This window comes from Triturus cristatus, chromosome 5_1, assembly GCF_964204655.1.
Source record: "Triturus cristatus chromosome 5_1, aTriCri1.1, whole genome shotgun sequence".
Classification (NCBI taxonomy): Eukaryota; Metazoa; Chordata; class Amphibia; order Caudata; family Salamandridae; genus Triturus; species Triturus cristatus.
In genome coordinates this window covers 394,145,185-394,289,363 of record NC_140587.1, presented here as the reverse complement: position 1 = coordinate 394,289,363, position 144,179 = coordinate 394,145,185, and positions in this window count along the sequence as shown.

The window sequence follows — 144,179 nt, the reverse complement described above, 5'->3', positions numbered from 1 at the left end:
TCCTGTTTCTGAGCCTCAGGGCTCCTGTACCGGGTCCATTGGAAATTGACCCAGATCCTTGCTCCAGTCAAACCAACGCATTTCCTGTCTGTGTAGCAGAACCAATTTATTTATTTATTTATTTAAAGGTTTTGTAGAGCGCATAGTAACCCTAGAGCATCCCAGCGCTAAACCCGACACTCCATTGGTTTCAGCCGGGGAGGGGGTTATGATTGAGGAAAATGCATCGTCACTGTTATGGGACCAGAATCTGCACATCATACTCTGAACCAGTGCATCACCTTAAAGAACTGACACATTGCAGCTGCTGTTGTGTGAGACGATCGACGCAACCGCTCGATGCATGGAGAAATCAGGCGCATTGTCTACAAAACCAACGCTTGGCTTCCCTCATGGTCTCTGGAACCAGCGCATCGCCACCACTGCGTGAAGATAATCGACACATAACCTCGGCTACGGGATCAACACTGATGCATCACTTGGCTACACCACGCATCTCGCTGTTGCGACCATGATCAAGGTACTTTGTTCAGCAGGCCATGCGTGGCTTCTGTGTCTGGCCTGTGCTTCATCATGGTCAGCCTGAACTCTTGACTTTGCCCCGGTCCAGCGTGACCAGATAACCCCCATGGGTGATTATCACTTCTATGCACTATTTTTGCATTTAATCTCTAAATATTCATATGTCGACTTTTGGATTGTTGCCATTTTGTGGTCTTTTAATGGATTTACTGTGTGTTGTATTGCCCACATACTTTAGTTATTTATTTTAAAGTAAAGCCTGCCTGCTCTCTGCCGACCTACCAGAGGGTTGGCACAGGTTTATTTATGGTGAGTGTCTGACTTACCCTGAGTAGGATTGTAGTTCTTGCTTGGATAGGCTGCATGCCTCTGCCAACCAGAAACCCAATTTCTAACAGTGATTATGATCCTAAAGAGTGTGATAGATCACTTTTGACTATTTTAAGTAGCTAAAAAATTATTGTGTTTTTAAAATCCAACAGCTTTGACCAATTGCAGATTCACAATCACAAAATAACCCTTCACTATGTTTTATTGTTATGTGTATTGAGGAAACAATGAGAGGGCTATCCTAGTTGTATAGGTTGTGACCCAGCCAGCACACAAATAGCCGCAACAAATAAGAAGACAGGTGACAAGATAAAAGAAAGGATGGCAATGCAGTCTCTTTCACTAAGCCTGAAAAGGTTAATGTGGGCCAGTGATGAGCCAGAAGAAGGCAAGGAGGTAATGACTACACTTACTTGCTCTATTATTGTTTCACAGCACAACATCAAATGACACTAGAATGAATGTCAAGCTTTCCCACTGTAATGGATGAAGTATGAGGTTTATAGTGGTGCTCTCACTCTACCAAACTCTAAATAAGTCACTTAGGGGGTCATTTAGACCCTGGCAGGTCAATAATGTTTACACACAGATATGAACCACCCATCTATGAGTAGCAAGTAGGATTTCTAGGTCCTGAAGAAATGACACGATCTCCATGACACCATAGGGCATGAACATGTTGACCATTATCCTGACTCAAAACGCTTGACAAGACTATTATAATCTCTTAGTGCAAGCATCACAGGTTTTTAATCATGACATGGAACCAGCTAATTAAAGTTAGTGCAGCTGGTTCCCGTAGGTATTTATAAATGTACTCATTCCCACACTCTACTCACTTTTGTATATCCACCCTATATCGCACACAAACAAGCTTCATCAATGGCTAAAATCAAAGGATAAATATTTCCAGCAAAGAGACCCCTGCGGGGCCCATTGGGCATTGCAGTGCCGGTCCAAGGAGGAGCTGCCCTATGATGAAGCATGACACCCCCTGGGGTGTGTGAGGGCCGGTGCTCTGTATAGGAGCTATTCCCCCTCTCATTCACCTACTTTTCTTATGTTAGGAACAGCACACCCCGTGGTTTACTTTTAGAAAGCTGGAATTTTCTTGTCCAAACCATTTGGTGGCTGCTGGCGGTGTCCCAAGTCACATGACTGTGAATGGTTTAGCTGTTTGGCTTTATACGTTCCTTTCAGACAGTGAGACAAAGGGACACAAGGTAATGGCAGGATTCTGGTATCATTTTATATATTAAAATGTACTTAATCTGTTTAAATTGTTGTGGGATTTTTCTTGTGTTGTGTTTTCACTTTATTACTGTTTGTGTGCTTTATACAGAAGTTTATAGAGTGCCTCTAGGTTAAGCCTGACTATTATTGTTCCAAGCTCTCAGAGAGTTATGCTCTCACCGGTTTAACCTATACCTCCTCCCTCTGATCCGTGACCTGAATGAAAGGAAAGTGCGCACCTTTAACTATGCTGACGACTTTCAACTCATGTTTTCCATCAGTAACTCCTCTGATTCCATTCACGAATTTCAGACTACTATGCTACTCATCCACAACTGGATGAATAGCAACCACTTAAAACTTAATCCAGACAAGACAGAAGTGATTCTAATGGGGGGATCACTGAACCCTTGGAGTCCTCTCTTTTGGCCAAAGGAATTAGGACAGCCTCCCACCCCTTCCTCCTCTGTCAAAAGTTTGGGGGTAACAATTAACAGCGATCTCACAATGAAGACCCAAATTGCGTCTGTGATCTCAACGTGCTTCTTCCAGTTGAGAAAAATAAGAAAAATTCGTAGATTCCTCACACAGGAAGCTAAAATACAGGTAGTCTTAGCTATGGTAATATCCCACATAGACTATGCCAATTCTTTATGCTGTGGGATCCCAGCCTACCTAATCTATTTACTACAATTGGTACAGAACCAGGCAGCAAGACTGATTTTTCAGCAAAACAGGCATGTCACGCCCCTTATGAGGAAGCTGCACTGGCTCCCTATAACTCAGAGATGCGCCTTCTAGGTGGGATGTATAATCTTTAAATCCCTGAATGGCAGGAGCCCTACATTTATTGACAGTCTCATTCAAATGCACAATCCTACGCGCAATCTGCGATCTACTCACATGCATCTTTTATCTACTTCCTCATTTAAACTGAAGCGCTTCGGTGGAACAAGGTTTGCCATACTAGGCCCCAGATACTGGAACTACCTGCATGTCAAAATTTGACCCTGCACAGATCTTATGAGCTTTAGGAGGCTCCTCAAGACATGGCTGTTTAGACAGGCATTTGAGTAAAATCCCAGGGCTCGGCACCCCTTAGAGCAGCGCCATGAAACCAATTCAGTGTACGTGCGCTTTATAAGCAATATTTAACATAACATAACATCTGCACAAGTTAAAATAGTGACTTTTGTGTTTCACCCAGACAAATATTGTGGTTTATGCTTGACCTTCTAAACTCAAGAATTTCTTGAGAAAAACCTACTTATTGTCTCACACAATGGATGTTATAGGGAAATGATAGACACAAAACTCTACTAATAATTGAGAGTCCTATGCAGTGTGATTTTATCTTATCTTAATTTTATCTTAATACCCTGGTTCCCATGAAATATGTTTGTCCTACAAATAGTACACTGTCACTTAACAAACTTGCATGGCCTAGCCCATGTAAACAGGTCTGCATCAAGCAATAAATCACAGAAAACTCAATGTGGAGATGCATATAAGGATTATGCCATGCTGCTTTATTTGTATTAATTATAACAAAAAATAAACAAAATCAGGATACAAAGGGTAAATGTTATTCTATTCAGTGAGATACAATTGATGGAACAGCCCTTGTCCATAGAGCAGACTTGTTTTCCTGTGTATTTTCATTGTACAATACAATCTGTGATTAAGTAAACAGAGTTTTCTCAAGTCAATTATCTGTATTGTGGTAGTAAGTGTAATTTCATGTTGCACTGTAGTAGTGAATGTGTTTATTTGCATTTATTAGTACACATATTCTAAATAATGTGTTATTGAGCCACATTTATTTTCACTCTCATTGCATAAATATAGATTCACACACTCGCTCATTAGTAGCACTGATCTTGACTTCACTCTTGATGTGACAAATGCAATTACAAATGTCGTAAATATTTTTTTAGATGAGATTACATATCATATTTACCATAATATCATGAAAGGGACAGCTTTGAATGTAGTGCAATTTATTGGTTTGAAGATGTGTTATTTAATTAAGTTGTGCTTTTAGCTTTTGTTACTCATTGGGATAAATATTCTGAGGTCATAAGCATTACTTTTGATGTGGGAGATGGTTTACATATCTGTTGTGGGTGTTATGGTATGCGGTCCTAACCATAGCTAAGAATTTCACTTTTTTTTCCTAAAGTGTTTTCAAAACATATATGAACGTGTAAAAACCAAAGGAACCATAACTTCACTTTAACCTCAGCTCGGAGGTCTGTTTTCTAGCAGAATATTTAAGCATAGATTAAGCCCAAAGCCATTCACACTGAGCTATAAAAGTGACAAAGCCTTTTGCCAGTTTTTTGCAAAGTCAGACATTTGAGGTGAGTAAACGTAGAGTGTCAATGGTGTTGCAAAGGGCTCTTCACTTAAAACTTGGAAACTCTCCAAGATTTTCTACTCCATTTTTGCATTATTTATTTGGCACTATGAGCCTGAAAGGGTATTGCTAGGAGATATGTATAAACCTGCCAGAGACTGCCAACCTGGTCATGCATAATTTTTGATCTGACACTCGGTAAGTTAGCTGCAGGGCCTGGCCTTCAGTGAAGCTCAGTGCCCAACCTACTATGACTGCTCACCACCCACTGTGCACAGCCTTTGGATATGTGCAGCAGGTGTTGCTTGGAGGGCCACTAACCCGTGGGGGGCTGCCAATCCACAAGTAGTTGCCAACACAGCCAGACAACCCCTACTACGGACATGTTTTTTATGGGAAATTACTTCCTATTTTTTATGAACATTTGCGATTATTGTGAGAAATTGGGTTGTTCGTTGACTGGAGTGTAAGCAATAGCCACAATCCCTTGTAGGGGGAATCACAAAATATTACTAAATTAACCTGTGCTTAAACCTGGGTAGCTACTCACGAAAAGCACTCAGGTTTAACTTAGAGGCAATATTTAGAGTATTTATGCAGCACACAAACAGTAATAAAGGGAAAATACAACAAAAGAAAAATCCAAAATTTAGATAAATAGAGTAAAGTTTATTAAATTATTAGATACCAAAACAACAACAACCTGATCAGTAGAACTGAGTTATGAATTTTTAAAAGTTTTTAGTAAAAACTAGCACCTAAAAGATAAAACGGCCAACAACATTTAGTCACACAAGACCAGATAAAAGTCAAAAGTTAAGGCCGACTGCGATGAATCATGGGTTGGATACAAGAAGTAGATTGAGCGCTAAAAGTTTCTTGAAGAAAATGTTCTGAGAAGGTAAAGTTCAGCAGGGCAAGGCTTCAGGAGGTATACAAGGAGGGAGTGTCATCGTTGGATGATCTTGCATCAAAGCTGTAGTGAAGATTTAGGTTCAGACTTAGTTGCCAAAATGGAAGTCGATAATCTCCAGCCCGACTAGGCAGAGAGTTGTAGACAGTTTCACAAGGTCGGATACCCCTTTGGTGAGGGACTGCTGAACAGGATTTGTTGTTGCAGAGAAGAACATAGAAGAAGAAGCCATGGAGTCAATCCAACCAGTGATTCACCTATGGCAGATAGATGAGCAGGTTGGTCCCTGTATCCTATTGGATTTTAGAACGGATTTTGGCCAAATTTTGTCCAAGTCCTCACTTTCAGGAATTGGACATATGGGCACCTTTACCACCACAACCAAGGTTCCAGGTCTGATGGGATACCTCTTTGGGGTTCGGGACTCACTCTGGCTGAGTCCAGGTAAGGGTTCATGATGGTGGAAGCCTTTTAAGTCCCTGTGGCAATAGTAGACCAGCAAACTAACTTTTAGCGTCACATCTGATAGTCCTGAGAGCAGGTGAAGATGCACAGCTATATCTTGCAATTTCTGCATCACAGAGCAGCTTGAATCTGGTTTGAAACTATGCACTGTTTTTTTTTCTTGGTTAACTGATGTGTTCAGGGACAGAACACATATCAAGACGGCGGCGTTTGACACCGTTAACCATGTAGTTCTACGTGACAGACTGATCCAGCTGGGCATAAAGGACTCTGCTCTGGCGCTCCTCCAATCCTTTCTCGAGTCCAGATGTCAGCAGATCCACTGGGATGGTCTTCAGTCTGAAGAACTTCCTCTTCCTTGTGGTGTGCCTCAGGGTTCAGCATTATCCCCCACATTGTTTAATCTTTATGTTACCCCACTGGCTAAATTAATAAAGGATCATGGGTTAAACTTGGTTTCTTACGCTGACGACACACAGCTAGTAGTGTCCTTGTCACAAAGTGTTGAAGCTACAGCGGAGAAATTTAAAACCTGTCTATCCAAAGTGATGAGCTGGATGAGCCGAAACTTTCTAAAACTTAACACTGAGAAGACGGAGGTGATAGAATTTGGCCACAAGCCGTCCATCTGGAACCATCTCTGGTGGCCATCTGAGGCGGGCATCTGTCCAGTCCCCGCACCAAAAGTAAAGAACCTGGGATTCCTGATGGACAAAGACCTTTCATTGACGTTCCAAGTCAATCAGGTGACCTCGGCCTGTTTCCTCATGATTAAAATACTTCGGAAGGTCCTCCCTTTCATCCCGTTTACCTTGCGGAAAACAGTAGTGGGGGCCCTAGTCCTCTCCCGTATTGACTACTGCAACGCATTGTACATCGGGACTGGGGAGCGTCAACTTGCTAAGCTTCAATCTTTGCAAAATGCGGCTGTTAGAGTTCTGCTTGATCTTCCGAAGCATCATCCCACATCTTCTTACATGAGGAAGCTCCATTGGCTTCCTGTTCGTAACAGGATCCAGTTTAAGACTTTATGTCTAGTGCATAAGGCTGTACATGGAGGAGGGGCTGATGACATGAAATCCTTATTTTCTACTTATGTCCCCCCTCGCACACTCAGATCTTCTACTATGGGCCTAGTTTGCCCTTCAAAATTTAAGAGGGCGCGATGGGGAGGCAGGGCCTTTTCGTTCCAAGCAGCAAAACTTTGGAACACTCTACCAACAGCACTTCGTTTGGGAACTAACATGACCCCGTTTAGAAAGGCCTTGAAGACCTGGCTGTTCACCAAATCTTAAGCTAGCCCCACCTCGTCCCTTCAATCACAGCGCCAAGACGCCTCGGCATAAGTGCGCTTAATAAATAACTCAGTCAGTCAGTCAAGGCTTATGCAAATCCTGGCCTGGAACACATAAAAGTGTTGTTTAGATTATTAAATTAGGAGTGCATTATATCATCTATAATTTTCTTAACTTTCTAAAAGTGATATTTTCTAAATTGCAATGAAAAAAATCAGATTTTACCATTAAAGAGGGTTTATCAACATAATTACATAGGTACCAAACATAAGTTATCCACTTGCTCCCCATTAGGAATTACAGCTTATTAAATGTAATAAGGAATCCACAATTTTATCGTATGAGAGGGGTGGTCCTCACAGTAGTGAAAAACTAATTCAGACATTTTTCACTACCAGGACATGTAAAACTAAAAAGTAAATGTCCAACCTTTTAATTACACAGCACCCTGCCCTATGGGCTACATAGGTCTTACCTTAGGGTGACCTATATTTATTAAAAGGGACTTTTAGGGGGGCGTGGCTAGCTGCCAACTGTAATGGCCGCTGCCTGAAGGAGCTCCGGGGGTGAGACCGTTCTCCCCGCCATCCGTCTACTGATCCGCGCCTTGTTGCGAGCCCACAGTCAGCGCATATCAAGCTGCAACGAAGCGGCGCCCAGCGACACCGCTCCGGAGTCTCCCCGTGGCCGTTGGCGCTGCCGGCGGTCTGCAGAAAGTTTTGGCCTGTCTCCTCGGCCGAAGCCGGGGCCTCGAGTAGTGGGGCGCGGCCCGAGTGCTGCACGGGATCGCCGCATAACAGTGCCCCTTGCCCTGCCATCGGACGACCTGGCTGTACTGCCTTGAGCCTGACTGCCCTGGCGGTCGCCCGGTTTGCCAGGCGGACTCACGGCACATCGGAGGCGCCGCCGGACTGGTGAGAAGGGGGCGGATCGGCGCTGCGGAGCAATGGCGACTGCGGGGCACCTGCGACGCCGGGAGTGACCGGACTGCCCGCCTGGAGGTTCCGGGGACTGCAGTAAAGACCCGACTGGCTGTCTGACGCGCCTGGTCTGAACAGTCTACAGCGTGTGTCCAGCCCGTGCGATCCGGATGCGGAGGTGGTGCTGTGCGGGACTAAGACGGACCACGCAGCGAGGGGAACGGCAGAGTGTGGCTTAAGGGCGCGCGCGGCTGTTGGAGCCTTGGACTGCTGGTGAGTGGCTCGCTAATGTGCTTTCCGGTGTCAGTCTTGCCCCTGAGACGTACCAGTGCCTGAGAGGTGGCGGTGTGGCCTCGGGCTCCGCGTGGAGTGATAAGACGCCTGTTTGTAACCCCTCGAGCTGTGGTGCTGATAGCCCTCTGCGAGGCCTGGTCCCCGGCCCCATCATGAGTGGTAAAGGAAGTAGGGTGCACCAGCACGGGAAACTGGATAAATATGCATACACTAAAGACTCTCCTCCGGTGACGGACCCCGCAGTTCGCGCAGAGATGGCCCCCGTTACCACTGGCCAGCCTAAAGTGACATTGGAGGATATCATGGCCGCCCTGACCAGTGTACAAACGACGGTGGGGTCGATATCCACGGACGTGACGCTCCTCCGGGCTGACTTCCAGAAAATGTCCGCCAGAGTCACGGAGGTTGAACAGGTGACTGCTACTCTGTCAAGAGACTCCAGCTTGCTGCTTTCCAAAGTGTCGCAACTAGAGGCCGAAAACAAACGCATGGTTGAGAGGCTTGAGGACCAGGAAGGACGCTCCCGCCGTAACAATGTACGCATTACGGGCATTCCGGAGAGCGAAGGGAGCCCAGCCATGGATCTCTACGTGGAGAATCTCATCAAAAATGAACTGCAGCCCAGGGGACTCTCTGCCTTCTTCTCGGTGGAGCGGGCGCATAGGGTGCCTGGGGGTAGGCCTAAGATTGGGGCTCCCCCCCCGGCCGGTCCTGGCCCGCATTTTCAATTTTCGCGATCGCGATGTCATTTTGCAGACGGCCCGCGTGGCTCCCCCCTTGCGTATCCAGAACTCACAAGTGTCCTTCTTTCCGGACTACACAGCGGCTGTGTCGGCGCGCCGGAGGAGCTTCCTGGAAGTCAAAAAGCAGCTCAGGGCCCGTGAACTTCCTTATTCCATGCTATTCCCGGCCAGGCTGCGAGTGGTGGCAGATGGAAAGACCTGGTTTTTCGAATCACCTGAGGAAGCGCATGACTGGCTTGAGGGGTGGCGGCAGGTGAAACAGTCAAGCCGCTCAGACAGGCGACACCGCCCGCCTGGAGAGGCGGCGGACCCTACTGGCCGAGATGATGCTCTGGAAGCTGCGGCCCGGCTGCAGCATGAGGCGTAATCCAATGGCGATAAACTTTGACTCTTTGATGGATGGTGCAGGGTAAGGGGGATGTCTCCGGGGTGGCAGGGTGACTATGCATTCCTAATGTGGCTCGGAACACTTGAACGTTCAACATGGGGATGGCTCTGGTCTTCCTCGGACCTCCCGCTCCCTACACACAAGTTAGGTATTAGGATATGGGATGTAAGCACTCTGCTGAGTTGGGGTGGCGGGCAGTTTGGAGTCCGCATGGCAGGGAGGCAGGGAGGGGGGCGGGGGGAATGGGGGTATTCTTTCGGGTTCTTTTCTTTAGTTTTGTTCTTTTGTTCTGGTTATATAGGACACGGCGTTCAAACTTACACCACGCACCTGCTCAATACACGACCCGGGTTGCCTTTTGCACTATCCGACTCCTGCTTTGTCGCTTCACCCACCCACCGTGAATCTGAACTCGTTTAGTGAGATAGCCCCCGACACTGACAGGACCCCGGTGCATCCCCTCTCATTGCTTACCTGGAATGTTCGGGGTTTAGGAGATAAAATCAAGCGAGGCCTGGTCCTGCATAGTATCAAACGATGTTCCCCGGCACTGGTCTTACTTCAGGAAACCCATCTCACAGGCACTGCTACTAAAGCACTGGACCGCTGGGGGTTTAAGATGGTGGTGCACTCTGAGTTCACCTTTGGGTCCCGGGGGGTTGGCATCCTGCTGCGCAAACAGTCCCGCTTAATCGTGCTGGGTACACATACGGATGGGGCCGGGCATTTCGCCGCTGCCCACATACAATGGGAAGGGCATCTCTACAACGTAGTGTCGGTCTATATCCCTCCCGGGTTACATGCCGCGGCGCTCCCGGCGCTTAGCGAATTTCTCCTCACCCTACCAAAGGGGGAGGTATTACTTGGGGGTGACTTTAATGCAGTGATGAATGACCATGTTGACCGGACTCCGCCTCGAACGCGCGGCAGTGGCGCGACGCGACTTGCGGGCTTCACGGCGGCGCTAGGGTTCACGGATCTTTGGCGATGGTACCACCCGGAGACGCGCTCGTACACGTTCCACTCCGGGGTCCACGACACTCTCACCTGTATTGATCATTTTCTGGGCTCCCCCGGTTGCCTTCACAACATTGCCAGTATTGACATTAGACCCAGGGGCATCTCTGATCACTCCCCGATCCTATTGCACTACAATAGTCCTCACCTAATGCGCCGCCGCGTATACCCGATACGTCCCAGCTACCTGCGACTCCCGAAGATTGGTAAAACCATCGCACGGGCGTCTAAACTCTTCTTTCATGAAAACGCCGCGTCGGTCGACTCCCCTACGACTCTTTGGGAGGCGTACAAGACGGTGCTACGGGGCCAGGCAATGGCTGCCATCACAGGTTATAAGCGAACGCAGACAGCGGAGCTGCAGTCGCTGGAGCTTGCGCTCCGGACTGCGGAGGCCCGCCAGGCCGAAACCCCCTCCCGCGAAACTTCACATGACCTGCGCTTGGCTCAGGTGCAGCACAGGGAGCACCTTACAGACTGTGTTAGACAACGACTTGAGGCCTCGCGGCACACGGTCTATGATGTGGGCGATAAAACCGGCAGACTATTAGCGTGGCTGGACAGGCGCGACAGCGGAGCCCGATGGATCGCGCAGCTTGTCACGGCCGAGGGGTCGAAAACGTCAGACCCGCGAGACATAGTGCACGCCCTAGCGGGGCATTTTCGTGACATATATTCCTCCACTTCTTCCATGTCGATGGAGGTGGCACTGACGTATATCAAGGATTTACGGATGCCCACGCTCTCCCCTGAGGCTAGCGAGTCCCTGGAGGCCGACCTCACGGTTGAGGAGCTGCAGGTGGCCATTGCCGCGTTGCAGACCGGTAAAGCACTGGGTCCCAACGGTGTCCTGGTTGAGCTATATCAACGACTGCCTGAGATGTTGGCCCCACACCTACTGAATATGTACAACCACAGCCTGGAGGTGGGGGAGCTCCCCGTAGATCAACGAACGGCCACCATCGTGGTGATACCGAAGCCGGGTAAGCCGGCGGACCAATGTGCCTCCTATCGCCCCATATCGCTGCTCAATGCGGAGGCCAAGATCCTGGCGAAACTGCTGGCCCTTCGACTCACGCCTCATTTGCCTGACATAGTGCACCCGGACCAGGCGGGCTTCATGCCAGGGAGAAGTACCTCACACAATCTACGACGCTTACACGGTGTGCTGGCCCGAGTGGACCGGTTGCAAGAACCGGCTGTCATTCTATCTCTTGATGCCCGCATGGCGTTTGATTTGGTGGAATGGCCCTTTCTCTTCGCGGTACTATCACATCTGGGGTTTGGGCCGAAATTTTGTGCCTGGATCCGACTCCTCTACACCAAGCCGCTGGCCCATGTCGTGGCCAATGGGCATATGTCGGAGGATTTCCCTCTGGGGTGGGGTACGCGTCAGGGATGCCCGCTCTCGCCGCTGCTTTTCGCCCTCGTGCTCGAGCCTCTCGCGACTTGGATACGGTGGGAGCCTATGATACGGGGCCTCCGCTGGTCGCCGAGCTGGGAAGACCGTGTCTCCCTATACGCGGATGACATACTGCTTTACTTAGCTTCCCCTCGGCGCTCTATCCTAACGTTGCTTAACATCTGCAAGGTGTTTGGCCGGGCATCCGGTTACACGATAAACTGGTCGAAGTCGGTCTTCCTGGTGCTGCGGGGCCCCCCCCCTCGACTGCCGGAGGGCTGCCGGATACAGGTGGCGGAGGGGTCGTTTAAATACCTAGGGGTACACATTACACGGGAGCACCAGGAATTTTACAGGCTCAACTTGGGCCCTCAATTGGACCGCCTCAGGCAAGATGTGCAGCACTGGGGAACGTTGCCCTTGACCCTGGTGGGGAGAGCGGCGCTCTTTAAAATGATGGCCCTGCCGCGATTTCTTTATGTGCTGGAAAATACTCCATACCCGGTGCCATCGACCTACTTCCGCGCGGTGGCGGCGCAGGTCTCCGGCCTCCTCTGGGGCAACAAACCAGCACGCATTGCCCAAGCAAAACTTGTCTGTGGGTGGTATGACGGGGGCATTGCGCTCCCAGATATCCAGCTCTATTACTGGGCGGCACAGCTTAATGTGATCAATCAGTGGCTCCATGCGCCCCAGTCGGCTCCCGCGTTTAAGGCAGATAGGGACATACTGGGTGAAAGGGGTCTGCTGACTCCACTATATGATGCCCGGTTGGCCCCGAAGCTGATCGGTCCCCTGCGACAGACTGTGTCTCTCTGGCATGCGGCGCAGGCCAGGCTGGGTTGGCGGGGAGTTCTGACGAAACTAACGCCTCTCTGGGATACAAAACGACTGGGACGGCTGAGGGACAGCAAGGGCTTCGATGCTTGGGATGCCATCGGGATCTCGGTGGTAGGCGATGTGGTGCAGAAAGGGGAGGTGGTTCAATTCAATCGCCTACAGCAGCAATACGAGCTAGCTCCCTCGGAATGGTTCCGCTATCTACAGATGAAACATGCCCTAACGACGCAGTTAACCCCAGGTGTGCCGATTCCGGAGGCCTCCCCACTGGAGGACAGGTTGTTGACCGAATACATGCCTAAGAGAGCCACATCCTTTACGTACCGTAAATTGGTCAACAATTTGCCTGACTCTATGGGACTATTGAGGGAGAGGTGGGCAGGGGAGGTCGGCGAATTTGATGACACAGACTGGCGGGAGGCGTTGGCCTCACCGCGTGAGGCGGGTATACCCTCGAGGCTTCGGTTGGTGCAACTTCGTATTTTGCACCGCTCATATTACACCAGGAGCTTGCTACATAAACTGGGTAGAGCACCGCACCCCTTCTGCCTGCGGGGTTGCGGGGAGGAGGGCACCTTCTATCACCTGATCTGGGACTGTCCCGTTCTCCAGTTATTCTGGAGGCGAGTGCTGCGCACGATGTCACAGGTGTGCGGGGTGTCATTGCTGCCAGAGCCCAGGCGTTGCCTCTTGAATGTGTGGGAGCCCACAGATCTCAATCGTCAGGCGCAGGGCTGGGTGACGCTTGGGAACATGACGGCCAAACGGAACATAGCCCAAAAATGGGGAGCGGTGGAGACGCCGTTGCTATCAACGTGGAAGGGCGAGATGGATAGGGCTATGTTTGCTGAGCGCTCCGTTTTTGTCAGGCGGGGTTGTCCTCGTAAGTGGGCCAGAGTGTGGGGAGCATGGAACAAGTATAGAGGTAACATATGTGATCCACCACCTCTTTCTGATGAGGACTCCTCTGATTCGGATGGCTAGGGAGGCCTTGGGGGTGGAGGGGAGGGTGGGCGGTACGGGTGATTGTCGGATATCCAACCTGGGCCTATTTGAAATAATTTTGACTGTGCACAGTGATTTCCTAATGTACTATATATACGGCCTGATTCTATTTCTGTTGATTGTCTTTGTTGCAAAAACAATAAAAACGTTTTTTAAAAAAATAAATAAAAAAAAAGGGACTTTTAAGGCTGGACAAGGGGGTTTAAATGCCAAGTCGGCAGTTTAAGATTGCATTTAGGCTGGAGTGGCAGGCCGGGGACAAGTTTTATGTTGCTACTTAAGTGGGCGGCATGATAAGTGCTGCAGGCCCACTTGTAGCATTTAGGGGCTCATTATGATGTTGGGCAGAAAGCCTATGCCAGACACCGTCTCGTATTTGGTACCGACAGTATTGCGGTCGGCGGTTCCGACCGCTGGATTACGATGCAACAGAACACTTTACGGTTGGATTCCCATTGTTTCCTATGGGAGCTTGAGTTACACCTCAGAACCGGCCATAACACAGACTCCTATGGGGAAATGGGGTGTGTGTGGAAAACCCTGCACCATGATGTAGGCACCCCATGGGGCCTGCCACACAGTGCAGGGTTTTACAGGAGGGTACCATAGGTACTTCCTCGGCCACCAACAGTAAGCCTCAGGGGGAAGGGAGCCCTGCTAGGGGCTGCCAAAGTCACTTTCTGACAGCCTTTCCGTGTCCGACAGGCCGACGCCGAAAGGCTGTTGGAAACCAACATTATAATCCCGACGGCGAAAACACCATCCATAGGAGGGTTACTGTGCGGTTCCAACCAGCAGGAATCCGCCAGACGGTCGGAACCGAGTCTGAATAACCGGCCGCGAACATTGCAAACGGGCGGTTTGACTGTAAATTGATGGTTGGACGGACTGGGACGCAGTCGGGGAGATTCTGACTGTCAGGCGGAGGCTTTCGGTCGGACATCGTTATGAGCCCCTTAGTGTACAGACCCTGGGTATAAGATATCCCCTCTGCAAGGGACTTCTAAGTAAATTAAATAGGCCAGGTGGGTATATGCCAATCAAACCATTTTAGTGGAGTGAGCAAAAGCACATTAGCACAGGTTAGCAGCAGTAAAGTGCACAAAGTCCTATGGTCAACAAAAACAAATGTCAGCAAAAATTGGAGGCAAGTAGGCTAAAGATTTGGGGGTAGACCACCCTAAGGCTGACAGATCTAACAATTGTAATGAAAAACGTGATGTTCCACATTAAAAGTTGTCTTTTTTGCTACTCACAAAATGATGGGTGTGAGATCATGATTTTCATTAAAATCATAATATTAAAACAGCAAGTCCATTTTATCATGCCCCCCCCTCCAGCAATACCCTGAGGTCGGCCCATCTAACGGTGCCCCCAATACTTGTGGAATTTTTATTTCCACAGAGAAAAAAACATTTGTTTTTAAATTGTTAATTTCAAGATGGCTGTGAAATATAAACACCCCTCATAACCCAATCACATTTTATAACAAAATTCAGATGTGATTGACAGGGTTCATGATTTTCTGAATTATGATTTTAAACACCATAGATATACAAAAGTGGTAACCCTGTCAAGCACATCCATCAAAAGACACACAAATGATGGACGGAATGCAGAAAAAATCAAATATTCACCCCCAGTCAAGAGAAATGGGTTAAATCCATAGTTCATTTGCTCACCATGCCACCCCAGTTTAGAGCCAGCCATATGCAACTTAGTCTTGAGCCTGCTCCTCATGGGAACAGTCCAGCCTGAACTGCCAAGCCAGGTCCTCCCTAGATCAAAAAAAGCATCCTAGGACCGGTTTTGGGGTAAGCCCAGCCATCAACCTTTTTAAAATGCTTAGTTTCCCAAAATTCAACACTATTTGAATGGATGTACACTGAACCAATATAAGTACATTTTCTAGGCAAAGTTCTACTTTCATGCCAAGTTTAGCATTTATTAATTAGGCTGCAAGTGTGAACAACATTTCCCCTGAAAATTAAAATGGCTAAACAAAACATTTTCACCCCTTCCTTTTAACTTTGTTTCTCCTGCCCCCTTGCACAGATCCTCATAAGTTGGTGTTAATCGGTTAATGGGGTGAAAAATTACAGGAAAGTAAAGGAAATGCCTTCTTAATGGAACTAGCATTTGAACCATAAATACACAGTAGTGATTGCCACTGTATAATATACATATCTGGGACAAAGTACTCCATACCATATATTATAAGTATATAGCAAGTTACCAAAGAGTTCTGTCACCATTTAGAGGACTGAGGCTGAGGGTGGAGTTCTTTTATAAGGTCATAGAACCGTGCCGTGACTTGAAATATCCTTTTAATATACAACAGAGGGTATTTTATTACTTATATTACATAGCCACACTATCTGCCTTCACACAAACTGTTTAAATCCTTAACATACTCATGTTTAATATTAATGGGATAGCCTGGTTGCAGACATAAAAACACAATCTGTAGATCAAAAGTAAGCACACCAAAAGCAGTTAGCAATTTTTATAAAAAGATATTAGAATCAGATTAATAGCTCAGTTTAAAAAATACTGTAGCTCAGAATATGTAGAAACATGCATGGAAATTATATTATCTCTGTTATTGCTCAGAGCAGGCCAAAAATATTCATGTTGCCCGAAATATCTCCTTTCTGCCTCCGACTGTTCACTTTAGAAAAACAGATCAGAAGAGCAAATAGTTAGTTCTCGCTTCATAAATTGCAACAGTAATTATGCTCTGTGACTTGCTTTTCAACTCAGCTGATAGCTCTAACAGCCGGTATAATGACCTTATAACTCAACTACAATAACTTATTAGACTTGAGAGCTACACATTTAGGGCCTGATTACGATGGCGGATGGACTTCTGTCCATCTGCCATCGTCCCAGGGATGGGGACCGCCCACCTATGAGGCGGCGGTCCCACATAAGCAATTACAATGTGGCCGCCACCACAGCAGCCGCAAAGGGCATTTTTTTCCATTGCGCTAGGTGCTGCCGGCTGCAGCACCCGCCACAATGGAAGAAGGCAGGCTTTGCATTTCCCTGCAGTATGTGGCAGGCACCATGTGATGCCTGCCACATGGTGTAGGGAAATATAGGGGGGCACCATAGGTGCCCCCCAAGTGCAAAAACAAACTGCCCCTGCACAAGGGGTCCAGCAACAGGCCCCCAAAGGCCATCCCAGCCAGCCTTTCCATGGCAGGTGAACCGCCATGGAAAGGCTGTTGGGGAGCTAGCATGCTAATATGACCAGCGTTGCCGCCGGCAATCATTACATGCTGAGGGCCTCCACAGCAACGGCGTGCTCAAGGAGCCCATCGGATACCACCCACCATCATAATATGGCAGGTGATAAATGGCCTCACTATGGCAGTAAACCTTCCTCCGACAGCCTGTCCGGGGCGGGTTCACCGCCATCGCAGTGACCCTCTTTGTTATTACCTGACCTATTACCTGACCTGAGGCATCACAGCATGGCTGGTAAAAGGAAACTAGAGAAAGACTTTTATACAGTGATAGGAGGCAATCGTTTGTTATGCGTATAAATTACATTGGCAGCCCTAGAGCCAGTGTAGTTGTAGTTAGCTTGGACTTTTCATCAGAAATGCATTTTTTGTTTCCTTAATTATTTTGCAAATGTTTGACAAATCTCCATAACATTTCCTTTGATCCCTTCATGGAAAGCTGTGCACTGATCTGTCAAGCAGGGGTGGAGGAGGGGCAAGTAAAAGGGTAGTGTCCCAAACCTATGATTTTCCATTTTAATTGCCATAGGAAATTCAGAATTTTAATTATGAATCATTTTATTTTTGATTCGGTGTAAATGTGTTCGGCTGTTTTTGAGAATTTGGCATTTAAAGAGTCTGAGAAAGTGCCTCTTGTTTGAGTAATCACCTCCATCATGACTTACATTGCTGGTTTTGAACTCTTACTAAGGCTCTGCTGTCCCCATTGTATGTCCTCCTGCCCTTAAAACATGGTCAAACTGGCTAACTCCTAATTGGCCTACTTAATTTTCAAGTAAGGCCATAGTAAGTGGTGTAGGAAAATACACTAACAGCATGGAAAAGTTAAATGTGTCCTTTGGACATCCAGGCCATGTTATACCATTATAAGAAATTGGGTTCTTGGTTTAGGGAGGTTGAAGCCCCTAATTTAGAAGCAATGTGTTAAGTATTTTGAAGCACACAAACAGTAATAAAGTGAAAACACTACACAAGAATCATAGGGAACGTTTAGTTAGTAGATTTCAAAATGACATTTATGCTAACATGATACATGAGTATTCTGATATTATGAAGGTTACAAATTGTTTTTAATTGCACTTTCCTTCCTTCTTCTGCAGGGGAGAGTATTACATATATGCAGCTTCCAATTTCTTACAGATTCATGCACAGTGTTTGTTAGTGTATCTATACTAATGAATTATTGTCATCTTGTTGGATTCCAATGTGTACTTGGAGAATTTGCCTATCTCAATTAATGAAAAAACTTATAATGGTTTTAAGGATGATAAATGTCACAAATAATTGCACAAATTAATTAAGCATGAAACTAATACCATTAAATGGGGGTATTTATGTGGTTTAAGCAAAGAACAGTATGCATTTATTAAGGAATGCAATGAGAGCAGAATAGAAATTGTGTGAGGTTGGAGAGATGAAAAGGCTATAAGAGCACAAAGTAAAGAAGAGGAAGAATTTTGATTGTCAAATCTACATCCTACATTGAGACCAGGGCAAGAAAGAAGAGATGAAATGTGTAAAGGTGGCAAGGTTCAATATTTGGGAGGGAGGGAGTGAGTGTAAATGTAGTTATGTTTTACGTGGTGATTATTTGGTTGGTTTAAAGTTGATTCTAAGAGCAATTTATAGTGTGTGTGGTAATACTAACTATTTTAATTTGCTGAGTAACTGGGTTGGATCTTGTTATCTTTCTTTGGTATGTCCTAGAGATTTTCATATGAGTGAAAAGAATGATTCAATTGATTTGAAGAGACTGAAATGAAGATTTGGATGAGTAGTTCTAAATATATATCAGGTGGTATTATTCCTCCTATTTGTGTGGCAATGAATAATGTGAAAATGTGATGTTTATCTACTTTGGTGGATAGACTTACTTTAAGTACAGATGTAGCACTAATTCAAATTAATTCAGAACTAATTCTGAGGTATTTGAGGTAGTTTGTGCTTAAGCCTCTATCGTTTTTTATCCACATAAGCTATCCATACCAAATTTGTGTTGCTTTTTCCCCAACATCCTGGAGATTGTAAATGTATCTAGGGTTTATAGATTCTCCTGGAGGGGACCGGGAAATCAGCCAAAATATGGCTACATTTTGAGTTTTTGGGGAAAAATAGGGAAAAAGTGCTCTGGAAAAAAGTGTCTGTTTTTATTTTTGTTAAAAATGGCATCAATGAACGGTTTAATATGCTAAATGCACCATCTTCCCAGCTTTCAGGAATATGCAATGTTGAATCAAAAAACCTAATTATTTACCACAGTTTTGAAGAGATAGCCCCCATTTCCTATTTTTTGTGCTTTCAACCTACTTCCTGTTTGTGGAGCAAACTACTGTGAAACCCATGACTGATCCAGATATGTTTCAGAATATTAGACAGCATTCTGAATCCAGAAAGGGGTCATATGTGTAGATCCCTTAAGGTTTTCCTAAAGAAACTAACTGTTGAAATGAAGAAATATTTAAAGCCATTAGGAAAAAGCAGACATTTGTGACAATGTTTTCATCTGTAACTTTTTGTCGCAATGGCTGATTTACAAAAGCAATGTATCATCACGTTTTCTACATCCTTTTGGTTGTGGGGATTAATAGGGTTTGCAGGTTCTCCAAGAGCCCGAGCTGCCCAGAGCCAACATCTGAGCTGCTACGTACAATGGTTTTGCATTGTGTAATGAGTATAGACCAATTTATATGGTGAAATATGTAAAGTTAAAAGTAGGTATCAAGGTAATCTATGGCTTGCTGAAATGGGCACAAATGACTTCTTTCTGACAGACCGACTTACATTTGGAAGGCACAGATGCATCAAAATCTAATTGGCAATAGTACATATCCCACTATTCTATGCTCCCACGTCTTTTGACCAAAATTATAACTCACTTGCCCGGGTAGGCCTCCTGCCTGTGACAGGAAACGGCCCAAAATGCATAGATATATTACATTTTTCAAACTGATCATGTTTTCTGCAAAGTGCATAGCTGTGGAAATTGGGCCCAAGCTCAGCCGGAACCTTCTGAGACCTAACAAAACTGTATATTGTTTAAAACTAGACACCTAGGGGAATCCAGGATGGGTGACGTGTGGCTCTCACCAGGTTCTTGTACCCAGCATTCCTTACAAACCTCAAACTTTGACTACAAAAAAAACATTTGCCTCATATTTCTGTAATGGAATGTTCTGGCAACTGTGAGGTGCCACAAACTTCTATCCACCCAGCATTCCCCCTAAGCCTTTGATAAAAATGGTTCCTCACTTGTGTGGGTAGGCATATTGGCTACGACAGGAAACAGCCCAAAGCGTAACATGAATACATCACATTTTTCCACACAAAACTGACCAATTTGTTTGCAAAGTGGGTAGCTGTAGATTTTGGGCCTTCGCTCAGCTGGCACATAGGGAAACCTAGTAAACTGGTACAAGTTCTAAAGCAAGGCAATAAATCAATTATTCAGGATTCTTATAAAGCACGACTACTCACCCATGAGGGTCTTAAGAGGCTGAATGGGTGGGGTATCTGCGATTCAGTCAAAGAGCCAGGCTTTGAGGTCCTTTCTGAATTGCGGCAGTGATGGTGGTTGTCTGAGTGCAGAGGCAGAGAGTTCCAAGTAACCATTCACTCAAAGTGGAATCTCCCAGTTGTATTGGGGATTTTAAATGTATCTGATGTAAGGCAGGCATGTGCTCCCGGTATAGAGAACAAGACATTTAGTTGACTCCGTTTTGAAGGTTTCACTAATCATAAGAATACAAATGTTATTTATGTGGTCTTCTGTCCATGCAAGTTGTTGTATATTGGACAGACAAAACAAAAGATGAATACATGTATACTGCAACACTGCAGTAATAGCAGATGTGAAACATTGTGAGTTCCATTGGTGGAACACTGCACCATACCATATGCTTAGGATCCAAGATGGCATACAATAGAAAAAGTGACTTGCAACCCCAGAAGAGGCGATATTGCATTAAGATTTAACCACAAAGAATGCAAATGGATGGACATGACAGATTGAATTTGAAATGGTCCGAAAAATCTGAGTAATAGGGTAAGATGCTACCTTACATGCCTAATTATTACATTGGACGGCCATTATTCGGCTATATATGTACATGGTTGCATCACTTGTGGTTATCTATATAGAATGTTTAGTGTGCATTAAATATTACTAATTATCCTGTACATCTTAAGGTTTTTATAAAGTAAGGTTTATTTAAGCATTAAGCCATTAATTTGGTCTCTACCTATACAGACCTGGTTCAGTTTGTTTCTGTTTCCAAAGGGTGCTTCATGCTCTTGAGTTTTCACTTTTCAGCATGTTTAAAGCAAATGCACAGCCTTCTTTCCTTTGTTTCAAACACAGTCACTAATGAATAAAACCATTACCTTCAGGTTTGATTGCTGTGGTCAGTAATCTGAGAAGTATGTGGACCACATCTAATGTCTCCTTTATAGTCCTTTTTACTCACTTTTAGAGATCAATGCCCAGGACCAAGTCTCATTGCATTGATGTTATGACCCCCAGCTTGTACATGGTCTAAGTACTGCTTGAGACCTCTTTTTAAGTTTATTAGACCCCCGTCCTATCATGCACTGATAATTAATTTGTTTCATTTATTTCTCACCCTCTTACAAACATACTTGGTTATTTTTACACAATCCAGTGCCGGCAATGAGTGAGTTCAAGGGTGGTTCTTTTTGACCAAGTACATAGAGCGCATCATTTTTACAATTTATACCTCCTTTTGACAAATCTTTGCCTTTGTTTTAGATGCTCAATTGATCTCTGCATTATTTCTAAAATCAGTAAGGTGAGTTTTGAGACACGTTTTGTTATTTTTCAATCATACGTAGATCCCACACTCAAATTTTATTTTTAGTTTTTTCACAGTAGTGAAGGTTACATTGACCCCTTGTTTTGAAGGGGGCTCCTTCATGTCCTGAGCAAGACCCCATTGTACTGATGACCTTTTTGGGGCTGATACATTACCTGTGTTTACCTTGTATTGCATTACATACTTTGAATGTTACATTGCATCCAAAAAAATACAGATTCAAAAACGGCCACCGGGACGGAGCTCTAGGAAGGAGCTTCCGGGCTTTGGGATCATTTTTGATGTAACTTCCTGCTCAGCCCTCCCCTGGCCCCAGCCAACTCTTTGCATTTGTCTTGGGAACCTCTGGCATGTAACTGGAGTATCATTACCATTGCTGTGTTACATCCAGGAGACAGGCCACTGTGTCGAGTCCAACTGGTTCTACACCTATGGACTGAGTGACCTGCTGTTCCAATCAATGACCATGGCCCACACCTGATGACATTGATGGTCTCTGCCACCCCCAGAGAGAGGTGAGCACACATGGCAACGAGTGGGTCAGATTCCCGGGTTCTACCCAGGGCAGTGTGAACAGATTGGAGCAGCTGCCCTCCTGACCGGAGTGACCTGAGCGGGCTAGCGGTGCATCGGACCTAGAGACTAGGAGGGAGGAGGTGACTGTGCCTCCCCCAAGTGAGCATGCTGCCCCATAGCAAGGAACAGAATACAGGAGTAAACCCGTTCACCCAGCTGAGACCGGGTAAGTTATATATCAAAACAACAATGTCTCAACCAGTAATCATCAACAAAGACTGTTAAAAAAGTGCATTAGTCACTTGAGGGGGGGGGAGGGAAGGATGGAGACCAAAGAACTAGAAAATGCGGGTTGTTATTTGCAGGTAGTTATACAGCACTACATTGCAATTGAATTGAAGTAACCATAACAACCAAATGTGCACTGAACGTGCTTGTGAAAGTTAACAGCGCAGTGACACAAGTGATATAAACAGCGTGGAATGGTGAGGAACAGTGAGAGACAGACAATTGTTGGGGGTCAAAAAAATATATACAGTTAGGATAAATGAAAATACAATTTCTGTGTTAATCTCAAATGACCCCGTAGAGGCCACGGATAACGCTGTTAAGTCGACGGCGTTTCGTCTAAATTGTGGTCATCATCAGGACGATGATTACAAATTTCTTTTATAGTGCTGGTAGCACAAGATGGAGTTAATCAAAGCTGAAGTAAGTAATGAGGCGAAGCTACTTGGGGGGTCGCTGTAAAGCGTACTGGGACTAACTAGCCGGATCCAACTTGATTGGTGGCGGGAGGACGAAACCTGGGTGTTAATTAGCCGCCAGGAACTAGAGGCTGCAAATCGCACTCAGTGAAGAATTTCAGGGTGCCGGGTGATGGCGTGCAAGTCGGTATCACTACTCAGACTGACTGTCGGAATAAATTCAGGGAGACGTGCTCGTTCAAAGGCAATACCATTGCCACCATCAACAGAAACGGAATAGTTATGATTCAAGCCAATGAAGCCAACCTACATTTGTTTGAATCCTTATTCCCTATGCTACAGAATGCCATCACTCATTTGTACAACTCACCCTCCCCTAACCAATCTCCCACACATGTGAAAACACAAAATAACTCATGAGTCGCACTAACAACTTTAACTCTACCCCTCCACTGCCACTCTCTCTGCCCTTGTATCCCCCCTCAGTGACCGCAGTACCTCTAACTCACAGTACCACACCACTACCCCTCGCGCGCACACTAAGGACATGTTAGCCAGACAAGCTCAGAGTAACATCACTAATTCAGCTCCCCGACCCTCTGACAACCCTCCCCCATCCATCCTATCCTCCAATCCTCTTCCCTTCAGACCGATCAGGAGGGCTACCTAGTAATAAATGCACCAACTCTCCCAACCGGTCATCAAAACTCACCAAACGTCTGAGTGAAACAATACAATGGTGCCCACACCTCTCGCCTACTATACCCATCATCAACAATAAAGACAGTAACAACATCTCGAGTCACATACCTACTGATAGACACTCTCCCTCTCTGGACTGCCTCTCACAGGACAGTTTGAAGCTAATCATCCCCACCCCCCTCCATTGAATAGTATTCAGAGAATAACTCTTATTATGGAAAGCCAATTGTGAGAGTAATACAGGGTAGAAGCATAATCTTAATAAAGTTCAACACATATACGGAGCTTGCCCAATGCACACGCCCCCCCCCCCCCACTGGCACCAACAATCATCATCACCCTAGATGATCCAAGACTCAGCTACACAGCTGAAGCACAAATTCTTTTAAGAAACAATCTCAGAGGTCGAAAAGAACAAGCGCCACAATGTCTTTGAGTGAGGCGACGGTTCTTGCCAAATCATATGACTCGTCATCAATCAGAGACAACCTCACCTCCTAGATCCAGGTTAAGACTGGATTTGGGAAGGACCACATCCCACTGAGAATGACGAGGCCACCAGCTTACCACATTAATATACCCATGGCACCTCTCCTAAGAAACACAACAACGGAAAGATCAATAGTATGCTTATAAACTGCAGATCCGCATCCAAACATGCAACAGTACTGGCGGAAACCATCTTGAACCACAACATTGATATCACATTCATCACAGAAACATGGCTGAATAAATCCTCCTGCCCGATCATTGACATGCTAGCCCCCCCCCCCCCAGGTTTTCAATTATCAGAAAAGACAGAAAGAACCACCGCAGTCGTGGCTTTGCAATCATCCACAAGAACAGTATCACCATAGCTGAAACAGACACCTTCACCTACAACACATTTGAATATCTAACCTCTACTATAATGATGAAAGGCAACTTAACGCTGAACTGTCACCTCCTCAAATGCCCTCCAGACAAGACACCCACCTTCGGTGAACGCCTATCTGACCTGATAACTCAGTGCTCACTCTTGAACTCCAACAACATAATTCTAGGTGTCCTCATCCTTCATTGTAACGACAAGAACAATACTCTAATCCAATCCATAAACACATTTTTACTTAGTAATAACCTTATCCAGCACTGCAAAGGTCAAACTCACAACAGAGGCTCAATCCTTGACGCCATTATAGTTCATAAAGAAACAGCAACTATTGACAACACCCTTCCTGTTAACTGATCAGATCACCACATCCTTCTGTTTCACATTAATCAAACAAAACCCCACCTAACCCGTGCACAGAAATCCCTTCATTGGGCGAGAAGCATAAGACAGATTACCCTAGCTGATCTTGAAGAAAGAACGGTGTCAATACTTCCCCACTTCAGATAACCTCTCTACAACCGAACTTATAACACACTTCAAAGCAATGATGACAGCCATCCTAGACCAAGTAGCCCCTCTGAAACAAAAAAGGGTCAGAAAACCTCCCTCGAGATCCTGGTTCAACACAGACCTCAACACAGAAAGAAGACAACTCAGAGCTGCTGATAAACTTTGGCAAACAAATCCATTCATAAACCACTTTGACCAGCTTAAAAGGTAAAGCAGCCAATATAAAAAACACATCAGGAATGAAAAAGCCACCTTCTTCTGCAACACACAAGACAATGCCGAAAATAGCCCCAAAGAGCTTTTCAATATCATGAAACAACAAACCTCAAAGCCAGCCATAAAAACTGCGCAGGTCTCCAAATAACTTTTTGACCATTTCCCAATTTCTTTAATTATAAGATCACCAAGATTGAGCTCACCCTCGATGGTCACACCCAGTCATCCATTGAAAGCCTGCCTTCCAGTAATCAGGGAAACAACACCCCCATACATTCGCGGGCACACAAGCATGGATCTCCCGACTGGACTCGCAAACATTGGTCTCTCTACTGAATATCACCGAATGCAACCAACTCTAAGGGGCCCTCTATGATACCAAGGAGCAGGAAAACTTTCTACCCACTCTCAGAAGTGGACATTACTGAAATTATTAATATGTCCAAGCCCTCTTCCCAAGTAGCAGACCCCATTCCACCCCACCTGGCAGAAAAGCTAAATCACGCCCTTGCCCCTCTCTGCACCAAGATTATAAACAGCTCTCTGAAGAACAGATTTGTGCCAGACTGCCTCAAACTCGTGCCACTACTAAATAAAACAGGAACAGACCTGAATGACCTCAATAACTTCAGGCCTGTTTTCAACCTCTCCTTCCTGGCCCAAATCCTCAAAAGATGTGTTCTCCTACAAATCAACAAACACATTGACAGCAACAATCTCCTGGACCCTCACCAATCAGGCTTCTGAAAAGGATGCAGCATGGAGACAGCTATCCTGAATGTTATAGATGACATATTCAAATCCCTTGATGCAGACCAATGCTGCCTACTCATACTCCTTGACCTATCACGGGCTTTGACACGGTCAACCACAAACTTCTCCTGAACTCCCTTCAAGGAAGGTTCGGAGCAGAGGGGGTGGTCCTGCAATGGGTCACATCCTTTCTGCAAATCCACTCACAACAAATAAAAATAAACAAGTCAGCTTTTGACATATTTCCAATAGCCGTGGGTGTCCCACAAGGCTCAGTTCTTTCTCCCTCACTGTTAAACATCTACATAAAGCCCCTCACTGTCATACTCAAAAAAGAAAACATCCCCGTCCACCTCTATGCTGAAGAAACCCAGCTCTACCTGGAAACATCTTCAGTAGATGACATACACTGGCTAAATGCCACTCTCAGAGAAGTCCAACACTGGCTATCTCACAACCACCTAAATCTCACCCAAGATAAGACCAAAACCTTTCTCATATCCAGAAAAAAACAGCCCCCCGATTAAAAAATGGTTAAATTCCATTAACGCTCTAAACTGCAATCTAACTCTGGCTGACTCCGCAAAATCCCTGGGAATCACTCTGGACCCACGATTGCACATGAGCAAAAATATAAAGAACACTGCAAAGAGTGCCTTCTACAACCTAAAACTCCTCAACAAAATCAAACCCTTTCGCCCTCCTAATGGTTTTAAATCTGCCATGCAATCCTTGGTTCTGCCCAGATCGGACTATGGGAATGCAACCCTCACAGGCACTGCAAAATCCCACTTAGCCCCCCTCACAACATTTCTAAATAAAGCGTCTAGGATGTTCACCGGAGTCAAAAAATACGACCAGACTTCCCTCTCTATGAAAGAACTAAAATGGCTTCCGATTGAAGCTCTTTCCAAGTTTAGAACTGCATGTCCCACCCACAAATACCTTTACACCAGCAATCCAGCTTACCTTGCATCCACACTCAAATAGGCAGCTCAGACGAGAAACCTATGGCGCACCAACACCCTACTTCTCATTCCGACCAAAACTCACAAACAAAAAACCCTGGCACGTTCCTTCTCAGGCAATACCCCTAAAATCGGGAACTCCATTCCAGTATATATCAGGACTAACCCTTCCTTCGTGAACTTCAAAAGACAGCTTAAGGATTTCCTCCTCAATCAACACCTCAACGAACAGGATAGCAACCACCCAGCGCAATAGGGTGACTCTGCAACAGGCATCTCATCCAGATGATTAACAATCGCCCAACGCAAGATGGTTTCAACACCCCATGACTTTTGTGCCCCCTTCTATGTCCCCCTATAGGCCTTCAACTCACAACACTGCTGTTTGCTGAACTAATGTTTGTCTATTATCGTCAATGAGAATTTTAAGTTGCTCATTGCAACCAGGGGCATTGCTGTGTTGATTGAGTCTGTTCCTATCACTGAATTTCTTCACAATCGGTTTTTACTTTTCACCGTGCTGCTTCACATAAATCACTTGGAAGCACCTAATTATGTATATCAACCATAAAATATTTTCTAATCTATATGTTAAATGTCACTGTTCAGTTCTTACTACAAATTCATTTTCAGGGAGGGCTGTTGGTAATAACTTTCGAAGTTGTTATATTAATACCATGAAATTCAACTCTTAGAACTATTCTTGTTATATTTCATCAATAGTAGGGCCATCTACTTATTATTTATATTGTGAAAAGAAACTCATATTCAATTGTAAATTCATATTTATATATAGATCCCCACCAGTTCATACGTTTTGTTTCATGCAGAATCTTTTATTTAAATTTTAATCCGGCAACCACTGCTAACACATTTATTGTGGGAAATCCTCTTTCTCAAGTCTTTCAATACAATCAGAAGTAATTAGTTGCAGGATATATTACTACATTCGGTACTTCCAACCTCAACATCATCCACTTGTTTTGCTTATATTGTCAATGGCCTCTTAAATTTCATAAATGTCATTAGTTTCCCCAATAGTGGTATCAGTAACAAATCAATTAATGGAATTTCTTAAACTTATATGTAAATATGCAGTGTGTATATGCTATTTATTGCCATTGTGAAGTGCATAGAGGAGAGGGGCCAAGACTCAGGGTAGGCAAAACCATAAGTCGTTCATGATATGATGTCCCTCCTCTCACTCAACAATGGTAATAAATAGCTTTAAAAATGGTATTTAAACAAAGCCAGAATGTGAGGGGTTCAATTTGTGCAGTAAGATAAAACTACATTGAGACACATCTATCTATCTATCTATCTATCTATCTATCTATCTATCTATCTATCTATCTATCTATCTATCTATCTATCTATCTATCTATCTATCTATCTATCTATCTATCTATCTATCTATCTATCTATCTATCTATCTATCTATCTATCTATCTATCTATCTATCTATCTATCTATCTATCTATCTATCTATCTATCTATCGATCTATCGATCTATCGATCTATCTATCTACAAATACACACACACACACATGAACAAATATATATTTATTCACTGAAAAAACCATAAGTTTCAGGGGCGTTATAGTTAGCTGGACTTTTCACTCGTACAAAACCATTGAAATTCCCCGTTATAGTTAGTTCAGCTAACTATAACTCGCGCGCCCGCAATGCACTGCTGATGATGTCACATATTACATCACTCATGACATGGTCAGTGACATCACTCAAGACATCACTGATGACATCTCAAATGACATCACTGATAACATCATCCAGTGACTGTGTGTTTTTCTGAAAATTACATCTGTTTTATATGTATATCTCAAGGTCGATGGAAGAATAAATGGGTATATAAGTGTCTAAATAGATGATTTGTTTTGGAAAAATTGATTGTATAACTGACTGATTAAGTGTATCTTAGTGAATACATGGCTTAGTGAGTAATGTTTAAATATGTAAATATCTGTATCAGTCTCTCATAAGTGGCTGCATGGGTTGGTGAGTAGCTACATGAGTGTCTATATAGGTTATTAGTTGTTTTTTTTAGTATCAGTATGAGTGTCTGAGTGTCTGTATGGTTCGGTGGGGGGTATTACGTAGTGCATAGGTGCATGAATGAGTGACTCACTGTTTGTATGTGTTGAAGACGGCATGTGTGCAGGACTGTATGGGTGGATGAGTGTGTGCATGGGTGTGTTAGTGAGTGAATGACTGTCTCAATAGTGTCTTTATGAGTAACTACATATGTTTTAAACTAGTATATGTGACTATTGGTGTATATAAGTGAGTATATGTGAGAGTGAGAGATTGAAAGAGTTCCTGTATGAATAAGTATGTGTTTCTATAAGTGATTCTTTAAAAGACTAAGTATGTGTAAGTTTCTGTAGAAGTAAGTGTGGTGGTGTGTGTATAGCTGTATATGCAAGTAAATGGATGTTTGATTCTTTATTAACATGAGTGACTATGTGTGTGAGTAACTCTATGGAGGAGTGGCGTTGTGTAACAGGATGTATAGGTGTATGCGTACATATGATGAGTGAGTACATGTATGAGTGACTGTATAGGACTGTTGGTGAATGAGTGGATGTGTATGTGGAGCTTAGAATTACTGAATAGGTTGTTGTAACTGATATTGGTATGTCCATTGTTTTGAAAATTTTAGTTTCTATTTTTGAATGTGTGTATCAAAGGTTATATTAGGGGGAGAGGAGGTCTGCCACTCTACCACAAGGATGATGTCATCAGTGATGTCATTTGAGATGTCATGAGTGATGTCATGAGTGATGTCACTGACCATGTCATGAGTGATGTAATATGTGACGTCATCAGCAGTGCATAGAGGGCGCGCGAGTTATAGTTAGCTGAACTAACTATAACAGGGGAATTTCAATGGTTTTGTACGAGTGAAAAGTCCAGCTAACTATAACGCCCCTGAAACCTATGGTTTTTTCAGTGAATTTCTAAGGTTTTTTAAATGCTAATTCCTAACTATAACGTGCCTGAAACCTATGTTTTTTTCAGTGAATTTCAAAGGTTTTTTAAATGCTAATTTCTAACTATGCCAACAGAGATAGGACATGTGAAGAAAGAAGAAAAAACGCTCAGAAAGAAAAAAAAGAAATGCAGAAAGAAGCAACAGAAGTCCTCAAAGACGAATAAAAGTGCAGGAAGACGGATAACGTGCAGAAAGAATAAACAGAAGAGCAGAAAGAAGCCTTGTTGCAAAATCATCCTGTACCCTCAACTTTTTCAGATGGATACTGGTGGTAACTGAGTCTGACTAACCAGTCCTAGAGCCAGTGCTATGTTAAAAAGACACTCAGAATACAGTGAAAACACATACATACACTAGGGAACACTATGCGTTGGGGTCCCCCTGTGATCAGCATGACCTCCTCTGTAAGCCCCTAGTATATAATAGGGCAGGGGATTAAAACTACCTCTTAAAACGCACCACAGGGTGTGTTTGCACACGTCACCTCAGGCCCCGTCCCCTCACTTCCCCACTGTGTAAACATGCCCTGTGGCCGTTTTAAGTTGGGAGATTAAGTCCCCTTGAATCCTGAGGGTCCCTAGGGTCCAACTAGACCACTAGGTACCTCCAGTAAGCGCCACAGAGCTGGTTGCAGAGAGATGTAAAAAGGGGCATGGCCTAGACCACCTCTCTGCAACACAGCACAGTGGCGCTTACTGGAAGCACCTGGTGGGCTAGTTGGGCCCCAGGGTCCCTCAGGATTGAAGAGGAATTATTTCCCCAAGTTAAAACGCGTCACAGGGCTTGTTTGCACACGTTAACTCAGGCCCGTCCCCTCCCTTCACCACTGTGTAAACACACCCTGTGGCCGTTTTTAGTTGGGAGATTAAGTTAATTTGAATCCTGAGGGTCCCTAAGGTCCAACTAGCCCACTAGGTACCTCCAGTAAGTGCCACAGAGCTGCATTGCAGAGAGGTGTAAAAAGTGGCACGGCCTGGACCCCCTCTCTGCAACGCAGCTCAGTGGCGCTTACTGGAAGCACCTGGTGGGCTAGTTAGCCCCCAGGGGCCCTCAGGATTGAAGGGGAATTATTTCCCCAACTTAAAACGCGCCATAGGGCGTGTTTGCACACGTCACCTCAGGCCCCGTCCCCTCCCTTCCCCACTATGTAAACACGCCCTGTGGCCGTTTTTTAAGTTAGGAGATTAAGTCCCCTTGAATCCTGAGGATCCCTATGGGCAAAATAGCCCACTAGGTACGTCCAGTAAGCGCCATTGCAGAGAGGTGTAAAAAGGGGCATGGCCTGCACCACCTCTCTGCAACGCAGAGCAGTGGCGCTTACTGGAAGCACCTGCTGGGCTAGTTGGCCCCCAGGGTCCCTCAGGATTGAAAGGGAATTATTTCCCCAACTTAAAACGCGCCACAGGGCGTGTTTGCACACGTCACCTCAGGCCCCATCCCCTCCTTTCACCACTGTGTAAACGCGCCCTGTGGCCGTTCTAAGTTGAGAGATTAAGTCCCATTGAATCCTAAGGGTCCCTAGGGTCAAACTAGCCCACTAGGTACCTCCAGTAAGCGCCACAGAGCTGCGCTGCATAGAGGTGTAAAAAGGGACGTGGCCTCAGAACACCTGTCTGTAACGCAGCTCCCTGGCGCATACTGGAGATACCTGTTGGGCTAGTTGGCCCTCAGGGACCCTCAGTATTGAAGGGGAATTAATTCCCCAACTTACAACTGGCAAGGGGGCGTGTTTGCAGAGAGCTGCAAGGAGGGGGCGTGGCCTCCGGCACGATGCCGGTCTTTTATTTATTTAATTTTTTTAAGAAGGAGGGCTGTGTGGCCCCCCCCTTTTTTTTCTAATTTACTGGCCCCGGGGACCCCATTCCCCAGGGCCTGAACCCTAATTTTTTTTGTTGAAAAAATAAATTTGGCCCTCCCAAGGCCTTAATCGGCCCCGGGGACCCCAACCCCCGGGTCATGGCCTTTTTAAAAAAAATTCTTTAGGAGGAGGCTGCGTTGCCCCCCTCCTCAGGCCACTTATGGCCCCGGGGACCCCATCCCCCGGGGCCGGCCTTTGTTTTTTATTATTTAAAAAAAATATATATTTATAGAAACACCTAGTACATGCTGGACAAACCGTACGTACCTATCACCATGACGATTTGCGTGATATTCATTAAAAGGCGACTATGCATAGAATGAATCCACATGGAAAGTATTTACACCGCTAGTGAAGCTCTGACGTGTCTGACGCCCTACCGTGGCTAATCCCGGCGCCCCCGCCGGTGGGTACTTTCCCAGTAAACAACCTTGTCATTTATTTATACAAACATGGGTAGCTATTGACGGGCAAATTTAATATACACGCACACCATGCCATTCAAAGGGGATTCGACAAAAATTCGACCAAACTATGCAAGAAACCCCCCTCACGGTTAATAAAATACACATCCACCGCCGGATGTGTAATACTTTTTATTTTGCTCTCTGGAAAGGAGACGAAACTCACTTGAGAGTCACAGTGTGCTCCTAGCTGAACCCAATACTGTGTTACACCCACCAGTGCCCACCGAGTGCCTCACACCTCGGTGTTGTATTCCACCAGCTGGTGCGAATGCTATGACACTCTCTAGCCCATGTGCACTGTAACACCACCCCGTGAATATGTCATGCCACACTTGCCTTCGCACAGGTTATATTGCCCCATCTAATGTGCCTTCCTCGATGCCTATGTTATAACGCACAGCGCTATGCCATACATATTACAATCTGGGATCCATATCTTTGTCACAGTGCATATGCAACATTACACTCCCCAGCACATATTTTATATTACAACTTTAGAGACTAGTTAGGTCACACAACACTGCCCTGTGCATATTACACTCCAAGGCGCATATCGCATAGCACGCGCTAGTGCCTGTGCTATCTCGCGCTCTCCAATGAATCTGCCATTGCGCACAATGTATTGCATATTATATTTCACGCCCCGGTTCATCTTATATCACACTTTTTGGTGCATAGTTTATACCATATACTATATCTAGTTTTCATTTTCAATCGTGCTCTCAGGACTATGTTCTACATAACACTGCGTCCACCTACCCTTTTCACGGGCATTACATTTTGCGATGGGGGTGGAGGGTCAGGGGGTGTTTCTGCCAAGTGAGCCCGGAGTCACAGTCACAAACGTCCTCTTCTTCCTGAATAAAAGTGAGATTATGCTGCATACTTGTTCATATTTTAAGTAGTTCGCACAGACACACATTTTAAAAACAATAAAGTTCCTAATTCCCACCTTCTCTGAACAGTTAGCTTGCTGCCCCAACCACCTCCTCCCTATCCTCTGTTGTCTGAATCTATGGACTAGCCTCCTCCCTCCTGCCATGCATGGTCTGATGTGCTGCCACTGCCCTCCATTTAGCATGATGTACCAGTCCACTCCTCCTGCCCTCCACTGCCCAATTCTATGGCCCATCATTGACCTCCTGCTTAGCCTCTGTGCTTAGCTTGCTGCCCCTATTCTCCTTCCCCCTGCCCTCCGATGTCTTTGTGCATGCCCCTGCTCCATCCTTTTTGCCCACCATGTTCCATGGACCTGCCACTCCTATCTACTCTGAGTGTTCTGTTGAGCTGCCACTCCCCTCCCACCTGCCTAGCATTGTCAGATGGCTGTAACCTGTCCCTGCCACCTCCACCCTGCCTGTCCACATGCCATGCCCCTAACCCCTTCCTCCTGTCCTCCATGGTCCATTTTACTGCCACACCCTTCAGCCCTCCCTGGTCTATTGTGCTGCAACTGCTCCTCCTGCCTGCCCCGCGCGGTCTGTTGTGAGGCCCCTTCCCCTGAAATCTCTTGTCTGTGCCCAGGTCCTGACCCTCCCTTCTATCCTCCATGGTCCTTTGTGCATGCCCCTGCACCCTCCTTCTTGCCCATCAAAGCCATTGTGCTGCCACTAACCCTCCCGCTTGCCATGCATGGTCTTCTGTGCTGCCATGGCCCCTCCCACCTTCCCTGTGTGGTCAGCTAGCTGCCCCTGACCCCTCCCACCTTCCCTCCATGGTCTGTATGTATGCCATCATAGTCCATTTTGCTGCTCCTGCCCTGCCCCCTTGCCTCCAGCCCTCTGTTTACATGTGCAGACCCCTATTCCCTCCCTCCTGGCTTGTCTGTCTCATTGTAATGCCCCTGATCCGTCCCTCCTGCCCTTTATGGTCTGTTATGCTGCAGCTTTCTCTCCTGTCTGTCCATTATGGTCAGCTAGCTACCATTGCCTCTTTCCCCTCTGTTCTCTGTTGTCCATGTGCATGGTCCTGTCCCCTCCCTATTGCTTTCTATGGATTGTTGTGCTGCACTCCCATCCCGCATGCGCTGTGTGGTGTATTGTGCTGCTGCAAACCCGGATGCCTGCCCTGTAGGGTCAGTTTGGTGCACCTCTCCATGTCCCTCCTGTCCTCTGTTATCCGAGTCCATGTCCCTACCCCAATTCCTCCTGCCTACCATGATCCAATGTACCATACTTGCGAACATTTTGAACTTGGTAAGTGGGAGATTTTGAAAAATACTGGGGTATTGATTTTCCCCTTTGAGTTACATTGAAAAAGAGGAGATTGTAGACAGGAGACAGATCAAATAAAGCCCATTTGAGCTTAAAAACATTGGACTTTTCCTGGCTGAAACGGGTCTGTTGGCATGTATGGTTGTACTACCACTGCCTCTTCCTTCTGCCCACAATGGTCTATTATATTGCCATAGCCTCTCTTGCCAGTCCTATATTGTTGGTTTGTTGCCCCTGACCCCCTTTCCACTGCCCTCCATAGTCTGTTGTGCTGCCACTGCCCTTCCTGCCTGCCCAGTGTGGTCAAATTGTTGCCTCTGCACTCTCCTACCTGCCTTCAATTTTCAGAGCCTGTGCCCCTGGCGTTTGCCTCTCAACAGTATCCCAATGAACAACTAGATTGCTAACATTCTATATTTATTACAAAAGTGTGGAACGCCTGACGTCATCTTGATGTAATCACAACTGTAATACCTATAGTATTTCCTTTAGAAATTACATATATGAGAGGGTCTTATTTGCATCAAAATTATGGTTAGTGCTCTAAAAAACTAAAAAGAGGACATATTTTCTGAGTTTTCAAATAGCAACAAAGAACTTTTAAATTATTTGTAATCTTTATGTTTTTTTATCCAGTTGACCACTTGATTAAATGTTGCATCTAGGGGAGAGGATGTGGTGTTACTTCCAGAGCTGCAGAATTTGCAGCTGGGGAACCAGGTTGGAGTTTTTGCTTCAGCTCAACATTCTGTGATTCTGGTCAAATCACTTAATCTCCCCATGTCTACAACCAAAATGAATTTGATCTTGTGTGATGTAACCAATGCTCATGTAAAGCACTCCAATAGCTGACAAGTCTGCACTATATAAAACTGCAAATACACAAAAAATAAGTGTTTTGCACACTTCTGTCATTGGGCTACATGTGGGCTACATCCGGGTGATATTTGTGCTGCATTTGGGCTCTTTTGTCTCTGGTGGCCATCTTGGGAGATTTATTTGTTATGAAGTTTCCTAATTTCCTCATTTACTGCAGTCTCCTCAGTAGGAAATACTTTCAGTTTTTTACTTTGGTTCCATCAAGAAGGCATTCAGATGTGTCACACATTTGCCATGAATTCTGAATGTTAGCACTCTAGTTGCTCATTAGATCACTGTAGTAAAGCTACTGCTCACCAGGGAAGTCTGCTGCTGGTATTCAAAGTGCATGTTTCAGTCTGCATGTCAGAATTTTTTTATGAAATAGAAGAGGATTTGAGAAGTCAAAATGTGCCCTAATTTTTTTTTCTGCAGCACTAAGCATAATTTCTATGGCAAAATGAACCCCCTCATTTTTTTCCTTTGTAAATTAAATGTTTTAAGTGTTACCACTTTATTCCAATCAAGATGGCTTCAGGTGTGCCATACTTTTGTCATAAGTAAGACTGTTAGCGCTCTAGTTGTTCGTTAGAACACTCTGGGACATGCTGTCATTGGGCTATACTTGGGCTACATCTGGGTGATATTTGGGCTACATTTGGGCTCTTTTGTCTCTGGTGGCCATTTTGGGAGACTTATTTGTTATGATGTTTCCTAATTTCCTCATTTACTACAGTCTCCTCAGTAGGAAATACTTTCAGTTTTTTACTTTGATTCCATCAAGAAGGCATTCAGATGTGTCACACATTTGCCATAAATTCAGAATGTTAGCACTCTAGTTGCTTATTAGATCACTGTAGTAAAGCTACTGCTCACCAGGGAAGTCTGCTGCTGGTATTGAAAGTGCATGTTTCAGTCTGCATGTCAGAATTTTTTAATGAAATAGAAGAGGATTTGAGAAGTCACTCAAAATGTGCCCTAATTTTTCTTTCTGCAGCACTAATCATACTTTCTATGGCAAAATGAACCCCCTCATTTTGTTCCTTTTTAAATTAAATGTTTTAAGAGTTACCACTTTATTCCAACCAAGATGGCTTCAGGTGTGCCATACGTTTGTCATAAATGGACTGTTAGCGCTCTAGTTGTTCTTTAGAACACTCTGGGAAGCTGCAGTAGAACACAAAGGAATCAACTGACAGTCTCTGCCCCTGTTGGATATACATGTTTTACTGAGAATGTCAGATTTCATTCTCACATGACTGAGAAAGATAATGTGAATTTACAGAAAATATGCTCTCAGTTTAGCTTATAGATCACCTTCCAAACCTCTGTGGAAAAAGCATGAGAAAATAGTTTTCTCTCCTAAATGATTCATGATATCACAGCAGAAGGCTTTTTCACATGGTAAAATCACCTTAGAACACACCACAATTCCTAAGATGAGTATGGTACCATCAACAAATGATTTATAATGTAACTAAAGTCTTAAAACCTTCTATTAACTGCAATGCTTTTTAATCAGGTGCTATCATGTATATTGGTCCCACGATGGCTGCCAACACTTCTTGGATGAAGTGCTGACAGCCAATCAGATCTCACGATGAGATATGTGGTTAGGCTGCCCAGATATATATGTGATTTTAATTTTGATCTTCTCAGGAACTACTGAACGGATTTACACCATTTAAGCAAAAGGCACGAGTCTCAACTGAGGACTACCTCTTTGCCAAATTTGGTGTAAATCCGTTCAGCACTTCGGGCTGTAGCTGCGTCAACAGGTCCTATGGGAAAATGCATGGGGAAAATGCGTTTTGGGACCTCCCTTTTTTCTCGGCCCCTGCTTGACGAATCACCGTGAAATTGTCAGGATAGCAGCGGACCGGTGCTGGCCAAAAGTTTGGAAACTTTCGCGAAGATTCAGCAATCGACGCCAACGTTATTCCAAATAGAATGTTGCGGATTTCCTATGGAAAATAGGTCCTAACTATAACTACCTACTGGCGACTGCCAGTAGGTAATATATATATATATATATGTATATATATATAAAGTTCACAAGTTGCCTTTTGTAGAGAGCACTCACGGCAAGTAAAGTTACCAAGGAACAATCTCGGTGAAATTAAAATAACAGCATGCCTTGCCTGACGCGTTTCAGATTAATTATCTTTCCTCAGAGGCAGCATGCAAAGCAGTGTTCTTTCCGCACTGACTCCAACTAAATATCCCATTCAATCACATTCAGCCCAGGTGGGCTTCTCAATGCTAAGCATCTCGGGAGTTGGAGTCCCAATTTTTCCCATGTGGGTCGGAAAATAATGAACATGCTCCAATTATAAACAACATGATTTCTTTTTACTTCATAAGTGCATTCACCAAAAATTATTCCAAATGAAAGCCAACTTGTCGTTCCAATGTGGCACATTTCATCTGCGCGCCACAGGACTTGCCCAGAATCCTGCAATGGTGCTTCTCCCGACCTGGCAGGCCGTATAGATAAATATATATATATATATATGCAAAAAAAGAAGAAGAGATCTCTGGGTAGTTCCCAAGTTTAGGTGGAAGGCAGTTTCTGTATAGAGCACCCTCAACACCAGTGACACTCTAGATTTGCTCTCCTCAAATGTCTGCTTTTCTATCCAAGTTTTTAAGCATAGGATTAGCACAGTGCCAGCCACGCCGAGATAGAAAGGGACAAAGTATTTTTCATTTCTACAGCAAAGTCTTTAAGCAGAGGAATAGCACAGTGCTATCAATGCCGAGCTGTTAAATGACAAATGCCATTTACTACTCCAGATCAGTATTACAGCTTTGAATTGGTAAAATACCATCCAAGCCAACCTGAAATGAATAAAAGCAGCCCCTGACACGTGTTTCACCGTCATTACAGCTCTTCAGAGAGGTTTAGCTTTGTCCAGACACAAGGGAGCAGTCAAAAGAATAACTTTGCAGGCATAGAGTGACGCATAAGTTATACAAAAAAGAAGAGAATTCTGGGTAGTTCTCTGGGTAGTTCCCAAGTTTAGGTGGAAGGTAGCTTCTGTATAGAGCACCCTCAACACCAGCGACACTCTAGATTTGCTCACCTCAAAAGTCCCATAGTCCTAAAATGGCTGCCACCACATTTTTTTTGATGTGGCAGCAGCCAATCAGATCTAATCTTGAGATCTGTCGACTCTGCAGATTTTCCACTGTGTGAAATATACAGTTTACATAACTTTAATTTTTGAAAAGCTACTAAACTGATTTACACCAAAATGAATGCTTTCTGGATCAAGATTTTGTTTTCTGTCAAATTTAATGTAATTCCGTTCAGCAGCTGTATAGCTGTTCAGTTTTCCTGTGGAAACATTTTTGGGAAAACGCATTTTGGGAACTTCCCCTTTTTCCGTCCTCTGAATGGTGAGTCAGCCCAAACCTGCCCAGGAAAGAGCTAAGGTGGATGAAACCTTTTTAGGAAAGTTTTGTGAAGATTCTCTCAAACATCACCAAAGTTATAAGCAGAGCAAAAAATTCTTTTCCACAGGATATGTGGTCATTACTATACTCTTTAGTAGGCCCAACACACTCGATTCCACTTACAAATGGCCTTCTATATTCTGAGTCGTATTGAGAAAAGGTTACAGTCATGTAAGGGTTGGGCCAACTACTCCTTCTGATAAGATAATTTCTCCCATATGGAGTGCTACTTTCCAGAAATGTGTTCACACCCCTTTGTGTTACCCTAATGTTTAAAATCAACAGTAGCACAATTGGAAGTAATTGAATATTAGAATTTGGCATTAATCACAAAAACATTTCTTGTTGATATATTCCATCATTCTCACCTATTGATTCCCTCTAAAGTGCCTTGATAATGCTTTAACAGTTCCTTAGGGTGTGGGTTTTATCAGTCCATATATGATGATTTCATATCCTTATGGCATCCCAAGTATATGTCGTGCTGCAGGTGTTTGTGGTATTGCTTATAGTTATCCAGGTACAACCAACATGTGCTCCCCTCTCTCTGGCGGAGCCATGCTCTGTTAATGATATGTTCGATAACATCATTGATAACATCAGTGCAACATCTGAAATGACATAATTGATGACAAAACTGTGCATGGCGAGGGTGCGAGTTATAGTTACTTTAGAGCACTATTATAGTTAGTAGAAATAGATTTTAGTGGTGAATTTGAGTGGTTTTGTTCGTTTAAAATGGTATATATTTTAATGATTGCATACATGCAGTTTTATTCATTTTTTGCCCTACATGCATCTTAGTGGCTGCTTCAGAGCTCACGTTGACCATATCGAGGGGGCTAAAAATAAAGTTAACGCCATCAGTTTTAAGTGTATAAACATGTATGCAACCTTTTTATATACAGGTGTTGGCATACTTATAATTGCAATATTTATAGTTTTGCTGTGAAATTTACCGTGAATAATCGAGCTCAGCGCACATGCAGATGTCTTGAAAAAATAAATATGCCTTTCTGACATTGTTAGCTATGTAGTTGCTATCTTCAATTTACACTTTTCCAGCCATACATATTTGGATGCAACTCAATTTTAAGAGTATATTTCAAGATACTGCATTCCATTAATATGTTGTATTTTTATTCAGATTACATTATTTTGATATGCTCGCCTTCTATAAATGCACCCCCTGAAAAAAAACTGTGAGAGAATAGACCCATGTTCAGCAGTTTGCGAGATAGAGATCTTTATCAGCCACAAAGGAAGGGAAGCAGGAAAGCTGTAAATAATAAGTTCTGAATAGGAATGGCATAAACAGCCTAATCAATGTCTCCCAGAACTGGCAAGTGACACCTCTTTGTTTTTTTTTCCAAATAAAAACCTTCTTAACATCACAATAAAAACCATTATCTCTGCAGGCAAGGTATATTTAGAAATATACAGAATGTGCATTGCCTGCCAGCCACCAGATCAGCAGGTGTGGATCTAAAGTCATGCAAATATTACAGCAAACGCAGGCAGCCCAATTCTAATTATTCCATATATATCAGCAGATTTGTGAGGAATATAATTTATTGGAAAAGGAACAGTTTATGATCACCAGACTTCGGCTATAACTGTTTAGGAATTCAGTGCATTTTGATCTAATCACAGAATCAAAATATTCATAGAACACAATGATATCTCCCCAAAGCAGCCGGGCAGCCATTAATTTTGAAATTCGAGTAATTTATTAACACTTATCTAGAGCTGTAAAAGCTTACCTCTGTGTTTGTAATATGGGCGAAAGTGAAAGCAGTTTTAAAACTGATTCTTAATGATTTATAATGGTTTGCTGTAATTTGAACCAGAAATTCAATTAAAATGTATGTCTAGTTTTGTTTCAAGATCTTCAGTTACACATTCTATTAAATTTCTATTTCCTTCTTGCATTAAATATAACCGTTATCAGCAAATGCAAGAAATTGAGGGCCATTCTATCATTTCTTCCACTGACTCTAAAAATGTTTTAAGCATCCCGTTTTATTTCATTTTTCTCTGCAATATTATGATGATGGCAATGTATATATATATATATGTGTGTGTGTGCCCACGTGTGTGTGTCTGTGCGTGAGCACAAGTATATGGCCGTCCTTGGTACTGTATTTGTGTGCCTGTGTGTGAGTACATACAATACTAGAGGTGATGAAAAAGTAGCATTGCATATTTTATGTATTCCTCGTAATGCTATCTTATTGTTTTCATCCTGCGCTTATGTTTTAGCTGCCATTATTATTTTATTGTATTTGTAGAGCTCACAGCTGCCTAACAGACTTCATTGTGGACACAAAGGCGTAAAAACAAAGTACACAACTTCTTAATAAAATGGAAATGTGTTTCCGGAGATGCTGAAAACCCAGGTAGTTCGCCATCTCCTTTAACTTAATGGGCAGGTTCGTCCCACAACTGGGGAACGGAGCGTCTTCCCATATGCATCATTTTTTCTGGGGGTACAGAAATTATGCTGATTTTCAAACTGATGCTAGAGGCGATAAACGCTCTTTTTCAGTAAATTGGGCACTTCAGATTTTCCTAGGAGTCGATGGACCTGCGTGTCTTGCAGAGGCACTTAACTTGCTCTTCGTAATTGACAACAAGACAGGACAATTTCTTATATGCCTACGCCACATTGGTGAAATTGTGCAGGTATTTCACTAGCCTGACCACAATCTTCAGGGCACACTGGAGATTTTCTAGCCGGTAAACAGATATTCCTCAACAAATACTATTGCTGTAATCGATTTTTGACTGTGGACTGCCACCATATAAACGTGTCTGTCTCTGTGGAGATAGGAAAGAATCATTCTGACCAGGCCAAGGGTGAGGAAACAGTCATTGGATGTATACATCGGCTATAGACATTGGCTATAGAGTTAACAGTACCAAGGGATACATCCTGGACCAACATTACTCCCAGTGATTTACTTTTACAGCTGGGATGGCAAGAGCGCTCATGCATGTTGGTGATGTTTCCCAAGAGCAGTAACTCCTTTTGTTGGCATTGAGGTTTAGGTAACCATGGCTCTTCCAGCGCTGAGCGACCACCAAGCAGCTCCTTAGAATGGCAATGGAAGCTTATGCCAAGAGGCCCGGTTTGGTAAGTAGCCGCATATTACCACAGTTATGCACAGTTCAGCACCTGAATGATCTAATTAGGGCAGGCACTGGTCCGACAAGAATGGGGGTCAGAAAGGACTCATGTGCCACTTCACCAATCACATGTGACTTGTCTGACCTGTATGGTGAGACACACTGACTGTAAGTGTTTACATGCAAAGAAAATTGAACCACCCCAGCAGATATTGGGTGTTTTAGACACGAGCGGCCATCCCACCAACATGCCTGATCAGTGGAACCTCTAGCCTGCATTGCCCAAGACCACTTGCCATGTTTAGAGATCCCCACCAGGTAGACACTGATTTTTGTGCCTTCATTACAGCTGTCACTGTGGTGATTCTGATGAAGGCACTAAAGCTTTGTTGAGTGGGAGCCATTTTTGTTGCACCCAATCATAGTCTCAGGTAGGAATAACAAGAAGTGGTTGCCCCGTCGTAAATACATCCAGGTAATCATAACTATGACCTGATGGCCCTTGGGTAAATGGGTCATCAGGTCAGAGGTTCTTTATTACTGAGGTATTCAAAATAGAGCAGGGAAACCACAAGCTCAACATGGCAGGAACAGTGCTGACTTATGAAGTCACACTCTAAATGAGCCTGAATATTTAATGTCAATTTCACTCAGCCTCAATTTCAGGACATCATGTCACAGTATCAAATGTGCTGAGCGATAGGAAAGGATTAGCCCTTATGAAAGCCCCTCATCGAAGATCACTCTAGTTTCATCCAAGGAAGCTCCCATAGTAGTTTTTGTGCAATGCTCTGGATGGAATCGTGTTTCACAAGTGTCAAGAATGTTGTCTTCAAGGTAGCTAGATAACTGGTTAGACACCAGTTCTACAAAAGATTACTCAAGGAAGCCAATGAATAGTTGATCGGCCAATGACTGCTCATATCAGTAGAATTAAGATTGGATTTCTTCAAGATCAGAGATGCCACCCCAGTCTTCCAGTTGTTGGGAACCACCCCAGTTGCCAGAATACAATTAAACACCTGTCTTGCCCAATGTCTTATGGTGCATAAGACATGGGAGCAGAGCTTGCAGGATAATTCCCAGACAAGGGTAGCTGCTAATTCAAGCTCGGTGCTGGAACTAAAACCTTACCAGAAAGGCCCTGTTGTCAGAGCTACCAGAGAGTAAAGGAGAGGCCCATCTAAAAAGCTTATAATTTTGCATGCTGTAATAGATATTTTTCAAATTCACAAAAAAGTGGCTAAATCATAACAGAACACTTGCAAACTGGGTAAAAAAAGTAATGCTTCTGAGCGACCTCCTCCTGAGGGTTCTTACTGGCCCCTGGGTGCTGGGTTGTGACCTGAACGGGATAGTCAATCTGTTGCAGGATCGATCCCCTCCAATCCCTAGTAATCACACATGCCCAATTAAATCCTTCACTGAACTACAAACAGAGTTCGGCCTCCACCGCAGGCAATTTTACCAGTACTTACCACTCAGACATTTCCTTGAGCCATACACATCCACCCTCAAGACATTCCCAGACTATAGCCCTCTAAAAGCCGAAATCATGCTTGAACACCTTGGTGACCACAACATCAACAGAATATACAGGTTCCTGGTGAAAAATGCCTCTCACTTCTTCCCGCAACTGCTAGAGGCATGGAAACTCCCACTGGCAGATGGTGACCTATGAGAGGCATTCGAATTCCCAAGTGAGACAGCTATAGCAACCAGGTTTCTTTCACCAGAGAACATTTGTGGAAGATGGGGGATGATCTCTCTGCCGAACTGCCTTTAAAGTTCTGCTCTGAAGGGAGACTTCAGGCACACAACTTGCCCTTTCATCATCCTATAGACATTCTAGACAGGGGGGTACTGTCCTGTCTGGGGACTGTTCTAGGTTGGACTCTTCATAGGGACCCTAGACTAGATATGCTTCACATCACAATGGACAGAGTGGGGTATTGCTATAAAGAGCCTGGTGCTAGCCAAGCATGACACAGCGCAGTCCTGGATGTACACTGAGGGGCCGTCCCTAGAGGAATGGTGGATGGGAATGGACCTTAGCTTGGGCCTTGAACGTCCCATTTGCCAAGTTTGAGACTGACCACACAAACACAGGAAAATATAAAGGGAATAGGGACATGGTAGAGGCGGGATTGTTATGGGACCGTGGATGGGCAGGCTGGGAACTGACTGGAGACAGCTTGAGGAGGACTCAGGGGGGGACATCGTTGTTGGCTTGGGCCAACCTATGCGGCAGTCCCAGCTCTCCATTATGTGTCAGAGCACCAATGATGGCTGCAACTTGCATAGACGACAGTCGCTTTTCGGTTACCCTTTATACCTTACACTGTTATGATACAAATGGCAATACAATGTCGGGAAACAACCATTACAACACAGTCATTACAACGCACTACCTTTACAATGCAGTCAATACAATGCAACATCCTTTACATCGCATGCCATTACAACGCAGCCATTACAACGCATGTCACTACAATGCATTCCATTACAATGCATGCCACTACAATGCATGCCATTACAACGCATTATAAGGTAAGTAATAGGAAATAGTAATTTTTACCCCTACACTATCGAACACTTACCCTGCTGTTGCACTCACTGGAGTGGGAATAGTGATATTTACCCCTACACTATCCAACACTTACCCTACTGTTGCACTCACTGGAGTGGGAATAGTAATTGTTACCCCTGCACTATCCAACACTTTACAGTATTATGCATTGTAATGGTATGCATTGCAATGAAATGCGTTGTAAGTGTAGTTTCTAAAAATGCGTTGTAAAATCATGCGTTGTAATGGATGTTGCGATGTAAAGACTGCATTGTAAAGGCATGCGTTGTAAAAGTTTGCGATGTAACGTGTCCTATTCTACAATGTCTCATGCAAATACATTAAGGTAAATTGAACAAAATGGTGGTCCAAACAGCATATAGGAGATTTGGATACTGTCTGGACCAAGTTGTCTCCCTGTGAATAATGAAATCAAGAGCATAACAGAATATGTGTATTTGTAAAGCACACATTCACCCAAGGGTATTTTGGTGTCAAATAACAGATGTTTATTGTTACTCAACGGTACACATTTTATCAACCTCAGAAAGATGAAAGACTGAGTGGACCCACCAGATTTGAACCTGTGACCAGGAGGTCAAACACAGGCCTCTTCAGTGGATGCATTAGTCCACTAAGCCACCAGACCCAGCATGACTTTCAGCATGAGTGACACTCCTAACTAGTTGAGCAAGATTGATTGGTTCCAACTCATTTAGAAAGTCAGAGACTTTGTTGTCTGCCTCGGTTTCCACCATACCTACAAGCATATAACTCACCCAACAGAGCCACTCTGCTATAGAGTATAGACACTTGATGACCGGGGTCTATGGGGGTATTCATGGGATCCTTGTCAGCATGAGGAGGGCAATAGCACAAATAGATAACTGAGTCAGGTCAGGGATTGTCCCACCAATGTACAAGTTTACAAACAAGGTGATCCTTAAAAACCATTGCAAACCCACTCTTGTGAGATAGTTCTAGCGTGGGAAAGTATTTTCAAACCATCCTGTCATACTATGGTGACATGAACCTGGAATCCAGCTTCGAGTCAAGAAAAGCAAATTCCACTGCAGTGCTTAACTAGAGAATAGTAGTTAATTAGGGTGCAGTATAACCCAAACTTATTTCTTCTTTTAGGGCTACATAAGTAGTACTTAATACCACTTCACAGAGGCTATTGGTATAGACCTATGCGCATGTCCGTTTAGGAAAACAGTCTGATTCTTATTTAAGCCCACCTGTATTAGCATAAAGAGGGTTTCTCCAAGCAAAAAGGGAGAATGTTAGACTGCAGATTTTAATACCGGTCAGCTGGAGAAACCCTTCAGATGTGAGATTTAGTGGGAATAAGTTCATATGGGCTTTATTTTGGCATTTCACAAGCACACTCATTGTATGCTTTTACTGCATGGCTACGCAGAGGTCAGGTTAATTACCACTCAAGCAAGACAACACATGACAATGGAAGCTAGACCACTAACACAGCCCCCTCTAGTTATGGCAGTCTCTAGAATAAGAGGATGCTCAACACTTGCTTCAACACATCACCTTACTTCCAACAGCTTCGCAAAGTGGCAAACCTGCATCAAGTTATACAACAAATTCGGAAAAGCCAATCACACTTGATGTGTGTGAAAACAATTTCAAATGTTCAAATATTAGTATTTTCTGTTTATAAAATATATTGAATCGCACTCAAAAAATGTCTCAGAGAAAGAGTATACAAGAAAACCATCTCGGTTAATGGGTCCACAGTTTCCATATGATCAATAACACACATATGTGTTGCTTTTTCATCGTAAACTATTTAATATATATTTCCGGCTGTTTTCATGAACACTTGTTAAATTATTGTCTCAAAAATAGTATGTATTGCTCCTTAATGACTGTGCATTCCTAGGAATGACAGCAAATATCATGGCAGTGAGAACAAATTCCAACCTCAACAAATGGGAACTGATGCTGCTGATAACCTTTTTTTTAAAGTGCATGAGGCTTCTTACTTTACATAGGATCCAAAGCAACAATAATACAATGAGTTACAAGACACTGGGCTTCATTGCACCCCTAGGTTAAAGTCTTTTCTTAGTGTTTGCAAACTTATGAGAACGTTGTTGACATGGGTCTTTTTATGGGTGGAGACCACAAGTTTTTATTAGTTGACAAGGGTTTGATCTTGCATTAGACCAGTTCTGGAAGTGCCTCCTTGTTTGCAGGATGTCTGTAATTGAAAAATCTCAATTACTTTGGGGAATTGGCATCTGACGCTAGTGCCCATGATCACTCATCTGGCCCATATCTGTTTAAGTCTAGTAGGTACTGCAATTGCTGAGAAAAAACACCATGAATCAATAATGGGTTTCACCTGAAAATCCGATTCATGTTAATTATGGTCAGTGGTTTACAATATTCTCTTTCTTGTGGATCAATGGATTTCAATAACGATACAAGAAATACTGCATGTAGTTTTAGTACAGATGGAAAAGATAATAGCACTGGTACTTACCAAATCAAATGGGGATGGTAGCCCATGGACAACTAAAACTTGATGGCATTGTCTTGACAATGCTGTTCAGACTTGCAATACATGCTTGTCTGCTTCACTATACATGATGAAAATATATGTGAAATGTCACACAATAGTTCAGTACTAAAAGATACAGAAGAAGCAGGGGTTTTACACAACCCGAAAGGCATCACTTGGTATTCATGTAATCTAAAACAAGCCCAGGAGGTAGTAGTCTATGCATCCCTTTCTCAGAGACTCAGTAAGGGAATGCTCCTGCAAATCCAACTTAATGCATAACCTTGCATTTTTTATTTCAAGTAATACTGAAAATAATGGCATCACATTTATGTTCTGAACCATCACGATGGACCTAACTCTCCATCTGTGTTTTGGTTAAAAAAAACAGAAGAAAGGGAGCCCAGGATTTTGAGTACCGGATGAAACCAGATGCAAGACTTCTTTCAATATACTTTTTGCAGCTTGTTAGAGGGTGGTTTTTAGGGTGCACTACACCACCTTAATTTGATTTATCTAAAATAATGAAATACACATGTGAGATACAGGAATTGAATCAGGAGTGGCACAATTTATTTGAAGAATAATTACAAATAATGAATGTCATGATACACATCATTATTTAATAATGAAGCTACGCAGTCTTAGCAAAGACCAAATGTCAGAGACACATTTTGAGATGCAGAGCAAAAATATGCTTAAAATCACGGCAATGCAGAGGAGAAAGAAAGAGACAATTCAAAATATCACAAAGCATTTGCAACCTTAATCAATAATGCTAAATGAAACGGTTAACCAGGGGGGAACACACAAGCATGTCGTGACCCAAGAGTTTCACTGTGCAAGGTGGTCCATCAAATGAAATGTGGGCAGCTCTTTTATATTATTTTAAAAATGAACTGCTAACCACAAGTCTTGATCATGATGCAGGTTTGACGGTCAATCATAACGAAATTGAATATTTATCAACAATGATTTGCGTAACTTCTTGGAAACTTTTATTAAAAAGCGAAAAATTACAAAGGTCATTTTCTCACGCCATGTTGCTTATCTTGGTTAATTGAAGCTAGCAGAAAAGCAATAATATAAAGAAATTGAGATATTGCAATTGGCCCCACCCGAATCTTACCCCATAGTGTTCCTCTTAATGATAGATGTTCCCTGTTCTTTGGTATTGCTATATCTCAGTGTTTGCGAGAAGAGAAGTACACATCGAGGACAACGTGGGAGTGGGGGCTCGGTGACTTGTTTACTAAAAAGACAGTGAGCTGGTGCTCGTGTCCTTCGCAGGGAGATGTCTTTGTGAGTTTATCAGGGAGACATAGGGCCTACTGTGCTCAGCAAATGTTTAAGACAGCATGGTCGTTTTAACAAATTTCTATATGCTGGCTGGTGGGGCCATATGAGGGTCTCATTCTTCAGGTGTATGGCAGGAATGGCCTAAGGTATTTATATGGTAAAATGGGACCCTGCTTCTTTTCCCTCCGTTTGTTCATTTTCGAACAAAACTCATACAGCGTACTTAGCTGGCCCTTTGTCTTGTTGGGGCATCCAAGGCGTGTCATTAACATACAGGCACTTTTTATCCTGCTGTGTTCTTAATTCGACATATTCTCCTTCGGGCCTGTCAAATAGGGATTCATAATGATCTACGCTAGGATCCTCCCTGATTAGGTGTTTACCAGGGGGAAGTGGGGGAGCGGTAGGTACTTGGTATTAGGTGTCAATAGAGGTCTGTAATAAGTGTGAGCCAGAATTGTGAACTCAACTACTTTTAACAGTGCTAGTTCATCCCCATTCTCTGGTCCACGGTTCTCATGTATGGTCTTCCTGTATATTCCTGTCTTTGCATAATTCATCCCTACTGCTTCATTACTTAATCTTTTTACACAATGACACGCTATCTGTACGACACAACAAAGGAGCAAAAGTACACCGCAAACCAGTACAAAAAGTTTTAGGAGGGCAGACAGCCATGAAGGCATCCATCTAAAGTCGAACCAGTATTTTGCTATGTCTGCCACCTCCTTCCTCAATCATTTTCTTCCCTAAATTGTCCAAGTCCTCAATGGCCTTTGTGAGTGATCCATTCAGTGCAGCGTTCGTCGGTATGAACGTGCAGCAGGAGCTTCCGATCTTGCAACATACCCCACCCTCCATCGCAGTTAACAAGCCCAGGACACACCGATGCTGTAGAACCATAATCCTCAGGGTGCGCAGCTCTTCCTTCATAGCATTTAGCCCATCCCTGGTACTGTTGAGGGCCCGCATGACTTCATACTGGGTCACCTGGAGACAGCGTGCACTCACTTTTATCTGAAACATTGGGATGGCGCTGCCGAAGAATAGCTGTGAGTCGTTGAAAAGCCGGAATTCTTAGGGAATGTCATCAAAGCCTTCATTAGTGAAGTATTGAGCAGTCCGTCAGAGTCCGTGGAGCAAGTTGACATAACCTGTCATTGGATGTGAATGAATGTGGGAGAAATTAGCTGCTGGAACGACCAGGTGAACTTCATGCATTGTCACCAGGGTACATAGTCCATTCCATCGAGGAGGCAGTTGGAGATAGAGGCATTCCCCTGCAAGCCCAGTAGTAGTCCATTAAACTGGAGGTACCATATTGCATGTCTGAATCAAAAATAGTGCTGTTGCATCCTGAGTTGCGGCCCACAGGTACCGTGCCATTTCCTAGAAAACAGAGAAGAGGTGATTTTAGTTTGAATTTTATTTAGGTTTGGACATTCTCTCCCCATCCCAGGTGTACCTTCCACTTTCCTGAGACCATATTTGTTCACACGCATCCCCAACCTCCCAGTCAATCCCATCTTCATAATCTGAGTCTACCCAAGGGGGCCCTAAGGATGCTGCTTTGCACACCACGAAGCCAGGATCATTCCACTTATTATTGAAATAAGCTTGTGCCCATAGACACAGCACAGTCCTATTCTGACATGGGCACGGGTGGCCGTGGGGTATTTTTACATTGCATACTGCAGGTTGAAGGTGATGATACAGTGATGTATCCAGGCTTCCTAATGAGAGGTGACCTAAGGTCCATGTTAGGGATTCCTCTTCTGAACAATTCCTTTATTACCTCCTCAAGGTCAGTTGTGTCAGAGATAACCTTGTGTATAATGTATTTGTAGTCCTGTTCTGTGGCATTTACACATGCGGTGGAAATGTCAGCCTTAATAACTTGGACCTGTCCTTGTATGCGACAGAGGTACAGATGTAGAAGGCATTTGGCCGTGCATGTGGGTACTTCTCTAGGGAAAATCAATCTGCACCTACTGCATGGGGAATGTATAAGCAGACATAACAGGATTCGTTTGTGACCTGCTTTCCAGCTGTTATCATATCCTTATACCACAGGTTGTCTAGTAGGGGGTATGGACCCCATGGTCCCCTGTCAACTCATCAGGACTCTGTAGTTGTAGTGGGGGCATGTGGTGTTACAAGATGGAGTGGATGACGGCCCTATGGATGTCACAAAGCCAGGCTGGTGGGGCGTGTCTGCGTTGGTGAGACAGCTGTGGGGGGCGTAATGTGATATTAAAGGTACCATCCCATTCTGTATAATTTTCAATGGGTGCAGGAGATGATGAGGTGAGGTGCACATAGTTATTTGGGGTGCTGATAGTACTGACAGAGGATTTTGAACCCTTTTTATTACTACGGGTGCTACTTTCTCAAAATGTGTGCTAGTAGGTAGATGGGGAAGAGATTTGGGGTGCACTGTGGTGTTGACATTTTTGACATTGTGAGTCTTTTATTCAATACAATGAGAAATAAATGCACACTAATTGAATATGGCAATTGCCATGCCGACAATAATGTAAAATATTAATATGTATGTATATAACTTCAAATAGGACACTTCTATGCGGCATGTGTTTCGGTTGCGTCTTAATTCATAAACGACCAAGCGATCACTGTCTTCTTCATCTTGGACAGTCAATGGAAACACAATGCCTTCCTCTTGTTCCTTGCTTAGTTCTGGGGTGGTGCAGGGTCGATCCTGATGTGTGTCCGATGGATCTATGCTTTCCTCTCGGCAATGCGAACAGCTGTGGGTGAAGAGTCTATGACTTTAAAAGGTCCTTTAAATTTGGGGTCTTTCAACTTTCTAACAGCTTTTTGGACAAAGATATGTGTTCCAAGACAGAAAGGTGGGAGCTCAGGAGCGATGGGGCACTTCGCCTTCCTCTTTGATATCTGGGTAGAAAGGAACTGCGCAGCGCATGTTAATTCACAGAGATATTCAAACATTTCAGCTTTCTCAATTTCGGAAGATCTCTCAGTGTCTATTTTAGGTCTTGTTGATGGAACTGATATGTTTATTGAGCAACCAGTGACAAGCTGGTGGGGTTTTAGGTGATGATCTGAACTTGGAGAATATCTGGGAGCAAATAGGGAAATTGGTAGGCATTAGAGCCATTTCTTTCCCATTGTGGCACTTATCTTACTTATTTTATTTGTAAGTAGGCTGTTAAGGCGTTCACAAATGCCATTACTTTGTGGGTGATATGCTGATGTCGATTTATGTTTAATCCCTAACATTGTTGTCAGAAAGGCGAAAATGGCGTTTGAAAAATGGCTGGCATTATCAGAACGGATCACATCTGGCAAACCCCAGTGCGAAATGACCTCTCGAAGCAGGGAATTGGCTGCTGCTTTAGCATCACAGTGGACCCAGGGTCCAGCTTTGTTCCAACGTGAGAATGGGCATACTACCACAATGAGGTATCGATAGTTTTGGCATCTATCAATCATGTCAACATATTCAATGTGGAGTTCTTTAAAAGGGCCCTTTGGTTTTGGTATTGTAGAGGCAACTGTTTTCATAGTGGGGTTTGGTGAATACTGTTGACAGATAAGGCATTTATCAACAAAAAGCTGTATTAGTTTGTGGGCATTGGGAATGAACCAGTCAGTCTATATGGTTGTGGACATATTATCTCGAGAAACATGTGTAGGAAGGTGTAACTGATCTAATGCCACTTGCAATAAGGCTTGTGGAATGACAGGTTTTCCTGTTATTATTTGTCTGTAGATAAAATCTGAGCGATCTTGTTGTACTCCCTTCTTCTTCTATAACTCTTTCTCTTGAGATGGTGCACTTTCCTGTATTTCTTTGAGGTGTAATTATGTAATGTGATCATATGGCTGTGTATCGTCAATAGTGTATGGAAGCGTTAAATCAGGAGTGTCTTCCTCTGCACTTTCTTTGTCCTGTTGTACTGTTGTAGGTACATGTTGGGCAAACAGGATGGGGGCGGGTTGGCATTGTGCTAGTACTGCAGACAGGGGTCCCCTGGCAGCCGCTTTAGCTGCCCAGTCTGCCAGAGCGTTACCTCTGGAGACAAATTCTTGACTATTTGTGTGAGCTGCACATTTTACTACAGCTACCTCAGCTGGCAGTGTCAGCATGTCTATTAGTTCTTCAAGTAAGTGTCTTTGCATAGCAGGTGTGCCATCTGATTTAAGAAAACCATGCCTTTTCCAGCGCAGGATGCTGGAATGTGTTGTGGTTGTGACATATGCAGAGTCTGAGTAGAGTGATACATTTGTCTGCCCCATTTTTCAAGGCGGCGATCAATACCACTAGGTCTGCTGCATGTGCTGAGTAGTGTGAAGTTAATGTTATTTGCTGTACAATGTCTAGGGAGTTAGAGGAGTCATTTTGTTGTGTTCTAACTACGGCCACTTATGTATACCTGATCCCTGTTTCATGATCAATGGTAGCGGAGCATCAACAAAGTACACAATACTGTCTGTCAATTGGTCCTCTTTCGCTGCTCCTGACTCGTCTGGTGAATATGTGGCAAAATCATGACGGTCATCATCTGTGGTGGCATGGGGAGGGCAAAGGATTTTGCACAGTTTACTGTGTGGCACTTAACAACTTTCAAGGAGGGCAATGATAATATTACGTCATAGCCTGATACTCTTTGTCTGGTGAGAGTTGTCTTAGCCTTCTGTATTATTGCAAATACAGCATTTTCAGTGTACAATGGTAATGGGGAACCCATCACTATGGGGGTGCTTTTCTCAACAGCGAATGCTGCTGCTGCTAGGGCTTGTTTGCATGGGTAATGTCCTTTCATTACAGAATCCAGCATGCCACTGAAATAGGCATTGGGCTTGTGGCCAATGGGGTATTTTTGGGTAAGGACTGCTGTCATGACTTGACTGTCGCAGTGAGTGAACAGGTAGAATGCTTTCGTGTAGTCAGGGGATCGCAACACTGGAGCATTTGTAATTTCATATTTCAGTTGTGTGAAGGCTGTCCTCATGTCAGGTGTCCAATCTAATTTATTATGTCCGTCCTTGGCCATTTGATCAACTTTCAGAAGTGGGGCAGTGATGGTGGAGAAATCAAAAACCAACTGACGAACATAATTTACTAACCTGAGGAACTTCTGCATGTCCTTGACTATGGTTCAGGGGTGCATTTTATTGCCTCAATTCTATCTGGGGTGACTCTCCTTCCTGATGCTGAGAGCAATTGTCCAAGGTAGAGTACCTCTCTCTGGCAGTATTGAAGCTTCTGTTTGTCTACCTTGTATCCTCTTTGTGCTAATGTTGTGAGCAGGGCTGTTTTATCCTTTCTGCATTGTTGCTCTGTGGGACTGTAGAGCAATATGTTATCGATATATTGCAGCAGGGTGCTGTCACATTGGAAATTTGATAAATCAGCTTTTACAACTCTGTTGAAGTCACTGGGGGACAAACAATAGCCTTGTGGCAATCTTTTGTAGGTCATTTTAATATTTCTAAATGTAAATGAAGCCTGATATTGGCTATCGGGATGTAGTGGGACACTAAAAAAGGCATTTTTCAGGTCAATGACGGAGAAGTTTTCCTCGTCTGGGGGTATATTCGTGAGGATCACTGATGGGTCAGGGACGATGAGGAATTCTGGTAGCACAATGTTGTTAAGGGGGCACATTGTGAACTAAACGCCATGGATTAGTCTTAGATTTGCGTACAGGAAACAGACAGGTATTGCATGGGGATTTGCAGGGTTATATGACTCCCTGATCTAGTAAAACTTGTATGGTAGGGGCAATACCCTCCTCAGCTTCCTTGGACAAAGGATACTGGCGCACTTTGGGTAGGATGGCGCCTTTCTTGAGTGTAAATGGGGTAGCAGAGTGAATGAGGCCTACATTGTTTGGACCAGTGGTCAGAATGTTGCTGGGTACTTGAGCTAAGTCAGCGTTACGTATGGAGTCAAAGTGTTTGGCAGGAGCGGGTGTTCTTATTTCTGCTGTCACTGAGAGGGAGACTTGATTTTTGTAGACATAGTCACTTTTTAAGTAAAGCTCCAGGGGTCCGTACAGTTGGTCCTCTAAAATGTCCCTCACTAACCCTCCTGGTTGAAGGAAAATGATGCAGGCGTTGTCGTCAAATGCTTGGAATGCTCCATATGTGGGTGTTATTTCCTGTGATCGCCAGCTGTTAGAGGGTGGTTTTTAGGGTACACTGCACCACCTAAATTTGAGCCGGGTGCTCTATCTATAATATTGAAATTCACGTGTGAGATGCAGGAATTGAATCAGGAGTGGCACAATTTATTTGAAAAACAATTTCAAATAATAAATGTCATTATACACATCATTAGTTAATAATAAAACTACGAAGTCTTAGCAAAGACCAAATGTCAGAGACACATTTTGAGATGCAGAGCAAAAATATGCAATCCAATAAATCTTAAAATCATAGCAATGCAAAGGAGAGAGAAAGAGACAATTTCAAAATATAACAAGGCATTTGCAACCTTAATCAAGAATGCTAAATGAAACAACAGTTAACCGAGGAGAACACAGCACGTCGTGACCCAGGAATTTCACGGTGCAAGGTGGTCCATCGAATGAAATGTGGGCGGCTCTCTTATATTATTTTAATAAGGAACTGCTAACCACAAGTCAATAATAACGAAATTGAACATTTATCGACAATGATTTGCGTCACTTCTTGGAAACTTTTATTAAAAAGCGGAAGATTACAAAGGGTTAGAGGTCATTTTCTCACACTATGTTGCTTGTCTTGGTTGCTTGAAGCTAGCAGAAAAGTAATAATATAAAGAAATTGAAATATTTCAACTGGCCCCCACCCGAATCTTACCCCATCGTGTTCCTCTTATTGAGAGATGTTCCCTGTTCTTTGGTATTGTTATATCTCAGTGATTGCGAGAAGAGAAGTACACATCAATGACAACGTGGGAGTGGGGGCTCGGTGACTTGTTTACCAAAAAGACAGTGAGCTGGTGCTCGTGTCCTTCGCAGGGAGCAGGGAGATGTCTTTGTGAGTTTATCAGGGAGACATAGGGCCTACTGTGTTCAGCAAATGTTTAAGACAGCATGGTCAATTTTCCAAATTTCTATATGCTGGCTGGTGGGGCCGTATGAGGGTCTCATGCTTCAGGTGTTGGGCAGGAATGGCCTAAGGTATTTATATGGTAAAACGGGACCCTGCTTCAAGCTGTTTTTTGCCTTTGTAGGAGAATGCATTCTTTCATATCCTATCAGAAATGCATCAAACAAGCAATCAGTGCACTTCATGTTCTTAGCTGGGGGTATATAGCACTATATAAATGCTACAATACAATACAAAAAGATCTGTGGGTGACAATATTTCTGCTTAGTTGCTATTAATAACTCTGTCAAGTTATGAGATTCTGGGGATTTCATAGGCGTACAGACATCTGGTAGTTTCTATAGGTATTATGACAAGTGAACCATGGCATGCCCAAGAGAGCCTGGTATTGTGGTCCATTCATTAATTTGAATTGCAACTTTCAACCATGATTGGCCCAGTAAATTACTGCAATTGTTTTTGCAATGCACTGAGCAGGTCTTAATGTTACATCAGAACCATCCAATTCCTTACCCCTCCTTTTTATCACCCAATCTTTATGTGTTGGTACAGTGCAAATCCAGGAAGTTTCTAATTGCTTCAGAATCCACTAGTAATTGCTCTTTGGTAGTGTCTCGTAAACCAATCAAAGTGTCAAATCATAATACAAGGCACTACCAGTAACAAAGAACCTGGCAAGATCATTAGAGCTCATTCATTGTCTACTTCAGTAAATGCAGCAGCTACACAACGTGGAAAGTTTGCTCTAGGTAGTGCACACGATGTAGCATCCTTTCCTGCATTTAAGTTTGCTTATTTCCCTGCCAAGAATTGTTTGGTTTGGTGGGGTTTTGTTAAAAGAATTCCTTTGTCTCTATAGTAAACACAAATGGCCTTATTTAGAGTTTAGAGGACAGGATTTGAGATGGCAAACTGAAATCTATTGGGCCAACACTCCATTGTCTGTAAATCATAAATAGTCTGGCATGACTCAAATATTGTGTGCCTCTAAAAATGTTCAATAGAATAAAGTGTTATGCAACTCAATCCTGAGATGAGCAATGCAGCACTTGTTAGTGGAGTCACCTGTTAGCCTAGTAAACTCCCTGTGATTGACAGATCTAATTAGAATTGGCCAGAATCTATGAAGCAGAATTTGTATGTGTCTTAATGTCAGTTAAACATTGATTATAAGTAACATGTACTCCACCACAACAAACTTTAACAGTTACGTGGGGAAACTGAGCACTCAATGAGATGGGAACTGTCATCTGAGAACTCCTTAGCAATCCGAAATTCAACCGTTAACACTAAGGATATCCTCACTGAGTGGGTGGGAAAAACCCCTTTTCATAGCTAATGCAGCTTCACTTCTGTAGCACCTGCACGTTTTAAACAGAAATCCTTATTGACTCATTAACTCGCAATATTTAAACTTTTTTCAAGAAACTGGTCAGTACAACAACCCTCTCCTGTGCAGATGACACTTTCTGTACAGGGAAGGCAGTGTGCTTAAACACAAGCTTCAATTAGATGATGCTTTCAACTCCATTCTCGCACAAGTTCACTTGTTGTTCCACGGTACCTACACTATCCTCATTTTTGTAAAACAAATATTTATCATAGCTTTCAGAAAATCCACTCATCTCAAGGAAGGTATCCCATATAAGGTTATAATGGACCCTTCATATAGAATAGTAGCTCATCTTCTAATGATGTAATATGTACTGTGGTGTAATAGAATGTTTGGGATGGAAGGTGGAAAGGAAAATAGAATATATGCACAACGGTTGAAGAGAGTGTTTGAGGGAAGAGCACCTAAGTCTGATGTGCTGAATAAATATAGGAAGAATCTGAGCTGACGTAAAGACATTCCGCAGTGAGTGATTGCCTCACGCTCTTGAGAAATTGTAGAAAGTGAAGAAATGAAAGTTTAGTAACAGAGAGCCGACTGAGGTGCGTGTTCGCTTATAGGATCTAAATCAGAGACGCTACTCATGGAGCAAAAGGACATTTGACATGCGTGGTGCGTAGCTAATCACGTGTGTCATCAAACAATCATAACAGCGGTGAAAGCGAGTTGTTGGGCAAATCGCACATGTATGCTCATTGATAAAAAGTGAATTGGCTTCTGCATCATTGGAAACTGGTTTGGGCCTTAATAAAGTTTAAAACACCATTTTGAAGCCAGGCACATATGAATTTAGCCTGCCTGAATCACACAGTGGAACTTTATTTTAAAGTCAGGCACACATTCTAAAGTTAATCTTCACATTTTATCAAGTGCATTTTTTTGTTTACCCTTTTCTTCTTCTTTTTCTTCAAATACAATGTCAAGTAAAGGAACAAGTAGTCAGGCAGCAATAAATACAGAGACATATAATTATGAAGAAAATATAGAAAACTTCTCAAGCATAATTTTTCAAAGACCTTTACCATTTGACTTATCTGATTTAACAAGGTGTATAACAAGTATGGGAAAAATGGAGAAGAAGATTTGAGCATTTTTGTTTTAAAGCTTACATGCCTAAATTACACAGATGAAAAAGCAAATAATCTGTTTATCAACCTTGTAGGTGATGTAGAGGATTTGATAGTGACATTTCCTGAGAAAGAAAAGACTACTTAAAGAGGTCTCATTAAATGTCTGAATGACAGGTATGATCCGCAAAGGAATTTGGATTTTGAAAGGTATAATTTTAGTGTAGCTTCTCAAAAAGAAGATGAATCCATGGATGAGTATGTAACAAGATTAGGAAAGCTCATCACTTTTTATAAATTTGAGAAGTTAAACAATAAAGAAGTGATAAAATTCAGGATAATTCAAGGGTGCTGCTCTGTAAAATTCAGGAAAAAGCTTTTAGAGAAAACATATGACTCACAGACAATTTATGCATGGCTAGATCAGAGACACAAACACAGCAGCATGCTACCAATATGGAACAAGGCAGAGTAAAAACTGTAGAGCAAGTGCAGCAAATTTAAAAAACATAATACTAGTACATTAAAGCAGATGTACAAAATAGAGAAAAGAAGTCATCTTATTGATGTGGATCGAAATTCCCGCACTTAAACCGTTGTCCTGCACTAGGTCACCAGTGTAGAAAATGCAGAAGATTTAATCATTTGGAAACGTATGCAGGTTTAAAAGGGACAAAAAAGAAACATGGACTAACATGGAAAGTTGGAACACACAAAGCATACCTGAGATTAAAAAGAAGGTAGGCAATGTTAAATATCTAAGGCAACTGAAAAGTGTTGAACATGATTATGAAGACAAAGAAGCTGAACAATCTCAGAGATTGTACACAATGTGTGAAGAAAGTTAATTTAAACAGAATAACATGATCAGAAGAGAAGATATAAAAAAACAACATCTGTGGATGTCATGGTTGGCTTTCAAAAAGTTCCTTTTGTGCTAGATAATGAAGTGATGTGCAGCATCACAACATCATTGTGTTACTTAATATCAAAATATTGAAAAACGGACGTCTCTAAGTCCATCACAAGTCAATGTTTTTCAATGGGGAGCAAAATATCCAGTTTTATGTTTAGGAAAGTTTGAGGAAAGTTTGCACTGTGGAGAGAAGTCCAGTGTAAAAGTTTCTGTCCCATGCTTGTTAAGCAATGTCACAGCTCAGATTGTGGGTCTACTAGCAGTGACTTGTAATGTCATGACAGATCATCCTTAGACTTAGGCAGTATACAGAATTCTTTACAGGGCTAGGAAAGTTGAAAGATAAGACAATTATCTTTGCATATCAATGAAGCTGTGAAACCTGTAATGCAAGTTCACCGAAGAGTTCCAAAACATTTCCAAGCGAAAGTAGAAATGAAGATAAATTCAATTCTTCAACAGGATATTATTGAACCACTGTCTGGTCCTACACCATGAATATGACCGATTGTGGTAGTTCTGAAAAAAGATGCAAAGGATTTCATAATGTGTGTGGATTTGCGAGTGCCCAATACAGTGGTTGAAAGAGAGAGGCATCCGGGACCACATTTAAATGACATGATTATCAGAATCATTGTTGCAACTATCTTTTCAAAATTAGATCTCTATAAGGGTTATCATCAATTGGAAATTGATGATCAGTCTCGAAATATAACAACATTGTCTACTCATTTAGGGTTATTTAGGTATAAAAGGTTGCATGTTTGCGTATGCTCAGTTGCTGACATTTTGCAAGAAACCATAAAGAATATAATACGGGCAGAAAGGAATGTTATAAACTACAGTGATGATATCTTGCTATTTTGAAAAACACAGGAAGAACATGATCAAGCATTAAATGAAGTGTGCCAACAACTTGTGAAAGCAGGATTAATGCTTAATCTAGGAAAATGATAAATACATTAATCTGAATTAACATTCTATGGCCATATATTTTCAAGACAATGAATGAGACATGATCCAATAAAAGTGTCATCTTTAAATTTAATAGTTACCCCAAAGATGTGTTTGAACTACGTCCATTCTTGGAAATGGCTGGTTCTTGTTCACGGTACATAAAAAACAATGCCACTACAAGTACACATCTTAGAGAATTAACAAAAATAGGGCAAAAGTTCATTTGGAGCATGGACTGTGAGCATGCTTTTAAGCAGCTGAAACACGAAATATCATCTGCAGCTAATTTAAAATATTTTGATCCACCATTATGCATTGAAGTTGTGATGGTCCAACATAAGCCTGACAGAGAAACACCACAGTATGTGAATTCACATGCCAGTAAAAGCTTGTCAGATATTGAATGAAAATACTCACAGCCAGAACAAGAAATTCTTGCTGTTGTCTGGGTTTGTGAGCATTACCATGATTTCAAATATGGAAAGCCATTTGTTATACTAACAGACCATCAAGTACTAGTTACAATTTTTGGAAAATCCAAAATTCTAAATGCCACCATGCATTGAAAGACTGGATTTTAGACTGATCTATTATGATTTTAAGATCATTCACAAGCCAGGTAAAGAGCATAATCCAGCAGACTATTTGTCAAGGCATACAATTAAAGTGGAGATAAAAAAACAATCGGAAGCAGAGGAGTACATATGTTTCATCATACGGTCTACAGTGCCAGGAATTATATCTGAAAAATAACTAGTTGAAATGACTGAGAATGATGAAATAATTAAAGAAGTGAAAAACATTATACTTAAAAAGAAATGGAGGTTGATAAATAGGGCACAGCAAGTTCAAACAAATTTAAAAATAATTACTTTTTCTAGCATTTAAGATATACTCTCAGAGTTATCAAAAGCAGCCTCTGGAGTGCTTCTAAGAGGGATGAAAATAATTATTCCTACAAGTTTACAAAGACGTGTGATTGATCTGGCAAATGAAAGCCATAGAGGTGTGTTAGTGACATAGAACATATTGAGAGAGAAAATGCTTTTTTCCAAGACTGGATAGTCAAGTAGAGGAAATTGTACGAACATGTCATTTATGTTAATGTACTACAAAAGAAAGAGTAATGCAATACCTACACATGTCCAGATTACCAGATGCTGTATGGTCTAGTCTGGCAGCAGATCTTTATGGACCACTAGATTCTGGATATTATTTGCTAGTATTAATTGATGAATACTCTCGTTTTCCAATTGTAAAAATAGTATTGTCAAGGTCAGCTGTACTTCCAATTCCTGATGACACTTTTTCTACCTGGGGAATACCAGATGTGTTGAAAACAGATATTGGGCCACCTTTCAGTGCAAATGACTTTAAAAACTATATATATTACTTAGGAGAAACTCATAGGAGGGTTACGTCAATTTGTGGCCACAAGCTAATGGAACCATGGAAAGGTTATTGGCGACCATTAAAAAGCAGTGCAAAGGGCAAAACTATCTCAGATTTCAATTAATCAGGCTGTCACGAAGTGCTCAACGAACCCCCCCCCCCGAGAAAGACGACGCTGAACTATTCCCTCTTTAATCTTATCTCTTCTCTATTTACAGTCCCCTCCAATGTCCTCTTCCGGAGACCTACACGGCTCCTTTAAGGATCTAATGCTGGGCGACTCATATTCTGCCCATGTGATGTGGACACCAGACTCGAAGGTCTTTGGACAACCGGAGGAAGAACGGAGTAAGAGCCCCGCTGAGAACGAGGAGAACCACCCAATCCTGAGGGCGGAGTTCAAGGCTGTAGCAGAATCCTGCACCAAAAACCCGGTATCGGAGCGAAAGATGGAGTCGGACCCTTCCCAACATAACGAACTGGCTAGCCATGTTCCTGGAGGAACATGGCTACCTCAGGTGCAAGCATGCCTCAGAGGTTTGCTGGGGAAGGGAAGCACGAGTACCAAGCTGTTACCAGGGAGGACGGGAGGGGGTTGCCCAAGTCAGAGTGAACCCTAGTCATTCCCACACGTCACACATAGTCTAAAAACACAGGTCGACGCATGCCGCATATTTCACTGGTGCTGGACAACGGGTGATGACTCTCCCTCACTCCTTCTCCCTTGCACTATTGGTCCGCTTAATTAGCTTTTCTTTTGTTTTTTTCTTGTTTTCTAAGGAGCACCTACCAGGAACAGGATCCATGAAGGGCTTCACACAAGAACGGCTCAACCACAAAGACCTTGGAAGACAATAGTACTTGACTTGCCATTTATTATAATAAATAAGCACCTTCGGCAGGAAAAACTTGAATGAATCCTGGAAAAACAAATGACGTCTGCTCAGGCGGACAGAGACCTCTTTAAAGACTCAATGAACCAGCAAGTGGAATGTATTCAAAAGGGGGCAGTGGATCAACTGCAGTTAACTTCTCAGCTACAGACAGAGCCTGGTACACAGGCTGGGAAACCCAATATAGTATTGCAGAAATACATCCCTAGAGTGGACCCTGACGCCTTCTTGCTCAATTTCGAGAGAGCGGCACGAGCCTGTGGCTGGCCGGAACCCAAATGGCCCTTCTTCCTGGTCCCCTTATTGACAGTCAAAGATCATGCGGCGTATCAAGTGGCTAATGCGGCTGGAAATACACCATATAGCGAGATCAAAAAAGGGGTCATTCTAGACCACTTGGGTATGGACCCGGAATCCTACAGGATGCGTTTCAGGAAGGAAACGGGTACACCGGGAGACAAACCAAAGACACTGTTTTTTAAGCTTAAGGCAGCCACCGATAAATGGCTTAAACCTCAAGAGCACACAAAGGAAGAGATCATGTCTCTCATTTACTTGGAACAGTACTTGGAGGCTTTTCCGTTCTCCACTCAGAAATGGTTGAGGCAGCACACCCATCTGACGGTGGAACAAGTGGTGGAGATGGCCACCACATTTTCAAGAGCTCAACCGCGTTCCTTAACCTGGGAGACGGAAAAAGGTCGTCCTTCTGCTCCTCCCGCCAAAGCGGATAAGAAAGCTTTCAAACCCCTTCCAGAGTTACCCAAACTACGAGGATACGGGCCAGAGCCCAGTTCATCAAGGAGACCACAGTACTTTGACTGTGGCGAGTGGGGCCATATTGCTAAGTTCTGTCTACTTAAGAGAAACACCGAAGAACCCATGGACGTTGGTTGTGTACCCAGGGCAGTCTTATACACCGAAGAACTGGGGTCCTGCTTCTATGTGAGTCTAACTGTGAACAGGGGTTCGCTCAGGGCATTATTGGATTCAGGCTGCCGTCAATCTGTCATCCTCGAATCATTAGTAAACCACTTACACCAGGTGGAACAAACACCCATAAGGTGCGTTTATGGTGACGTACGTATTTACCCGATAGCTCACATACCCTTCACCCTACCGCGTGGGGAGATCGTACAGGCTAGGCTGGGGGTATTACCCAATCTTCCCGAACAACTTTTACTAGGGCTAGATAACCCTTTATTCCTATCCGTTCTCCAGAACAAAGTACACCCTAATTCCTCGCAACCACCCGCCCAACCTACCCTTATAACCCAGGCGCCCTGGCTCTCAGATAAAAGTAAGGTCAATTGCATGACTCTACCCTTCAAACAGCATGGACCCAGGCCCAAAAACCACCACCATCCAACCCTATTTCACCTCTTTTTCACATCACAATTGAACTCCTGTACAGAACAGGTAAACCTGGGGACTCAGTTATTGGTATCACCAGGCTTCCAAGAACAGGTCTTATTATTTGCTCACACCTACCTGCTGGCGGGGCACAGGGGAGCCCAAAAGACTACCCAAACCATATTGCAACACTTCTATTGGCCAGGTATCTTCGCCCACGTTACAAAGTAATGCCAGGAATGCGAGGTCTGCCAAAAGAAGAACCCCTATCGACCACCCCCGATTCCCTTACAACCCCTACTGATAATCGGGAACACCTTCGAGAGAGTTAGGATGGACCTCATAGGCCCATTACCACGATTCAAGAAGGGAAACCAATATGCATTGGTGATTGTGGATTACGCCACCCAGTACCCGGAGGCCTTTTTGCTAAGGGCCCCCACTACTACCAACATTAGTGACAAGCTACTCAAATTGTTTTCCAGGGTCGGTTTTCCAAAAGAAATACTCACCGACCAAGTGACCCCCTTTGTTTCCAAATTGATGTCCTGGATATGTAAGTCTCTCAGTATTTCTCACATAAAGACCTCCGTCTACCACGCCCACATCGATGGTCTGTGTGAATGATATAATGCCACCCTAAAACTCACCCTGAAGAAAATGTTAGCAGTAGAAGGATGGGACTGGGACATGCTTCTTTCTCTCGCACTCTTTGTTATAAGAAGTCAAGTTCAGAGTAGCCTAAGCTGTTCTCCCTTAGAACACCTTTATGGGAGACAGCTCCATACCCTCCTAGAAATAACAAAAGAGGCCAGGGAACAAGAAAAACAGGACGAAACCAAGTTGTTCCTTTATTACAGCCAGGCTTTGCGCTCCCGTTTACACAAGCTATGCAGCTTTGCAGATGCCAATTTGGAAAAAGCCCAGGATAAACAGCAAACCTTCTATGACAGGGGAAGAAAACGGCGTCACCTAAAGGTGCACGACTGGGTTCTGGTCCTCCTCCCATCATCCCTGCCGAAGGTCTGCTCCGAGTGGAAAGGGCCCTATAAAATTACCAAAAAGATAGGTTTAACCAGGTGCGAGGTACAAATAACACCCTGCAAAACTCAAAACTTTCATATCAACCTATTAAAGAAGTGGTTAGGTCACCTTCCAAGTGACACACACATGGTTAATCCAGATGTCCCAACAACAGGTACTACGTTAAGAGAGCTGGTGATTAATGAAGACCTCTCAGAAGAACAGAAAACCCCCGACGGGCTACATTGTATCCCTTCTCTCTCTTGTTCGCTGGCCGTCCTGGTAGGACCTCCCTGATCGAACACTCTAGCCCCACAAAAAACGGGAGAATCATAAAACAAAGGTCATATCAGATACCAGCATCCCGAAGAAAGGCGATTAACGATGAGGTCGATAGTATGCTTGCTATGGGAGTCATCAAAATCTCCCAGAGTAACTGGTCGTCGCCAATCGTCCTTGTGCCGAAACTGGACGGATCAGTTTGGTTTTGCATTGATTTGTGGGCGGTTAACGTGATATCGAAGTTCGATTCCTACCCACTACCCAGGGTGGACGAACTCATCGAAAAATTGGGCAAAGCACAATACATCACAACCCTTGATCTCACGAAGGGATATTGGCAAGTTCCCATCCGACCCCATGATCAGGAAAAGACTGCCTTTTGCACCCCAACAGGCCTTTATGAGTTCACCGTACTGCCCTTTGGTTTACACGGTGCTCCGGCAACGTTCCAGAGGCTCATGAACAGGGTGCCCAACAGTCACCAATCCTATTCCTTGGCCTACTTGGATGACATCGTCATTTATAGCCCCACCTGGGAACAACACATGACCCATTGTAGCCAGGTATTAAAGGCCCTTCAAACAACCAGTCTTCACATAAATGCAAAAAAATCACGGGTGGGTTTCCACAAAGTCAGATACCTGGGCAATCTCCTCGGGAACGGGGTCATAGAACCACAAATCGAAAAGGTCAGAGCAATCGTTGACATCCCATTCCCCTCTACAAAATGAGAAGTCAGTGCCTTCTTAGGACTACTCGGATACTAATGTAGGTTCATCCCCAACTACTCTGAAGTAGCGTCTCCCTTAACAGACCTCGTAAAAAAACAAGTGAGACCGGGAGTCCTCCTACGCCCCTCTCCCTTGGCAGTAAAAGCATTCCACTCCCTGAAAAAAGCCATTACCTCCACACCAGTATTGTAGTCCCCCAACTTTGCCAAGCCTTTCATACTACAGACTGATGCATCTGAGAATGGACTAGGTGCCGTTCTCTCTCAAACATCACCCTGATGGTATCGAAAATCTTGTGCTATATATTAGCCGTAAACTCTATCCCCGAGAACAGAAATACCCGGTAGTAGAGAAAGAGTGTCTGGCCATCAAGTGGGCTGTGGATAAGCTACGATACTACTTAGAGGGCACTCACTTTCTGTTGTACTTGAACCATGCTCCCTTGCTCTGGATGAGTCGAAACAAGGGGAACAACCCGCGGGTATTACGTTGGTTCCTCTCTCTGCAGCCCTTTTCCTTTGAAGTCTGACATCGCAAGGCTCGGCAAACGGGAAGGTGGACTTTCTCTCCCGTGTTCCCCTGTCCCCCGATCGGGTACAGTCTGTGGATGGGGTTTGTCACGAAGTGCCCAACGAACCCCCTCTAAGGAGGACAACGCTGAAATATTCCCCCCTTTTATCTCACCTCTCCTCTATTTACACTCCCCTCCGATGTCCTCTTCCAGAAACCTACACGGCTCCTTTAAGGATCTAATGCTGGTCGACTCATCTACCACCCATGTGATGTGGTCACATGACCCACTTGGATGCAGGGCTGATGACGTAAAGCCTTTTAAATTGGGAATGCCCTCATTGAGGTGAACGAGAGACGCCAACAACCGGAGGAAGAACGAGGAGAACCACCCAATCCTGAGGGCAGAGTTCAAGGCTGTAGCAGAATCCTTCACCGAAAACCTGACCTGGTATTGGAGTGAAAGAGTGAGTCAGACCCTTTCTGACACCACAAACTGGCCAGCCACGTTCCTGAAGGAATGTGGCTACCTCAGGTACGTGCCCGCCTCGGAGGTTTGCTGGGGAAGGGAAGCACGAGTACCAAGCTGTTGTCAGGGAGTACGGGAGGGGATTGCCCAAGTCAGAGTGATCCCTAGTCATTGCCGCGCATCACACATAGTCCAAAAACACGGGGCGACGCATGCCGCATATTTCACAGGTGACGGACAACGTGTGACAAATCTCCCTCACTCCTTCTACTCTGCACTAATGGTCCGACCTGACAACGCTCTTAATGAGCTTTTGTTTTGTTTTGTTTTTTCTTGTTTTCTGAGGAGCATCTACCAGGAACAGGATCAAGGAGGGCTTCACACAAGAATGGCTCACCCTAAAGGGGACGACATCCAATCAAAAAGCCCATTGGAGGACAATAGTACTTGACTTGCTGTTTATTATAATAAATAGGCACCTGAACCATCCCTTGCTGTCAGTGTTATTTGAGCCCAGGGCCACACAGGCATTATGTAAAGTTTTGGGAGATTACTAAAATACTCCTCATGATTCCACAGAAAAATGTCCTTCCGAGTTGATATTTGGTCAGTCAAGGCAAACAGGTTTACCACATCTTCTATCTGTCTCACAATTGATCATGCAGAGATAATGGAGAGAGATAAGGAAGCAAAAGAAAAAATGAAACTCTATGCTTATAGAAAGAAGAGTTTTCCAGATCAAGATTACAATGTAGGAGATTTAGTATTGGTAAAACAACATGTAAAAAAGTCACAAAGTAGATTTCATCCAGCTCCTTTGGAAGTGACAGAAGTTCATGAAACTGCAGGGGATAGCAGAATGATTATAAGCAATAAGACTTTTTCAGGAAATTTAATCCAAGTGCAATTGGATGATCAACACAATGAACAATTAATTAGGAAATGTGAGAGGGTTTCATGAAAACGAGATCGCCTAATAGAACACTGTTGAATGTCAACATATGATATATTTTTCTTTTATATACCTCTCCTTTTTCTGTTTGCTTGTCTCTTTTCTTTCTTCTCTTTTAAAAAAAAGGGGTAGAATGGTAATGATGTGATTATGCAATAGAATGTTTGGGATGGAAGGTGGAAGGGAAAATAGAATATATACATGACAGTTGGTGAGATTGTTGGAGGCAACAGCACCTAAGTCTGATGTCCTGAATACATTTTAAAAGAGGCTGACCTGACTATGACTTGTTAATTGAAGTTATCACATACCCCATACAAGATTACCAATGTGATCACTCCATTATACCATTCAACAGTCCTAGTTTACTCATCAATATCGACCCAAACCTAAGTGCGAATGGAGCAGGAACAGTAAAAATATATCATGAATTTGGTTGTGATATTCAGGAGCAGACTTTCCTTTCAGTCCCTTAGCAAACTGTGCTTTATCATCATTTCAGTGCACCACTCTATTTGCGCATGTCATACTACTGTCACACTACTGTATGGTGTCACAAAAGGTTGTCGGAAAGGTATAAACATTTCAAAGTGGCACCGCCTGTGGCATGAGCACTTTTAACAATATCATACAAGCCAAGGAGCAGCCTTTCGGGCTGACAACAACCTCAAACTCAGCTGAGAGCTCTGCGCATGGTCAGAAAATTGTTACTGTGGCATAATCCTTATTATCTGTCAAGGTTCTTTCAATTCTAATGGCTGACTTGATAATTGTGCTCCTCTGTAGATCCTGAAAAGGTATTTCTAAACAGAATCTTAAATGGATGGACAGGGAATCATTAACGATGGCTGAAATAGACCTATGTAATTAGATCATTCAGAATATAAGAGGTTTATGTGTGTTTCAAGCTCAAAGAGTATATGAGTGTTGAAGGGTAAGCATTTGGTCTGCTTTTTCTGCCATCTGCTTTGAAAACTTTAAATTATTTTTGCACGCACATTTTATGCAGTTTCGTCAGACTTCATAAGATCTAATGTTATTGGTGAGAAATGATAATCCGTGTATACTGTTGTTTTATATGAAATGTATTTAGGGTTGCTGATTATGATGCAGCATTGTTTGTTTGCTTTGTACTCTACTGTGCTGCGGAGCTGTAATAATGTGAGCACCTATGCTCTTTATATATTAGAAACAATTAAATTAAAATGACCAATTCCCAATTCAAAATCATCACCTCAGAGTAGTGAAGATGACTTTTACAGGCACTCTCAGACATCCAACGTATTTTGCAACAACCTCCATGGGTTTCCAGCAACCCCACAGCACAGAGCTATAATGGCAAAAGGCACTTTCTTTATGTCCTTGCAGCTGAAACGTTACAAGGATTATTAGGACCACAGACAAAATGAACACTCTGCAAAAGGACACTGTTTGCAGATTTCCCCTGCTGTATCATGCCATTTGTTTCCTCCTGCTTTTGGGGCTATAAGGTAGCAACCTTACCTTGACTTATAGACTCATTAGCCATGACGTTTAGGGCCATAGTGTCATCATGCCAAGGGAGACATTCTGTAAAGCAAACCATGACACCATCGAAGACCATAAATAAAGACTTGGGACCAGATGAATAAAGATTTAATTCACAAAAAGTGGTAGCAAATTGTGCACCAATCTTTGGAGAAAAGAATGTGATTTTGCAAAGGGACCTGTGAACTATTTGTTCAGCCCCCCAAATCACCATTTGCAGGGGGTCGCTAAGCGACCGCGACTCCCTGTGATTGGCTGCAATCAAAGTGATTGTTTCCTGCACGGAACAGCAGACCCCCATTTCTGTGATTGCATTCCAAAATGGATATTGCTTTTCTTAAAGAAGCCTGTGTTCCTTAAAGAAACCAGTGCTGCTTTAAAGGGGAAGTTCTTCAACTTTGTAAATAAGTTACCCCTTCCTATGAGAGAGTTGGTAACCTTTTAATGGTTTGTGACTGTATTTTTTATCACAAACTATTAAACCTACTATACCAAAACACAATTTGTAAGAAGTACCCCTTAAACACTGCTTTCAAATTCTGATTCAGTATGGGTTGCAGAATCCATTTGATTAGACAGGAAAAATTCTGACTTGCAAAAAGAATTTTGAACAATACAAAAAGAGATTTTGCTGTCGCAAATCCAGGGACTTTTTTAATGCCAGGGTTCGCAACTGCAACATTCTGTTAATCTTGCTCTACATTGGCAAAGGGGACAACAAGACCAAGGGACAAACACCAGCTCTATCACCACCATTAAATATATTTGCAGACACTGAGCATGGATCTAGTTAGTAATGAGTGCATATATTTTCAGAGATGCTTAGGCACTATTGAGCCAGTCAATAGTATGTATGCTAACAATAAAGGGCGGTCATGTAGTAGTAAAAAACTCACAATTTTATCATTACATATGGGTGTAAATAATAAAATTCAAAGCAGATAAGAACAAAATTGCAAGAACCTATGAACATGGAAGGCAGAAACAGAAGCAAGTACATGAGAGTGCCAATAAAGGCCACCAATGGTTAGTCAAGCTTGGACTCTAAGTCCACTGTACAGTTTTGATGTGGCCTATAGGAGGTTTTTGTCTACAGACAGCTAAAATCGATCTGGTCTACAATACCTAAAAATCCAAATGTGAAATGTGAAACAACAAAAACAAAAAACAATGGAGTGTACTTTAAAATGTTTCAGATAAATGTGCCTGCATTTGTCCCCCACAACAAAAATAACTAGATGAAAAGGTAAACTATAACTTCAGTATTGTTAAACATGAACAGTAAAACATAAGTAAAACACTATTAACCTGTAAACAAAAAAACACCTAACATAAAAAAAAAGACCTAACGAAAAGGCATAGTCTCTTCACCTTAGTGACTCCCTTAGCCCAATCCTCCTCCATTCGTCTTTCTACATGATATTATATCAATGATAAAATAAAGCAGCCATCAACTCCTTGGACACACATCAGGAGCAAGCACTTATTGAATGTAAACCTTACAGAAAATCCAACAGTGTGGGCACTGCTGCTTCATGGGTTTATGAGATGTTTTGTCCATTTCTGCCCAGTGCCTGTCCTTGAAGCCACAGCATGGATTCATCCAAACCCACCCTAATTACTCCATAATGTGCCTGGTTCAAATAATTATTAAAAATCTCACAAGGAGGGCTGCATGCCTAGTGCAAGATAACCGCCTGAGGAGTGATTTTGAAGTGGGTTCAATGACCAATGCATGATGCAGATGCACTTATCTAGTGAGAACACATAAGGCAAGGTTGGGGCCTGCAACGCTCTTCAGAGACACCGCTAAACAGGACCTTGCCTGTCTCTTAGTGGGCCCAGAGAAAGAGAAAGAAGGGGATTTGTTAACAGTAGCGCCGCTACTCAGAAGTAAAAAACAATGTGTGCTGTGCTGTAATGATTAACATCAACTTTTGACTAAACCATGCAGCTCCTCTTAATGTATGTAAGGAGGTCATTTGCCATCAAATCAAGCCAGGTTAAAATGCTGATATTCATTTGTAGGTGCATGCAGACCTTGTTGCTTTGTACTGTGAATGCTTTAGTGGCCCCAGCGGCAGTAACAGATGGTTTGAGTCTATGAGAGAGGAATCGGGTACATCTCTCCAGGAAAATATGTTCAACTCACTACAAAGCCATATTGAGACCATCTTATTCTCTCCATACATTCTTTAACCTTGTGTCTACATTACATAAGCAATAAGTGGTCCATAACTAATAAACTATGATTATGATGCTTGGAAGATGCTAATATTGAAGCAGAGATTATGTTATTTTTCACTATTTATCTGAATACCTGAAACATGGCACTTGTAAGGATAGCATTGGAACTGCACAAGACTGTAAAGATGTGTTGTGTATTATTGGTTTGCTAGACTGTATGCCTATTTAAAAGTGATAACTCTCATCAGAATTCTGGAGCTCTTGGTTCCTTTATGCAAGGTGCAGCTTTAATTCCATGCTAAACGTCAACTCTGTGAGGCTTTTTTTCCCATATCAACAACATGGTCACTTATCCAATTTACCATGCCGCTTTCCATCTTTCAGACAAAACGTCTGCATTAAAAAAAAAAATCAAGAACTACCAATTCCTGATTCTCCAATAAAAGGAAAACAGGACTCAGCAACCAAAATGGAGTTAATCCTACAACGATTAAACATGTTGCCCGACCTGGCACAAAGTACTAAAGGTAATGCTGTATCTTTGCAAACTGGGATGGTCGGTCCCAGACGAGATATCAAATTGTTGACTTACAGGATGGTGGAAGCAGAATCCACTATACGTAAAACTGAAGATTAAAAAATGGTGTTAATGAAAAAGAAAGATAACCTATCCAAAAAAACCTGAATCTTTTGAAAAAGAAGAGACTGGTCTGGATGACAGAAACAAGAAGGGTAATCTGAGGATTTTTGGCCTACCGGAGTACTCTGACAAGGATACCAAATCATGCAGTGCCTTACTACAAGCACGGATCCCTTATATTCTTGCCATTGCCTACAAACTTGAAAGGGGCACAGGATCCTGACCATGGCTATAGCGATTGGTTGTTAAATATCCTTGACAAGTGATCTTCAAACTCTTGAGGTATCAACATTTGGAAATATTTATTGATCATATAAAAAAGGGTAAAACAATTGATTGGAATGGTATGAGAATAGTTATTGCTCCAGGCTATGTTAAAACCACCTGGTCATGCGAACTACCCTCAGATGTCTTAATATTACCTTTGGGAGAAGTTTGATATTCCATGGCCCTGTAGCCAGCAACAATCTCAAATGATCACCTAACTGGTGGGGAGTGTGCAAGATATTACTAATGTTATTCTTTTTGTTTTTGACGTCCTTTCTCACAGGTCGATTATCACTTATTTCTACCTATAAACATATCATTATTGCAAGAGTTCGTAACTGAATCACAATAATATTCATTGTCCCACAATCTGAGGCACTGCAGAGGTCATCTCTTCAGAAAGATTACACCCTACCAGCACCAATTATTTCAATAAATAACATCTACTGGATATAGTTTACCCTACTTTTACTTATTAATCCTCAGGCATATTGAGGTGACTTACTGATTTTCAAATGCATTAAATATATACTTCCTTAACTTTGTGAACTTGTTGGGTTGTGCATCAGATTGTCACATGTTTACACTTTAGATTAATGTGAATACGTTTGGTCCAATACTTCAATGATATTGGTTGCATAAAGTCACATTTGTCCTGGCATACACTTCCAAGAATTGAACTTTTCATTCCACACTTTATATTGAGCTGTGCACTGTTCCTCACTGATTATTTTGCCATTATTCTAACTCTAGTCGTATAGCTCATTATACTACAAATATATCAACTTAAATATCTAGGACAACATAATCATTTTTGTTTATATTTTATATTTTTATATTTTATAATGGTTTGAATACAGTTGTTTCAAATGTATTTCCTGGCTGGCATTGAGCTCCTTCTAAATATCCTCAAGAGGTCCATACTGCCTCCTAGAAACTCAGAGGGGGAGACATGGTGTGATAGAGGTTGGGGTAAATGTATTTAGTTGTGGTATATTCAAGTTATTCTTTATATAATACCCTCTTGTCTTTGATTTCCCCTCACTACTTACATATTCTATACCTTGCTGTTGGGTCTTCATTATGAGTGTGCACGTGGCTGCCACCTTGGCAACCGCGTGAGGGGAACGTTGGAGTATGATTCTCGGCAGTTGGTGCTATGACGGTTGCTTTGCTGGTCTCATACCTTGTACTATGAATAAACAGGAAATTCATACCTTCCTCTGACTGGACCCTCGTCTTCCTTCCGATTGGTGATGGCTGGGAGACGTCTCTCATTCTTCGACCGGCAAGGCACATCTCACGACCTTGGACTCATCTTGTGGATTCCAGAAAGAGGAGCACAGTGGTTGCGGCAGTTTGCTCGATCTGTGAGGCATGTCCAGCTAACTTTGCAAGAGCAGCGGATTGGTTGCTGCTGTTTCCTTGACTGTTTGTGGCACCTCCGGTGGAGCTCGGATGCGGAGCAGTTGTGACTGTTTCTCCACTCCATTTTCTGGCAGACCGTTGGAGGATCAGTCTGTCCTGTGTGGCCGGAAGGCTTGGAGCTGCTTTCCTTTCTTTGAGTGGCATATCCAGTTGGCGTCTGGCGTGGTCTGCATTTCCTGTGGACCACCTATGCCAGCTGGGACATTCATCTATCCTTGCTACTCTGCAAGTGCATAGATTGACTTGCGTGCAGGGTTCAGCTCTTCCCCCTGCCACGCCTACTGGCCCTTCAGTTTTGTTTCCTCTCTCCTCGGAGCTGCACCCATAGGTCCTAGCCCCTGGCTGTTCACAGGTGACCGGCCACAGTTTCCTGCTGAAATCTTTTCTCACCGTCCTCTACTACAAAGACGGCAGATCCACAGTGATCTGCACACCATTATCAGCGCTTTCACGGTGATCTGCACACCATTATGTTTCACAGCGCAGTCATTTTTCTGCACCAATGGTATTCTCTCCATACGGAGCAATTATCCAGGGGAGCTGCAATCCTCTTTCATGTTGGAGACTGTGTGCACATTGGTGATAAGCACACCAAGGTGTCGTGAGTACTTTTTATACTGCTTCAACTTTTATCCTCATCTTTACTGCTAAGTGTTGAAACAAATGTTGTCAATTGTTCATCTTACATCGTTTCCTTTCAGTTAAAATGCAAAAAAGTGTACTGCCTCCCATTCCCTTTCTTTCCACCCTGGGCGATCCTCCTGTAGAATGGGAAGCGTGGTTAGAGGGTTTTGAGGCTTACTTAGAAGCCATTGAATGGGAGGGTTTCACACAAAAATACTAGCACTTTTATGCCATTCTTTAGGCACTGAAGGCAGGAAGGTTCTTAAACACCTACCTACAGCAGTAGTTTTGAGGGAAGGGGATGCCATCGATGAGTACGCTTCTGCCATCAAAATGTTAGATTCTTGCTTCAAGAAGAAGTGCAACGTCTTGATGGAACGACACATATTTTATATGAGGAAACAGCTTCCTGGGGAGACATTGAAGAATTTTATGAGTGACTTTAGAGTATTAGCCTCCACTTGTGATTATAAAAACTTCATTGACAAAATGTTGAGAGATCAGTTGGTAGAGAAAACCAGTAGTAAAAAATTACAAGAGAAACTTTTAATGGCTGAGAACCTCACTTTAGACTAAGCTTTGGAAATAGCCAAAGGAGTAGAAGCCACAGCCAGATACACGGACCAGATGGTGCTGGAAGCTCAAGTTCACACTGTGGTTTCTGACATTGTCCCTAAAAGGACTGAAAGAAAAAATGTCTTCAAATCCAATTTGAATGCTACAGATGTGAGAGCAAGAGCCACTTAGGGAATGCTCCTTCATGTCCTGCTCAGGACAAGACTTGCGCTAAATGCAAGAAGAGAGGACACTTCGCTAAAGTTTGTAGATCTAAAGCCAAGAGTGGTCAATTCAATCACAAAGGTGTTCTTTCACTTGAGTGTCTTTCTGAACATAGTTCGGATTCTGGTAGTGATGAGAACAATAAGGTGATGATGATTTCTGACCCGTGTGATGTAGTGCCTGGCGGAGTGTTTAAAATAGAATTGGCAGGCATGAGGAAACCTGTCTGTCAAATAAGTCTGGCAAACATTACCGTTTCTGCTGTTTCAGATTCTGGAGTTGTTTTCACCGTTATCGGTCCTAATGATTGGAACAAAATTGTCAATGTCACCTTGAAGGAGTCACATGTCAGACCAGTGGCATATGGGGGCCAACCAGTGAAGATATTAGGAGAATTCAACACTGTCTTATACTTTAAAAGTCACAGTACCCATGCAGCAAAAGAAGGACCCAATTTATTAGGATGGTTAGAGCAAAAGAATCTAGGCATTTTCTTGACCCTATTTGTCCTGAGCAAATGTTGCTCAGAGAGGCCTACAAATCTGTGTGTGTTGTGCAAGACAAGAAATGGGAAACAAGTTACCCTGGGGTATTCCGGAAGGATTTAGGCAAGATTGAAAGATTCTCCCATCGCACAATTTTAAAAGATGGGGCCAAACCGGTTGTTCATAAACCTAGATGTGTACCCTTTGCCACGAGGAAAGAATTGGAACAAGAACTTATACCCTTATGTAAGCAAGGTATTATTGAGCCTATTGAGAGCTCTGAATGGTTAGCTCCTGTGGTTTCAGCCAGGAAACCCAATGGCTCTCTTAGGATGTGTATTGATTTGAGGGATCTCAATGAGAACATCTGGGTGGGCAGACATCCTTTGCCCAACATCACTGAGATGTTAGGTTCTTTGAAGGGGGCCAATGTTTTTTCTATGTTAGACATGTCCTCGGCCTACCACCAGGTAACTTTACACAAAGAAAGTCGTCATTTGACCTCCTTCATTACTCTGTTTGGTGCATACAGGTTCAAAAGAAGGCCATTCGGATTAGCATCAGCGGCCTCTGTTTTTCAGAGAATCATAGAGGCAATGTTTGTGAGATGCTTTTAGGATGACATCTTGGTGTATGGGGAAGATACGGACTCTCATGATAAAACCCTAGCTGCGGTGCTCTCTATTCTTAACCATAAAGGTGTCACACTCAAAAACGCCAAGTGTAAATTTGCTGTCGACACGTTTGACTATCTGGGATATAGGTTGTCTTCTCAAGGAGTACAACCTAAAGAGGATCTAGTCAGGGGCCTTTCAAAATTTACCCGCCCTCCTCAATAAGGATCAATTGCGGTCTTTCTTTGGCATGCTAGAGTTTTATGTCAGATTCATCCCCAATTGCAGTGGCAGGACACAACACATGAGGGAGTTATTGAAAAGGAATCAACATTTTTTGTGGTCCAATGAGCGTGACAAGGAGATCTGTGATGTCAAAGGTACATTGGGTAACGCTATTCCCCTTCAGCCATTTCGATACCAGTGATTCCTCAATTGTTGTAACTGATGCTAGCCAGCACGGGCTGGGTGCTGTACTTTTGCAAAGGAGGGATGGCAGAGAAGTGGTAGTTGCCTTTGCTTCAAGGGCACTGAGAGGAGCTGAACCCACTTACTCAGTTATTGGGAAAGAGGCATTAGCCTTTTGGTGGGGTGTGGATCACTTCAGGAACTATTTGTGGGGTTCCACTTTTACAGGAACTATTTATGGGGTTCCACTTTTACTATTAGCATGGACCACAAACCGCTCCTGAATTTATTCACTACAAAAGGTGCCAGTAAGGCCACTCCGCGCATAACTAAGTGGTATTACAGGATGATGGAGTAGCAATTCACTCTAGAGTACATTCCTGGCACCAAGAATGTGTTTGCAGATTGTTTATCCAGGTTGCCTGTTCAATATGATGTAACGGAAGCAGTCTGTTGTGAGGACTGTACAGTAGCCACGTTGACTGAAACTGGATTTGGATGCATCACAGAAGAAGAATGGAAAGAGGCTGTTTTGGACGATAAGGCTTTGCAAGTTCTCATTAACATGTTGGGAAGAGAGTGGATACCCACCGATAGTGTGGTAGGGGTAAACTCATATAAACATGTTTTTTCCGTGTTGAGCAACGATGATGGAGTATTGAGGAGAATGGATTTGCTAGTAGTTCCATTGAAGTTACAAAATAAGATATTGTCTTTAGCCCATGGACGACATGTGGAAATTAGAGCCATGAAGAGGAGGATAAGGGAACTCTTTTGGTGGCCAGATCTGGACCGCAGTGTGGAGCATTTTGTCATGGACTGTGTAGCATGTGCGGTCAGTGATAAGTCTCAGGTGACTTTTCCCAGTCCCGTAGAAGCCATTCCGGTTTCTGAGAAACCCTGGTTCAAATTGGGTTTAGATATAATTGGTCCCATGTATGTCATGAATGAGTGCTGTACATTTGGGATTGTGCTTGTAGAGTATGGCACAAAATGGCCTGAGGTACAAATTACTAGTCAGCTAATACGGAGGATGTTTTAGCGTTCTTGCAAACCCTGTTTTTAAGAGAAGGGGCACTGGTGGAACTTGGCACTGACAATGGGGTGCAGTTCGCTTCTAAAGAGTTCCAAAAGTTTGTAGCTCGGTGGGGTATTAAGCATGTCACTACCTTCCTCTATCATCCCTGCAGCAACGAATTAGTGGAGCGCTATAACAGAATCATAAAAGACAACATTCAACTCTCAGTAGCCAATGGGTTGGACTAGAGAGAAGAACATTTGGAATTGTTATGGGCACTGCGCACCACACCCTGCGCCTCCACACAGGTCTCACCTTTTGTTTTACTGAAGGGGAGGATGGCTGCCTTCAAATTGGTCAGACCATGGATGAATGATTTGGCTGTGCTGCAAGCAAAATTGGAGCGTGTGAAGGAGGAGTGTAAGGTACCTCAGGACAAGTATGCCTGTTCTGCTCCTATTAAGGGTAGACGACAAGCCGCTTTCACCAAAGAGGATGTGGTGAAAGTGAATCATTCGGGCATAGTGCCCAAGGGTCAGTCCAGATACTCTCAACCTTTGGTGGTTGATGTGGTCAAACACAGAGTGGTGAGGTTGAGTGATGGAAAATGGTAGACCAAAGAAAAATTGTCCAAGCAGACAATGAATGGTGCTGGACAGTGTGGGAAAACCAAGGACCAGGGTGTGGATGGTTACACTATTGGTCCTGTGGGAACCACACGGATCCGCAAAGGATCTAACTCAGAGAAGCCTGTGAGAGCCAAAAAACTACCTTCTCGGTTCAATGATTATATCACAATTTGACATGGTGTTCTATTTACTGTGTCATATCACTGGCCACATTAATGTTTTTGTGTCCTTTTCCTGCTACATTGTGTCCAGATTTTCATTTCTTTTTCCTTTCTGTAACTCTCTAATTGCCTTCCTTTCACAGTGGCTGAATAAGATCTATGCAGGGTGAATAATGTAGGTTTTGGTGAAGGGGAAGATGTGTTGGGTCTTCATCATGAGTGTGCGCGTGGCTGCCACCTTGGCAACCGCGTGAGGGTGTGTGATACTCGGCAGTTGGTGCTGGGACAGTTGCTTTCCTGGTCACATAACTTGTACTCTGAATACAAAGGAAATTCATACCTTCCTCCCACTGGACCCTCGTCTTCCTTTTACTTGCCTTTCCTTTTGTCGTTACTTGGAGGAGGATCTGCATTACACATATGCTCTGGCTCTGTACTTATTAATGCACTTGATATTCAAGAGAATGATGCATAGTTTCTCGGGTCACTTCAGACTTAAATATTGTATCTTTAGTTTCCTGCATATGCTGAATGTACACAACAAAATTCTTTAAAGGTATGTCTAACATTACTTTAAAACTGTTATCATTGAATACCGAAGGCCTCAATCCTTCTGCTAAACGCAGGAAATTATGAGACTATTGTCATAAACTCAAAGGAGACATAATTCCTCTCCAAGAAACTAAAATAGGATGTAACAAGATCCTCTATATGAAAATCTCTTGGATTGCAGATGCATTTTCTTCACCTGCAACTAAGAAGTAAAATGGAGTCTTAACATTAGTATCTAAGTAGTGAACATTGCTTGCCTAGAGTCCGATAAGGACAAGGAAGGTAGATAGTTAATAACTAAACTAAGCAAAAAAAAATCTGATTTTTATGTAATAAACATATATTCCCTGACCGGAGATAACTCACTTTTCTGGACTCATTTGAATGAGAGAATATCTGATCTTCCCACCAACATACAGCTACTATTAAGTGGGGATAATAATCTCCCTATAGACACAACCCTGGACAGAATATCTGCCTGCACATATCACATATATAGATCACATAGACAAATGAAGCATCAAATCAAACCCCTATCTGTAATATTTGGTGTCTCTACAGTCCCACTAGTGCTGAGGTTTCATTTTATTGACACCCACGTAATACATTATCCAGGTTAAATTACATTTAAACAAATAGCCGGATTATACAAAAAGCTCTCAACATCTCAATAGCACCTATTTTGAATTTGGATCATACTTGCAGCACCTTTGAGCTAGACATGAACTGTCCAAAAGCTATTGAGGAATCTGGAGAATGAATAATGAGGTGCTAACAAACCCTAATGCGAGAGACTTGGGGGCATATCATCAAGGGCTTTATCTCTGCTTTTCTGGCTTTAAAAGCCATAAAAGCGGAGATAAAACCAATGCCCTATCAGCAAGAGGGTGCTAACATGCGTATTCGCATGTTAGCACCCTTTTACACTACGCCTACCTTTGTATCTCAAATGAGATGCAAAGTGGGCGTTCCTGACATACACTACATGTCAGGAGAGCAATAACGCGTCCTTACGCTATCAGCAAGGATGCCCTTGCATTTTAGCAGACGTTAGTTTTTGGAGAAAACTGCTGTTTTCTCCAAAAACTAACGTCTGCTAAAATCCTGACTCAGCCACCCCTAACATTGGGGGTGGATTATGCTGATACGACCACAGGGTCGTATCAGCAAGGTTATCGCCCTTCTGCAGGGAACATCGCTGGGAAACCAGCGAAGTTCCCTGCAAAATGGCGATAACATTGCTATCTCGGGAATTTTTATTGATTGATGATAACGCTCTACAAGGGCGATAAAAAGCAGAGATAGCCAGTGATAAGAAAATTATCGCTAAGCACGGCCAGCGATAATTATCGCTGGCCGTTGCTGATATGGCACTTGGTTACATCAACTATGGATCACTTCTTTAAGAAAAATGATTCATACTAAAACTCTACAGAGATAGTATGTAATGCGATCAAGGCTGTGGTTTGGGGAGCTATTATTGGAATTATGTCTAAAAAGAATATAGAAAAAGCTTCAAACGCAATTCCTTATAGACAGAGATTGAAAACGTAGGTCAGTACTTAATAAAGGCTAAAGATAACAAGATATTTCTAGACTTTAAACCAGTTAAAGACAAGTTTGAAAGGATTCTAATAGAAAGAGCTCATAAATGGCTAAACGACAGGAAGGCCAGAAATATCATTAAATATAATAATTCAGGGACATTTCTATCTAATTACTTAAAAGCAAAAAATAAAATGTAAATCAGAGATAAATAAGCAAAATTTACACAGATTATAAAAATATACTAGAAACATTTCAACCCTTTTGTTCCACCCTATATAACCCATATGAAGTGGAGAACTGGAAGAATGTAAGAAATACCTTGAAACATTTCCTCTCCCTAAATTGAGTGAGCTAGACAAAGTATAATTGAACAATCAAACACATTATTCTGAAATAAGTAAGGGATATTTACAGTAAAAATGGTAACGCTCTAGGTCCAGATGGCCTCCCCACATATTCTTTTATAAAAAAAAGTTTAACAAACATTACTTGCTCAACTGGAAAACCTTTTAGCTCACTTCAGTAATCAGGGGGAGATCAGGAGATCAGAGGAACTTCTTCTGAAGTGGCAGTATTTGTACTTCATAACGAAGGGAAAGATACTATAGAAGCAAAACATTATAGGTCAATATCACTCATTAACGTGGACTGTACAATCTATGCTAAGACTCTGGCCATAACTTTGGAATAAATTCCTTCCATGTATAATCCATCACTCAAAGACTGGTTTCATTAAAGGGAGATATGCCTCAGACATGTAATAGAAAAAAAAAAATTCTCTCCACCCCTCCAATGACCATGGCTTTAGATCTAGAGAAGCCATTGGATAAGGTATCTTGAACCTTCTTACATTCGGTGATAAGAAATTTCAACATGTGCCTTGATTTCAAATGTATTGTGTTGGCTCTACACACTTAACCAACCACCCATATAGGAGTTAACAGCGACAAATCTAAAAAATGTTAGTTTATTTCAAGGAATGAGGCAAGAATGTCCTTTGTCTCTCATATTGTTTCCACTCATCATTGAACACTTCTTGAAAATACATGCACTAGTTAAAACATTAAAGGGACTCCCTTTACGTTTATCACACATAAATTAGCAGAATATGTAAATGATGGGCTGATTTTTACAGAGGAAGCAAACTAAGCAATCCTTGAAATATGGCTAGCACTGGCGGGGGTGGTGGCAAAGCACAACCTGGCCAGGTTCGGGTGGGTTAGAGTACTGCCAAGAGTGAAGGACTGGCAAACTGATTTGGATTGGTATTGGCTAGCAGAACAAACAATATATCAAAATGGAGGATGTCCCCAAAAATTTGGGAACATTTGGGGACAGTGGCAGGCATTCCGAGGGCTGTGATGGAGCTTCGAACAGCTGAGAATTGTAGTCCATCCTTAGTGTGATATTCTCCCGGAGGGCTAAATGTTAAATGTAAACAGACTGGTCAAAACATTATTTGTATCACTTGTGTCACTGATGTACTGCTGGTTGTGCTGTTGTAATAAAAAGATTTCCAAGTGTAATCCACCACTCAAAGACGGGTTTCATTAAAGGGAGATATGCCTCAGACATGTAATAGAAAAAAATAAAATTCTCTCCACTCCTCCAATGACCATGGCACTTAGATCTAAAGAAGGCATTGGATAAGGCATCTTGGACCTTCTTACATTCGGTGATTAGAAATGTCAACATGGGCCTTGATTTCAAATGTATTGTGTTGGCTCTACACACTTAACCACCCACCCATATAGGAGTTAACAGCGACAAATCTAAAAAAAGTTAGTTTATTTCAAGGAATGAGTCAAGAATGACCTTTGCCTCTCATATTGTTTCTAGTCATCATTGAATACTTCTTGAAAATACATGCACAAGTTAAAACATTAAAGGGATTCCCTTTACGTTTATCACACATAAATTAGCAGAATATGTAAATGATGCACTGAGGAAGCAAACTAAGCAATCCTTGAAATATTGAGGACATGTAACAACTATGCCAAAGATTCAGGATAATCACTCAATCATGTCAAGACAGAAATCTTTCCTTTGAATAACATATGCCATCCATAGAATTGGTATAGAATTCAAGGGTACACTGGAGGATACCAGAGAATACATGGGAAATAAACTTAAAATTAAAATAAAAAACTTAATGGACTCATGATCTCCAAAATGTATTATATGGACTGGTAGGATTAAGTTTGTCAAGAAGATTATTTCTCCACAAGTAACTTTTGTTACAAGAACGTTTTTGATTTTTTTTAACTGGGAACTTCTACAAAAACATGTAATGGGAAAATAAATGAGCTGGAATATCTCTTTCTAAATTAAATTAAAAACGCCTAAAGAAACCCTGTTTTCTTTACCCACCAAACAGCCTTTATGTTGAGACAAACTTGCTGGTGGCTATTCCCGCTTAATTCATCTCTGCCACTTTGGCTAAACATAGAAGTAGATATTATTTAACCTTTCTCTTTCATTTATACATTAATTATTTCAAATCTCTCTGTCCCTATTCACATAAGATATTGAAAGATTATATTAAAGTTATCATGATCCTTGATAAAAATAAATTGAGAATAAAATGGATCAATCACATCTGGCTTTGTTATTTTTAATTACTACTACAGGAATAGATGGGAAGCAGGCTATCTGGACAGACTGGGCAGAAAAAGGATTAAGGCTGTTAAAGTCTTAATGCACAGAGCAGACTATCCATTACCCTTTTGTAAGTTGCAGGATAATCATTCTCTCCTTTAGATGGATTTCTATACATTTTGAAAACTTAAATCAGCTGTGAGACATCATAGTATCTCTCAATCAGACGGGTGCATTGATTTCTTAGAAAAAGTAGCAAGGCCAGGTCATATAGTCAGCAAAATATGCAAGGTTTTGGTTATTACAAACAATAAAGCAATGGCTCTCAGTAGATAGGAATGCAAGCACTCCTGCTTCTCTTTAAATATGGGTCCTCTGACAGATAAACAATGAAACGCTATTTGCTCTCAAGGTCTAACATTTAAAATATCCCCTTTATTATATCAATGTAACTTTAGAGCATCATAAATGTTACTAGTCGTGTGCGCAAATCTTTTTTTTAGAAATCTTTTTATTACAACAGCACAATCAGCAGTACATCAGTGACATAAGTGATACAAATAATGTTTTGACCAGTCTGATTACATTTAACATTTAGCCCTCAGAGAGAATATCACACTAAGGATGGACTACCATTCTCAACGGTTCGAAACCTCCTTCACAGCCCTCGGAATGCCTGCCAATGTCCCCAAATTTTCCCCAATTTTTTGGGACATCCTCCATTTTAATATACTGTTTGTTCTGTTAGCCAACACCAATCCAAATCAGTTTGTCAGTCCTTCACTCTTGGCAGTACTCTAGCCCACCCGAACCTGGCCAGGTTGTGCTTTGCCACCACCTCCGCCAGTGCTAGCCATATTTTGGTTACCTGGGCCAGTCCTCCTCTCTGGCAATCACTAATAGGAACCACTGCGGCATCAGAGTGGCCGTTAGCCTGGTTACTTGTGACATGATATCCCTGATTTTTCCACAGTATTTCTGTGTTTCCTAGCACTTCCAGAGGAGGTGGTAAAATGTACCTTCTTGTCCACACCCCCTGTGGCATACGGATGATTCTGTTCTACCCAGGTGGCACAACAATCCACGGGAGCAGCATGTTCTGTGTAGAACCTTCAATTGAAGCGGGACATTATTGTAGCTCCTCTAGGACCCTGGAGGGCCTCTGCCTAATCTGTGTTCTCTATTGTACCCATATCGCCTTCCCACACTAATCGTAATGGTCCCAGGGGTCTGGGGCATTATTCATCACTTTATTTTAGATATTAATGAGATACCCTTCCCTTCCAGGGGGTCTTTAAGGAGCCTATCTTCTAGGGGAGATGCCTCTACCAGGTCATCACCTTCACAGTCATGACTCCACATAGCATGGCCCAGTTGCAGGTATCGCAACCACTCCCCTAGGCTAATTTTATACTCTTGTTGAAGGATCTGAAACATCATAAAGGCCTGATACCTCCAGACATCCCCCAGTTTTTTAAGCCTGAGAAGTTCCCATTTACTGAAACCCCTCAACCTGCTATCTTCCCTCAGTTGGTCGCCAGCTCACAAGGAAGTCATTGTTGTCAGCCTGCCTTTCCAGTCCAGGTATTCCACCACTTCTCTTCAAATTTTGGCCACCGTTTGCTTATGTGTCGGTAGACCCTTGGTTCCCCTCTCATCGTAGAGCAGGGAACAGTATTCCGTGGCCCCCATATATAACCTGTCCACTGTATAAGCTGGCTCAGCCCGATCCCCAAAGTCTCAGTCATTCACCGTGACCAACTGGGAAGCCCAATAGTACAATTTTACATCCGGGATTGCCAGCCCCCCTTAATAGACGCCCCTTTGTAATTTGTGTAGCACTATACATGCAGTTCCCCCACTCCACAGCAGAGAGCGTAGCTCCTCCTCTATCAAGCGGAATAATTGCGTAGGGTTTGATACAGGGCACTCCGCAAGACATATAATAACCGTGGGAGTGTCATCATTTTAAGTAAGGCTACTCAGCCCTTCAAGGTTAAAGATAGAGCCCTCCACCTCTGGGCATCACTCAGAAATCGGTCCAATAGGGCAATATATTCTGATCATAATGGGTTTGGGAGTTCCTCTTCATATTTATCCCCAGTTATTTAAAACATTCGAGCTCTAACAGGACCTCGCATCTGGATGTTAATCTGTAGACCCCCCAGCTAGCGGAAACAGTAGGGATGTATCCCAGTTGATGCGATTATCAGAGAAATCTCCAAAATGCAAAATATTTGCACAATTCTATTGATTGATTGCCATGGGCTTTATCCATATAGCAGGATGTCATCCGCATATAACGATATGCGGTCTTCCCACTCATCACCCACAGGAATACCCCATATCAAAGGGTCCTGACATACCTAGGAAGCCAAAGGCTCAAGAGCCAGGGCAAATAAACTAGGTGACGGGGCACCCCTGCCTCATCACCTTCTGTAGGGGAAACTCTCTGGCAACTGTCAAATTGACCCTCACCCTGGCAAGTGGTTGTTCATATAGCAACTTTATCCAACTGATAAACCTTGGCCCAAACCCAATGCGCCCCACCACCGCCCATAAGTAGTTCTATTCCACACTGTCAAAAGCCATTCTTGTGTCTAGGGACAGAAGAGCCACCGACACCGAGGACTTTAGATATGTAACATGTAGGATTCCCAATAGTCTACGCAAGTTGAGTCTGGTACCCCTGTGCGGCATGAAGCCTGATTAGTCTGTGTGTATTAGGGATGTAATTACCACAGTCAGCTGCATTACGAGCACCTTTGCCAGTAAGTTCACTTTAAAGTTGAGGAGGGATATCGGTCGACATGAACCACAGCACGTTGGGGTTTACCCTCTTTGAGAATCACTACTATCATTGCGATCCGCTGGTCATGGGGCAGTATCCCTGTCTGATTAGCATCTTGAAACATTGAGAGAAGGTGTGGGACAGTCTTGTCAAGCATACATTTAAACAGCTTCAGTGGGAGACCGTTTGGCCCAGGGTCCTTCCCAGACTGAAGGGAACAGGTGGCCTTTGTTATTTCTTCCACCATCAGTTTGCACTCTAAACTATCCCTATCAGCAGCTGACAGGCCCAGTAGATTGATATCCTGAAGGAAGTCTAAGCAGTCTGAATTTTTTTGTTCCAGGGTAGATGTGTATATGCTTTCATAATATGATGCAAAAGCCTCTGCAATCTCCCGTCCGGTCACATGTCTTTCCCTTCTGTCTCCTAGAATCTCCAGGATCCACCTTGCTGATGTCTTGTGTTTGTCTAGCCATGCTAACAATTTTCTAGCCTTGCCTCCTATCTCATAAACCCTATATCATGAGGCCCTGGCAAGAGCCCTGGCCTCCCCTTCCAGCAACGCTCTCAGTTCTCTCTGTCTTAGGTCAAGGTGGTGGCCAGCTCTCCATGCGCTCCCTCCTGTCCTACCACCTGGGTCTCCAGGTCCAGAATCTCTTTCTCCAGAGTCATACATTTCAACTTCTGTTCTTTTTTGGAGGCCCACACTTATGCCTGGACATGGCCCCTGATTACTGTTTTAACTGCTTCCCATAGTGTCACCCCTGAATCAACTGATCCCAGATTCTCCACAAAGAAATGGTTGTCACATCCTTATAGATTGGATCACAAAGGTGCCACGGGTCGATTCGCGGTGGTATGATTCAGTCTCATATGAGACCCTCTATAGTGGCCACCACCGGGGAGTGATCAGATATTCCTCAGGCCACATGTCTGGCCTCCTTGAAATGGCCCATGGTATGTGTGTAATCAGGAAATCTAGTTGTGTGAGGCTACCGTGTGCCGCAGACTGGTAAGTGTACTGTCGAAGAAAGGGGTGATGATGGAGCCAGATTTCACCCAGCCCTATGATCAGAAGAAAATCTCCCAGTGCCCCGGGCCTCCTCCCTGAGGATACACCTCGCAGGACATCCAGTTCCAATGAAAGTACGTCATTCATGTCACCCCCAAGATCAAATTTCCATGCGGGAGCTCTAATAGGACTGATCCCAATGCATCCAACATGGTGGCTTGAAGTCTTGGCGGGGCATACAACGAGCATAGATTGATAATCTGGCCCTCCCATTGGCTATTCAGCACCACATATCTGCCCATGGGGTCCATCCATATTCTCCTGGGAATGAAAGGGAATGTTTTTCTGCGCAACATCCCTACCCCCCTGCAGCCTGTGGTATATCCTGCATGCTCCAGCAGACCTTAGCCATATCTATCTAATGCCTTCCATTACCTTCCTCTTAGATGCATTTCCAGAAGTAGGATAATGTCTGGAGCATGTTTCTTAATGAACTGTAAGGTAATTGTGCGTTTCACCCTTCTGTTTAAACCATTTTGTCATTGATTGAATTAGGTTATTAGGCATTGGTATACAATTTGTGGATGCCCCCCTGATGGGTACACTTGACTGTAGGGGGTTGTAGGTTCCGTCCCCACTTCCTCCCACTCCATCCTGGTCCCTCTTTTCACATAGTGGTTGATCACTGAAGTATCTACATATAACAAGTATTAAACTGACCCCACTTCTCCTCTCCTCCCCCCACCCTGCCAACCTGTGAATCTGGATGCAAAGTCCCCAACTACCCAGCTTGTAGAGCGCCTGTCGCCCAGTGTCTAACATTTCAAAACTTCAACTGGGGGGACTCGCCCCGCCAAGATAATCAATAAACAAACACAATTTCACTCCTCCCCATCTAAGCCCATCAACGAATGGCAGTCTCTGTGTGCCCCATAGGGGTGCCCCCTGGCTGGCAGTCCCCATCAAGTTCTTCCTCAATGTCTCAGTTTTACTGCCCTCAGCTGTGGCCCGCATCAGAGTCTATCATCAGACTCACTCATTCTTACCTCTTTAATGGCCCCACCAATATATGTTTCTTGAGTCCTATCGTCCAGCCTCCTTACCACCTTTGCTTGTTCCTCATTTGCAACCTGGATCTTTGTCTCTGTCTTGGTCGACTGTGCGCCAGCCCTCCAGCCACTCCCAGGCTTCTACAGGGGACGTGAAGTGCCAAGTTTTCCCGTCCACTATGACCTGGAGCTGTGCTGAAAAAAGCATCATGTATTTCCAGTCCCTGGCTATTAGTTCTTTTTTCACAGGTTCAAAGCTTCTCTTCTGTTGCTGCACTTGCAGAGTAAAGTCCGGAAAAAATCTGATTAGGGTATTCTCGTAGTGTATCTCCCCTGTCGCTCTGGCCGCTTGGAGGATTGAGTCTCTGTCACAATGATTGAATATTCTTGCAATAATCATGTGAAGTGGGGCCCCGGGCCTGGGGGGCGGCACCGGAACTCTGTGTGCCCTTTTGACGGAGAAGAACTTTGATAGTCATAGTTTGTTTACAATGAAGTCTTCCAAAAATAGGCCTATGCTGGGGCCCTCAGCCCCCTCCGAAAACCCCACCACCCTTATGTTGTTTCTTCTCGCCCTTCTCTTCTGGTCTTCCAGCCTTGCGGCCATTTGTGTAGCCTGATATGTTAGTGTAAGCATCTGTGCCTCCAGGCACTTCATCGTGGACTGGATGGGGGTCTCAGCACTTGAGACTTTCTCACTCAATTTGGAGAAGTCCACTCTGATCAGCGTGACTTTGATCAACAACGAGTCTATTTTTGGTTCTAGTGAGCCCTTTACATCCCTTATCGCCACCATTATAGATGCCAATGAGGGCTCCTCAGCACCCCCTCATCCTCAGTCTTAGGGGGCTTGTGGATAGCATAATTATTCACCTTGTTGGCTTGGGTGGGGCCCCCGCCCTTAGGTTTTACCATTCTCTCCCCGAGTGCCGCCAGGTCTTACTCAGATTGTTTCATGAGACAGGGCCTATGGACTGCCAAGCCTCCTCAACCGGATTGCCAGTCGAGAGTCACACCTTGGGTGGATTTGAGTTTTTGCTCCTCACAGACCAATTGCCACAGGGTGTCCTCCAGTGTGGGCGCTTCACATGCCCTCCACTATCGATCTCCAGGCCAGCTCCTCTGGACCCAGCCTCTTATTACCTCACAGATTTTCCCCATCTCCTTGAGCCCCCTACCGTCCTATGGCTGCTCTAGTGCAACTCCTGGACCGAAGCCCAAAACCTCTTGGGCCCAGAACCACCCCATTCAAACAAGGGGCAAGTTTAAGAGTCCGGCAGCCTCCACACTTACTTCAACTCCAGTGAACTCCCTTCTACTAGGTGGGTGGCGGTGAGAAGTCAGGCAATCTTAGGCCGAGGGAGCCTTCCTCTCCTTTCCCCGGGCCAGTCCAACTCTGGTCAGCAGCAATGCCCTGCTGCCGCCCATCCCATTTGCAGCAATCTCATCCCAGACCCACACCATCTTTACACCGGTCTGACGCGCTGCAGGTGCGGGCACCGCACCCTCCTTTGAACTGGGACTACCCGGCAGCGTCTACGCTCACCTGGCGGTCCCACTGTGCATCCACCTAAGTTCCTGACTGCGGCAGCGGGCCTTCACTCTGTCCGGGGATCGGGCCGGCTGCCTTGACAAGACTCCAGGTTCCCAGTGCTGGGTCACAAGTCACACTGCAGGATTTGGCTGTGCGTAACGGGCCACCGCCACGGCCCAGAACCCTGCTTGCTCATTGTGATGCTCACCACCGGCAGGGCCACAAACACAGCCCTATGTTCGCCCCCGCCCACTGTGCCACCAGAGTCCTCGGGCAAGTCGTAAATGCTGCGGCCATGCACGCCGCTGACCGGGGCCTCAGTTTAGCTCTGGGGAGGTAGGGCCGATGGGTCACGCCGAGGTTGCATCTGCTGCTGCTCAAGGCCTACTGCGAACTGTATAGTCTCTCGAGGACCCATTAAAACTCTAGGGCAGGGTAATGGAAGATGTCATCCAACCAACTGGAATTGACTTCATCCACTTCACAGGGATTCAAACAAAGTTTGCATCTTAAGAAGGGTTTTGGAGCATACAGCATTCAAATGAAGGTGGGTGCACACACATTCTCATAGCTCCGACATGCAAATTTTGTTCCATTGCAGCCAGAATACTGAGCACTAAATATTGTGATATCATAATTTCTTTCCCAAAATATTGACAGCCAAAATATTGTGGAGGCAAGTATATATAGGTAAGTATAGATTTAGTCTTCCTAACTCCATATACTAAATCTATATTTACCTACTTGTACTTACCATGTCAATATTTTAGCTATTGATATTTTAGCAATGTGTTAAGGTACCATGATATTTATTACTGAGTATTTTGGTACCATGCCATTCTGTTGTGCAGGTACAAATACTATTTTAGTGTTTTAACCTGCTGCTAAGCCCTCCATTTTTGTGCCTCTCATTGTACAGAGTGGAAGATTTTTGGGTATTTTGGCTTTCCCAGCCAAATTAATTGGGCCTTCACAATTTTGGTTCCAGCTTGGATAGTACCTTTATATGGGCAGGGAATGATGTAGTAATTGTGTGCTGGTGTTGCTAAGAAGTAACAGAATACATGCACTGCTTGCTTTACCACACTGTGTTGTAACTTTATTCTAGTGCACCTTTGTAGCACCCTTAACGCAGGACATTTTACCTGTTCAGTTTTCATGTAGGCAAGCATTGTTGTTCCATGATGTGCTGTTCGTCATCTGTCCTTTTATTTGTTCCCCTATTAGTCAGACACAATTCTCAGCATTAGTATTTGCGCTAGAAGCCCTAATGTGCTTAGTTTCTTCCTTCTTTTCCTGCTATTATTTCCTTTTCCTATTCCTTTTCCTTTTGCCATAGCCATTGTATTTTTCTCCTCAGTCTCCTAGATTTTGCCCCTTGTTTAAGTTCCTTTTCTATGGAATTCTCTTGCAGTCTCGGGTTCTTGCTTGTTATAGTATGCAGAATCCTTGTGTTTGCATTGCCCGTTTGTTCTACAGTTTTCCTTGAATGCCCTGTTCCTGACTATTTGCTACAGCTCTGGGGTTCCTTTCTAATACTTACTCTGCATCCTTCTCTTGGGCTCTTGTGTTTCGTAAGTGTGCTATTTGTCCTCACCTGTATATAAGTGTATTCCTTTGTAGAGGGTTTGGCTCCTGGTTTGCAGGAGGTAATTCCTGCCCCGTCCTTTGTCAAGTAGTCTATAGTGTCTTAACACTGACAGTGTGACATTTCTATTTTATTAGGAACCGCCACTGTGTCTCCTGCTAGACCCATAAGGTCTTGTCTTGTGTATGGAAGTGCAATCTTTGTTTGTACCCTAAGGTTCAAACACAGAATCACTTCTGCTGTGTTCTTTCTATGGGGTTTGCAGAGTGACTGTCTGTAAGTGTAATCTGCATAGGGATGTTGACTTTCCCTATAGATGTGGGAAGTTCAGAATCTTTCCTGTGTACATCTTCATTATTGGTTCTTTTCCCTGTTTGTACAAATTAAGGTTCCTTGCCTTCTCTGTTTTGTTCCTGTCCTTGTCGCTTACCCTATTTGTGCCTATACATTTCTGGTGTACACTTGGTCCTCTGTATCAACACACCAACTCTCAGCTTTAAAGCATACTTCATTACCTTACAGGGTGCTCCCTCAAATTCTCATAAAATTAAGGAAGTGTGAGAGAATCAGGTTATAGAACCCACAACAGGACAATGGGACACCTTATAAAATGTGGAATTTTTCTCAGTAAGGCAACTTCAGGAGCAGAGTATAGAACTAAAAAATTGCATTGAATATCTGTGCCTCCATACCCATGACAAACAGAAGCTGGGGTGGTAATGGTCAAAGATGGAGTAAATAATTGGGAAAGGGACAATGTGAGTGATAGATACATGGGTTGTGAGGATCCTCTTGACTAGACTTCCTGCATTTATAAAAAAACATAAGCGAAGCAATTGAGCATTTAAAGTTAGCACTTGGTATAAAGGTAAGTAATAACATAATTCAGGAGCTTGAAAAAGGCAGCTAAAAGAACATTTTCATATTAATTTAGAAGTAGGGCAGGTGTACGTCCTGTAGTCTGTTTACTTAGTAGTTGCCAAAGGATGTATGGCAGAGTTGCTTCTGAAAGGAGGGGTGGGAAAACAATGAATTGGCAAGTAACTAACAAAGTTTAAGATCAAACTAAAAACAAGTAGGGTAGTGGTATGGTGGCACTCAATGTTCCAACTGCAGAAAAAACACATTTTTTTTCTATGGACAATAATGGGTCTCCCATTGGCATGCCTTGATGATTGACATGCTGTGGTATTGTATCAAACATGAATGCTACAACCCATTGCCTACTGGCCAGATATGCGTCACATGACAATATTTAGAGATCCCAGTAGGCCTCTGAACTTCCTAATTACAAAGGTAGAAAGCCCTCATTACCCAAAATTAATGGACTCTGTAACAAAGTCATGGGTTGCTTAACAAACATATTAGCACCATCCAAAGATGCAAGGTAAAGATATTAAATTGGAGGACTGATCTACAAATAAGAATCTAATAATTATGTACACTGATAAGGAAAGCTTGCTGGCCTATCTGGATAAAGTAAAGGGTGTCAAACGCCTTTTGGTTTCTGAAAGGATTATTACAAGTGATGTAAATACGGCTAATGAAAAATCCCCAGATGGTTTTGTGTGATGCCACCCATAGGGGTGGTTCGAAGCTGATAACTGCAGGCATTTAATAAGACAAAAGCTGCTTGATCATAAATTCTTTTAGTAAAAAGCAAACTTTAAAGACTATTTTGATAGCTCTCATATTATATTGAAACATTTTGGAAGCCCCATTGAAGAAACTGCCTCTACAATGGACTTTTGCTGTTTTAAGCAAAGACAACTGAGGCAGAGTCTCACCATTAGTCAAGAATGCAGCTCCCTGAATCACTCTGGAAGTCGTAAGACCCCTTGACTGACAACGAGGAGGGAGGATCAATCTATAACAACATGGGGGACTGTGATGAGAATACCCTCAGTTGGACTTAAGAGCTGTAAATTGAAGATGGCTGCAAGGGCTGTAGCTTTGACACCGCATCCATAGCCCCCCAAAAAATGCAGTGGGCAGGCTGCAGACTACCTCCCCAGCCGGAGATGCACGAGGCTCAGAGGTGAGGGAAGAGTGATACTGACAGAAGTGCACTCACAGCTGAGACACCAGAGAAGAGCAAGATTGACAGGTTGTGATGAACGTGCTCACTGTGGAAGCTGACTACATGGAGTTGGAACCACATGGAACCTATACAGTTATGAGAGCCGGACGAAAAGCAGTACAGCTTCCGTCCCAGAAGTGCAATCCACCAGCCTGTAAACTGTCAGAAAACAGCAATCTTTCCGATGGCTCCTCCATGGACCCTCAGAATCCTTCCCTTATCGGATTTAGTTCGACTATATTTAGCGGAAAGATATACCCCAGTCTCTCAACTGCTCATACCCTGGGCATGGTGATGATAAATACTAGAGGGGACTGAGTGACATGGATCACAAGCGGCGGACCAACGGAGGATGAGATCAAGTCACTTGGGGTTTGCCACTCTCGCCACCACTGAGAAATCGCGAGAGATCTTCAGTATAAGGAAAATGGTACTAATTCCCAGTGAATAACATCCAGTGTTCACATAAACACCCAAAAGACCTGCCTAATCTGGAGGCAATAATAGGAATCCCTAGCTAGAACAGAATATAGACCTGTGGTGCCATAGCCTGTCCACCTATATAATACATCAGATGCAATGCATGCACAAGGGCCATGACACTAAGAGGTGAGTCCCCATCAGCACTATTGGTAGGTGTGCTCAGAGAATTATGTTTTCCGCTGCGCCTTTGCTTTCATCTCTGAGGAGAGCAACGTGTGGCGACTAACGGTAAACTTCTCCCCTGGCCCCTATTCCTTTTAGCATTTTCCGGCAATCTGTTTTGCCGTTTCATACACGGGCATGTTTTTGAGCGTTGGGCCACTTTTATTTAATTATCTTCCCTGTTAGAGGACGCTTAGTACTTCTGTTCATGCGACTACTGATTTTCCTCTGGGAATTTATATTCCGTTCTGTGTAGATCATATAAGGTTATAGTCTGGCTCATTTTTCTAATCCAACCACCCTCCCTGCTAGTGACCACTTATTGTTGGTGTCCACACAATGTTATTTTATTCATCATTTCCTTTTAAGTAAGGTTCAATACCTCCGGGTTTACAATACATGACCCCGGTTGTTCTTTCTCTAATCTGCATTTGATTCATGGGTACGACCATCCTAGTTTATAAGGGTTTCCCGCCTTGATTTGTCCCTATGATGTTCCTCTGTAAGCTCACACTTACCCGAAGGCCCCATTCACAGTATGTTGATTACTTTCCCTCCCCCCCTATTTAACGCTCAATCTGATGACTGTAGATTCCGGTACCTTTCCTGTGCGCTCAATGTCCTCAGTGTGGGTCTCTTTTAATGCTTTTTTTCATTCGCACTTTTGCCTTTTATATCCATAGAGGCCATTTTCCCTGTGATTGATTTCACTTCTTCCACCGATGGTTTACCCACGGCGAGTGAGGCAGGAGTAATTATTTATTCCTGAATGATTTGATCTTGAGTAAGTAAGTTGTACTTGTTTAGTTCAAATTTTAAGAATCCATTCAATTGATTTATGGATCACTGTTACAATGACACCTTATTTTTTAGGTGTACTTCACCCCCACCCAATCCGGAGCCTACCAGCCCTTGCGCCTCTTCGACGCTAAGCTAGTTTCTACTATACCCTTCTAATACGGTAATTATAGTGATTCCTTTCCCTATTCTAATCCCATTTAATATTCCTCACTTGGGACTTAATCCAACACTCACTTGTAATACTGATTTATTAATATTGTTGTAGGTGCCCCTCCTCACTTTTGTCCTGAAGAAGACCCCGTCAGTAAGGATCCAATCAACCTACCTGGGTCAAGGGGTCGAAACGTCGACACACAATCCTACCAGTACCCTCAATAGTGCATTTTGCACTGTATTTTTTTAAATGTACATGGTTCTGTAAATGATTGTATATCCAATGAATGAATTTCATTTTGACTATGTGGCATAGAGTTGCATGCCCAACAATTTATTTGTGACAGTGTCAAAACGTTATATGTCACTTGCCCTACTACCTCACTCAATTCACCACCCTTTCCCCTCCCTTGGCACCCTGCACTTTAGATCAGTGTTGATTTACTTCTAAAAATGTGTATTTTGCCAAGTGTGATTAAATAACACTTTGCCGTTACGTAATTGTTCAATCATCTTTGATGTTGATTTTGTTTATGCTTTTAAAAAAAAATGTTATGCTCTGGGACCTTTTTCTTTATACAGAGAATTATGTGTCCTTGCCCAGCACACATTGCTAATAAGACAATGATGCTAATATTTGTGGCAAATACATGCCTATCTCAAAAACATCCAGGCAACTGGCTTTTGCTTAGGCATTGTCAGGTGGGTCATCTGAATCTGCTTGCAAAACCAGTACAATGGCTGAAAACATACTGGCCATGATCCTCAAGGAAGTCACAGCTATGAGCTCTATGATCACCACATTAGAGTCTACAATGACTGACACAGACTTTTAGATCTGATCTCAAGCATATATACCTTTGTCTAAATACAATCAATAAATGAATCAGTGAACTTGATAGACAGTACAGCTTCCAACCTGAATGTAGTACTACGATGGCCCAGTTAAAGAGGAAGGGGTCAGATTTAGATGATCTTTCATGAAGGAACAATATTCGCATGTATGGAATACCAGAAGGAATGGCGGTGAGGCATGATGCCTTTCCTTTTATTATTCCTTCCTAAACTGCTGTGAGCCCTTGAATTCCAGTGAGTGTATAGAATATGGGCCCACTCTTTCAGATCTGAGCCTACCCTTCCAGATAGCAAATAATCCCAGAGCCACCATAGCTGGTCTCCTGAGTGCCCATCCAGGGCTGCACTTTGGAATTTGATGAGCCAGGTGATCTGGCAATCTTCTTCCACTCCATGGAAGACAAGATGGTGACTTTCTCCTCTTAGACCTCTGGGAAATCACTGGAAAATTACGCACACATTGTAGAATATCATGCACATCTATACCAGACAATATGTAACTGATTCTTGATATATTAGACAAAACCACATAGAGGCCTTTAATTTATTATGCAGACAATGCAGGTGGAATTCAGTTGTTGGAATTACATATTTACTCTCCAACTGCACTAATTGTATGCATATTGTCGCCCCTCTGATTTAAGGAGAAGCAGGAGAAATGTCCCTCTTCTCAAACCACTGATCATACATTATTGCATACCTCACACGTTTGGTACCCTTGACCACTTCATATACTGTTCACTTTTGACAGGATCTGTCTTAACAGTATATTTATGATCTTACAATTGGTTTGAGTGAGTGCTATTGGCATCTGAGTGTAGAAGCTAACCCCATAGACTACAGTTGATGTTTATGCAGATCTAGTGGGCAAGAAAGATTTCTGTTCATAGATCACCCCATCTATTGATAACTACTAAGACTTAAGCCCCGGCTGCATATTCTCCCATCACGGTGAACAACCATTACAACGCAACTTTTACAACGCACTGCCATTATAACGAAACTGTTACAACGCAAATGCTGTGACAACGCATGCCATTACAACGCAAGTCTTTACATCGACTTGCACTAGATGGCGTGCTAACATTAAAAATAGTGTAGTTTACTATCCAAACACCTTCCCTACTGCAACGTGGACTGGAGTTAGAATAGTAAATTACCCTTTTTTAATGTTAGCACGCCATCTACTGCAAGTCGATGTAAAGACTTGCGTTGTAAAGACTTGCGTTGTCACAGCATTTGCGTTGTAAAACATTTGTTGTAACAGCATGCGTTGTAAAAGCATGCGTTGTAACATCATACATCCTCCTATCACATACAGATAGACCCCATGTCACACCTCCTTTACTCTCTCTACACACCATGCATTGTTTAGACTATCTGAGATAACTAAGCCCTGGTGAAAACACCCCTAGTCTTAATAAGCTTGATACAAAAAGCATGATGCACAGTTTGCCATAAGATGTACTACTGTGCATCTTATCCATGTATGTTTTAAGTACTACATTTTAAAATACCAGTTATGTTACTTGCTATGTGTTGTTGTTAATGCGGAACTGATTCTCAATGCCTTTTTAAAAATATCGGTAGAAAGATAATTTACCCGTAGAGCTCTCTGACTGCTAGAGCGCCCCAGCAACTTCCGGCCTCTCTCCTCGGTCCCGATCACGTGACCGCCAGGAGGGGCTTAGCCACACAACCGGCATAAAAGCCGGCTGCAGCGCTGGAGTGGGCACTCTAGGTTAGAGGTTGCCACCCGAACACAGCGCGCTCTTAACCTGTGCTTAATTGCCATTTTTCACCTGTGTTTTAAGTACTAAATTTTAAAATTCCAGTTATGTTACTTGCTATGTGTTGCTGTTGATGTGGAACTGATTCTGAATGTCTTTTTAAAAATATCGGTAGAAAGATCATTTACCCGTAGAGCTCTCTGACTGCTAGAGCGCCCCAGCAACTTCCGGCCTATCTCCTGGGTCCTGATCACGTGACCTCCAGGAGAATCTTCTCCTGACATTCTAGCCGCCTTACCCTGTGAATACTATTTTATTCAAACTAACCGTCCACCGGGCAAGACAGGTGGCGGAGTAGTGGCCATAATCCACAAAAATCTGAGTTTCTCCGCCCTCACCCCACTAAACCTCTCTGCCACTGACAACGTAGTGATAAAACTTGAATCAAATTGGCCCGCTCATATGCATACTACTGTACAGCCCACCTCAGAACATGCCCCTGTTCCCCCACCTGTTAGCCGATCAAATCGCAACCCTTGTCACTAACCATACTAGAATCCTCCCAATAGGGGATTTCAATTATTGGGCAAATGACCCTCAAGGAGGCCCACACTCCGCCGAGCTGACTGAAATACTGAAAAACATGAATTTCACCCAACAGATCTCTTCAGCCACGCACTCAAAAGGCCACACTCTAGATCAACTTTGGACCACTAACTTAGTGACATCAGCTCCATCGATCATGCCCCGTGTATGGTCTGATCACCACCTGGTAAAATTCTCCTTAAAGCACACGCTCACGAGGAAACTGCCCACCTCAGGGGGAAAGATGGTGAGAAAATGGCTCACAATTGACAATATCGATTTCACCACCACTTTAATTAACACAGCTCCCCATCCTACACCCGATGTCAACCTACACAAAAAATCCTTCTCATCCTGGCTATTAGCGGCCAGTAACTTACACACCCCACTTAAACGTATTAGTCTCACCCGCCGGCATGAGGCTCAGAGATGGTTCTCACCCGAATTAATCTCCCAAAAATGCTCCCTCCGTCAAATAGAAAGGAAGTGGAGGCATGACTACTCTCAAGAAGGAAAATCTACCTATGCCCGAGCCTTGAATGACTATAAAAAGGCCATCTCCGCAGCCAAGTCAGCCTATTTTTCAGCACGAATCCTCAATTCCAACAACCAAGCCAAAGAATTATTCACAATAGTTGAAGAACTGTCGAACCCTGAGAGAGACCTAAGCAAACCCAAGCTGTCACAGGCTCTATGTGACTCTTTGAATAATTTTTTTATTGATAAAATCACTACCATCAATGCCAGCATTCCCCCAGGCCCTTGCAAGATATCACCCCGCCCACACCCAGGAACCCCCACTCTCTGAACTCTTTCCTGCCAATTGACACAGAGACCGTGAATAACCTGCTAGCTAAAGTAAAATCGGGCTCTCCCTTGGACCACTGCCCCCCTCACGTCCTGAATGCAGCCTTTATGGCCTTCCCAGACCCAGCCCTTACCCTTCTAAACCACTCCCTGACCCAGGGCTGCGTCCCCAATGCTTTCAAGGAGGCTATAGTAGTTCCCCTCCTAAAGAAAGCCAGCGCTGCTCCCCAGACGCTGGCAAATTACCGCCCCATCTCTTTGCTCCCTTACATGGCTAAGATGCTTGAAGCTCACGTGGCAACATGCCTAGCGAAGCCGGCTTTTGGCCAGCTCACTCCACTGAAACTCTGACCTTAGCAATACTGGACTCCCTACGAGAAAACGTGGACAGAGGCATCCACCAGGCCCTGGTACCTTTCGGCCGCATTTGACACGGTCGACCACAACATATTAGTGGACCGTGTCAGTGAAGCAGGTCTCCAGGGTCCAGCCCTTGGCTGGATTAATTCCTTTTTACAAAACCGCACTCAGTCCGTCCGCATCGGCCAATTCATTGCCCCTAAACTAAAAACAACCTGCGGGGTCCAACAGGGCTCCTCGCTCTAACCACATCTCTTCAACCTCTATTTACGTCCATTGATAAGATCTTTGAAAGACAGGAAAGTGACCACCTTCAATTATGCAGAGTTTTCAATCGACAACTCTCCCGAATCTATAACTGACTTTCAATCTACCATGACATTTATCCAGCATTGGATGAACCACAACCATTTAAAACTTAACCCCAGCAAAACTGAACTAATCTTGATGGGCGGAGGTCGCAATCAGTGGGGCCCACAATCTTGGCCTAGCAACTTGGGATCCCCCACGGCCCCCTCCACCTCAGTAAAAAGCTTACGGGTCACCATAGGTGATAGCCTTGGTCTTGTCTCGTCTTGACTACGTAAATGCCACCTACCTGGGACTTCCACTCGGCCTCACCAAGTGACTTCAGCTGGTACAGAACCAAGCGGCCCGACTAATACACAAGCAGCCTAGATGGCAATACGCTTCCCCCTCCTCAGGAAACTGCACTGGCTCCCTGTCCCCCAGCGTTGTGCCTTCAAAGTCGGCTGCCTGGTGTTTAAATCCCTAAACGGTCACAGCCCCGAATTCATCGACAACCTCATCTCTCGCTATACCCCCACCCGGAACCTCCGTTCAGCCCAAATCCACCTCCTGGCGGTATCCACCTTCTGAAACTGAAACGCCAAGGGGGCTGCAGGTTCATGACTCTGGCCCTACGCTTGTGGAACTCCATCCCCCTAGAAATCAGACTCAGCACCAACCTGCTCAACTTCAGAAAATCTCTCAAAACCTGGTTATTCACACAGGCTTATGAATAATCTGTTCCGGACTGGCACCCCCTAGTTTCTAAGCGCCATGAAACCAACGAGCGCTCCACAAGTCACTATTAAGATAAGATAAGATAAGGTATGTGAATGGATTAACACATTTTGTTAAATGGAAAAAAATCTTAAACCACCTCCGCCATCACAGGACAGATATCACCGTAAAACTGGAAACTCACATTCCCCCATAAGAAATTGATACATTAAAACAGGACTGGGTTGGAAGTGTTATAGCCAGCAGCCGCATAACTGCTAAGCCATCCAGCGCAACATGTTGTTTATTATTTTCCAAACACTCTATTTAGGGTAGGGCGCCCATTTTGTTCCACATTTCTCTACCCCATAGAATTCTGAAAACATGGACGCACAAAAATAGCAGGAGATAGGAGAACAATCTCTATTAGTGGGATCTATGTATGCTACTGTGGTAAAACTGTGGCCTGTAGCCAACTGAACAGACTATTCACAGAGTGCAAAAAAAGCAGGCAACATTACAAACACAGTGACAAAGCAGGAAGAATGTTAGCCTTCCGACTTAGACAACAAGAGACACTACAGATGCCATCAGGGTGTATTGACGCAGACACATCATAGATTTCAGAGAGCTTTCCCTTCTTTTATGATACACTGTACAACTCCAACCACAGTGTGAATACCCAAATTAAGATTTGTTTGTTGTTTGTATACTCCATATGCATATGATTACTAGCCGATGAAGGAAGGGAAATCTTCAGTGGATACATCCTTCCTAAAGATATTGATGAAGCCATATCAGTTTTACCAACATGTAAATCACTGAGAGAAGATGGCTTCCATGGGGAATTTGACAAGACATGTAAACCCTACCTGACTCAAATCAGGTTTTTAAAATCATGCACCCTAGACCCTATCTCCAAGAAAGCATCATAATTGTACTGGCTAAAGAAGAGACAGACCCACTTGAATGTGGGAGTTATAGACCAAAATGCCTTCTGAACGAAAGTCCTTATGAATATGTGCTCCATATGATGTTCCCTCCTAAATATATGCCTCAGAGGATGGATTTGTACAAGGTTGATTCTAGAAAAACTGTACCAGAACCCTAGCTCACCTTTTATGGGACTCCAAGAATGCAGATCAGAAAATTGCACCCGCAGTTGATGACCAAGGAACATCTGAGGGACACATACTCATAGAATTCCCCTCAGTCGACCCAAGCACACCTATGCTATGCACCATGCCAGCAATATTTACGACTTAGAAGGGGAAAGCCAGGGCCTTCAATAGTTCCAGTAAATGTAAAGAATAGCGAAACATGGCCCTATTAAAAATATTACTCACACACGGGAAGTATTGAAGCTTACACGATTCCTCTAATGTATGTTCGTGCTAAACCAGTAACCACCTTGGAAGGGGCCACTTACAAAAGGACTACGCCCAACTGACTCATTGCCTGCTATTGAGGCTCATCCCTATGGGTGTGGTTGGTTCCATGTGTTTCTTCAGCCAGTGGAAGGTGGATTCTCGCACATTCCACCTCTTCATTTCCAGCGAATCTTCACAACTCCGAGTCCTCTGATTACTCAATGCTACATCCGATTCTGGAACCCTGAAAGACAAAAGGAAAAAACAACAGAAGACTAATCCTTCAGCAAACTGGTAATGAGCACGTGTGCAGCACTGGGAAAATACTTACTGTGTTTGGGCTCTCCCTGGTGCCACATTAATAGACTGTCTTAATTCATCAGTGTTTCCAAAAACCTGTAAGCGAGAACATTAGTATGAAAAGTGTGGTCAACTTGCAATTGTGCTCTGTGTAGTAACAGTGTGTACATCGGCTATAATAGGAACTTCTAACACTCAGTATCCCTATAGTGTGAAATGCTAGGAATAATGTGAATTCCCATCTACTGATCCTCAACCCTCCAAAGGTTTTCACACCCACTCAAGGTTCCTGATGTAACTAGTGAGTGGTGGAAGTAAGGGATATCATAACCAATGCATGACATAACTTCACTCTTAGCTTCCTCATAGGATCCTTCTGCCCAAATCACCAATGCACATAGTTGAAGTGGGAAAGAGAAAGTGGAGCGGTAATCTTAATCATTTTGTACTCTCGAGGGGCACACACGAAAAGGAGACAGGAACCACATTCCCTTACTACTGGGCTCCTTTCATTAGCACAGCCTGATAGACATTGATTATTGCATGCCTTCTCATCTCTACTAATGCAGAGAGCATTACCATGCAATGAAACCAGACAGCCTGAGACACCACAGAAGAAGACTGCATTTCTTCTCTTGTATCCCATTCCCCTTTCCCATTGTTGGATTGGCTGATTCCCAAGCTAACTATAGAAGTTGGGTCCAGTGAATCCCGGGGTGGAGTTAGGATCTAGCTATAAAAGCTCACCATGCTCCCACAATATCATAATTTACATGGCGAGTGCTTAGGAACCATGACAAACTCCTTCTCCTAGCTTTTGAGCCATTGACTGTGGCTACCAGATCGCCCCCTTCATACAGGGAGTCTAAACCAGGGCAGGACCAATCAAGTACTTACATTATGCAGATGAAATCCTGCTGTCATTGACAACCCCCATTGATATCATTATTGAATGCCTTCTCGGGGTTCTTTGGATATAAGGTGTATTGGGGAAAGTGTGAGGTGATGTCAGTATCTATTATGATGACTAGGGACTGCACTGAGGATGCTGGAGTGAAGTGGGTCTCAAGTGGGATTAAATATGTAGGAGTCTTATTAATCGGGAGCCTAACACACATGGCAGTAGACAACATTAAGCACTTTCCTGCTAAGAAGTACCTTGATTTCGCTAAATGGTTCCACCTTCAATTGTCATTTTAAGGTAGAGCGCAGCCAGGGATCATGCTGACAGTACCATAGTTCAACTACACTATGGGAATGCTGCCTATCCTGATTTCTCGCTTTTTGCCACAAAATATTTATTCAAAAATCAAAAGCTCCATGTGGGCAGGGACAGACCCCGACTCTGAATGACCAAACTTCATGCTCACACCTAGGCATGGGGCCTCCACTTACCTCATATGAGCACAGACTACCTCCCTAATAATTAGGGGTGGGCAGAGCTCACAGGATTTTTCTCCACTGAATTCCATGGAAGGTGAACTATGTGATAGATGACTCATGATGAAGCCAGATGATAATTTGTGTGTTGTTTGCTGTGTTGTTTGCATACTAGAATAGGAACTTCAAAGGAGCTGAAAAATTTAGCTGGGGGGGGGCATAGCACATGATTTAAATTGAGCAGGACCTCACAATGAGTCATTGTAGTATAGCATAATGCGTACTTAAAGTTCATTGTTCACTCCCAAGGATTTCTATTGACACTATTAACAGATACAAGTTGCTTAACTCAATGGTATACCACAAAGAAGTGCTCAGAAAGACAACTGGTAGGGAGCAAGTCTACTGCTTGTGAATTATCCTAGCAAATGAGGTAAGCCAGGCCAGGACACTACCACTTACCTAAGCATTCACCAGCCAAGACAGCAGGTTGGGGTTGGAGATGGTGTCAAAGGGGGCTGAAAAATGCCAACAAAGTCAGTCTGAAGAACGTTTCAAATAACTGCTAATCAATGACCCCCTAACTTTATAAAAACCCAATCCACTTCATGCCTGTAACACTGGGCCCAACGCTTAAATAGTAGCACAAAATTTGACTAAGAGGTGATCGTGTTGCCTGTTATAGCAGCCCCTGCATCTGATCTTCAGAATATTCACTAAGACTTTTTCATGTTCAAGAATAGAGTCAACTCTGTGCCATGTCCAACTACTAGCCTTTCACCAAGGACACTGGCAAAGTAATCTCTTGCGGAAGACTCTGCTGGGGCCACCACCTCTGGTGCTATTTACACCTTTGAACCTACTGCAATGTAAAATGTGAGAGTTTCCATGTATTATTTGGAAAATTCACTGTGCTAGTATCACAGATTGTTGCAATGAGATGAGTTTATAGTAAGTAACAATAACATGTATGTATTCCTGGGCACAAGCTGCATGAGCTGCTGACATAATCCTGGCTGCTCGTATCCTTGTATTCTATGTTCGACATGCCCTAATAGAATGTTTATGTTTATAGTGTCTAGCAGTTGGATACTGGTCATTGATGTGACTGGTCTCTTACCTCCGCTGCTGGAGACAGTTGTATGTATAAAGATTCTTTCAATCATTATTGGTTTCCATCATGATTATCACACTTTGGTGATGAGCGACCTGCCCCAAGCTGTTCTTGTTACCGCGGAGTAACCTCCACATCTTTATTCCATGGCTGCTGTCACTGTGAAGTGCATCGGCTCTTCTCCTCAACCTATGTTCAGGACACTGATCTGCACTATGGTTGCAGCCACACAGTTCATGATCAGTAGTGAGCTTCTAAGTCACATATCATTGGTCGGAGGCTTTAAAGGCCATTTTCAGAGCCTGAAGGGGCTTTCAGGGTGTATCCATATGCAGCAACTCCGTGTGCCAGCTTCGCACCTCAACCCCCTGCCATAAACCTCCCTGCGCTCACTTTAGCGTTCACCTAGTTTACGTGACACCATTTTCTAAGTAAGCAGTGCTGTGCAGCAACTCTCTACTGCTAGCCACCCGGCGCTCATGTTACATACATGCGGCTATTTGTATCGTACTTGAGCTTCTGCATCTCCTTCGCTACACCAGATTTCAAGTAACCAGATAGCCGCTTTAGTGTCCTTGCCGCTTTAGGGTAAAGCGTCCATTTCTGACAGACACAGCAGGGCATTCTATTTTGTTCTTGCACCGCCTGCTTTCTTGACAAATTATTTTAAACTCAGGTATTCATTTGCTATTTGTTATTTATTTTCTTATCAGTATGTAGCAGTGTTGTAACCACCACCACCATTACTCCAAAATCCTGGCGACTTACCCATGAAATGGAGTAAATTAATTAGCTTATTTAATAACTGTAATATTTGCATTGATGCAGTCCATTAACTGCCACAAGAAAGAAAGGTTTGTTGTTGAACTCTATTGGTTCAGAGGCACAAAACATATTTGATCACTTACCTCAATATCAAGCGCCTGTTGTGGGTTTAGGAATATGGTGAATTTTGTGAATCTTTAGACAGGCTAAAGTCACATTTTACCATTGAGCCAATATTGTGATGGGATGCTTTCACTTTTACTAGAGACATCAGCTAGCTACAGAACATGTTGAAAGCTATGTTGCCGCCCTTCACAGTTTAGCAGCAGCGTATGAATTTGGTATTATTGCTGATCAATATATTCAATAAAACTTGTCCCAGTCCTGAGGCGGAAGCCGGGAGCTGGAGGTACTCTGCTGCTTTTTAAAAATTGTATTTTTGTGTGGTGTCACTTTCTAACTGCTTTTAAACTAAAGCACAACGTAGCGCTCGCGCACAGCTGATCACTTGGGCTGCATCGCGCCCTTCATCGCTCTTCACCTGCAGCCGCCATAGCCACCGGCGTGCGCGCAGACTCCGCCCCTTTCTCAGGCCACGCCCCCTGATCTTGACTACTTAAACCGCTGACCACAGCGGCAACGTGTAAAACTTGTCCCAGTCCTGAGGCGGAAGCCGGGAGCTGGAGGTACTCTGCTGCTTTTTAAAAATTGTATTTTTGTGTGGTGTCACTTTCTAACTGCTTTTAAACTAAAGCACAACGTAGCGCTCGCGCACAGCTGATCACTTGGGCTGCATCGCGCCCTTCATCGCTCTTCACCTGCAGCCGCCATAGCCACCGGCGTGCGCGCAGACTCCGCCCCTTTCTCAGGCCACGCCCCCTGATCTTGACTACTTAAACCGCTGACCACAGCGGCAACGTGTAAAACTTGTCCCAGTCCTGAGGCGGAAGCCGGGAGCTGGAGGTACTCTGCTGCTTTTTAAAAATTGTATTTTTGTGTGGTGTCACTTTCTAACTGCTCTTAAACTAAAGCACAACGTAGCGCTCGCGCACAGCTGATCACTTGGGCTGCATCGCGCCCTTCATCGCTCTTCACCTGCAGCCGCCATAGCCACCGGCGTGCGCGCAGACTCCGCCCCTTTCTCAGGCCACGCCCCCTGATCTTGACTACTTAAACCGCTGACCACAGCGGCAACGTGTAAAACTTGTCCCAGTCCTGAGGCGGAAGCCGGGAGCTGGAGGTACTCTGCTGCTTTTTAAAAATTGTATTTTTGTGTGGTGTCACTTTCTAACTGCTTTTAAACTAAAGCACAACGTAGCGCTCGCGCACAGCTGATCACTTGGGCTGCATCGCGCCCTTCATCGCTCTTCACCTGCAGCCGCCATAGCCACCGGCGTGCGCGCAGACTCCGCCCCTTTCTCAGGCCACGCCCCCTGATCTTGACTACTTAAACCGCTGACCACAGCGGCAACGTGTAAAACTTGTCCCAGTCCTGAGGCGGAAGCCGGGAGCTGGAGGTACTCTGCTGCTTTTTAAAAATTGTATTTTTGTGTGGTGTCACTTTCTAACTGCTTTTAAACTAAAGCACAACGTAGCGCTCGCGCACAGCTGATCACTTGGGCTGCATCGCGCCCTTCATCGCTCTTCACCTGCAGCCGCCATAGCCACCGGCGTGCGCGCAGACTCCGCCCCTTTCTCAGGCCACGCCCCCGCCTTCCAACATAAATGTGTATGCATAGGACGCGCAGCGGACGAGGGCAGCGGGAGCGCCGTTTGCGCGCCGAAGGCGCGCCTAAGGGAAGCCCGTCTGCGCCCGTCCGCGCCAAGACCGTGCCAGGCGCAGGAACCCCTGCCCAACATCCTCTAAACATCAGGTATGCTCCCAATGACCTTCTCAAACTTCGAGGCAGATCTGACTGCCCCTGCAAACTTGATCTTTCTAAAGTATTCGGTTCCACCAGTTGTAACAAATGTCGTTGGATTCTCAACTTCGCCACTAAGCAGCCAACATCCCTCAAACGACCTCACTTTACAGGAGGTCTGATAAACGCCAGGTCGATGTGCAAACACAGTCAGGATATCCACGACCTCATTATCGACCATGACCTGGACTGTCTCATGATCACCGAGACCTGGCTCACTGAAGACAGTAACCCTGACATAGCCATCGCCCTCCCCCCAGGTTACTCCTTTCACAGACAGGATAGACTGAAAGGTAGAGGAGGAGGCGTTGCATTCATCTTAAGGAACTCCTTTAGCTGCCACACCTTCTGCCTCGACCCCCTCACTGATGCAGAGGGACTAGGTTTCTCCATCAAACTCAGTCAAACCCTCTCTTTCTCAGGTGGTCTGATCTACCGCCCACCTGGAAATGCCGCGAAATATCTCGGCTCCCTTAATGACGCACTCGGACACTTCCTACTCCGATACCCACATTTCACCCTCTTGGGCGATTTTAACCTGCAACTCGAAATACCTGTTGACCCCTTCACCAGTAATCTGCAGCAGACATTGGATATTTTCAACCTGCAACAAAGCGTCAAGCTGCCCACTCATTCCCTTGGTCACACCCTGGATGGTGTCTGTTCCAATTTCCCAGCCATCTCCACCTTATCTCCCATTCCCCAAATCTGGACTGATCACAGCCTGATCCTGTTCCATATCCTCAACGTCCCCCCTTCTAACTGCAAAAAACCAACTCTCCAACACATTCACTCCATCAATTGGACAACTGTTCAGGAAAGTCTTATTTCTCATCCCTTTTCCCCTACTAACGCCCCCCCTTCCTCTGGTAACATCGATAAAGATGCAGTCTCTCTTAACAACTGGCTTTCTCAAGAAATCTCAAAACGATGTCCACCTAATAAAAAAGACAACACCCTTAAGAAAACGAAAATTAAAGCCCCTTGGTATACGCCTGATCTTACCGCCGCACACCTACTCTGCAGGAAAGCAGAACGTAAATGGCGTAGATCCTACGAAAATGACGATCGGAACAACTACATTCTTCAGAGAAAAAATTATCTCTCAACCATTAAATCAGCAAAAAGAACCTACTATGTAAACGCCATTAAAGAGGCCAGCCAAAAACAACAAACCCTCTTCTCCATAGTAAAATCTTTCACCAAACCAAAAGCTCTTCAACCAGAGATCCCCCTGTCCCAAGAACTGTGTGATAAGATCTCCGACTACTTTGAGGAAAAAATCAGCTCTATCCACACAAACTTCCCCCCTTCCCCTCCGGTGTACTCAATCTCGGAGCTAGACAAATCTCGCCCGACCGCAAACAGCCTCAAACTTTTCACCCCGGTGACCCTAACTCAGACCAGAGAAGCGATCCTTTCATGCAAATCGGGCTCCCCTTCTGACCCTTGTCCCCCTAAGATCCTCCACACCATCATTGATGAAATCAACCCCATCATTAATGAAATAGTCAACCTCTCCCTCAAATCTGGCTCTGTCCCTCTCGCTTGGAAAAAGGGTGTGGTTAAACCTCTTATGAAAAAGGCAAACAAACCCCCCTCTGACTTAACTAACCTTCGTCCCATCACCCTGCTACCTGCGCTGGGCAAAATAACAGAACAGTTAGTCCATAAAGAGCTCAAGTCCTTCCTTGATGCCCACAACCTACTTCACCCCCAGCAATCCGGTTTCCGGTCTAGACATTCTACCGAGACCGCCCTGATCGAGCTGACCGATACCATCAAAAACCTACAAGATCAGAGGAAGAAGGCCATACTGATCCTTCTTGACCTCACGGCGGCATTCGATACTATTTCCCACTCCATTCTGCTCAACAGACTTATGGACATCGGCGTCACAAACTCGGCCCTTGCCTGGATCAGTTCCTTCCTCAGTGACAGATCTCAAACCGTCTCACTGGGTCCTTTCCAATCGAAAGAGAAAAAGATCTCCTGTGGAGTTCCCCAGGGCTCCATTCTTAGTCCCCTCCTATTCAATATATATCTCATCCCCCTACTTTCACTTATAGAATCGTTTGGCATAACTGTCACGTCTTATGCTGACGATACTCAGCTTGTCATCCCTCTCGACGACAATTCCAACTCGGCCGAACTTAATCTCAAGCGCTGCCTCACAGCGGTCTTTCAATGGATGGACGCCAACCATCTCCGCTGCAACTCGAATAAAACCGAGATCTTGACCATTGGAAAGAATGCATCTTTCAGTCCCGCCCTGTGGTGGCCTGATAACTCTGCTGCCCCACCTCAGACAGTTTCATCGGCCAGAAACCTCGGAGTTATTTTCGATTCCGATCTTTCTTTCGATTCCCACGTCGCAACTGTAGCAGGTAAATGCTTCGGCATTATAAAATCCATGCGAAAGTTCTTTGACTTCCTCCCGCTCGATTCCAGAAAGACCATTGCGGTAGCCCTCATACTCTCTCGAGTGGACTATTGTAACGGCCTCCTGGCAGGGACCAAAAAGTCCACCCGACTGAAACTGCAAAGTGTCCTGCACACTGCCGCGCGTCTCGTCTTAAAACTCCCACCCAAATCTTCTATCTCCACTGCCCTCAGATTCCTTCATTGGCTCCAGGTTTTACAGCGCCAAGATGCTCCCTTCGGAGCGAACGTTTGCGCTCTATAAATACCTATCCAATATCCAATATCCAATCAAGTGATCATGCATTGCTATAATACGAAAATCCAGTAACAATTATTAAGACATAAGAACCCTACATTCTCTGAAGAAGTAGAAGTGACAAAAGGTATTGAGAGATCAGTACGCTCATGCAAGATGCTTAATGATGAAAAGGAGAACCATATTGAAGTTTCCTTATTGCGCAATTCTAAGAAAAATATATTCAACAAAGAAATTTATAAAAATGACAGCAGTAAGGCCAAATATGCTAGATGTGGATCAGAAAAGCATACAAATAAGTCATCATGTCCTGCTTCAGCAAAAGAATGTTTCAAGTGTGGGAAGTTTAGACATTTATCTTCTCTTTGCGGGTCACAACGCAATGTTAATGCCACAGTAGAGAGTAAGACTGACTAAGTGCAAAACACACAAGAAAAAGAAAATAATTTAACAATAGGCTGTGAGGGAAACAGCCATGATGAGATTCTGACCACAGCTATTGACAATGATCCCTGTAAGACACCGAACTGTGAGATATATATTGAGGGAGTATAAACCATCATGTAGGAGGATTTAGGATCACCCTTTTCTATAATTTCTGAAGCATTTTTCAAAACACATTGGAGTAATATAAACATAGAAAATAACAATGTGAATGCTTATGGCTATGGAAAAGCCATCATTACCATCCTGGGTTATGTTGTAGCTTCAATTTCTTTTATGTCCCATACCATTTTAGGAAAAGTGTACATTGCTAAAAATGGTCAACATGTTCTAGGATGGATGCACCAGGGGAACCTAGGACTCATTCTGGATCTGGCATCTGCTATTCCCATTTATTACATGACCATTCATCAATGTAGTGATGGTGTTATTTACCAGTACAAAGATGTATGTAGAAATGAGTTGGGCATGGTAAAGGTTTTTCTCCTGAGATTAAACTTAAAGCAGAGGTGTCTCCAGTTAGACACAAACTTAGGGATGTAACCCTCAGCTTAAGAAAGGATCTCAGGGCCAGATGTAGGTGGCCAAATATCGATCGCTAAAGCTGAAATTCGCAGAATTTCAGAGTTTGCGATTGGTATTTGGCTGAGAGCAATGTAGGTGAGTTTACACCTACTAGCAAAATAATGAAATTTGTGATTCCTTATTTTGCTCTTGCATTTAAGGAATCGCAAATTGCGATTCCTTAAATGCAATGTAGATAGCACAAAAGAAAGTGCACTTTAGGCTTAAGGAATCGCTAATTACCACCAACTTCAAGTTGGTGGTAATTAGCGATTTCCTGTAAAAAAGCACTTTTTTGCTGTTTTTAAAGTGCCATGTGGCACACATTCATGCCCTCAGGGCATGTATTTGCGCCATATATGCACACATGCTCATTCCAGGGGTGCAACAGGATGTCCTTTTGACACCCTGGCACCCTTGAAATAGCTCCCGCTATTTGCGATTCCTTAATACCGAATCGCAAATAGTGAATATCTTCCCATTCATTCCTATGGGCCTCCTAGCCCATAGGAATGAATGGGTAGGTATTCCTTATAAACGAATCTCAATTTACGATTCGTTATTAAGGAATTTTAAGGAATCGCTCATATTTTAGCGATTCCTACCTACATTCAATTTAGCGAGTCCTTAATAGCGATTCGGTAAAAATCGCTATTAAGGACTCGCTAAATTGAATTTACCTACATCTGGCCCCAAGTTCCTTATTACAACAGTTGTTAGATGAAAGGGTAATTGAGCCTGTAGAGTCATCAGAAGGGGTGTCCCCCATAGTGTTGGTAAAGAAAAGGTCTTGTTCTCTAATGCTGTGTTCTGGTTTGAGGTCTCTAAACAAACAGATCATTGTTGACTGCCATCCTCTCCCAAAAATACAAGAACTTATGGCTCAATTGTAAGGGGCAAAATTCTTTACGTCATTGGACCTCAAATCTACATATCACCAGATTTTACTCTAAGAAGGTTGCAGACACCTTAACAAATTTATCACACCTGATGGAGCTTTTCAGTATGTGCGTATGCCTTTTGGACGTGTGTCTTCTGCATCCGTTTTTCAATAATGTATGTTTACCGTATTAAAAGTTATGGATGGAGTTATGGCATTACAAGACGATATTCTTGTTTCTGCTGACACCGTTGAATTACACTATATACGGTTGTCTAAATTATTACAAGTCTTACAGGAAAAAGGCATGGCATTACAGATAGAGAAATGCAAATTTCACACTCTGGAAGTTGATTATTTAGGTCACACCAAATCTGTCAAAGGAATATCACTGAAACCGTGTTTGGCTCAAAATATTGAAATGCTATGCACACCCATTGACAAAGATCAGCTAAGATTGCCCAAGACATGCAGCCCTTTAAAGTGTAACAAGTACATCATAGATAAAACATTCCAAATAACAATAACAAAGTGCCATGGCAACCAACTATGTTCCTCTTGGAGCTGCGAAAGGATAGACAACTTCTTCCAAGATAAACGTCATTATGACTTCTTTACAAAGATGTAAAGAGTCTGGAATAGAAAAAAGGAATATTGGTAGTGACTATTTCCATAAATCCATATAAGTAACATTTGATATTAATTAACATTGATAAAACATCCACCAGGGAGTGGTGGGAGGGATAATGTCAGCCTCCGTTGTCTTTAATGAAATCAAGATTCTCTCTGTATGATAATTGGAGAATCGTCATTTCATTACAAGACCGGAGGCTACAAGTTTAAAGCTCTGAAATGCTACGTTGCTTACATGTTCTACAGGTTTAAGATAAAATCTAAAAGTGGAAGCATTTGACCAATCTGCTGCTTTAAGGCTATCTGAAAGGGAACCTCCTCCCCAGAAAACCTTACTGGCCATAGCCCCTCTGGAAGAATGGGCGCCAAATTTGGATAAGTCAATACCTGCTTCCAGCATCACCGTTCTAACCCATCTCAAGATAGTAGCAGAAGAGATTGCCTTGTAGGGTTTAACAAAAGAAATCAGTAGATGATTTTCATTCATAGGTCTAAAAACACTCATTTTCTCTTCATACACTTTCATGCAACTTACCACACAATGTTTGGGACAGTCAAAGAAGAACGGGTAGAAAATGTTTTCCGACATTGTTTTGGTCCTTTTCCATATCTCAAATAATACACCATCAGGTGAATAAATCCTATTAGAAATTCCTAATGCTTTAACGTCTGAAACTCGTCTAAAAGATATTAAGCAAAGTAGTGTAGCTAACTTAATGAAAAGTTGTTTCCTTGAAAGGAAAAGGTTACCAGGCCAGGATGTAAAAAGTTCTAAGATAAGATTTACGTTCCATAATGAATCATATTTGGCTTTAAGAGGACGTTTCAGTCTTATTCCTTTCATCACTCTACGAACTAGGGGGTCAGTACCGAGAGAGAAGTCATTTAACAAGGAATGTCCTGCAGAAAAAGCTGATCTGTAACAATTTACTGTTCTATAGGAAAGTAAAGATTTAAAAAGGTCTGCTAAGCAGTTTGCTACCTCTACAAAAGGTGTGTCCACGGGATCCATACCCGTTCCATGCACCAACTACACCATTTTTTCCAAGCACCGATGTATCTTCTCCTTGTTCCAAGAGCCCATGACTCATTCAATAGGTTTTTAGCCTCTCCTGAAAGGCCCGAGTATCTTCTTGAACCCCTGAAATCTTCTAGGCAAGAAGATTCATCTTTCCTTCTAAGAGAAGAGGATGTACCTCTCCATCTGGGCCCTGAAGGAGGTCCAAACGTCCTGGGATACGGCGTGGAGTTTCTACTGCCAGTGCCATCACGCCTGGGAACGATATTTGAGAATTCCAAAAAGGAGTAATTAGAACAATGCGGCAACGCTCCCTTTGAACTTTCAAGAGAACTCTCTGGATTAGTGCGAAAGGAGGGAAGGCATAACAATTCAGTATGTCCCAAGGTTGGAGAAGAGCGTCCACTGCAGTTGCTAGTGGGTCTGGCCTCCAACTGTAAAAAAGATTTATCTGAAAGGTCGAAAAACAGCGTAGTTCTTATCAAGTTAGACAACTTTACAGCTGTTTCCTACATCAATCGCTTGGGTGGAGCCAAATCCAAGATCCTTGCGGACCTGGCACAAAGGATTTGGTACTTCTGTTGGAATCAGAAAATAATTCTAAGAGCAGAATTCATCCCAGGCCATTTGAACACAAGGGCAGACTGGAACTCAAGGTTTCTGAAAGATTCAAGCGATTGGAAACTCAGTCCTTTGATTTTTCAGAAACTGCAGAACCTTTGGGGTCCTTTCAAGTTGGATCTCTTTGCGAGCAGGCTAACCTTTCAGATAGATCAGTTCTTCAGTTGGAGACCGGACCCTCTAGCTCTTGCAGTGGACGCTCTCCTACAACCATGGGACACACCCAACTGTTATGCGTTCCCTCCTTTCGCATTAATACAGAGAGTACTCTTGAAAGTTCGAACGGAGCGTTGCCGCATTGCTCTAATCACTCCTTTTTGGAGTTCTCAAGTTTGGTTCCCATCCGTGATGGAGTTGGCAATAGATTTTCCATGATTCATCCCAGATGGGGAGGTACACCCTCTTCTCTTAGAAGAAAAAATGAACCTTCTTGCTTGGAAGATTTCAGGGGTTCAAGAAGATATTCTGGCCTTTCGGGAGAAGCTAAAGTTCTTCAGGATGAATCTTGGGCTCCAGGAACAAGGAGAAGCTACACCGGTTCTTGGAAAAAGTGGCGTAGTTGGTGCCTGGAACGGGATTTGGATCACGTGGATGCACCTGTAATTGAGGTTGCAAATTTGTTCGCAGAATTATTTAAGTCAGGCCTTTGCTATAGAACGGTTAATTGTTATAGGTCAGCAATTTCCACAGGACATTCCTTATTAAATGATTTTTCAATAGGTACTGACCCCCTAATTCGCAGGGTGATGAAGGGAATTAAACTCAAACGTCCTCCTAAAGCTAGGTATGATTCCTTATGGAATGTAAACCTCGTTTTTGAACTTTTTTCTTCTTGGCCTATATAGGAGACACTGAGAAGTTGTACTTAACTTGTTCAGAGCAGCGAATAAAAGAGGAAGACACTTGGTTACTATGGTGCTTTGTTATGCTGTTTTGGAATGTTTTATCCATGATGTAATGGTTACACTTTGAAGGGCTGCATATCTTAGGCAGCAATAAAAGTTATTGCATAATGTCAGCCTCCATTGTCTTTAATGAAATCAAGATTCTCTCGGTATGATAATTGGAGAATCGTCATTGTATCTTGGGTTGTATGAGTTTTACTCCAGATTTGTATGTATGTTTCCTCACATAGCATTACCCTTGAGAAACTTACTCAAGAAGGGAGTAAAATAGAATTGGTTGAAGGAACTTCAGGAACCATTTAGTAAACTCCAAAAATATATTGCCAATGTTTTACCTCTAAGCCATTTTAATCAAAAACAACATTGTCATTTTATGTTGATGCTGCTTCTGAGGGTCTGGGAGCCATGCATAATAAGAGATGCCAAGGTTTGGAAAACACTGTGGCTTTTGTTTCGAGGCCTCTTTCTTGTTCTGAAGCCAGATACTTTTACCTATTTTAAACATTAAAGTAATATATGGGGTAGCTAAAAAGAATGTTGAGTCAAAAAGAATTACCAAGACTGAGATTAATTTTAAACTTGACAGGTCTAAATCAAAGTTTTTTTTGTTTTTTTTTCAAGGATGTTAATGTATTATTTTTTTATTTTTATTTTTTCCAACAAGCAGGTCTAAATCAAAGTTACTTGTTGATCATTGTCACACTCAAACGTACCTATCATGTAAAGAAAGGTGAATCCAATTTCCTTTCAAAATTAATAAGGTTCGGAAAACTTCAGTTAAACTCATCATTGGATCCTGGTGGAGTAAGAACAGACTAGCCAAAGTTGTTGAAGGGTTTTAAAAAAAATACTAATGATGATACTTCTGTAATTGAGAGTGATTTGTAGTCTTCTTCACAATTGTTTTCTTTTTCCGATCCTAATGTCAAGTTACATATTGAGGAATTTTCTTCTGGAAAAAGTGCAGGTAGTTTTAATAATAATCTGGAAGAAGGCAATAAGGCAGATGTTGACTCTGAATAGGATTTTGAATTCATTGAACCTACTTCTTGATCTATTTTAAAGGATGATTCTACTTAAATGAAAGATGTTTCTTATTCTGATTTTGAAGTCATTGAACCCACCACTTCGTCTGCTTTAAGTAATGATGTAATGAGTCTTCTCACATTGAGGATCAACTAAACTTTAAAACATTGCTTTTTTTCTTTCTTTTCTCTTCAGCGGATACTTGTAGTTTTGTTAGACCATTGTTCCTTAGCTATGTTCCTCCTATGTTCATCCTTGCTGCTTGTGTCCATGTATTCTATGTTCCACATGCCCTAATATAATGTTTAGGTTTAAGGTGTCTGGCAGTTGGATACTAGTCATTGCTGTGACTGGTCACTTACCTCCTCTGATGTGGACAGTTGTATGAATAAAGCTTCTTTCAATCAACATTAGAGTCCATTGTAAGTTCCCATAAAAATGTCTCCTCAAGATCTGTATTCGGAAACTAGCCATGGCCACACAGTGTGTCAGGCCATTCTTGAGATTTATCCTGGCCACAGTACAAAGATCCAACACAAGGACGCACATGATGTTGTTTCCAAAACATATAGTTCCTGCTTTCCTGTGCCATAATTTCATGCGAAACTTAAGCTTTGGCCACAAAATTAATACACAATAGAACGCAGCCCTACATATAGCATCCAGAACTGTGCTCAACTGATGTACAGACACTCGATTTAGTTTCCCTTCTCCCATGGTTCATGTGGATTTGAAATGCTGCAAAAGAACGCAAGACTTTGCCTATTGGCAAGTTCCATTTGTGTATTGTATTGCATATATACAGCGCTTACTACACTTGATGAGGCAATGAATCGCTGTATGCCAGGCAGCACGCTGCCCCAGAACCCTAGGTTAGTGATTTTTGTCAGAGTGTATTATTGGTTATTGGGATTAGTTTTGTGTTCTTAAGGGAAACAGTCTATGCATTTACTCAAGTTTCTATGTGATTGATTGAATTAGTAGGAGTTAGGTGTGATTTTTAAGGGGTGGGGGTCACGGTGAGTTCATGCATAAGAATTCATGGAAATCGTTGATTTATTTATTTAGTGTTTTATATAGCGCGAACAAGACCCAGAAATGGGTATCAGAGCGCTTCACATATATATAGCAATGTCGTTTTAAACAGTACAATTGAAACCTATAAATGGTTGTAGTTATCTCAATAAAAATGTGAAACAAGAAAAAACATTTGTACAGTCACAGATGCAATTATAAAGAGCCTAGGTTATTAACTTATAATACATATGTACTTGTTCTGAGTATTTACAAAGGTGACAATAGATATAGCAGTCCTCAAGCAGAAATCTCAGTGTGAGTAAGGATAAGCAGGATGCGCTTAGTAAGAGTGAAGAGCTCCATCGGAAGAGCTTACAGAGAGAGTTGCTCAGCAGAATTTAGTGGGTAGAGTGATTGTCTGGATAGTGCTTCTATAACATGAAGTGAAATGGCCTGCCGTGGATTAAGGGAGGAATTTGCTCATTAGGAAGGACTCAGCTTCTTTTTTGAATATAGAAGTAGATGAGATTTTTCTGATGCTTGGTGGGAGAGAGTTCCATATTCTTGGTGCAGCTCCAGAGAAGGCTCTTTTGTATGTTTTTTTCTTACGGATGAGTGGAGGTTTTAGAAGAAGAGTACCGGCACTCAGTGAGAGTCTGCTAGGTACAGTGGAGTTTTGTGATAGATCGCTTTATGAGTGATGCAGGCCATCTTTAGTTGGATTCTTGCTTCATAAGGCAGCCAGTTGAGAGCTTTCAGATGTGGGGTGATGTGGTCAATTTTTTTTGATCCTGTTAAGAGTCTTGCAGCTGCATTAAGCGGGGCTGTAGAGACTTGGTAGTCTTGATAAGGTAGTACATCCATATTCAAGTCTCGAGATGACTAATGACTAAACTGCAGTTTTGAGGTCTAGAGGTTCGATGTAAGGTTTAATTTTTCTAAGATAGCTGAGGTGAAAACGGGCATTTTTAGCCATCAAGTTGATGAGTGATTGCATATTGAGGCTCTTGTCTAGAGTGATTCCTAGCGCCTTGGTAAAGTCCACCAGGATCGGAGTGCGGTTTAGCCTTCCTCACCGTGGAGTTTTTTTGGGGGGACATTAGAAGGAATTCGTTTTTTTGAGAGTTTAGCTTAAATTGATTGTTTGTTAGCCATTGGAGGGTCTTTTTTAATGCTTGGTTCATCATCTTAATCTCTTCTAAGGAAGTGATCTTAATATATAGCTGAGTGTCGTCCGCATACATGTGGAAGGAGATGTTAGCCTGCTCTAATATTTCGGTTAAGGGTTCCATATAAATATTAAATAGTGATGGGGATAGTGTTGAGCCTTGTGGTACTCCTAATCGGTTAGGGGATGGTGTGGATAGATTTTGATTCACCAGGAATCTTTGCGTTCTGTTATCTAAGAAAGATTTAAACCATTTTAGGACCGTTCCTGATATGCCCCATCCTGTTCTCAAGTCTCTTGAGTATTTTGCCATGGTTAACAGTGTTGAAAGCAGATGAGAGGTCAAGCAGCACAAGCAGACATGTTTCATTACCGTCTAATGCTAGTAGGGCGTCATCTACTATATGTAGAATAGCTGTTTCGGTGCTGTGCCCGGGTCTGAAACCTGATTGGCAGATGTCAAATAGCTTGAATTCCATAATGTTGGCTAAGCTGTTGTTAACCACATTTTTCTATTACTTTGGCTAGCATGGGAATGGTGGTTATTGGACGAAAGTTGTTTGGGTCCGAAGGGTTCTCTGTTGTTTTTGTTAGGATGGGAATGACTTGGCCGGTTTTTAGTAAATGAGCAACAAGAGATTAGGTATTGTTAGGTTTCAGAGGTATGGCGTTTAAAGAAAAGGTTGTGATCTTCGAAATGAGGGGTGGCCAATTTGCAGGAAAACAATAATAGGGAGCACAGCAAACAATCATCAGAGAGAGGAGGCAAGCAGCGGATGGAAAGTAAGGAGAGGGTCATTTGAAAGAAAAGGAGGGGCTACAATTGAACATTTTAAGTCAAGATCAATATTCAAGTGAATAGAGAGGATACTTTTATAATATTGCATGCACTATGAGGACACAGGACTGTAGAAAGAAACAACATTATTTGCACCTGAGATCATGCTATATTAGATACTTTTGATGAGCACAAGAATCAGGCAACTGTCTCTTCCTTGACAGGCTACCAGAAGGCCCCAATTTTAGTACGACAAGCTAATCAGCTCAAGCCCTGTATGTGTAAAGTATTGGCTGCATGTATATCTATGGACATGCCAAGATGTTTAGGTTGCTAAATTTCGCATGACTTTGGTGGAAATATTGACACATTTTTATAAGTGAGTAAAGTTCTATTTTCAAAGGTAAAGTTTTGTACAATCCAAAATGCCTGCTCAATGCACCTTCGCCACAACTAGGTTTTTGTGTTTTTTCATCAGTGCATTACACAAATATCAACATAATCGAACCAAGACAGGCTGGAACATTTTAGCAGAATATGCAATTGCTAGTTTATCTTTTGATGAGTATTTCCATGCATAATCGGATCGCCAGATCGCATCGTCCCCGGTTTAACATTCCTAGCAAATAGTGCTTGGACTCACGCTTTTCTCCCTGCGTAAATTTCATGTAGTGAGACAGCAGGATTTGTATTGGGGTGGGGAAGGCTCGTGTGGTTTTTCCATACTGTAAAACAAAATTGCCTGGTAGACCCCAGTCTGACTGTTGGAATTCTAGAGAGAAATTTACCACCGCAAAGTCCGTTAAATGCGGTATTAACATTTCCCCGGCTCTTTTTACCGTCTAATATCCTGCGGTTTCAGGAAGAACGTCCTATATATTTACTTCGAAGTACGGTTTATACAGGACAATCATTTGCGTGCTAAATTTATACTTTGCACAAAAGCCATGCTTTTTACACATAATTTACATGGGAGAACCTTTGCAAACTTTGAAACGTTTTTCATAGTTGTAAAAAGAACTTCACAACTTTGCACAAGCTCTTTTCCATATGTATTACAAGAGCTTTCTTTTTTTGCCTGAACACCCCGAGCATTCATTTCCATGTTCATAACTTGTGCAATACTCGAAGTACTGCTGGCAAAATGAGTCCCGTGATTCGAATTCCAAAACGTGCTTTAAATAACTTGTGTATAATGATATCTCTTCAGACAGGGCTGCTTGCACCTTTCGTCTTTGATGACTTCAATCTGTAGGGGAACCGAAAGGTAGCTAACCCCTAATCCTGTTTCATTTGTTTAACTAAGTGCTCTCGAGAGTGGATGCATCCTTCTGGTATTTTCATTAAGCCACGTATTTACAATACACATCTCACTTTATCTGATTACATGTAAAGAATTAGCCGCAGCTCTAAAGATCTGTGACATGGCTTGCCTCAATGTGCAAACATTCATCGTATATTGTGAGGACTGAGTGCAGGAAAGTATGAACCAGTTAATCAACAAAGCCCTGGGGCCATCGTTACAAGCTTTTTGCCCTTATCAAAGGTGAACATGCACTTAGCCAGCATTCAGCATGGATACCATGGAAACCAGTGCCAATCATCAGCCTGACATTGACCTACACATCTTCCTGTATATTTTATGGACATCTTAGGAAGCCTCTAACTTTACACATGAATGCTATTTTATAAAAGAACAAAGAAGACTTTCAGTGCAACAGATGGTCGACGGTATATTTACAAGAAACGTACTCCCGACCTATTTTAAGATGCTATACGCCCCGACCAAACCTGCATAGATTTAGAAAACAATTAGAAAAAGTTCACAATAGGTCCTCTTTGCACATAGCAATAAGCTAAGCACTTTCGGGGATGGATCATAGCAGCCCATCCAGCCCCCTTCCTTGCAGCCCTCCGAGTGCACAAGTGGCAAGTTTGAATGGGGATTTATATAAAGCATGTACTTAGCCCCAGAGGGCAGTGGAGCTATATTCATAATGGGCCCTGGCAAAAGTGAATGTAAAGAAATCATAGTATGTAGCTTGAAAATTGAACTTGAGGGCGACCTTTAGTCGACCTCTATGGACGGGCTAAAGATATGAAACGCACTCTTCGCAGATTCTATGTTATAGAACTCACACACTAACTGTGCCAGCAAAGGTTTCCAAAGCTAAAGTTATGAAGAATGTTAAGCAATGGCAGGAGGTGGTTTCCAAGTCAGCCCCAATGTCTTTGAGTTCCAGCAAAGGACAAAAGGCCCAAAAGAGACCATACCAATGGTATCATCACTTTCCCCTCAACCCCTACAAACAGCAGACACATATTTAGCATTATCTGCCTAAGTATCGAAATGCCTAAATATTTCAGGCCCATCGGCAGATATAGATAAGGACCCGAAGGATATTGGAGCTAAAGTGCCTCTCTATTATTTTTTTTATTATTCACATTTGTTAGGCGCAAAACGAATCATTCCCACGGGGATCTCTCGGCGCCTATTGAATTTAATGTATAATATTTCTACCATATTGTTGGACAACTGCTCCGATGCCATAGACTCCACACATCCTTTGAGTTTGATGGCTAGAACGGTGAGAGTATTGGTATCAGTTGAGCAATACACAGTTCTGGCTAAGGGTAATGGGTCAACCAATCACAAATATTCCCAGGTCAGTCGCCGGGCACGGACGAGGCTACAGAAGCAACTAATATGCCCAGTGCCCGGCAATATTTCTGCATCGCCTGATCAAAATGCTTCTCCGTCTCGTCAGAAGATGGTACTGCTTCTGCAAGGTCTACAGCCAGGACATATGAATATAGTAGGTACAGGGACAGATAATTTGGCAATCCAAATGAAAACTCTAAGACTTGATTCACATGTGGCAACTGTAGAACATCTACCAGCTCCCAAATTATAGACTCAGGTGTCACTTTGCTGAGCGAGTTTGGTACCCTGAATTTTCCCAGGCTAGATTCAGATTCTGATCACCCCCTGTCATCTAATGCTATTGCTAAGGGAGATTCTTGGAGAAATTAGATCCATGAAACAACAGACTGAAATGGCAAAAAAAAATTAAACATCGACTGATCAATATTTAGAGGCAAATGACTCAATTTGCAGATAGATTTGAGGAAATTAAGCAACGGCTCTCATGCTGTGATGATAAGCTACAGGCTACTACAGGCTACAGGCCTGCGACACAATAGAGCCGTACTTAACGGGCACTTTTACTTCGCATGAAAAAAATTTCTTGACAAGGTTTAGGCTCAATATTTTTCATCATCTTTTAATTAGACCAAAGTCAGATATTTTTAATAAGACTGCTGCTTCCTGTGGCTGCGACGGAATGTCTCCACAGGATATGCTGCCTTTTATATTTTTATGTAAGTTTTATGAATACCCACGTAGACGCTATCTTGCTGCCCTTTTAAAAAAACTTAATTTTAATCAAATCAGACCAGCACTTGTGCATCTACAGCTCCTGCATAGTGATAGTGTTTTACATGTAATAGAATTTTTAAAATTAACAGTTAAACTGAGAAATTGCTTGGATCAGTGAAGTTGCATCTCTCAAAGTATGATCAGTTTACCTAATGGAGGATCTTTTTAGCTTGTACCAAACCTGACATTATTTGCACTTTATATTCTATTCTATTCTGTTTAATTGCCTCATGTACTATGTTTTGTATTGTGTACATGTGTACTTTTATGGTGTGAAACAAAACCGAAATAAAGTCTCTCTACTACTACTAAACAGTTTGAGAAGGACGTTGAGATTCATTGCTGGAAACAGGAGCAACTGGAGGAATTTTCAGGGTGATCTAATATGAGAATTACTGGTGTGCCCCAAAGAAAGGAGGAGAGTGTAGGACCTCTTTCTCTGATTAGATTGTATGTCCTGGAATTTTCACAAGACTTGACAATAATGTTTGTGCTTCGCATACCCTCACACATGACTCCCACTCCTATGTTACCGCATACCATTTCAGTCAATTTCTCTCATTATAGAGTTAAAGAGAAGATTCTGGCAAATGTTATCAAGTTGAAGACCTTTTCAGTGCAGAATGAGTTCTCCTTCTAGTTGTAATCCGATATGACAATTAAAGACTGCACGCAGATGGATGGAGGTTAGGACTATGAGTCACTGTTTCATGCAACTGGTGCCTAGCCCTTCTTGGTCCAAATGTCAAAACTGAAAGTCCTTTCCAAGGGATGATGACACAGTTCTTCCAGAGTTTCAGATGCACAAACCCTCTTAGCAGAGTTTAAAGCGGAGAAATATTCTGACCAAATCTTTGTGAGGATGTGATATGCTATTATTTGCTACATTTTGGTTTGACCTAAAATGATAAGAAGGTTAGATGAATTAAGGAGGTCAAATTAACAAGTGGGGGGAGCAGGCTGCAGAATTTGGAGGGTAGAAAATCCCTGCTATTGTGTTTGATAACTATAGGCTTGGGGAGAGAGATAAGGGTGGGACGTTGGTTGGGACTACTGCAACAGCTCAAGGGTGGGAAATTCATTGAGGGTTGAAGGGATCAGGGTTGTTTAGAGGGGTTTTCAAAGGAGGTACTGGTAGGAAACGTGAGATAATTCTGAGGCCAGAAACTTTAGATTCAAAATAGACACAAGCCAGGGATGCCCCCTCTCCCCAACCCTATTTGCTCTTTTTTATAGAACCATTAGCCATTGCTAATGCAAATTGCGTTATTTCCCCATCTGCATCACATGTTGCACACATATAATTGTCTGCAGAGGACAAAGTGCTTTAAAACAATCTTAGTAGAGTTTGTCAGGGAAGAGTTTTTGAGATCTTTGTGTTTGATCAAATAATAGGGGGAGGTATAAGATTAAAAAAAGAAAAAAATAATTATTTGTGTTCATTTGTTTGCCAGAACAGACTCTGTCTGAGTATCAGAGCATACTTGAGCTCCAAACCATTATTTATGTTTTAATCTGTCAAATAATATAGAAGATCTTCACAAATTAGATTTTAAACCTCTTTTATCCCAAATCCGGGCATTCTTATTAAGATGGAATTCTCTACTTTTTACATTGTTTGGTAGGGTAGATTTGATGAAAATGACAGTTTTACCCATGGTTAATTTCTTTTTTGCAGCTTTTCTCTGTGTGCTCTATGCTTCATTTTTGAAGAAGATTGAGCCTATGTTGCCTACCTTTTATGGAATAATTCCAGCCCTAGATTAGCATTTAATAATTTGCATTGTACAACCTTTAACACTGGCAGTTTTAAACGTATTATTTGGCTTATTTTTCCCTATATTCTGCTAGATTCACATCAGTGAATTACTAAGGTTGCTATCATGATTATGAATTAATTAACATAATTGTAACATATAATAATATCAGAGACGGTCTCCGACTTTCAAAATTGCTAAAGAAATTGAAATATAAGGTTTTAAAGTGGTTTTTACAGAAAACAACTTTGCAATTCCATGTGTCAATATAACAACTCACTTAAAGGATCTCGATTTTAAAAATCAAGAAGTGATTACTAGCCCTGTTATACCTGGGTGGAAATCGTATGGGTTTTTGAAAATCACAAATTTTAGGATTGCCAAACATTGGAAAACCTGGTCAGAGCATCCAGAAAGTTTACAATGTCCTTACAATGTGAAATATTTTACCATAGTTTACCACTAGAAACTTTTGCCCTCAAATGATTTTAGAACAGAATGTCCTAGTTATATAATCGATTGAAAAAGATAGACTCATACAAGTCCTTTCGGGAAAACAATATCTGACACAGTTTAAACAACAAACTCTGTTTTGAGTTTTTCCTCCAGATGGGCCTAATTCGAAAACATTGCACTGCCAGTTCAAACATAGGAAAAAAAGAGTGAATTACATTTTTCACTGCTGCAAGGAGCCATTTCACGTAGGATCTAATTTTAACCCAAATGGCTGTTGTTCCATATTCTGGCCCGCCTGAATAAAATTAATTTTGAATACCACAGCGTGAGTTTTAGATGCGATGCCCTAGTTGGTCCTAGATTAAATACTTTTTGGAACTCAATCCTACTTTATTTAGAAAATAGTTGAGATATTTAATTCACTTGGAGTCCAATAATTCCTAGGCTAGGATTTTATTCTGGTCAGGGCATAGTTAGTGGACATCAAAAGTTAATATATATCTCAATGTTGGTGGTGCATTCATTAAAAATAATATTCACAAAAATGGCAAACTGATTTGGCAAAGTAAAATGTTGAAAGCTTGTGGATGAGTCAAACAATATTAAAGGGTTGGCTGCTGATTCAAAGTTATTGCAACTTTGGAGGGGGGTGGTTCAATAGCAATTAATAAAAATTAATGCATTGTTATGTTCACAAGCACACCATGGTTAAAATTCAGGTTGTACTATAGACTTCTTAGGTTAAGCTTTTGATTTTGATATGAGATGTTCAATTCGTAATTTGGATCTTTATTTTTTTGGATCTTTATATCTGTTAAAATTGTTAATTGTTAGAAATGTGGGTCTCTAGTTGGCAATGGTATATACCTTTGTCCAAATAGGGACCCTTGCTTCTAGTCAGGGAAAGAGGAATACACTCCTGAATAACCCCTGCTCACCCCATTGGTAGCTTGGCAAAAGTAGACAGGCTTATCTCAGAGGCAGTGTGTAAAGCATTTGTGAACACATACAGCAATAACACTACAAATGGACACCACACCAGTTTAGAAAAATAAGTAAACTTTACTAGACTTAACACAAGCCCAAACGACAAAACTCCAAAATACTGTATCAAGAGTATGACTTTAAAATGGTAGAAATAGCTCAGTTCAATGTAGATGGTAAATGCAACACTTTACTCTCAAAGTACCTTGGATGCAATCTAAAGGGCCGCAGGGAAGGTGATACGTCGTTTCCTTGCTTTGGGGGAGGTGATGTGTCGGCTCCTTACTGCAACGCAGGGGAGGTGATGCATTGGTTCCTTACCGGAGAGGAGGTGATGCGTCGGTTTCTTACTGCGATCCGGTTACCATGCGACAAGATGGCTCCTCAATGCGATGCGACGATCCGGTGCGATGCGACAAAATTGCATCTTAGATGCGATGCGACAACGTGGATGCGATACGTGCACACCCGACGGCCGTGCAGCGAATTGGTAGACTATTTAGCCACGACAGGCCCTGCGACATGCTTCTCCGGTGATGTGACGGCAACCTCTGCAGCTGCGGCACGCTTCTCCGGTGATGCGACACGCTTCCTCGGCAATGCGACGGCGAACAGCTGCGGCGGCGACACGCTTCTTCGGCAATGTGACGGCAACTGCTGCAACGGCGACACGCATCTTCCTCGTTGCATTGCACTTCCAGCTCCCACCGACAAACAGTCTCTAGAGGTCCTAAACAGCTGCAGGCACCTCTCTGTAGGTTAGAATTCCCAGCAAGGAAATTCAGGGGTAGCTGGTGGTGAAGTCTCTGAGTCCCTGAGACTTCAGACAGGAGGCAAGCTCAGTTCAAGCCCTTGGAGATCTTCCTCAAGATGGCACAGCAAACAGCAAAGTCCTTTTCGCCTTTCCTTGGCAACAAGTAACCACTGCAGGACAACCCCAGACAGCAAACAGCACAGGGGCAGTAATCCTCATTCAGCTTCTCCGGTTTCTTCTTCTTGGCAAAGGTTCCTTTTGATTTCCCAGAAGTGAACTAAAGTTCTGGGGTCTGGGTCCCCCTTTTTATACACACAAATCCTTTGTCTCTGAAGGCAGAGATTGTCTGTACCTAGTCAAAGCCAGTTCTGTCTTCCTGGGTGCAGCTTCCTGGCAGGAGGTGGAGACAGCATTGTTTGAGGGCAGACCTGGCCCAGGTAGCTGAAATCTCCTCCCCTACTCTCTATTCTATGAGGGCTCAGGTCAGTGAAAGGAAATCTCCGCCCCTACTCTCTATTCAATGCAGGTCCTATTCAGCCCAGCCCAGACCCATCAGACTGCTGGAGCCAGGGCCCTCTCCAGCCTCCTGTCACTCACAAACCAGACATGGAATACACAAACCTAGCATAGGCATGCTGGATGGTTAGGCAAGAGAATACCTACTTTCTGAAAGTGGTATTTTCAAACACAGAATGTAAAAATCACACTCACTAAAAGATGCATTTTAGCATTCTGAGTTCAGGCATCCTAAACTCGAATTTCTACTTTGTTCCCCGGGTCAGTTAGCATTATAAGGTGTTATAATCAAACTGCCTATTCTGGCCTATGGGAACAGGTAGCCTTGCAATAGTGAAAAACGAAATTGGCTGTCATTCACTATCAGGACATGCCACACACATCAGGGCATGTCCTACCTTTTACATACAATGCACCATGCCCTTGGGCCTACCTTAGGGGTGACTAATATGTAGAAAAGGGAAGGTTTAGGGACTGGCAAGTGGGTGCGCTTGCCAAGTTGACATGGCAATCCCAGACGGCACACAGGCTCTGCAATGGCAGGCCTGAGCCATATTTTACAAGCTGCCTCTGTGGGTGTCACAATCAGTGCTGCAAGCCCACCAGCAGCATTTGATTTACAGGCCCTGGGCAAACATGGTGCACTGTACTAGTGTCTGACAAGTAAATAAAATAACCAATCATGGAATCACTAATCCATCACATCATTTTACAATAGGGAGCACTTGCACTTTGGCACTGATCAGCAGTGGCAAAGTGCCGAAAGCATCTAGACCAACAAAAACAGATGAGGCAACATCAAAAAGTGGGAGGGAGACTCACGCCAATGGTGCCAAGTCTAACATTAATGTAAGGAATTTTCATTGATATTTGTAACTATTACTATATATAATCAAGCAAAAAATATAATTAACAAATAAGGGTGAAGTGTAAATCAAATGTGGAATTCTGAATTGTAAATATTTGAAGGACAAGATGTATCTTGTAAATGGCCTGTTGAAGCTAGTACTCATCAGACATGCAACACAGAATACCTTTTCCATTGGTTTTCATTTAAGGGAACAGAATTTTCTGAAGTCAAAATGGTTTTTAGTAGCTATGAGCCTCAGAGACAGACCTTTCTTAAGGCTTACTGCATGGAGGGAAAGGGCAACTCCACTAATATATCCTGTCCAAAGTAAAGTAAAGGAGTTTTTAAAAGAATAAGCATAAGAAGAACTTAGATTACTGGTAGGGATGCAGTTCTTTAATCTGCTGATTAATAATGCTGAATGTGAAAAGGTCACTGGCAAAACATTGAAACACAATATCGTAGAGTCTTAGATCGGATTAACAAAATGTCTGAAACACATTTGTCAATGGCAAATTGTTCCTCACACATGCCTGGGTGTAGCTCTTAACCTTGCAGGCCCTAATTCACAGTCAGGAACTCTAGGTGGGAAGAGGTTCAGCTATCAAGTGGAGTCCTGCTGGTTCATATGTTACCAGCAGGCAGGAGACTCCTGCTATATAATGTTTTGGCTCACAGACGTCTCATGGGATCAGTAACAAGGGATTTGATGTCAGCAGGCTCCTTTTGCATCATATACATGGTCCTTGTTAATGCATCCAAAACAAGGGCTGCTCCTCCACTGGGGCGGAGGAACGTCGCCCCACTGTTTTCTCACAGTGCAAAAAGCAGAAACATAAAATGGTAATAACTATCATTTTATGTTTCTGCTTCTCGCACTGCGAGAAAGCAGAAGGGTTTGGTTGTGGTCGGGTGGGTGAGCGGAGCTGCTCTGCAGGGGAGTAGTGGTGTGCCCACTCCTGAGTGCGCTTGACTGGTTTGGTCGGCCCTCTGGGGCCGACCAAACCAGTCATGTGCACTCTGCCCTTCTCCATGCAGGCTACAATGCAGCCTACATGGAGAACATGGCCGGGCTATTAGCCCATGGCTGGGTGGCGTCCCGACCAATCACAACTCTGCTTGCAGCAATGTGATTGGTTTAGGGGTGGGACTGGGAGCCTGGCTACCTGCTTCCTGTCCCTACTGGAGGCAGGAGAACTGGAGAGGAGCAGAGACGACGTGGGAGCCTTCCGGTTGCAAGGTCAGTTTAATTGTTTTTTCATTATTAAATTACCCCCCCCCCGCCTGATCCCCCCATCCCCGCACGACCCTCCGCCCCCCACCCACGAGTCATGCCGGTTGCAACTGATCCAAAATCCTCTTGGTCCTGCACTCCACTAGAACCAGTGAAATGTAACTCCATGGTGGTCCTCAAATGACACTAACCATTCTGAGGAAGACAGTCCAATACCTTCTAACTCATCTACAGGCCACCTGTGCAGAACAATGACATGATTGATGAGTTCTCAGATCTCCTCACTTCATCCGACATGCCCAAACCACCCCCTTGGTTGACTCCAGATTCCCAGGCAATCAAGCTAAAAAAAGCCATACTTCTCAATCTCATTGATGCATGCCAACTAACCAACACTCTCCAAATGTAACATCCTCAAACTAGTTTTGTCAATATCATGAACAATTCAATGCAAATTGCACATACCTGTGGACTGGCCACCTCGCCATCTGTATCGCCCTGTACATCGTCCAATGAACAAACCAAGATCAACCCAAAAAAGAGAACACTAAACACTTCCATTGATAACCTAAATGTTGAACTCATCTCTAACCCTGCTGGCTCCACATCTGATGTTAGCACCATTCTAAGTGGCTTCAACAACTTTCAGTAAAACCATGTAAACACCCATGCTCCAACTAAAACAAAGAAGTGCGAGGTAAAACCTTCGGCACCCTGGCACTCCAAACAGTTAACTGACAACAAACACTTTATCAATAAAGCTGCCAATAGAGGCAGAATGCTCTTCAGGATGATGAAGCACTGTATCTGATGCAGATTGGGGTGTACAAAATCTCCCTACTTCCACGGATAGAGTAATTTCACAGTTACACGCACATACACTCACCATACACTAGGGCCCATTTCACTAACATACACTCAAATACTCCACCAGCACTGAACCTGTGGAAAGAAAACTCCTAAACACCCCACATCTACGCTGAGGTCGATAAGACCTAGTTATTGTAATTGTCCTGAGTCATAATCTAAACAATCTATACAACAATAATCAAATAGAGTACTCAATAATTGACAAGAAATAATCACCAACACCGTATTTAAAAATTATGATTCTTTATCTAAAATTAGTCAAAAGAAATTAATCAGAGTAAATCATTTTCTCATAATTACCTATTCTAGCTAAATGTCAGAATGGTCATCAGGACAAGTCTCTCAGTGGAAATCTCCCGAGTCACCGTCCTCACAGCATCGATCCTCACCAACGCAGGTTTCAAAAATGCAATGCCCAAACCCTCTCTAAGCTAACAATATTTATAATGAAACTTGCAATATTATAGAAACATAAAATGTTCTACACGTCCGCCGAACCGCTGAGCAGAGCGAGCAGGAAAGGATGTAGCATCGCTACATTTGGAAAATCTCCGCTCAGAAAAAATCACAAAAATAAAAAAACAGAACAGGAACTAAAAAATGTATCTTTCAACATCCACATTTCCTCGGAACTAACATGATGACTTCAGAGTCCATTCAGTTCATTCTTTATGGCTCCTTTGTCCTCCAAGGTTATTCAGACGTATCTTGGTGACTTGCCCAGCACTGCTACTGTCCTCACGGAAAATTTTAACCAGGCGAAGACTGTGGTCAGATGACTTCGACCATATTCTGCAAGGCCCTCTCATCACAAATCTCTCACTCGAGGCCAGGCTGCAAACGGCGGCCATTTTATTTTAGGCCAAAATAGACCATCTTAATTAAAAGAGACAAAAACAACGTTACCACAGCATAGTGATTAAACAGTGTTAACCCCACTAATACCCTTATGTGTATGTAATTATCTAGCCTTGGCAACACAAAAAAGCATTAATTCAAAAGCGTTTCGTGCTTTAAAATAAACAGCACTCAGCAACGTTTATTTAATAAAACATGCACATTTATTAAATAGCAATACGAAAGCATTCCCTCGTGTCGGTTTTCTTCTCATTAGTACATGTTGATAAGTTTAAACATATACACAAAACAAATAATTAGTGATTAATAATTAATAATTTTAATTATGACAAATAGACAAACCAGAGCTTAAAAACCCAATAGATTTTCATCAGAAAATTCTGCTCCAGCAATCCCCCCTTTGGTGATTTTATCACCAAATAACCCAAAAAAAAAATTTAGTGAAATTTAGTCCCATTTTAGGAGAAATTGGAAATGTCTTTTTCTCCTTACACAACACTACACACCAGACACTCTTTCATCATCCCTCTTTGTTTCTAAATAGACACTCTCCCTTAATTCTTCTAATTCAATTTCTTGTGGTTCTCTTTTCAACCTTTTATTTCTCTTTTCATTGTTTCTTTTAATTAATTTCTTTTTCCCTCCCCTGTTTTTACAACACAAACACACCAATCTCAATATCAATAAAGCAACAATTATACAAGTTAAAGGAAACAATATCTTACCTATAATAGTACTACCTATTTTTGCAATAAAACTCTTAACAGCAACTATTTTATTAGCTATTTTAGTCCAAATACTTTCAGCTTCAAGTGGTACTAATTCTTCATGCAAATCAGTAATATTTTTGATATAGACTTTCAGGTCTTTGCTTTCGTCTGGAATGTAAGTGCAACAATGTTGAACTTTCAGCATTCCACAAACTCCACCCTCCTTAGCTAATAGAATACCAAGAGCAAGTCTATTTTGCATAGACATGGCACGTACGGCAATTAGTTCCGTATTCACCACAAGAAACCCTCCAGCGGTATTTGTCGATAAGCGATCCACCACTGTTGACAGTTTCCGAATCCCATAAGCATTCAAAGAAATTCCCACTGCTGGAATTAAAGCTCCAAAAATGTCACCCACTATTTCAGACCAAGTTTCCCTCTTGAAGCGCATTAGTAAATTAATATGTTCTACATCTTCATTTCTATCTATATGAAAGATCTTTGGAAAAACCAGGCCCACATAACACGTGCCATACCAATGGTCAGGCAACTTGTAATAAGCCTTGTTCCCACAAACATAATACACTCCTGGAAAAATTTTATCTTCTCCACCTCTGAAACCCCATCCTGTTGCAATGAAGTATGTATCATGACACTCACTAGTCCCAACAAAATATGTATCATATTGGGATTTCCCTCTTGTAATGCACAGCTTACCCTTCTGTGGTGCATCTAGAGCTAAAGTTGGACTAGCTCCATTTCTCAATTCTTTTCCCATCTCAATGTCCCAAATTGTCTCACTCACTTTATATTTCCCTGCCTTTTCATGCATGCTCAATCTCCTTTCCTCCACCATATTTAGGAAAGCTTTCTCCTCTTCTTCCAAACTACAAGTTAAATTATTCTTAAAAATGTAATCTAATGTTAATTCTTCTTTTTCAATAAAAATCTCACCAAAAATGTTAGCTTCTTTAGCTGGATTCAGCTCTTTGTTCATTGGCAAGTGCCCAAAAATACTATCTTTATTAGACATCTTATAATCTATTTTCCCTAACAGATAAAAAACACTACTTAATACACTACAAGAAATTCCATACGTAGCTGGTAAATGGTGATAAGTAACACCCTCTGAAACGGATGCAGGTAATTGCATACAAACATAGCAATCCCTAACTTCCATTGTTTTCACATATTCGTATAACAATTTTGAAAAAACATTACTAGAAAAATCATTAATTGACCTATCTTTATGCATGTAAGTATTACTAATTCTAGTTGGAACTACTTTTTGCGAACTCTTCTCCACATTTGTCTCATTCTCAGTATGTATTTCAAATGTACCTATTGAAACTCTAAATGTAACTAATAAAGCTAAAACACCCCATAGTAGCATTAATAATCCAGTACAGCAGCAGCACATTCTACACCATCTTCTTAAGAAGGCACATCTACTTTGGTTATTCTCTATGTTAGCCATTTTACTACTTTGACCTTGTCTTTTGACTTAGCCTCTACTACTCCACTACTGAAATTTCTCGAACTTTGGATTACTTCAGACAGCTGAATTTCAAACTTTCTCCTTATCACTTTTTCCAAGTGATTTCTTTTGTTCACTCAATTTGGATATTCATCACTTTTCACTCCTTCTTCTTCAGCAACATCAAATTGTATCAGATCATCAACAACATCCTGTGCATCCGACTCTTCTCCAATGTCAGTCAGGATAACTTTTAAAATTCCAACAGATTTTTCCTTTTCCTCAACCACTTTTCTCAAGATCCCCTCCGGATTGTCTCGATTCACTGTTTCTTCCTCTCCTTCTTCAGACAGTGCCACATAAGACCATTCCGGTGATCTGTACTTTTGGTTGGGTCTTCTAATTCTCTTTATTTCCTCAGGTTCTCTTGACTCCTTTTGCTCCTTCCTCTTTACTTCGTTTTGACTCGACACCTCATTCACTTGTTCAGCTTTTGATGTATTCCCTCTTATCAGTCTGTATCTCAGCCTCTTTACTCTGTTGTTAGGCCAAAAATCTCCTCTTACAACCTTTTTTGGTCTTGTTTCTGTATTATTTCTTTCTCCAATCCAAGTTCTCTTTCTCAGAACTCGACCCTCTGATTTTCCATTCTCACTTTCATCCGATTCTGTTTCAAATGCCTCTTGTTCTTCAGCAGTTTTCTTTCGCTACACACTCTTTTTCACCACTATTTGAGACTTCCCTACTTCTTTCCCTCCTCGGGTCTCCGACACGCAATTTTCTTGCTGTCTACTTGTCCCTTCACCTAGCTTGTCAAGAATGTTCCCTACACCTCCTCGGGGGTCTTCCGCAATCTGTCCCTCTCTATCTTCTTCTGACCCTACTTCTTCAGGTATAATCTCAAGTGGTTCTTCAATCTCCTCCTCTTCTGATTCAGGAGTAATTTCTGTGGAACTGCTCTTTTCTTTTCTTTTTCCTCCACTGCTTTTTGGAACTTCAGGCTCTCTTACAGAATCTGATCTCCTTTCTGAGATTCTCAATGGTTCTCTTGAAGCCTTTTCTACTTCTTTTCCTGAACTTTGATTTTTTCTCACTGGTTCCGGGTCTTCATCATCACTGGAATCTGACTCTTCAAAATACTCTCTACCAGTCCCATCTTTTGGGTTTGGAACTCTCAGAGTATCACTCGCATGTACCCAGTTTTTCACACCAGCACACTTCACTGCAGTTGTCGTAGTTAGAATGACTTGTCTTGGTCTTCCCCACCTTGGAACCAAGCAATTTCTTCTTCTGTGTACTTTAATCCTTACCCAGTCCCCTGGACTCAGATCATGAGCTTGCTTCTTCTCAAGTGTGGTAGCTTCTTCTCCAATCTGGTGAAACACAGAATGAACTGCGTCAGCCAGGCCTTTACAGTAATCCAAAATCATGTCATCAGTTATTGTCATCAACTTATTGACAGGTACATGTGCATGCCGCATTGCACGTCCCATTATGATTTCGTGCTGACTTAAACCAGTAGTTCTATCTGGAGTAGATCTAATAGTCATTAGCACTAGAGGCAAGACATCCGGCCATTTCATACCAGTGGCTAAACACATCTTACCAATCCTGTTCTTGATTGTGCCATTTATCTGCTCAACAACACCAGAAGCCTCTGGTCTGTATGCACAATGTAGCTTCTGCTGTATGCTTAATGCTTCACAAATCAAACTCATGAGTTCATTATAGAAGTGTCCACCTCTATCAGACTCAATCGTTACTGGAAATCCGTACCTAGGAATCAACTCTCTTAACAGTAACTTTGCCACTGTTATTCCATCATTTCTCCTAGTCGGATAGGCCTCAACCCATCTTGAAAACAAACAGACTACCACTAGTACATACCTTAATCTGTTTACTTGGGGCATTTCAATGAAATCAATCTGCATTCTTGTAAAAGGACCTCCTTCTCTGCCTATTGTTCCCAGACTCACCACTGTCTTTTTCCCAGTGTTAAATTGCTGGCAAATCAAACATCTTTGACAGATACTTTCTGCAATTGTCCTGAACTTTGCATTGTACCAGGTTTGTTTAAAAGGCCTGATCATCGCATCCCTTCCCAAATGTCCCTGTCCATGATACATCCTTGCCATTGCTGACAGTATGGAGTTCGGCATTACTGGTCTGCCATCTCTATAGACCCAAACATGGTCTGTCTCTCTTGGGGCACAACCTGCCTTGATCCAATCTTTCTTTTCTTCCTCCTCTGCCTCATCCTGCAACTGTTTCACTTCATCCCACGTCTCTAAGACATTAGTAAACATCACAGAACAAAAAGACATTTCACCTTCTCGTTCCCGATTAATTGATTGGTTATTCTTGGCGCAATATTGAGCAATGTCATTTGCGTATCGATTGCCAACTGTCACAAAATCATCTCCTTGTCCATGAGCAGCACATTTCACAACTGCTAATTCTTTAGGCAGCTGTATCGCCTCAAGTAATTTCCCAATCACTTCAGCATTCTTTATTGGAGTCCCACTCGACGTCAAGAAACCTCTTTGTAGCCAAAGTTGGCCAAAGTCATGCACAACTCCAAATCCATACTGACTATCAGTCATCACAGTCGTTCTCAAATCTTTCCCAATTTCACAAGCTTTTGTCAATGCCACTAATTCAGCAACTTGCGCAGATTTTACTTTCAATGATGATGCTTCCATTACTTCTAAAACCTTGCACACTGCATATGCTGCACATAGCACACCCTCATCATTCCTCAGGCATGATCCATCCACGAACAACACATGATCACTCTCATGCAAGGGAAGATCCCTTATGTCTGGTCTCGGTTTTGTACAGTAATCAAGCACATCCAAACAATTGTGATCATCTTCTGTTTTCACACCCACATTTTCAATATCCGGCAACAATGTCGCTGGATTCACATTCACACATCTCTCCAAAGTCACATTTGATGCTCCCAGAATGACTTTCTCATATTTAGTCAACCGACTATGTGACATGTATTGAGTTCTGCTTCTTGTCAAAAGAATTGCCACATTATGAGGTACGAATACCCTTACAGGGTATCCCATTATGATTCCCTCACTCTGTTCTAGGCTTCTGCATGTTGCAGCCACAGATTTCAAACAACCTGGTAAACCTACAGCTACAGGGTCAAGTGTCGATGAGAAGTACGCAATAGGCCTCCTCAGTAATCCATGCTTCTGAATTAACACTGAAAGTGCACATCCATTTCTCTCACTACAGTATAATTCAAATTCCTTTTCATAGTCTGGCATACCCAAAGCAGGGGCTTCACACATTCTGCTTTTCAACTCTTCAAATGCTGCCATTTGTTCTCCATCTAGTTCCAATGGGTCTGTCATTTCACTTTTTGTCAGCTTAATCAGTGGCTTTGCTATCAGCGAGAAATTAATTATCCACTGACGACAATAACCCACCATTCCCAGGAACATTCTCACTTCCCTCTGGGTCTTTGGGGCCTTCATTTCCCTGATAATTTTGATCCTGTCATCAGTCACTTTTCTCAGACCTTTTTCAATATTGTGTCCAAGATAATGCACCTCTTTCTTGCAAAATTGCAATTTGGCTGGAGATACTTTTAACCCTCCATCTGCCAGATGATTCAGTAAAGCTATAGTATCTACTTCACAAGCTTCACGTGTCTTTGATGCCACAAGTAGGTCATCAATATACTGCACTAGTACTGAGTTTTCAGGCATGATCAAACTCTCCAATGACTTTTTCAATAACTGATTGAATATCGAAGGACTCTCTGTATACCCCTGTGGGATACGACACCATGCTAAAATACGCTGGCCAAATCTAAATGCAAAAATCGGCTGGCTGTCATGATGCAATGGAATTGAAAAGAAAGCATGACACAAATCAATCACTGTATACCAATCAGCATCATGTGGAATCTGATACAAAATCACTGATGGATTTGGCACAATAGGACAACATGCCACCACAATTTGGTTAACTTTTCTCAAATCTTGTACAATCCTGAACTTCCCATTAGGCTTCTTTAGCCCCATTATCGGTGAATTACACGGACTACTCAGTAGTTCTCTCAGAACTCCCTGCTGAATCATTTTCTCAATTATAGGAGTTATTCCCTCAATTATTTCTGGTGTCATTTTATACTGAGGTATGTTAGGATAAGTAATTCCCTCTTTAACTGAAATTTTCACAGGATCTACGTTATTCATCAATCCCACATCCTCTCCAGTAAAATCCCAAACTGTCCTTTTCACTGTGTCTCTCAGTTCTTGAGGCAAATCCTCCGGATCAAACACAGCATATGCACCAATTAACTCACTCTCTCTATTTTCTAGAGTCATTCGGTACAAAACATCCTCATCTGGTGTTTCAAAAGCTATTCCATCCGGTGTACAAAAAATTGTACAATTCATTTTACATAACAAATCCCTACCTAACAAGTTCACTGGACTTGTGTCACAGACGATAAATCTGTGCATGTCTGAAAATTTCCCTATCTGTACTCTTACTGGTTCAGTAAGACGTGTCCTGATTTGTGTATTGGCTACACCAACTACTTGGATTGCTTCATCCGAGAGAGGAAGATTTCTAATATCTGTTGACCTGACAGTTGATCTTGTCGCACCTGTGTCTACTAAAAAAGTAACACCTTCTTCATTTATTTTTCCATCCACAAATGGTCCTGCCTGGTCTATTTCTAGAGTTGCACCAAGTATGCACTCTTCCTCCTCTCTTCGGCACCGTCAATAATCACCCTCAGACTCACTCCCTTCATTCTTTAACAAGTACTGTTGTACCTGGTTAGAACGCCTTGGTTTGTTTACCTGTTCATCATTGTAGAATCCCGAATCCGGATTATACTTTTGTGATCCTCTATTCTGCGGCAAGGGCGGTTTTGGCTCTTGACTCTGCTGTCTCACAACTTTCTGTTGTTGCTGCTGTTGATTATTCCCCTCGTTCTGCACCTGTTGATTTAAGGATTTTCCCTCATTATTCACTAATGGTGGATTGGTACACTCAGATCTCCAATGTCCCAGTTGGCCACAGTTGTGACATGGGAACTTTTTTTTAGCTTCCTCAAGATTCCCCTTTCCTTTCCCTGCATACCTAGGTCTATTCCCTGCATTATTTCCTGCATTATTCGCCTGTTCCACCAACTGTGCTTCTTGTCTTTCCGCAACTTTCACTTGTGCCCACATTGCTTTCTCTTTCAGCTTTCTCTGTTTTGCTTCAATTTCATCACTGAAGTATATTGCATGTCTCAGAATTTCATCTATTTTCTTACTCTGCCAATCCACAGTATGCTCACGAATCCTTTCACTAATCTCAGGTCTCAGGCCATATACAAATCTGTATACAAAATGACTCAAATCCTTGTCACCCAGGTGTTCATCTCCACTGAATTGTTTAAATGCCAGTATCAGCCTCTCGTAAAAAGCATGAACTGATTCTTTTGCTTCCTGATGTGTTCGATCTATTTTAACCCAGTCTGTCTCTTTTGGAGGTACTTTATTCTTCAGGTATACGATCACCTGCTCATACTTTCTCATTACTTCTGGATCTGGTGCTCCTGTTCTCTGATCTCTTGGATATTCCTCAGTAGGCCAACTCACAACTATTTTACACTCAGCCCACAAGTCTGCTGGAACAATTATATCAAACAGACTATTCAGGTCAATCCACAGCACTTTTGACAATTTTACAAACCTGTCTACCTGCCTATACCACTCGACGGGCTTTTCTCTCAATCGAGGGAAATCATTCGTAAATGATAAAATATCCTGTCTGGTCCATGGAACATGTACATATCCTCCTCCAGGTATTTCTCTCATAGGATAAGTATCCACTGGTTTCTCTTTTTCTCTCACAGGAAATGCTGAATAAGTCCTATCCCCTGATTCTTCTCTCTTCTTGTACCACCTATCCTTCCACTTCTCAACATCACCCCATTTTCGCAATAAAGCGATCATCTCTTTAATCTGTCCTGTTCTACCAGTACCATTCAAATTTTCAATATCTTTATCTGTGAAATCCATCCTGTAAGACTTTTGCAAAACTTTCACTTTATCAATGTCAACTCCATAGTCATTTGCTATTGCTCTTAATCTGTCATGTGTATTTTTAGTTCTCCAGGTGATGTTTTTACACATAAATAACAATTCACCATCATGATGATTTTTTAGAATTTCTGTAGGAACTGTCCCTGCAACAAGCTCTTCTAATTCTACACGTAACCTAGCCACATCAATTGCTTGTGAATCTTTATCCCTCTTTTGAAGAACTTTCATCCATTCATTCAAATCTTCAGCTGTTATTTCAGTAGATTTTCTCACTGGAACCACTTTCTTCTGCGGTTCTAAAATTGGCATCCCTGAACAACTAGCTTCACCAGAATCCAGTCCTGAATTAGACTGTATCTCTAATCCTTCACTACATGTGTCATGTCTGAATTTTCCTGTCCTTTTTCCTGAATCTCCTGAAGGACCAGCCAAACTTGTCAACCTATTCCCAACATATGGAATAACCAAACCATTCTCACCCGTCCTCTGCTTGTCAAACACAGGCATAATCGGACCTATAGTTACGGGCACCGTAACAGCATCTAGATTCTTTGTCAGCTCTTTGATCTTTTCAGTCAATTCCGATGTAGTTCTGGCTAATTCTCTCGTATTTTCGCCACTGCTTCTACTCTCTCTTTCCCTGAAAGGATTACCACTTCTTAACTCAGGTGTCACATTTTCTGTCTCAATGATACGCACTGTATCTCTTATCGGAGAAACAACCGGTGTACTCTCTTCTGGTTCTGGTCTATATGGAGGTGGTCTTTTGTAAATCATGTCATTTAAAACCTCATCCTCATATTCATTAACTCCATATCTTCTCACTTCTGCCTCAGGAACCCTTTCTGTTCCCTCTTCAACTGTTCTCATAGGATATAATCCCTCTGACATACTAGCATCTCGCCATCTCGTCATTCGATCATGATGAGTTTCACGACCATGTCTCCTCCCGAACATGTACCTATAGTTGCCTCCAGACCTCTGTTTCTCTCGCTCATGTACTTCCTCTTCCCATTCCACTAAAGCCTCAAACTGTGTCGGCCTTGGTCTTGGGTCAAGACATAACATCTTTTCCCGTAAATTTTTCAAAACGGCCAGATTAAATGAACCATGTTCTGGAAATGCTAAAACACCATCTTCCTTAGTATACCTAACCCAATTCTCCAACCATATACAGGTATGATACCCATATCTCGCAGCCATGAAGGATGCAGGTGTTTTCGATGGAGGGAACAATTCACCCTCTCTTGTTTTAACATCTTTAACGTGAATGAGGGTTTCTTAAATAGTACTAACGTACTAACCATGCAATACCCTGGTTTTCCAGGACCAGTGATCCACTCTACAACTGATTATTTGACCCATATCTCGCAGCCATGAAGGATGCAGGTGTTTTCGATGGAGGTAACAATTCACCCTCTCTTGTTTTAACATCTTTATCCTTGTCGAACCAATTTTTAATCTTTCTGAACAAAGATTTTTTCTTTTTCTCTTCTTGGTAATACATTTTAACGTTTACCAAACTTTCTAATCCCTTCCGTAATACAACTTAATAGTACGATGTTTTATCCAATAACAGCGCGACTCACACTAACGCACCAATCCTAGAGCGTCTACGTCACTAAAATAGCTCTTCCAATACTTGCGCGGCTCACACCAATGCACCAATCTCAGCGCGAGCACTGTTCTGATCTAATATCCAATCAGAGCGCGGTCTGTTTGACGTCAGCAGTCGCTGCAGTCGCTTCTGTCTCCTGTCTCTTGTCACTCGTCTACCCCTCCTTTACAAAATTTCTCAGTAGACTCCGTCTCAAATTTTCACAAAATCTATTAGTTACAACATATAAACATCTCCATTGTCTGCTTCGCTAACCACAGAATAGTAAAGAAAATCTATTTCACAAGAATTCCGTTGACACAGTAGCACATCCCTCTACTCTGCCCTTCTAACATACATTCATTAATTGTTTCCTCTAGGACTTGTCCAAAGAGTCTTACAATCAACTAAATATATGAGCATTCACGCACATTCATACAAGAAAATATATAGTACATACACACAGAATCCTGCTTTTCCCGAGAACAGCGAACAATCTGCTCTACTACAGAATTATATCACACGTTAACCAAGCAGCTTACCTCTGCCCAGTTTCTCAAACAAGCTTAGAGAATACCTATTACTTCTCCCGCGATAAGCTTTAACGGCGAACCTTACGGATCCCTGGGACTTAAGACCAGAGTTTCACAGATAACCTTCACTACCATACGCACTCCTCATATACCAGAAATATTTCTAATAGTAACATACAACAATGTCACTGATCCGAACCCAAACAATGTGACGCGCAACTTCAATTGTCACACGTTGTCTTTTCCTGCATACATACAGGACCAACAATCCCGTCTTTCCCGAGAGCAGCATATACTTCCTTCTGCCCTACTACGGAACTGCTACTAGCTCCCAAGTTCCAGAAGCACTACATATAACTCAACATGACGACTCCAACATATTGTATTAGTTCATATACCAACATCAATCAATAATCAATAATCAATAAGCTAATGTACAAGCAATCTAATCAGATCAAGACAATCATCAAAAACCATCCTCTGCTACCAGGAAATTGATGCAGATTGGGGTGTACAAAATCTCCCTACTTCCACGGATAGAGTAATTTCACAGTTACACGCACATACACTCACCATACACTAGGGCCCATTTCACTAACATACACTCAAATACTCCACCAGCACTGAACCTGTGGAAAGAAAATTCCTAAACACCCCACATCTACACTGAGGTCGATAAGACCTAGTTATTGTAATTGTCCTGAGTCATAATCTAAACAATCTATAGAACAATAATCAAATAGAGTACTCAATAATTGACAAGAAATAATCACCAACACCGTATTTAAAATGATGATTCTTTATCTAAAATTAGTCAAAAGAAATTAATCAGAGTAAATCATTTTCTCATAATTACCTATTCTAGCTAAATGTCAGAATGGTCATCAGGACAAGTCTCTCAGTGGAAATCTCCCGAGTCACCGTCCTCACAGCATCGATCCTCACCAACGCAGGTTTCAAAAATGCAATGCCCAAACCCTCTCTAAGCTAACAATATTTATAATGAAACTTGCAATATTATAGAAACATAAAATGTTCTACACGTCCGCCGAACCGCTGAGCAAAGCGAGCAGGAAAGGATGTAGCATCGCTACATTTGGAAAATCTCCGCTCAGAAAAAATCACAAAAATAAAAAAACAGAACAGGAACTAAAAAATGTATCTTTCAACATCCACATTTCCTCGGAACTGACATGATGACTTCAGAGTCCATTCAGTTCATTCTTTATGGCTCCTTTGTCCTCCAAGGTTATTCAGACGTTTCTTGGTGACTTGCCCAGCACTGCTACTGTCCTCACGGAAAATTTTAACCAGGCGAAGACTGTGGTCAGATGACTTCGACCATATTCAGCAAGGCCCTCTCATCACAAATCTCTCACTCGAGGCCAGGCTGCAAACGGCGGCCATTTTATTTTAGGCCAAAATAGACCATCTTAATTAAAAGAGACAAAAACAACGTTACCACAGCATAGTGATTAAACAGTGTTAACCCCACTAATACCCTTATGTGTATGTAATTATCTAGCCTTGGCAACACAAAAAAGCATTAATTCAAAAGCGTTTCGTGCTTTAAAATAAACAGCACTCAGCAACGTTTATTTAATAAAACATGCACATTTATTAAATAGCAATACGAAAGCATTCCCTTGTGTCGGTTTTCTTCTCATTAGTACATGTTGATAAGTTTAAACATATACACAAAACAAATAATTAGTGATTAATAATTAATAATTTTAATTATGACAAATAGACAAACCAGAGCTTAAAAACCCAATAGATTTTCATCAGAAAATTCTGCTCCAGCATATCAACCATCACACTCTACAAACAAGTACAATGCCATCAACCTTTTCATCGGTAAAAAAATGCAGAAGCTCCACAACCACATTGACAACAACAAGCCTGTTTTTGTTCTTCGACCCAACCTTTCTGGTAGTGCCCCACAAAAGTGATCCTACAAAATGATTTGTCTTAACTGATCTTGTCAATATTCTCAACTCCTTTAAAGTAACCTCCTCTAAAGGTGATGTCTTCCACTCATCCTTCATCAATGATCTCTGGAGAAGCTCTCTCATTCCTACTCACTATTTTCAATGACTCCCTTGCTCACTTTTTAGAAGTTTACTTCTGAGAAGCTCACTTCTAAGAAGCATGCAAGATATGCCTGATCCTCCCACTTCTGAAGAAAGCGACCTTAGAGCCTGATGAATTCTCTAAATATTGGACCATTACTCACCTTATCTTCATTAGAAGATCATTGGAAAAGTAGTCTTCACTTAAGTCAAAAATCGCATCTATGCCAACCATTGCCTGCACAATTACCAATCTGTCTTCAGATATGGTGGGACAGTAGGAGGGATCTGCCATATTATGGAGCATTATCAAATGGCATGGCAGTGGGGTGGGAATCTCTATCAACACAGAGGCTACAGATGTTTAAGCAGTCAGTTCCACAGCCCCAGCAATTTAGTTTGTGCAGTAGCCTACTGGTGAGTTTCATTGGCATCCAGTGCCATTCTTGAAGCATTTTAAAGAGGCAGAAGTTCATATTGGCTTCTCTTGCTCCTCTGTTCCAATTGTCTATTATTTCAGCCCAATCTTCTAACTCATATTTCAACTGGAGATGATCCTGCCATTTGGCACGCAATTTCTCATCCTGTGGTTGGGAGTACAGATGCCATATCAGGAGATTATATAGGCCCAATATGACACAGTTGAATTGCCCCCAATTGTTGAGATAGGTAAGCACCAGGGAGGACAGGATGACCCAGGATTGGGGCTCTGGTCTACGGGGGACCAGGTGGAATTCCTCACAGAGTGTCTCAAAGGGTTTTAGTGCCCCCTGAGCTTTTACATGATTTAGGAAAATGATCCCCGCTTAGCGTCAAAGACCCCAAACAAGCATTTCCCTCCAATACGGGTTGCTGCATTTTCACCATATTGAGACCTTATCATGGAGATTGGCATACACTAACAGGAGCCTGTGGGATTGTGCCCACGTTTTGGTCATGGCCTGAATCATAGGGTTTACGCTTTCAAGGGTGAAAGTACCATGCTTATACCATGAGTGCATCCTTGGAGGGCTTTCCCATTATGCTGTTCTCAATATCAACATAGAATGGGGGATCTGCAAGATGCAATGAGGAGTCCTGCATTTAGGATTGCATCGTGCAGTGGTGGTTCTGAGGAGCTGCAATGTGAAGTCCTGCATCAAGAATGTGTCACGTAGTGTCAGTTCCAAGGAGCTGTGGGGCTGTGCTGTGAAGGCCTGCATCAAGAATGCATCACGCAGCGGTGGTTCTGAAGAGTTGAGATGCAAAGTCCTGCATTGCAGATGCGTTGCACAGTGGCTGTTAGCATCTTAGTGCTAAGAAGCACTGACATAGGTGAATGGAATCTGCACCATCAGCTGTTGTCACCTCTTGGTACATGCCCTGGTGAATATGGTTTGCATTGAACTATGTACCTGCACATCTGCATGGCTGCCCTAAGTAAAATGTTTTCTTTGAGCAAATAAAGATAATCATGTTTTTGTGAATTCGCTTTGTGAATTTGTGCT